A 144,179-nucleotide genomic window follows, 5' to 3' on the forward strand; every position below is an offset into this window, starting at 1 on the left:
GAACTGAAAAAATGCTTAACGTTGTATTTTTAACTGATCTATGGTTTGACATTAATCTTGATCTATCACTAGGCGATAGATTGTACCTGCTCACCAAACTTACATAGTGCAATGACAAGCTTTCAGAGCGCAGAGAGGGAATGAAAGAGGCACCTCCTAAGCACCTGCTTTAACTACCACCTGAAAATGAGTTCATTGCATCCACCAGGGAGCAGGACCCAATCCCAGCTGACACTGGGTTAGAGGCGGGGTTCACCCTGGAAAGGTCAAAATGAGATAAGAAGCATAAAATAGGAAATATAGTTACTGGATCTGACATTTTGAAAAGCCTACTTATCTGCTCAATTTAAAGTTTACCCCTTCTCCAACTCGTGTTGAAGAGGAGTGCTACAGAATGGTGTTTTGTTTCACTTACAATCTTGGGCTGAGTGCAGGAATACACCGGCTTGCAGGGAAAACATTTACAAGAAAACAGCCAAAAGATTCATTTTAGCCATTAAGGAATCAGCACTCATGACTAACAGCCCATCTGACCTGTACTGTTTGTTATTTTAACTGGCGAAAGAGACAGTCAGTGCTGCCTAACAGGGAGAACCCTGCCACTATAATGTTTAATACATTGCTCATGACAAATCTGAAAGTGAAGACAGATTATGGATTTGATAGCTGCTGTCAAAGCACTGTATATTCTGGTATTTTGCCATCTGGGAATTGTTTTCAAAGTCAAACTGACTAGTCTCCAACTCTATTTGCAACCTTGATAAGTCACAAATTGTGATTAATGCTCCTTTTAGTGGTTTGATCTGCAGATTCCTACTTTAATATGGTATTTACTTCTTTGCGGTATCTTTTTTATTATTTATTCACATGGAAATAAGATCAAAATACGTTTTTTTTTTGCTCTACAAGTAATTTATCTTAGCCACAAAGTGTTGTTTTTGCTCACAAAGCCCTCGAAATGTAACATCTCCTGCACAGGGCCAATAAATATTTCAGAGAGGTTGTATTAGTTAAGTGACATGGTCACAATGAGATAAGCTTGCAGTCTGAATTAAAGATGTACTCTGTACAAATGCTGTGGCTGCATTAGATTAGCCACAACCTGTAATCTGTCACTTAGCTGCAGCATGCCTTGCTGTTTGAACTGATGTAAACTGCTGCTGTCTGGGCACAGAGCTGGGGAGTGTAATGGGGATTCATTGATCCACTGGTCTTTAGCTGATTGAGTTAGATAATTAAAAAGCCTCTTGTATCAGTTCCATTAAGGATTGTTTGTGTTGCTTTTGTTCCTGAACAGCAAAACCTAGTGCTCCAGAGAGCTGCTGGAAAACAAACTTGTGTCTTTTTGGTCAGTTCTTTAATGCATTATTTACCCAATGTGATGGTGAGATCTCTGATGATTTTACCAGCTCGATGGAGCACAGACTTATCTGCAGTTCTAGATTACTTGGATATATCTGATCATATCACCATGCGGCATGTGAGGGAATGAAAAAGTGGCTGTGTGAATCAGAATATTAAGCAGCATGTGTGATTTGCTGGGATCACACACATCCCTCTGAACAGGATCTGGAGCGACTGTACTGTCCTGAAGCGTGAAGACCGGGGTCTGCTTTGTACCTCGTACAACAGGCCAACTGTCCTCTGCTGTCACTGGAAGCCACGCCAGGCTTCCTCAGCAAAGGCTATGATGTCTGCGGCAATGCTGAAAATAGCCATGCTGAGCTCATTAGCAGATTAGGTGTTGCAATGAATCTGTGTGGTTAGCGCTCCACAGCCTGATATTGTTCCTCCAGGATGGCAATTACGGCTGATTGACGTGTTGGCACATGGGGATGGAGGGGTGGAGCCCACAGCTCGTGCCTCTGGAGGGGCTCCACATGAAGGGCAAAATAAGCTTCTCCACACAACGTACAGAATCTAAACAACACGGTCCACGTTGCTGGCATCAAGTGAGAGATCTGTAGTTGTGATGTAAGTCATAGTTTATCAACAGAAGTCGAACTGACAGACTGATCATGCTGTAGACGCTGCCTAAATTACATACAGCCTACACCATAGATTGGTTGTTGACTTGGGGACCTAACGTCAAATTTAGATTCCGTGGCTCAAGGTCTTTTGCAAGCTGAGTCCGTATTTTACCTCTGAAAGTGTTGCACGCTGTGTCGGCCATGTTTAAACACAGACTCGGAAACTTTTGTCGGCCTAATAAAGATTTGGTAACAGGTTTAATTTGCTGCAGTTTTCCCATTTGTTAAAGGCTCTCCATAGAGTTGTTTGAGCACTTGTGAGTGTGTGTGTGTTTGTCTTTGTGTGTGTGTATACTGTGACATACTGTGACATACTTACCCTAGACATAATACCAGCTGTTACTGTTCAGGATGAGTTGGATCATGTGTTGCTGGTTGCATGCTAAACTCAAAACCTGAAATAAGACGTTTTAAGACATTTCCTCCGGAGAGTTCTCAGTCATGTTCACAACAACACAGAAATCTCAGGAGTGTTCAGGCGAGGGGGTGTTGCAGCAGGCAGACGTAGGACGTAGTGTCAAATTCGGCTGTGGAAATCACATGTTTTTGTTGACAGCACATCGACACCGCCATCGGCCCTTATCACTAAAAGCTCTCTTGACATCTTTGTCAGTGTCTTCTATCCGTGCGGCCCCGCTATCTCATCCTGAGATATATGTATTCTTATTGGGGGTTTTATTTGTTTTTGCTTTTCCGTCTCTTTCTTTCCTCCGCAAAACGTTATCATCACACCCACTTCCTCGTGGTCAAGCCTGCAGAGGATCTCCTGCTGTGTTCTTACATTCTCCAGAGCTTTTACTAGCATGGCGGCTGGCTCGAGAAATTCTTGAGAAAATCCGGAGGCTCTCATTTGGACATTTGTGTTCTTACATGCAGACCTTCCGGAAAATGTCAGGAGACTATCCGGAGTTCAGTGCATGTCTGAAAGAAGCTATAGACTTGCGACCAGCATAATTTAACAGCTCCTTGGTCAGAACATGAAATTCTCCTTGTCCTTGATGGCCTCTCAGGATTGGAAGGACTCAATGATTTCGTTTGGCATTTTTCAACGAGGGAGAGGACAATAAAACTATCCCCACTGCTCGACTCCATTTTATCTCGTTTGAATTTTTGGAACGAATAGAACATACATCCTCCTTTGTGTGCAAGATTTCTGTGCGTAGCAATTTTTATTGGATGACGGGTTAAGAAGACTCATATGGAAAACATGGACTTGGTGAGCAAGGACCTTGAGACTCTAAAACACACATTCTACATTTTGATACCTACATGGACACAGACACAGCCCAGAAGGATTTACTTGTTGTAATTTCACTTTTGATCAAGGGTGCCCTGTCATCTCTGGGGCTTTGCATAATGGTTACCAATCAAGCAAGTGTGTATTTTTAAAATGAAAGCTGTATGTGATTTTAAATGGCACCCCCACCTCCTCCATTTGAAAGAGAATTGTAGTGACTTGCCAGTGACCGACTGACTGACCCCCTGTCTTTTAAATTATACAGTTTGATCTGTGCTTGTTTGAATTGCAACTTTCAAAGGAAATATTAAACCTAATTTCACAACATCAATAGGACATCAGCAGTTCCGAAGTGGCAAGAGAATATTTGATTCTTTACAGAATGTAACAAACTGCCAGCTGGCACAGACGCCTCTGATCATATGGTTTTCAAATGGACTCCAGCGAATTTTCAGACACGCAGACAGTCATGAACTTTGTAAGATGTGTGTGCATGTTTCAAGATCAGATGTTAGATTTAAGAGTGGGTGGGGTGGGGGGTGACTCTCTATGTAAATAATAGAGTAATGATATTCACTGTGTGGATACTAGACATGGCCAAACCAGGCTTCTACTGAAATCCCTGCAATGCTTGTGGGTTTCCCTGATATTTACCTCAAATGATGTGCTTTGTTTAGTTTATTTTATTTCACACAACATAAATAACAAAAATACATAAATGAAATGGTAAAAAAATGTATAGATATAGATCATATGAAAACCACACACAAATATAAAAAAAGGATTAAATACAATACATACAAATATCTATAATTCAGGTTATATAGTATTAGTATACAAGAGAAAGTGATGGCCACACTCAGGGTGTCAGAAATAAAAGTTGAAAATTTAAAATATCGAAATATCACATACAATATAAATCCAAATGAGAGTGCTTGGGTAAAGCTCCCCTCTGAAAGGTCTTTTATTTTTATTAGAGGGATTTTAATCACCCACCCACAGAAACACTAATCTCTTCTCACCTTGACATTCAACAAATATTTAAACAAAGGACTAAAGGACGGCCTATTTCAGACATGACCTTCACAAATATGAAAGACCTCTACTAGTGCAACAATCCGAGCCCCTCTGGGCTCCATGTGTCCATAAATGTCTGCTTCTTGGTCCAAACAGTTCTTCTGAGTCCAAACACTGGAACAGTAAGAAGCAGCGGCTGAAAGGTCACTTAATGACCCTTGAAAGAATGAAGGAGCGAGCTCGGCTATTACAGGCTGCTATGCTGTTTATGAATACAAGGAATATAAATTTGATGTTGTGAAAATGTAAATCACTGAAAACAAACTGCCCTAAATCGCTTCTCCAAGTCAAAAACACACAACATGGGGTGACACTAACTCCTGCTATTTAAAATGTACAAGCAGTAAAAAAAAAATTGAATGTACACTGTATAAATGTATAAATATATTTGTATTTCTGGATTCGTAAACAACTGTAACATCACCTGTGGGCACCCATATGTGTAACAGATAATAAATGAAGTTATAGTAAAACACAATATTTACAACATAATATGTCTTCATTGGAGAAATTTGCCTTTTTTCCAAATTCTATCATGATTGGGAATGTGTCTTCCAAGTAAAAGCACTTTTGTGACATTTGTTTTGTTGCTGTAGAACTTTCTATTGTGCTGAATTATGGAACTTTTTTTTTTGTGAAAAGTTGTGAACTTGGGTCTGAAGATTGTATTGATTACTGAACAGACCTCTGACATAGGTCACCAAAATACCACCAGTTCAGTAAATCATTCAAACCACACACGTGAAAGGCAATAAAGCAAATTCTGTTTTATTTTATGAAAAACATTGAACATAAAATCTTAAAAAATCTTTTAACTCCATTCTGCATCGTAGCCTGTTTATAAAAAGCCCAAACAATGTCCGGCACACAAACAATAAAAAGTGACAGTATAGTGGAACTGTTTGAGGAGGACTCACTAATGGACAAGGAGTAATTCTGAATTAGCTCTGGAGCATTAACACAGGACAAGAGAACAGAACATTCCAAACAGGCAGGTTTACAACACGCACTGCACGAGTTTAAATGTTTATTTCTAGTAAATGCTAAATATGGGGATTTAAAGAAAGTTGTTTCCTCAGAATAGATCAGCCACTTTTGACTGAGGAAATACAGTCTGCCATACAAAGGGTTTACAACGAACTTGGAAAAGAAATATGTCTAAATACATAAAAGGCAAAAACGTAATAGATGCAATGGATTTGCCAAAAATGTTATCAAGATAAACATTTTGATATCAGCTGATATTGATAATTATCACGATAATCATCACAATATTATTTTTTAAGTTTAAAGACTGATTTTGCTCCTCAGTAAAGTTTGTGGACTCTTCTTTATGAGCAGAGAATGACAAACTGTGGACAAACATTAAAACATGTTACTAATCCGAGATAGAATAAATGATGTGTTATACCTCCTCACTGTGCTTGTACAATGCATAAGCATTAATATAGATATTGGATCTTTGTTATATTGCTATTGATAACCATTGATATTGTTTCACTGCCCAGCCTTAGCTTAACAAATGGAAAAATACTACTTGAAGGATTTGAGAAGAAAAATGTTTCCAGTTACCTAAGAATCTTTGCCAAGACATAGACCAATACCTTGGTCCTATCCATTTTCTGCTTCCTCAGCCACTTAAACAGTTTGATCTCTATAGCATAGGTCAAATGACACAGGCTTTTATGAGTCTCAGTTTACAAAAAAACAAGTGGACCCAATGACTGTCTGGTCAGGTCACTGAGTGGGTTTACAGAGGAGCTTATGTTATTGTACATTATTTTATCTCTTATTGTGAAGAGAGGTGAAATGTGTGTTTATAAAGTTGTTTTGTCCTGGCTCAGATAGAAAGTAGTGTACCACCTCTATAATGATATATAATTTAAAGGGAAAAGGCTATTATTTTATCATTTTTACTGTTATGATCAGAATCCTTTGGACATCAGCACAGCAGTGACAATGGGTCAATCAATACCTGTCATTAGGAAATATAAAATGATCTGAAATAAATTAATTAATCCATCAACTGTGAGGGTTTTCAACTGCAAGACTTTTGATGAAGTGGATCATGTTAAATTATTATTGCAGAATACCAGGGAAAAGTTTTTCATTCATTTTTTTGTACATTTTCATGGAAAAGAAACAAAAACGTCAAAATACCTCAAAAACGTTTTACATTTGGGCGAAGTGGTAAGTTTGGTGTATCAATAAAATGGAATAGCAACAAATCGAAGTGAAAGAAAATACATAACGGGGTGCCTTAGTTCCTTTAAATATTTAATATGTAACAATACAATTGGTTGTTTCATGGACCGCTTCCTGTAATTTCTAGCATCAGCACCATGTGACAAATGTAGTGTGATGTGATTGGCTGAATGTTGGTTGCTTATCTTTGGTAACCCGGATCTTAAATCTGAATTTTTGACTTTCAATTTTGGGATCTGAATTTAGCCTTGAATCGAATTGGAGCATGTTGAATATATATTATTAGAAAAATAAACCTTGGATTTTTTATTCCAAGGTTTATTGGAATTAACATTGAGAATTTGAAATGAAAATGAGTTATTTAAAATTTGAAGGGTAGAATTTAGATGAAAAAAAACAAACATTTCTCGATGCAAAATATTTGAGTGCGGCAGAATTACTTCAGTATTGTTTTTTCCTTCCACGGTTTGTATTAGTCACTCATAATGGATCACGATTATTCAATGCCGTTTGCTGTGTAACGTCAAAAAACGTTAATACTTCATCTCATCCATGACCATTATATACACCTCACGTCAGGCAGATGTTCAACGGCTATTGAACACACAACTCTGATCCCACGTCATCTTACTGGGTCTTTTGTTGTTTTGATTAAGAGACTCCTAGTGACTGAATTTACATGTTGTACATTTAAAGTTTTCCACAAGGTTGTTATGGTTTGTCCTTTGACTCTTTTAAGTATTTAATCTCAGTCCATCCTCTTCTTCTCCTATATTAACATTCCAACCTGTTTGGTCAGTAGTGGATGAAAATGTCCATTATTTCAGATTTTCTCATGGTCATTTTCTTCACAGCCACTTGAAAAATGTATTCTGAGAGATTTAATGCCACATACACCCGTTGCAGAAGAAATGCAGGTAAAGCTAGCTAGCAAAATATCTTAACTTTGAATATAAGTCAAGAACAGCCACTGCAATACATATTCTGTGCTAAACAAAACACATGTATTTACCATGTGTTTTCTTTTGCGTACGAGTACAAAAAGCAGGAGAAACTTATGTAGTGTATCCATTAGATGAGCAGGTTTCATAGGAATTCATTGAATTCAGCATCCAGTGTTTGATCCAGAAGACAGTAGAAAGTTAGTTAAACAGTTAAAGTATTCAGAAGCTTTATATTTCTAGTCCTGGCCAGACATGATTTGAACTGATATCACCAGCAAAAGGTTTGGACTGTGATTAATTGTGTTGTTTCATTTTGTTATGTTTATTTGTATTAGATTTTTTACAAAATCGTTTGTGTCAGATCTTGACAAAAACTTTTTGGTATTTCTTTTCTGTCTGGTCCAAATCAAGCTATCTTTTCTTTCTTTCTTTGAAGTTTCAACAAGTGGGAGTTTAAATTTGAAATTCTACTTGGATTTGGTGTTCAGAGCTGAAATGAATGAATCATTTTAAAGCCAGTCTCTGTTCTGCCATTTGAACATACATATCACAAAGTGGAGAACATCTAATTGTAAATATATAAATCCATGTATATTTGCCATGGTTGGAGAAGGGCTGGGCAATATATGATCTAAAACTAATATTGTTTATTGTTAAATATTATTTCAATCAAATTTTATTTGTATAGCCCATATTCACAAATCACAATTTGTCTCATAGGGCTTTAACAGGGTGTGACATTCTCTGCCCTTAACCCTCAACAAGAGTAAGGAAAAACTACTAAAAACCCTTTTAACAGGGTCAAATTTAAGATATTATTCTATATTTACATAATCAACATTTATGTTCATGAGTGTGGATGGATGAAGAAAACTGGAATGTTATTTTAACAAACAACAGTCCTATCATATTAGTGACATATCTATTATGTTTCTCTGTACATTACAGCCTCTTTGCAAATTAATGATTAAATCTCTATATAATTTACCTTTGTATGATATTAGACAAACTTCTGCCCTTCTGCACTGAATGTACCCTTTAAAACGACCCTCCTCTAACCTCTCATAGCAGGCTATCATAACAGAGCTGCAGATTCAGGCTGACAATGTCACAACACATATCTCTTTAAAAGGGCATTATTTTGACCCCCTGTTGTCAAGCTGTGCTCATTTATCCACAGACGCATTTTTATAAAAAAAAACACATCAATTCTGCTTTTAATACCAAGTTTACACCTTTTTCACCTTAAAACCTATGAAAAAAATATAACAAGGTGAACAGTTACTCATTAGTGAGTGATTGTAGCATGTAGTCAGTGGGAACATTATTTGATTATATTTTTGCTGTTATTTTATGACCTTTTACCTGCATCATCAGGTGATGACAGTGATTTGAAGAGATGACATGTTCCAAATTAACAGCCAGTATCACAACATTGCAAGTAGGCCCACAATGTAAGTGATACAACCCACTGCCCCTTTAGTACAGCTTGTTGTACAACACACAAACTCACAAAGTGAGGACTGGACAAAATGTCCTCACTTTGCCAAAATGTCCTCACTTTGCCAAAATGTCCTCACTTTCCCAAAATGTCCTCACTCTGTAGGTTGTAGACTCAAACTGGTCCTTACAAAGATAGCTGTACAAGAGCGCGCGCACACACACATTCTTGTACTTCTATCTTAGTGAGGACACTCATTGGCATAATGCATTTTCTAGCCCCTTCCCCTAATCTTAACCATCACAATTAAATGTCTAACCCTAACCCTTACCCTAATCTAAACCTATTTCTAACCCTAACCCTAAAACCAAGTCTTAACCCTGAAACAAGCCTTTGAAAAAGTGATGACCGGCCAAAATGTCCTCACTTTCCAAAAATGTCCTCACTCTGTAAGGTCTATGCTCAAAATGGACCTCACAAATATATAAGTACAAGTACACACATACACACACACACACACACACACACACACAGGGCTTTCCACCTGCAAATGGAACAGCCAGCGAAGGGGTCTGAGGGCAGAACACAGACATTAGTTACCAGTCCTTCCATGAATCATACACTTTTTTTGTTGTGGTTTGATGAAGAACTTTCTTATTGGCTTTTTACTTATAATTGCACTTAGTGTAACGAGTGTGGTTGTCATCAACTGGAGTTAACTTTACTTCACCCATGTCCACCACAGCCTCTCCGCTCTGCTCGCTTGTCTGTGTTGTGTGTGTGTGTGTGTGTGTGTGTGTGTGTGTGTGTGTGTGCGTGTGTGTGCGTGTACTGCATCCCTGCCCCAAGCAGAGGACAATATTATTGGCCATATTTCATATTGAACTATGTCCAATAACACTTGTCTAACACAGGGAATTAAAAAAAAAATGTCCGCACAATTGGGTTCGGGCTATCTGCGCAGTTTGCCTTTCACAAATGGACAACGCAGCAGGAGACTCTCGGCTCAGATGCGTTCACAACAGCGTTCAGGTGAGGGGTGGGGCAGCAGGCAGAGGCATGCCATGACATACACATTTTTGCGTCTGTCACGTGTTTGAAACATCTTCAACACCTTGCTCATGGTTAATCCTCCAGAGGATCTCCTGCTGTTTCCTCACATGGGCTCAATCGGACATTATCTAGAGATTTAGGTTTAGGGGTCCTGGGAGGAGAAACTCCTGAGAAAGTATGGAGCCTCTGACTTGTCATATAATACCAGTGTGTGTTAAATGTGTTTTTTTTTTACCCAGATGAACCCTTTATTTTAGTATCTGTATGTATTTTTCTATTATAGATGTTGAAACACTTATTCTTTGTCTTCTTTTTTTACACTTCAAATTTATTTTACAATAACTTACTGAAAACATTAAAAATAGTCACTGCTGCATTTATTCTATTATGGACAATTCAAAAGCTCAATTTTGGTCCATTGATTTGATCCATAGCTACAGATATATAAATATGCATGTGTGTATGTAAATATGAATATGGTTACATGATGCAATAAACAAAGTGTTTATGAGATAAAATGGATATTTTCAATATATTCAACATTGTATTCCATCTGTAATTTCATCAAGCTGTTTTTATTTACTCCTGTAGTTGAATTTGTTGTTTTTCTTCAGCAGAGACACCGTATTTGAGGAGACTATACATGCAAACCTGAATGCAATGAAAACTTGAGGAAATATCTTCAAATTGGAGTAAAATGGAGTTAAAGTGTTACATTATGTGTTGGCTGCATTATGATAAATAGGCTCTTGCTTTGTTATGTTAAAAGCTTGGGCCTGACATGCAGAATAGCCATAATCCTCTCTGTGCTCTTCCACATTTCTTTATTTGACTTTTATTGATGCACATTTCGTACGGCATCTACTCTATAACTACTTAAGTACAAATATGCCTCTGCCTTTATCATTTGATAAATGTTTTTCCTCTGAGTGCACGTCAAGTCCCCTTACAAGAATTCCGTGGCTTTTACCAAAAGCCATCGCACCAGGAAGTAATCTAATAATGAATACAAGAACAGTTTACACACTGCCTGCCTTTGTACCCGTAATATAAACAATGGAACTGCGAGCATCCAGACCTCCTCTAATGGAGTACCAGAGCAAAGACATTCATTTAATCACAAGCTTTTCTTTCAAAGCAAACTGGCCAAGCAGCAGAGGATGAGAGGCTAATGACCCATGAGCAATAAGCAAGTGTTAGATTGAATGTACTCAAGAACCACAACAACAAAAGGGGGAAAAAAGCTTTTACGAAATAGCGTATCAATATTTTAAAGCAAAACCTCTATGGCACCCCCCTCTCTAACTGGATTAGCTGTGTGATGTGTTCTGACAGTATGCTGTTAGTGATACTCCATTTGCTTTGTCTGTCATCTGATTTTCCCTCGGTAATCCACAGAGCACCGTTATATTTCATAATTTGTTTTGCTATCAGGGCTGATTTGTAAATGTGCAAATTCTAATTAGCCACGGCTACTGTTTCTAATTTATTAAATATTAAATGATTCCTGTGGTGGAGTCTTTCTTCACATCCCCCAGATGAAAGTTTGTGGCATGCAAATTCAATTGCCTTTTAGATGTCAGCGGTTTTTTAAATGTCCCATTTTGCGAGTGAAGCCATTTTCCCCTTGTTGTTTGTCTGTCGCTGGTCGTGCTTCACTTGATATTTATTCATCTCCAGTAGTGTTTGGCTTTTCAACAGAACTTACAGGCGCTGGTGCCACTGCTCAGTTTAACTTCATTATTGTAATCTGCTTTGGTCAGTTACAAGAAAGAGGCTTTACATACTCTCTGAAGTAAACTTGTAGGTTAGGGCACAAACGTGTTTGTCCTTTCTCGCATATTGTTTTCAGACCCTTGTTGCTGATTATGATTGATTCTGCAAGTTAGAAGCATTTTCATGAACACATTTAAATTTGTACACACTCTTCAGCAAGTGTATAGTTTATATCTATTTAGTGTCATGTTATCTGTGATGGTTGATGTGGCGCAGAAGAGAATTTGGCATACTTTTTTTACATGGTGCATTCAACTGTCAATAATAAACATGCATACATCAGGAAGAATAAATGTTGTTTTCTAATTTGAATATTTCAGTGTATACATAAAAAAAATGTCCTGTCCATATATATATATATGAGGTTTTATGAGCATTACATTTCAAAGCTTTCCGGTTCCTTACATTAAGGTTATGAAGTGGAAATAAGCAAAAGGAAGAAAACTAAAATGAAGGTCTGGTGGTCCATAACAACTCTTGTAAACGTCCTTCTGTCATAATGTATAAATAAGACCAACTGTTTAGAAGTGAGGTGAATACAACCTATCCCATACAACATTTTTGATGCAGATACTGATATTGACATTTGAACCATCAATTCAAAGATCAAACCAGCGACTCTAGGTTAGCTTTGCCTGGCTGTGATGTCAGTTACATGAAATTTGATTGATCCCATTGCAAACAGATCCTCAAATTTCACTCATCTTGTATCACTCAATGTAGAAAGAAAACTGTTTTTGCTTGAAAACCCTAATAACCTTTGTACAATATATCTTTTTGGGGTTCTGGAGCTTCTTCAGATGCTCTCAGCTTTCTGTAAGTAGGAGTCAGGTTCTTGTTAGTCTACAATCCTGCAATCCTTTTAGATGAAAGTAGTTTTGGTCAAGAGGACTCTGGCTTATTTCACATCCTGCAAACTATGACATGCTTGTGTTTGTATTCACTCCCCTTTCCTCTCCATGACTGTTTCCCCCGCCGTGCTCTCTCAGTTTTATGTGATGTGAAATGTTTTCGAATGCCACTTGTCTTGAACTGTGAGACATTTATTGAACACCCACTTATCCCGAGAGAACTTCACACTAATTAAGTTTTAAGGAACACATCCATCAAACTATTGAGGCAGTTAATTCACTATTGCAGCGTGAATCTGAATTTCTCTAAAGGATGATGCACATGTTCCCCATCAAATGTTTCTGGGTTATTCCCTCAAAAACTGGATTGAAGATTACAAACACAGGAAATCCGGACCTAAAATATATAAACAGTACATTAAAATACTGTTAGGATATATAAAATGAGTAAAAAGAGAAATACAGTGGACTGTCTGCCCATCTTTACATTCAACTAAAATTCGAATTTAGAGAACAACCTCCCCTTGTTCCTCTCCACACAAATAAAAAAACATGACATGGACCTAAAATATACCGACAGTAGCAACCAAGCCAAACCACCACAATTTCTGCCATTCCCAACTACACCTTCCTTTATTTTAGCTCCTCTCTGTCTCCGCTCTGCCTTCCCCTTTGCATAATAAACCTCCACCCAATTTGTCATGAAATCCCTCATTTGCTGGATACTCAGAAAGGCAGATTATGCTTATTTTTCATTTGGACAGTGGGAGATGGAGCCAGGTGTTTGGCAGCAGCAGAGTGTTCAGGTGTAACTGTGCCGGTGACGGAACATGACGAGCAGCCGCAGATGAAGGATGAGGCGTGGAGGATTTTGGGAAGCGGGGCACCCACGACCTGCTCCCTCAAGAATACCCCCGCTGATGGAGAGGAGGTAAAACTTTCTTTTCGAATCACTTCTTGCTGGAATCAGCTCCTATTTCTTAATTAGCCAGTTAAAGCCATATTGGAAATACAGCTGTTAATGTGGGATGGATGATTCTGCTTTGCTCATCAAGATGAACTCCTCTGCCTCTTCAGACAATAATGGTCTGATGTATAACAAGTCCATTAGTTGAATATTGGTATAAAAGCTGTTGGGTTCAGGGTTTCGGGAGCGTCGTGTCTGTTAGGAAGCCGTGATTACAGAGCTTGATTACAAACAGTATGTAATGGACCTTCTCTTTCATGTGATCTACTTTGTATTGTGTGTTGCTACAATCAGGTGACCCAGTTCAGCTGCTGAGAGGACTCCTGGCTCTATAAAGGTGTGTGTGTGAGTGAGTGCTTTACCAGGTTCTCCAAACCTTTTTCTGCCATTAATTCAATATATTGAACATTTACTCTTGAATAATTTTGAGGTATACAATGAAAAATACACATTTTATGAAGAATATTATGTGGAATTTTTACACATGTTATTTTTCAATACAACAACAAAGTAATTATAATTGTATTGTGCAAAACACATCAATCCCATGGGCAGGGAGGATTCATAGTCATATAGATTTAATGAGGAAGAATAGGAAACAGTATTTTATCCCTCTGTTTATATGTGAATCCCTTGTACTGTAAATACTGCACAGGAAAGGTGGACTACCCCAGTTACAACAAAAAGTATTATTATAGCTATTCAAATACATTGAATGAGTATTGCTGACAAATGTCGACCTTAAACATTTTCAAGAATGGTGTTTGATATCATGAAAATCAGAAAGCATCTCAGTGCCGAGGCTGGTTTTGTGAAGATATATCAAGTTTGCAGATTTTTGAGGCATCAGAATTCTGATTTAAGTTTCCATATAGTGTAATATTAAAATATAGCGTACTAGGATTTTTGCCTATATTGGATAGGACAGCTTCAGAGAGAGAGGCCGCTGTACATGGGGCACCAGCACCACGCCAGAGAGCCTTTGGCATTTTTACACTAGCTCCGGATGGTTCCAGTTTCTTTATGCCATTATAACATCATACTAGTAAGGCTAATAATGCCATAACCTCAAGCTAATGAAACAGTTTGCTTTTGGATTTGTTTTGGAATGTGACATTAATTTGTGAGTGGCGTTGACATTTAGTTAAACAGAATGTTATTACTGTAGCAAGCAGAATGCTGCTGCAGTAGTAATCGAATGGTAAATGGTCTGTGTTTATATGGCGCTTTTTCTAGTCTTGATGACCACTCAAAGTGCTTTGCATCTTGCCCAAGGACACTTCGGCATGCAGATGGGGAAAACTGAACCCTCGACCTTCTGGTTTTGAGGATGACCCCTTTACCTCTCAGCTACAGCTATGTAGTAATCATAAATACAAGATATGAGGTTGTGTCCGTGTTGACTGACCTCTGACAAAGGTAACAAAATCTTAAACCTTCTTTCCTGTTTAGGTTTGAATTAAAGATGCTCTTTTTTTAAGTTTGATGCGTCGTTTAATATGTAGAAACTCATCCTGTGTGAGTGCTAGTTATGCCCACTTGTATAAAACTTATTTTATACCTACTTGAACTTTTGCTTCCAAATGTTTTTCACTTTCATCCCACTTAAATATCAAAGCAACATTTTTGGATGCTCAAAAAAATCCTAATCAAATGTTGGTTTCTTGTAATGTACAAATACGTTGTTCCTTTTTAAATGGGAGTCATCTAGGAGCATCTTTATATTTCCTGCCATGTTTGACATCTAAATCCCTGAGTTTGATTTCTCTCGTGCCTGCTAGCTGGCTCATCTTAGCACACAGCCCCATCATGTAGGCCCCCCAAATTGAAATATCCTCTGCTTGAAATATTGACTTTAATATCTCATTTGAAAACTTCATGTAGCATTTTGATGTTAAATCCATACTCAATTTTGCAGGATGTTATAGGAATATGCAGAAAGGGGATAGGAGACATTATTATGTTTTTTCCTGCAGAGAAATTACATTTTATGGTTGTAACACCGACCTCCCCTGTGTTCTTTTCAGTCCACCAGGGAAAAAAGACGGGACCATTAAAGCAAAATGAAAAGAGCTATTGATTGGGCTCTTATGCCTTTTCTATTTGCCTCATTTCCTAAATGCATGATAATAAGGGCTCAGCCAGTGAAACTAACAATACTCCTTAATGAATCAAACTCTAAAGAATTAGCCTAAGTTTGCATAACGATCCACAGATGTTTCCATCAATGGATGACATGCATTTGGTTTATTATTCTGTGGATTCATGTTCCATTTACCAAATACAGGCTCGTCTCCTTTTAGCATTATGATGCAATCAAGACATTATTTGATGATTTCTGTTTTGAGAAGTACGTTGTTTGTTATCAGAGATGTCTGGGGTGACATTTGTAAAAGCTATCATATTAGAATAATGTTAGATTTGATGCATTACAGCTAATAACAGTCAAATAGGGAACAGTAGGTTATAACAAGTCCAGAAAAACATGCTTTTAGCTAATGGAGTTTGGCTTTTAATAGAGTTATGAGCATCATCATCATCACAAAGAGGCTCCCTCTTTCGTGAGGAATGGAAAGAGAAACCATGTTCAAATCTACTTTTTCCCAATTCAGGCGAGTGCCTTACTAAATTCAAAAAATGTAAGTGTTTATCCCAGATGATCAAAAAAGGTAGGTCTCTTGTTCTTTCTTATTTTAGTCATTGCTTGCATGCAACTTCCAAGAACAACACATTTCATAAAGACATAAAGGGACATTTTTTGCTCACAATGGGAGCAGTTTTTTGATGAGTGTGCTCATAATGTTTTGGTTGTATAAGCTAAAAATAATACCAATTTGAGAAGTCACTGCAAAATGTAAAGGGCAGAGTAATTTTAACTTGTTTTATTAATTTGCTGCAACTGGAGAGTATGTTCAGTTCAATTCAATTTTATTTGTAAAATGCCAAATCATAATTTACATTATCTCAAGAAACCCAACAGTTCCCACAATGAGCAGCAATTTGGTGACCGGCCAGAAAAAACTCCCTCAATATCATGGAAGAAACCTCTGGCAGAACCAGAGTACAGGAGATTTCACCATCACCATTCAGACTACCGTTTTTTGGGGGCCAAACCAGCCAGTAACAAATATCTTGAACAAGTCAAAAGTATCTCAGTGTCATTTTCAGTTGACACAGAAGCTGTGATAACAGTTATTAGCAGCTGCAAATAACTAACACAAACTGTTCCTTTCAAACAAACATGGTTTTGTTTGAAATGAATAGTTTGTGTTAATTAGAGTAGTCCGTGGCTCTGTCTTTCATGTGTTAGTCCAGACCCAATTCTTGTTGTTTGCTTTTATGTATTTACCCAGCTGTTTGGAGACAGATCTTCGCACCTTAAATGTTTTAGTATGATGAGCTCGGCCGTGTTTGTCCTACTTTGTGTTGCTGCTGAACTCGTCCTGGCCTAAAACAGAAGCATGTCAAATCACCATAAGTCTCCTTATCAGCGATGATTGCTGATACACGGATGCTAGGTAAATTATTCCCCTCTGGACAAATGATAGATATCATGACCAAGCGGCCTATCTGAACATGAAAGCAGAACAAGGTTAGCTCTCAGCCCTCAGTGCTTTGATCCAAAATACACCAACATTGTTAAGTGAGATGTTAATTGTGGCGTCGTTACTCCCTAGAATTGTATCGTCTAATTTGCTTTAGCTGCTTGGGTTTGCGTTACCTCAGGCTACGTATTTGCATAATGAGCGTGAGCCAAATGCACAGAGGTGAGGCTGAGACGGTGAGGCTTCAAATCAATTTTGAAAATGTATTTTTCAGGCATGCACTCTTTCAATATAAAAACGTCAACATTTTCATGGCTTTTATAACCACATGGAAGATTTAAAATAGTCTGAACATGGAGGTGATACCAGTTTTTATTTGTATTAAATGTGTTAAGTGAATGATCAAATTATATGACTGATCTTTGATCAAATACATTAATGCTGGTTTTAAAATCACATTTATAACCAAATTTATAAATAATCTACATTTATGAGTTGAACATGGCTCATAATGTTTCAAACCATCTTGGACCTTGAAGGGCCAACCTGTTAGTAGGGTCAAACATTTTGGACATCCTTACGTCATGACATTTATATATATATATACATTTGAAAAGGTTAACACTCTCTAATCATAGGTCGACGCCCACCGCAACAAACGTGAGTGGGAATCTGGAAAGCTGTGCTCATTTTCAAATCTATGCTGAAACTAAACCCTTAAACCACCACATTGTCTACCATTTAGAGATGTCCCCCATTCTCCCCTGCCTCTTGATTGTTTCTCACACACACACACACACACACACACACACACACACACACACACACACACACACACAGACGCCAATTAATATGCTGAGACAGGCACCTGTGCCGGCAGTTCGAACGGCTCAGGACCACGGAGCTCCTCAGATCCAGTGTAGCCCCGGCCTTCTCTGCACTGGCCGGCAGCCGCCTGTTTCGGCTGTTTTTACTGTGGTCTTGGCCGTCAGGAAACTCCAGTCTTACATCATATCTGTGGAAAAGTGTGTGTGCTGCTACTGGAGTCGTAGCTCACACAATTTCCAGAAAGAGACACTTTACCAGGCTACTTGAGGCTACACTTTAAATGTCGAGTCAGTGCGTCGCTGTGTCCAAAGACAAGGTTGTGGTTTATAACTATTCATGGCTAACCCTTCATGTTGGACTTCATTTTCTGTCTTTTTTTCATGGCTTCATGGCCTCTCCATCACCAGTGAAAGTGATGCTCCTTTGTGATGCACTGATCTCTGCATGTGGCACTCGTAGCTTATACTGTAAGCTATAGTGACAAATCCATGGCCACCAGTGTCACCCCTGGTGGGACACCCAGGGGGAGGTCATTCAACTCTGAAGGCTTGTGCGCCTGTGGTGAAGCACACGGTCAATTCTAAGTGAAATTTATCACAGTGCTGGTCTATAAACAACAGTAGTAGTTTTTAGAGAACCAGTGCCAGCTGAAAGGTGGCTTATCGAGGGCCTATTACAGTTATTTGCCTGCTACAGCAGCTTCTTAGCAGGACAGTTTACCCTGCTGCTCTCTTTCGCTGTCTCAGCTTAACTCCATCGTCTATCCGGGGACAGTCACCTGCAGAGGGGCAGATGGTCTCATTTCTCCCACTGGGACTCTCCTTACTCATGTGCAGAAGCGTTGCAGCATTTCACTTTGCAGCATTTTCCTAAGAAATAAGCATAATGTCAATAAAGCTTATCATAGAGTAACAGTGAATTACTAATTCTCTGGTATTTTTTACTTAAATCGTGTGTGCGAACACTACACATTTCAAATAGAAATGGACCAAGAGTTGGACCAATTAGTGGGATTGTTGGCCTACTTTATCAAGCCTGTAGAAAGTAGGTTGTTGGTCATGTTAGCTATTGCAGATGTGTTCCATCCATTATACCAACAGCACGAGTTGAGAGGGCGACTCTCACGCCTCCCTCCCCAAATTCATCGTCCCTCTCGGGACTGAACCCACCTTGTGTGTCTTATCCACCTCCTGTTTCCCAGCTACATAATAGCCCTCTGCTGTTATATCATTTTCTTATATCTTCAATGCTATTGCTCATGTTTTCAGTAGCAAATAATTATGAAGTATTTACTATGTGTGTATGTATTAAGTATTATGTTCAGTGTAAAAGATTGACATTGCTGGAAAAACATGAAACATATTCCACTGCAATCTTACAAATATCAGTCACTAAGAGCAGTTTTATCGGCCCTATATAAGATAACGTGGTTTTTGTGATTGTTTATAGTATTACTAAGTGACTGGTCATTATGTCTTTTCTTTGTCTAATTTGTATATACAATGTAGTAAACCTCTGAGGTTTTTGGTTACAAAATTACTTTGGGAAAAATGATCAGTAAAATTCTAATTTAGAGATTGAATAGTTTCCATTACATATCTGGATGCTTCTAGTAAATATAACATTAAAACTCTTCACACACACACACACAAGACTAAATCTAGTTACAGATGGTATGATGAGGTTGTTTTGATATCTTGGAAAAGTTGACTGTGTCGAAGTTTCATGTAAACATTTCATGACTTAATGTCATGAGACAGTACAGGCTGAGTTTCTGCTCAGGCCAGTTCAGACATTCTGTATTTCAAAACCCAATCGTCTGCTTTTTTGTGTATTTTTGGCCTCTCCTCTTCAGTCCCTGTTGTTATTATTATCTGAAAATATGTAGCCATAAAAAAAGGAAAAACTTATTTTCAGTTAATATGCGTTCACACTCTGCTGTGGCCCTTTTCTGCTGGTAATCGTTAATTACTCACTTTTACAAATGCAAGTCTGCATGCTGATGTATGATATTATTTTCCTGCGTACACAGTGGCCGATTTGCATTGCATGTCCTACATCTCAACACCTCATTAATATTGCATGATCTTGTTAGTGTCTGCTACCTCTTCTTTACCCCTCAACACCCTGGCTGCAGGAGCTGGAGGGGACATCTGAAAGCCAACTTGCATCTCCCGCTCTCAGCAGACTCTCAGACGTGGGGTAGGCTCATATCCATCCAGGGATTATCTTCCACTGTCTCCTTTCCCAAAAAAATCATTATATGGAGGTGTCAAAAGAAACGAGATTAGTTCTCTCTTCTTTCCTCTCTGCAGTGGAAAATGCATTAAATGTGTGATTCTCACCCAAACAAGCCAAGGTTACAAATGAGTAGGTTCTTGACTGTAAATGGATGAGGATCAACAAACTATTGACAGGAGCAGGAGCGAGTGCAGGTTTCAAGAAGTATTTGAATAAATGATTATCAGTAGCGTTGAGGGCCCCAAACCCCATCACTTGACCCCGCATTACCCTCATCACTCTAGATACAGGCATTTCTTCAACAAATATTTTCAGCCGCTGTGTATCTGCACTGAGCCGGCGTCCATATGTGGAACTGCTCCCTCATTACAGCGTGCAGTCAGGGCAGCAGCATCTATATGCTGTGGTAATGAAGACCCCACAGAGGCCAGGGGAAAAGGCTGCAATGGGTAGAGAGGAAAAAACAGCTGGAGTGCTCAAGTGCTCAGGAAAAAAGGTCAATACTGGAAGTGGAATAATGAAAAGAAGCAATGGTGGAGTTATTAATTGAAAATACGTCGGCACAACTGCACTACTTCCCCATGCTACAAAGAAATGTATTGAAAGAATTGTATATCGCACGATGCCTGTAAGGTCAATTGTGAATTCTCTGAAGATGTGTGCTTATTGTCTGTAAGGGCGACAAGTAAAGGTAAGAAGGAGGCATTAGGTAATCAATGTACAGCTAATAAGCTACCATAGTTTCTACTAGTCAAAGTGAGAGGAATCTGAAAGCTCTACTTTGAATGAAGGTGCAGACTGACGACACTTGGCAGTGATAGTGTGGTAGCTGTAGATCACTGTGCCTCATATTTGACAAATTCGCTTTTTACATTGTACAACATTGTGCCACTAACAGTCAGGATATATTGACCTCATTTCGTCTCTCTGAGTCAACTGAATCAAATACATTTTTATATTTTTACATTTAAAGAATTGTATGTTCAAAAGTGTATCAATCATATTTGTATTTCTTTGGTGTTATACTTACTAAGATACTAGACATTTAAAGAAGAATGCGTCAGTCGGAAATGTGCATCCTGAGAAACCAGGAAGTTTGATCTAATTCACAAGGGAAACCAAAGCATCTATAATGCTGCAGTTGTGGTTGTGAGAGCACCAAGTGGCTGTATTGTGAGCAACGGGATAAAAGACTTGTGACACATCTCACAGCCATAATTTAGTAAGTGCACATGCAGTGGTTTTGGTGAATATAATTACATGTGATCAATCGAAGAATAAAATCTGGAAAAATAGCAGCACAGTCAAATGTTTTAATATAAATCATTCAACCAAAACTGTTTTTTCAGAGTTGCTCAGAGTTGTTTTGAATCTTAAACCATCAGTAATCTCTTGTCTTCACTGCTTGTGTTCACTACGTGCAGCTCATGACACAAGGGTATTTTCCATCAGCTGTCAAAAGCTAAATATCTGCTTTGAAAGGACTGACTGCAGTGGGCTGCAAAGGTTCAATTGTTGTAGAGCAGTGGATGCCTTCAGCTTCTTTCTTGATTAAATACTACAATGTTAAACATGTGGTTATCTATTATAATGCAATTGTTTAATTGTCTATTTGTATTTAAATGGCAGGCTAAAATTTTACAGTTTAAGAAAAGTTAATGGGAGTATAGTACTGACTTGGTGACTTACTGGAAAGGTACTTTTTCGGAGTACATAACTAAATATCTTTGACAACAATTTAAAATGATATGCTAATTTAAGAGATCTAAAGGCACTGTGACATTTTGTGGCCATTTGTTGGTCATGAGACATCTGTTGTACTTCTGTCTGTCCTGGGAGAGGGACCCTCACTTGTCTCTTTTTGCTTTGTCATTTTTGCTCACACTAGTACCGGGTTAAAGACACAGGCACTCTGTACAAATTGTAAAGCCCAATTAGACAAATTGTGATATGTGAATATGGACTATACAAACATAATTTGATCGACTGATTGACTATTTTTCATTGATGTATCTGGTACATAGTTAGATGAGGTTATCTCAGCATAACGTCAAGGTTTTTCAACCAATGGAAAAAATAGTCGCAAATGGGCACTTCAACAAACACTATGTAAACAAGATTGGTAGAGCGCATACTTCTGCCAAGGCCCAACACTCCTCTTAAATTCACTCAAGCTGCACCAAATCGTTCAGACTCATAGATATCAGGCCTCTAAACATACCTGATTTTCATCAAGATCCATGAATTATTTACTGGGAAAACTGTGAAAATGTAGCAAAACGGCCTATCTGGCAAAGTGAAAGTGAAAAGAATTTCTGGATCCACCCTCTGATCTGGAGACACACCGATGTTCTTCATACCACATCCTTCCAGTCCAGGAGTATTTGCGTAATCTTGCTAACTAACAAACAAACAAACCAACACAACCGGACAGTGGTAAAAACACAACATCCTTGGTGGATGAAATTAAAGAAGCCAGCAGAGACAGTGACAATTGTGTCAGTCTGAAACTTGCAAATCTATTTGCATGGCACTTGGTGATATTCCGTGCCAGGTTTAAAAGAGGCCCATTCTACCGACGTATGACTGAAACCTTAGCAGCGCACACAATTGACTGTTTTTAAAGGTGTGTTTGGATTCAGACAGGGCATCTCTGATGCTTCTGGACAGTGACCGACACAGGCCATCTGCATGCTGAGGTTTCCCTGCAGCAGGAAGAACAAAGGCCTTTTGTTTTATATTGAAGAAGTGTTCATCAGAAAAGATGTTTTCAATGGGTGAGGGTGTGAAATGTGAGACTGCCTCCATTAGCTGCTGGTAACAACAAACGTAGGTGTGTGCAGACATGTTTAAAATAACTCTGATAGTCGAGGTTAGCAATCAGATCTGTCTCAGATAATGTTTTAAAAATGGCTCTGGAAGCACAAAGCTCCTGTTTTAACTGTGAGTGCATGATTTACATGATATAGTAAATCGACTCAAGGACAGCACACTAAACGAGGCGTTACCTTCTCCAACAGTGTGTTTAAATGTGGGGGGAGATTTCTGAGAAGTCTTTGGAGAGTGAATTTTGTTAATTGCCATCATCCATCAAGCATAACGTTCATAAATGGAATAGCCATTGGACATTTAAGATAATGCTGGACCAGTATGATGGATCACGGTGTTGGTGGTCGTGTTCAATCTGGTTAATGTCTGAGATAATAATTGAGCTTTAATCTGCCTTATTTTGTATATTCGAAATTGCCACTTCTCCTTGAGGCAAGTTGTTCTTGTGGTCCTCAACTAATTATTAAAAAAATGTATGGCACACATAATATAACGACTATAATACATTGTCCATACTTAGTTATTTATTGTAACAATTGCACTTTCATATTTTAGAGGGCAGGATTATAAAGGTATATTTACTTTTTAAATTATGCTCTCACAAATCAGGGTTTGGTATTTATCTTATATAAATATAACATATAGAGTATCTGACAATTATTAATAATTGATGGAAACCCATACAAATGCATTATGGATCAATGGATCTGCTGTTAATAGTAAGTAGTAAGTAGAACATCCACTCCACCTAAGGCCTACTTAGGTAATTAAGATTAGCTCCTCACCAGCTACAACATTAATATGCTGCTTAAACAAACCGTACGAGCCAGTATTTGTACTTCATAGTTTAAGAAGAAAGTATTGAAAATGTAGTATTCTTTCTTTTCCAGCTATAGTTGCGAGTTACTTTCCAGAATCAGATAAAAATTTTAGAAGCACAAAAAATACAATGCTAATTGCTGGACAGTAATACCATTAACTATACACATAGTTAGTATTGTAGTATATGTTGTATGCAGTGTTGTTGAAAAAGTGCTTTGTGTAGACATCATGTGTTTAAAAGTAGACAATAGTGTTCTTGGTACTCTCCTGTACTAACAAGATATGAACAACAATGGAGGTGAGAATGATAAAGTGGAGAGGATCAGTACTTGTAAAACATGAACTACTTACTTATGCCTGTGTTGGGCCCTGCTGCCTCCACTCCTCAGTACTTTTGAGTTGTGTGGTAAAAGTCATGTAATTGCCCAAAACTAACAGCTTCTTGGCTTCAAAGACATTCTACAACAACAAGTTCACTAACTGTCTCATTTAATCATCAGAGACATTGTTTGTTTGTGTGTGTGGAGAAAATCATTTTGTTATTTCACAGTCTGGTCTCAACATGGTTGTGACTAGATTATGTCGACATTGTCTGACCAAAAACTAAGGTTAAACAGTGGCCACTCATTATGATGCCATGATGCCAGCTAACTTAATATTATACTTACTAATTTCATCATCCAATGTCAGACTGATAAACTGAAATTGAAGTGTAAATACCTTTCTTTCATTTCAGTTTGTATAAACAGTTAAATTCCCCCAAATGCACCAGAACAGTTCCTGAGTTGACTTTGACTCTGTTTATCATCTGTCTTCAAGGTCAAGAATAAAGTTACCACCACTGAGGGGCCCTTAGGCAAGGCATTTAACCCCCTCCTGCTCTGCCTAATGACCAACATCTCACACTGTAGATGTTTAAAATGTAATTATGGCCTGTTAATCCTGTGTAGTACAATATATTCCATATAAAATTTAGATTTTCCTCCTTTTCTACAGATGGTTGTACATGGCAGCTGGTGTGAAAATGTTGCATAATTGAGGGTTGAATAAAGCTTTTAAAAAATAAATAAAAATAAGGTTTATACAATGTAGACAGGAATTTTGATGTGTTTGTGAAACAAACGTGTGACATGAAGTAAAACAGAGTTTAGTTTTACAATATCAAAGAACTGGATTTGTTGCATCTGCTATTTGTAAATCCAGATATATGAAGTTTTTCTTGTATGGCACATTATTTATTAAACAATTCTGTACCACTCAAAGAATGTGTTAGCTAGTAAATACTCTACTAATGATTAAATCCACTCTGTAACCTTCACTGCAAAACCTTTAAAGGGGACATTGTATGCCCATTTTACCACAAGTTGATATGGTTCCTTGGGGTCTTAATGAAATGTCTGTAACGTACTTTGGTCAAAATACCACAAGGATCATATAAAACAGCACCCTTTTTACCCTGTATAAAACAGCCCTCCACAGAGTGACCTGTTTTGAGTGCCTGTTCCTTTAAATGCTAATGAGCCAGCTCCCCCCATGATTTTAAACGATATAAATTACATATTTTATATGATATAAATGATCAAATATGCATCCCATACTTTGTATTCCCCTTCTGTTGTCCTGGAGTTTTAATTTTCCCAATCACATAATTAAATGTCCCCCTCTGCCCATCCACTACAAGCACACAAGCAGACAGACAGAGAGAGAAAGAGAGGGGTGGGGGGGGGGGGCTATGAAGACCATCATTTACCCCCGAACCCCGACATTCAACGGGTACAACAACAAGCGGAGAAAGCAGAATCGCGGGCTGACCAGCGCGGAGAAATGGGTGGAGCTTCCGCGTCCAGTGTAAACCCGGTGTAACGAGTGTGGGGGGGCAGGGGGGATGAGGTGGGGGGTGGGCCAAGGCCATGTAGGGAGACTTCCAGTGTATTGTGACGACACAATACACAGGAAGCTCATTCCAGTCACTCAAGCATGACGTTTCTGACTTAGAGGAACCATAACAAAACGCGTGAGTGTTTTTTTTTCCAGAGTTTTTGGGTTGGTAGAAATGCCAGATACCCACATTAACCTGTAGAAGCACTAACAAAGTGGAATTTTCATGATATGTCCCCTTTAAAAAAGCATTTTGTTTTATCTGCACGATTACTGTATGTGCTTGTATATTCACGTCATGTTAGTAGTATTCATACAGTGTAATGTTAGAGGTGAATTGATTGAATGAATTGATCATGCTAACATTTCTGGTGTTTAGTAATTTCTCAAAGCATTGTTGGTAGAAGGTTTTGAAATCTGAGGCACGTTGTGTTGTTTTAAATGCATATGGAATGTCATATATACTCATAAGGGCTTGACATAGGGAGGGAGGGGCCACCACAAAAGATTATGCATAGGGCCCTGAAAAAGCTAGGAACGGCCCTGGAGAGGATGCATCAGTGGTGTGTTGTAATGAACTATGGAAAGTGTTGTTTTTTTTATTTGTGCATTTTATCTATTTTAAGATACAAAACCAAAAAAAATCACAAAAATAGTCCATTCATATTTGTTGCATATTGGACAGTGATTTGGCAGTATTTTTGTGGTATTGTTTATTCTGTGATTTGTTACTTATACAAAGGAATAGGATCTGATATTTCTCTCTTTCTACAGTATCTGCATTTAGAATAGTTGGTTAAATGATACTAAGATTTAAAAATGAAACCGGATGACCAGTACTCAGATCATAATGCACATTGTTTATTTGATGCGTCTTTGTCTTTATGTTGATATTTGATTCATATTGTAACACAATCTATCAAAGCTCACAGTGGACTTTCAACTAGTTTCACCTGGACTCTGACTTTCTAATAGATTTTTTTTGCGAGGCTCATGGTACAGTGTAAGTGGTGGGGGCTCACAGGTTACATAATACACACACCACCATCCGGCTCTCAAGTGTCAATGTCAATAAATGACAAGCAGGTGGAGCTGTGAGCAAAGTTAAGCTCAGACAAACTCCATTAGCATTACATTTTATTTATTTCTTTCCAAAGAGACAGACATTTGTTGTTGCTTTCTTCCTGAGCAGGTTCCTCACAGATATGCAGAGCTTATTACTGCGCGGCCTACTTCAACACAGCTAAGTGTGTGTAACATCAAGATCTTGCCTCTGCACTTACTCCATATCTGGCATAACTAGAGGCTAGCAGTCTCATTTTAATTGATGTTACTTCCACATCTCTGCTTCTTCCTGTGTATTCTGACATTACTGCTGGTTGGTGCTGTAAGTGACAATGTGGAGAGGCGCTTCTAATCTGGAGGTGGCAAATAATCAGAATAATTTGGGTGCTCTTTGTGTGTCTCTGTGTGACTGTATATATATATATATATATGTGTGTGTGTGTTTGTGTGGGGTGATGGCCTGTATGTACCACTTGTCATTTTTTCAATTACTCGAGCTGTGGTTAAATGTTCATTTTCAGCAGTCAGCCCGGAGCGAAAACTACTGAGCCCCATTAGGTTTTACCCACAGCCTCACACTCATTAGTTTTCTCCGGTCAGACGAAAGTGAGGGAGAAGCTGGGCCGGCCTCTCTAAAGAGGTCAGGGTGGAGTCTAGTGCTCTGTACAGCTGTAGTAGAGATTGTTGAGGAGTTTGCAGCCAGTGTCTTACAATAGGAAGATCGCTGTGAAGACTTGGGTGACCTTTTAAGACAAATCAGCGCAAAGTCCTAATTGACCTTATCTCTTCCTCCCTTTCTGCCTTTCTCTCACACGTGTAGGGAACCACTGACCTATGAGGGAAGTTGATAAAGTATGATGACGTTTACATCCCGATTCCAGGAAAACTATTAGATATGTACATCCTCCCCACTGCTAATATAGGTACAGGGGCTTTTCTCTCGCTCTTGCATCTAGCGTGATGCTTTCAGAGCAGTACAGGCCTCATTAACCAACGTCCTCTGTCTCCATTGACCTGAGGGATCCTGTCTTGATTTTGTGCCGCTACGGCTCTGCCAGCTAAATGGAGGTTACTGCGAGATGGCATCCATTATTGAGGTATTCAATTCAAATGTCACCGGTTTCCACTTGGCGCTGTTTTCTCTCCCCTAATGTTTGCTCGGGGCATGGGGGAGGGAGGGAGGGGGAGGGACACCAGTTTTTGTGCCTTGTTGTCTCAGCACTGGGGGGGGGGGGGGGGAATTTGTTTTAGCAGACATTAGCGGGGACGGATGCAAGGTGACACCGTTGTAAGTCTCACCACTTCACCTTGCACTCTGACACGTGGACGTTCGCTGGCACTCTCTGCATGGTTAGTATCCTCCCGAGCACAAGCCTCTAAAACAAGGCTGATTGTAACTATTCATCATCCAGACTCCACTTAATTGGACCAAAAGTAGATTGTAGGAGGGGGGGGGGGGGGGGGGGGGGGCACAAGCCTCTCAGGTGGGTGTGGACAGAATACAGTTCAGACAAGAGCTGAAAATACTTGAGGTGCTCACATGGAATAAACCCACTCCCACTCTAAGTGCAGGTTACTTATTTGGCCACTACAGACTGAGCTCTCATTACCCAGTTACCCCCCTGTCACTGTAATTCAGTCCTATCATCCCTCAACCCAGTTGAAATTAACAGGTAATTTGTAAATGTCACTTTAGGTTAGACACCTCATTTTCTTCCTTTTCCAACAATCCAGCTCCCACCAGCTAATTTTTCTTGTCTTTTGAATAAGATTTTCATTCACAAATAGAGTTATGGTCCACTAAATAAATGAGAGTAATTAATGAGTGGCGAAAAAATGTGACTCACCGTAACCTATTAGAGTCAATCAATGACCCAATAACCAGGATTCCTTTAGTTATCACAATGTCGTGTGTCTGCTGAAACTCTTAAGATGTTCATTTGAGAAGTGAAATGATTCGTAATGAGATGGTAAAAGTACCATGTGAGCTGATGAATTTCTTTTCTGCATGCAAACACCCACCCACACAAACACTCTCCCAGATCATTTACGAAGTCAGGCTCACAGACACACAGGTTTCACCTAAAGGGAACAGTATTGTAGATCTCTCCTACATTTACACTCACTCTGTTGTCTCAGACTGTCAAAGGGCAGCACAACACTTTGTAATAGTCAAGGCACGTTTAGCACATTTCATACATACATATAATTCAATATGCTTTACATTATGTAATCAAAACATTCAACAATGAGACACAGCATAAAACATTATAATGCAAATTGATTTGTTCGAAACTGTGTTGAAATAAATTAAAAAGGGGGGAAAAAAATGAAAAAATAATGTGCTTAACTAGTTTTTGCTGGTAGCAATAATTTTGTGTACTCTCTGCTGGTTGCTTGGCAACTGCTCAGAGCAGCAACTAGGTGATAAACATAATGGAGCACTTAGAAGCTAAAGACAGATATTTTGTCTCACGCCGTAGGTGGAGACCAAAGCAGAGCTAAAAGCAGATTTTGTCTGATCACCAGTCAGAAAGGTGGCAAACAAGTTTAACATCATTTACTGGTGTAGTGTGCTTGGCTTGTTTTTGCTCCACCCAAGTCGTCAAAAACAATAGCACTCAGTCAAGGTTGAATACATTTGACCACTAGTTTTATAAACAGCCAGTGTAGTGGTTGTAAAGCTGTAGCTAGCTAACAAGTTCTCTGGAGCTGTATATCAATGCATCTTTTCATCCCAGATAAACTGGCTGCAACAGTTTGATCCTTCCGATCCAACTTATCCAAGGATTCATGGCACTTCGATGACGAACCGTCTTTGCCACCGACGAGACGTCCAGTGCTTGAGTATAACGTTTCAACTCAACCATACAGCTAATGGTACGGATGTAAAAAAACCAAGGGGCATTAAAACTTTCTTGTCGTGTCCAACTTCAGCTTTGTTGCTAGGCAACAGCAATTAGGACAAGACAAGCTTATGATGCCGATCACGGAAACCCTCTATAGACCAGACCGTCTCCTCTCTGTCTATTGGGCTCATGAAGACCGCCTCCTTCTTTGGTTGCTTGGGCCACGTCCTCATAAATAAAACCTTCTGAGGACTTGCAGGTGACACTAGGCTAAATAAATAAACTAGATTTTGCAAAGATTGTAGTTATGTACATTTATACCTTATATAGACTCCTTATTTCAGTCTAATAAGTTATTAGATTATTAAAGAGGATGAGCACATTGAGCATATTTTTAGATGAAATGCATTTTTTCACAGAATCCTCTGCAGAAACATCACTGGATGGTTTCTGGTTTGATTTATGTGTGTGGGATTGTGTTTTTATTGTGTATCCAAGCAGAGATCATAATAGTAAGTCTCTGTTCAAATATGTGGTGGCATTTAGGCCTCATGATATTGACCAAATCAGATGCTACCACCATGGTACTATTAGTGTGACAATGTTTTTAGGACTGCTATTGGTGCTCTCCTGAGATATGAAAGGTTTTGGTAATGATAATGAGCAATGCTGAGATGATGACTGAGAAGGCAGATGGATTCATGTTTCATTTCACTCAGCTAGAGGAGTCTAATAAGGAAAATTGTTCCATTAGCTGCAATGCAGCTGATAGGACCAGAAAAACATTTAGGCATCATCACAAAATTGCCAAAATCCCAGATAATATCAACTCTCATTTGATGATATCGTAAGATATTGATGCATCGTCCAGCTCCAGGTGGCACAAGCGCAACAGTTTTTTTTAGCAATAACTCAAAACAGATAAAGTATCATTGGCTTTCATACATAATGTATTAGTTATCAAGGGAGCAAAATGTTTGAGGGAATTTGCATAAAGAAGCATGCTAACCAAGAATAAATGAGAATTATGTCAGTTTATCTCTCCACGTTTTCAGCTTTTGGACTTCAAATGCATTTCTCATATAGATGTCTCTGAGCTGTTACTTGACCATCACTCAAAATAGCATTCAAGCTAAATCCCAATCAGTCAGTGCACCGGCTAAGTGGAATTCAAGACTGATTTCACCATGTGATACTCATGTGTCTCCAGCCTAAAAGCCTCTGTGTGATTGATAAACACAAGAATTGAGGAGACATTTAGACTGGGAGAAGGCTTCTCTCATTAAAAATATGGTGTTCGTAATGAAGAGGAAATAGAATTAGCACTGAGAAGGATGAAGGGGAGCAAATTGCTGTAAATATTGTAAAGACTGATTGGCAACCTCCTCCTCCAGCCACAGCAGAAAGTCATTATGTGGGTTTTGGATATAGGTTCCCCATGACCGCATATTTATTATCTATCTAAATAGAATCACTTACCTCTGATGCTGCCTCTGATAGCCAGTCACCACAAGTATCAGTTCCCCCGGTGCCTCTGCCGGCAATTTTACATAAGGCCAAATGATTATGCGTGCAACCAGACAGAATTGCATTTTGCTGTTAACTTGATTCTTGTTTTCCTATGAGAAATAAGCGTTTGTGGGGGGATTTTTTTCCGTTTAAGCATGTAAATTCAACTCTGTTTGACATGCTCTGTGGTGGAAAATGAGGTCATTGGTAGAAAGTCACAACACTTTTTAAAAAGAAAATGCCTCCTTGTATTACCATGACTGCGAGGTGGCTATAATCTTCCTCTATGATCCCATATCTTTATTCACTGCACCCAGTATGGTGCACTTCAGCTGTATTTTCATTTCTTCCCGTGCAGCCATCGTTCAGGCATTAAGAGTTATGGCAATAAATATATGTATTACAACTGGGGATGCGGCACAATGCCTATTCATGAAGGCAACATATGCAGTGCTTAAAAGCATGTATGCACATAGGTATTGGCCCATTTGTCAAGCCAGGAGAGCTAATTATCTCATGCCGTGCGATATTGTTTTCAAGCCATGCATTTCATTTTGCAACATTAAAACATACGTGGCGCAGGCAGCAGAAATGGTTTCCATGAGCATGAATGCATTAGAAAATTTTGGGAAGGGATGTTGTATTAGAACTCCACAGGGATATCAGCATGCTGCACCTCTTTTGGTTTGTCATTCATCTTCTTCCGTGAGGGTGGAGAAAAAAACAGTGGGTAGTGACGCCCTCAGCCAACTTGGCAGGTTAATGAAGGTAATTTGATTTCATACATAATGGCTGCCCATGCCACGCAGGGCTTAATTGCACTCTGTGTCTTGGCGTTATTTCGCGGTAGCAGCCGAGGCCATGTATTTCCTGAAGGTTGTGCAGAGGCAAACAAGTTCCTGATTCAAGTGAGATGGAGCCGATAGCTCTGTTTCATCTACTAATAGTTTATCTTATTTCCCAGGCAGCTGTGAGCTCTGCTGTCACAGTGTGGCGGCGGTGGCTCGGTTTTAGTGAATCGAGCGAGTTCATTACCACATTGCAAACAAACACCGTGGTAGACCGTACAGTCCTGGGATGACTCTAAAGGAACATGTGGCTGTTAACACTGTCATATTTGTTAAACCTTAATTTGATATTATCCATGTGGTATCACATTTTGTGTGACTTTGCCGTTTGTGTGTGGAGCGTTCAGTCGTCTCAGCCTGTGCTTCAGAACGTTTTAACTTGATAAAAGTGAATCCAATATGATTTTTAAAATCATATACCTTGACGATTTTTCTTCTGTGTACATCATGTGGCAAGGTTTTTATATTTGGGAGGCGCTGTTCAGAATGTGCCATTGAGAAATGCTGTTAGTACCTGATTGTTTTTGCTTTTCTTTAATTCGTTTACATTCCAAGCTCCTTACTTGCTGTAGTGTTAACTCAACATTGTGTCGACATGGTAACCCAAATTGGTCAATATAAGAATAATTAACAAGATACTATAAAATAAGTCGTCTCTTCAATAAATACACTAAAATATATGATACAACCGTTAAAATGTTAAATAACACTTTAGTACTGAGCTCATTATTATTAAACGTGTATGTAAATCTTTTTTTCACAAATATTTTATTCCAGGACTTATTTACTGGGTAAAGACAACATGCTTGTAAAATTTATATTTTTGGCAACTGGCTATTATAAGGTTTCGTTAAAAAAAAACTATCCCAACAAAACTATACTTTTCACCATAATCAAATGAATACACCATCCTAATATTCATTAGATTTTCTTTCCCCCTCTGCCCTATTATTGGATCCTAATCAGCACCGAGGTTCAAGCTATTTTCCTAAGACCTCTTCATTTGATCATTATCTACAAAGCCGTTGTAGATATTATAGGCCATATTCCTTTACTCTGCTATACAATCTAAATGGATCTTGTTTCAAAGCCTCAAGGACAATCTGTGATGAACTCGGCTAGATTGCACTTTCCTGCCTATCTTTATCTACAGGGACGTCTGTAAACATCATAATGCAAAGATAAAAAATAATGTTGTGTTCCAATAAACACAAGTTACGAATAAAACTGAAGTTGTTCATTGCAAAGAAATTCAAAATATATAAATATATCACGGAGACCTCAAAGATCAGAACTGTTGTCTTAGTGATTACTTTTATATTTGTCATTGGAAGAAGTCCTGTCTCATTCAGTTTTTGCATTGTCACCTCTTCACTGGTTTACATGAGCAGCCTTGTTAGTTTGTTCTTCAAGCATCTCTCCCACTGGTCAAAAACCCACTAACACCCACTCACATCCGACTTCTGTCTGCAGTGGGAATGGATACGATCGGCATTTACTCCGGGGTGAAATGACTCTGCAGCAGACACAGGTTTTAATTGGCTCTGATCGGCAGTGATGGAAACAAGACACCTGGGTGAACACACTAATTTGGTAAGACAGCGAGGTGAGAGAGCTCCTCAGTTTTTGATGCACTCGTGGCGTCGAACATGATGCGCCAGGGATAACAAAACAAAAATGCACACTCCTCGACTGGCAATGGGAAAGAATTGCCTTTTCATTTCAAAAACCTGCGTCTACTTGCTATTTTTTGTGTATAAGATGTATAAGAGAACTCAATTATCTGGTAAGACGTCAAATGTCAGTGGGCCCATAACTACTATTCTAGGTTGTCACTAGTCCATCCATGGCCGACAATAAACAGTGCTATGAAACTGTACAGCCACGGAATGCTACAAAACATTTGAATGATATGGAAAGTTATAGAGCAGAGTCTCTGACATATATTTTAGCCGGTGTTTTGCTTGGAGTTAAAACGAGAATTTGAAGCTGTCGTAATGATAATGGCCGACTGATTAATCAGTCAAGTACTGGACTACTGAGGAACAACATTAGAGCTTCCCCTTGTTTCATTCTAACCATTGTGCATTATAGATACAGCTGCAGACCTCATTGAAGGATACTTCTCACTGATTTATTTGTGGTGACCCACCACAATATCAACTATGAGCGCCACATATTGATTTTTTTCTTTCTTTTACTTTTATCATTTGAAATAAGTAAAATACTTATTTGATTGTAGAAGTGTACAACACATGGATTGGCTGAGCCCCTCCTTGCCCAGCTCTCTCTCCCACATACATCAACAGTCATAGTCGGACTGACTAAAAATAATAAGTATTTGGTTTTTGAAATGACGTAGCCCACGTGTTTGTTAACAGCAGGGAAGTGAGATCGTATCATAAGTGGGCCCAATATGTATTTTTCACAATGGTGCTGTCAGTGTTCAATTGTATGAATATGGACCAACATTTGCTAGAGCTTTTACAGACTGTTGTGAAATAGTTTAAAGAGTCCTCAGAGAGATTTCAAAGTGCTGCTGTTGTTTTGGATTAACACTGAGGCGATGATGTTTGCAGGAGCAGAGCTGCTGCTAAATGAACATTTGTTCAACAAGTAAACAAGAGTTTAGAGCCAAAGCTGCTCATATGTACAAACCCATGTGACCTTCGACCCCCATCAGCCAGGCTCAAAACCACCACGCTGACAGTTTGCACTGGCTCGTCTCATTGTCTGCTTAGTGCATAACATTGTTCAGCGCATGCCAGGCATGGAATAGAAAGCCCCTGGACTCAGAGCTCAGTGGATAAACACAACACTGCTGAAGATGATCATGATATCAAGCTAAAAGCCTGGATCCTCCTCACCTCACTGCCTTCCTTTACTAGTGGCTGAACAACTGGCAATAACAATCCTCCACTTTGTATGTGTGTGTGTGTGTGTGTGTGCCAGGCCCGACATCAAACCTTATTTTCTTTCTCGCACACTTGTTTTATTTGGGTTTTGGCAGGTGTGAATTTATATTAACTATATTTCGACCAAACCTACACAGAGCAAAAATATCCTACTAAACTTACAATTCTACATTTCAGTTCCTCGACATCAAGGCTCTGGCAGTAAAAAAAAGAAGAGTAAATCTTATTTTCAGCTTCTCTACTGCAGGTTGAGGGTCATGGTAGAAGGAACATGTAACAGAGCAGTCAAAAGGATTTTCAGAGAAGACTTTAACACAAAGTATCTCTTTTTAAACCCATAGTAATACATCTTATAGAACACATTTAAGGGTAGGGTTGGTCATTTGTTCATCTTCACATACAGATAACCATCAATAAGTAAAGGAAATAACCCTGTGTCTGTGGCACTCACAGGACAGTAATAAACACAAACCATAATTTCATTTGGATCAAATGAAATGATGTAGCCTGCTCTTGCTAGCTTCTCCAGGATTACCAACCCTGGCTTTAGGTCAATAAAACAAGCAGAAGTACTATGACAACTATGAAGTATGATAACTATGAACCAAATTTACCTTTTCAACATCTGGTGATGTTAAAATGATTAGAGTGGCAAGCAGAAAATAGCAAGTGTTTGATAAATGTGATTAAAAAAAACAACGAAACTTGACAGAGGCTTTGTAATGGGCAGCAGCAGCTTTCACACTGGTATTATCTCCTGTTTTCTGCAGCCAAGTGAAGTTGAAGTGGGAGTGTTGAGTGGGTTGTTGGAATCAACATTCTTCTTTTTAGTTGAATATCAACAACCTGAATGTACACGGCCTGAAAGAAAGGGCTCCACGGTACAATAATAATAATATTAATCACCTTGAACATTTCATTTTCTTTTTTTAATGAAAATAGTTTATGTCCCTTGCAGATTTATTTTCTGGGAATATTTCAGGCACATGTTGGACTCCTGAATCTTGTTTGAAGAGGGAATATTACTATGAAATATGCAACAGAGTGCTTATGCTTATTCTTATCCTATGCATTAGTTTATCAATTGTTTTTTTTTGTATGTGTCTGTATAGTGGGCAATGTTTGTGTTTAGTATTTTCCAATCATTCTTCCTGAATCTGAATTTGAATCCTTTGCTCTCTGACTGGGTAATCACGTCAGACTGACTGTTTTTCAAATATAGAAACGTTCCTTTTATAAGGTCAACATTCATGGTCGTTTGCCTCCATAATCTACCATAAAGCCAAAGTCCACTTCTGAAAATGGCTGATTAAGATTTTGATCAATCTTGTGCTTTCGGTGAGACAGACTTAGGAAATGCCATCAGAAAATTGCATTTCCAAATGACATTAGGCGGCCGGTTGACCATCCAATTCCATGTGTTTTTATTGAGATGTTAAGATCTGATATCATTTGGGTCAGAAAACTGGCTTTTTTTCTCTAAGTGGGGCAATTAAATTTCCTTGATGGTCTCTGAGAGCACTTAGCTTAAGAGAATACACTTCTAAATCAAAAAGCTTTCAATCATCTAAAATCATATTTGGGAGAAATCTGCCCCCGAGTGTAGTGTCAGATGCAATGCTGTTGAGGATGTGACAGACTCGTGCTGAGACAGGCCATGTTGGGAAAGGTTATTGTGCATGTCTCTGTGAGCGGTGCATTGGCTGCGACATGTTGTTTGACGCAGTTACTGTGTGACTTCATATCAACAGTGAGACGGGACGAGAGAGGACTGAGCCAGACTAAGACAGAATGTATCACAGGACACAAATAGGAAGAAAAAAGATTGTGGGATGCTGATTTTATCACATTTTTTGTTTCCCTCACACTGGGATAAAGTTTGACAGTTGATACATTATATTAACAATGAATAAGTGGAAGATTTAAAAAATCATCCAATCAACAAATGAGATTGAATTGGCTCTAAAACATGTTACGGTCACAAGCTCTGCCATGTATGGATAAAGTAGAGGCCATACAGATTTATATTTCTGACAACCATATACAGATTCTTCACTTAACGTTGCAGGATTTGACCAATCACTGTGAACATCCCCACTTTTTGAAAGTGTCGTTTGAATGATTACAATAGAAGAACTAACAGCTAACATAGGAGTTCAAAGTTATGATTTACTGTTTGCCGTTTTGAACTAGTTCCGCCAATTTATTTTGATCTGCTCCAAAATTCAATGGGTCTTTCCTTTGGTCATGACCTCTCTCGCCACAAAATGTCTGTACTTTTTGAGTTATTCTGCTGAGACACAATCGAGCACTGTATTATAGCTAGTGCAAAACATGTATGGTTAATATACTTACTATAAGATCTCACAATAAGCTTTTTTAAACCAATCTAGTTGTGCGCCTAAGGTGACATGGGAAAAGAATAAATAAACAAAAGTTTCTGGTGCTCACCAAAGTTTCTGGTTGTAGTCTGACCAGGAGGAGACCATTTATGTCTGTATCGATATGGGTGACTCTACACTGTGCAACTGTGCAGCTGTGATGCTATTGGATATTTTTGCAGTATGTGTTTTCAGCACTTTGCAGACGGTCCCTTTCCGCTCATCTCGCTGCCTACTGTGCATAAAGACCAATCGTTTTCCTCCTGATCCGATTTCTGCTCGTTTGATGAAAATAGAGCTGTAGCTGGTTGTGTACATTCATCTGATTGGAAGGAGGGTTCGCTTGTGTTTTAAGGACGTTTTGTTTATTTGTTATTCATCCGTAAAGTCTGAATCTGTGAATATCTTTCCAACTTCAGTCGACTTACTCCTGTACTGTCGACTTAGAAACATAGCGAGCTGAAATGCGATGCGCACACAATACTTTCTGGTGCGTACTAGAAACTTAGATTCTAGTTTAGTTTAGTTTATTTTAGTTTTTGTCTTTGCTCTGCTTCAAACCGATTTCCCCCAGTGGGACAATATGACATAGTACGCGCATTCGTTTTCATTTTTAAACAGCATCTTTCCATAAAAACAATATTCAGGGTTTTTTAGCTATGTACTAAATATTATCTGTCTCCATACTAACACACCTGAAACAGTTAATACTAACACTACTGCTAATGATAATGTTAATGATAATTATAATAATACACTTTATTTGTATAGCACATTTGATACAAGATAGATCAAATAAAAACATGTTTATATAAATAAAAATATGTATCATATAAAAGAGCAGATTTTAAGTAACACAAACAATCTGGTGGAACTGTTACTACAGGCAGCAGTTTGGATCAAATGATGTAAACCTATAGGCCACCCACTCAGGCCTGATTCATATTTCTTTGTATCCCAGATATTCAAATCTGAATCTCACATCTGGCTTTTCATGTTTGAATTTAAGGTCATTTACAGACTTTTTTATACTTGACTTTTTAGTTAAACTTACTGAATCTGAGTAATTTGTATCCTGGGAACTGAATCTGTGAACTGCTTTTAAAGTTCAGTATATCTCTATATATAGATATATATTTTGACAAAAATAGTTCAGTGCTATGAATGCAGTGTTATTTGAATTTCAACATTAAGATAAAATTTCAAAATAAGGTTTTCAGGTTCTTACTTTCTATAGTTCTGTCAGTATAAAAAAAATATTATCTTTTTGTGACAACATTATAAATTATATTAAATGAACGTAGGATATAAAAAGCTTTAGTTAGTGAAGGTGAGAAAAGGCAGAGAGGCCATCTGGCAAGTCTGGAATTAATGACTTCATTCCCTAACTACCTGTTCACTGGTTTACCATTCTGCTCTATTTTACGACAGCTAATTAGGCAGGTTTTATAACCAGGTTTACTTAACTCTGTCATGCAAGGATAAATTACCATTTTGCACTTCTCACTTAATCATTCTAATTACCCCAGGCAATCTATCAGGCTGTCTTCAGGGTATGAATAATTGGAAAGATTATTAGATGAGAGTCTACGCTGTATATATCAGGATATGCAGCGTTTATGTCAGAATTTGTTCACGCTAAAGTTTGAGGAGAATCTGATGGGAATTTAGAATATGAATTTTCTACAACATATTAAAATACAATCCTTCATATAGTCGGATGTGTAACCATTTCGCAGTTCTTCGCAGGGATCATCAGCGATAGACAGAAGGCTCGCTGAAATGGAGGTTTACACATTTTAATGCTTGTGTGCATTGGGAATGGGTTTGGGAGGAGCCGGCTCTTTGCTGACTTTGTCCTGACATTCATTCCCACACTATATCAGCAGCGAGAGAGGGATGCACCAGGCGCCCCCTCCACACAGATCAAAGAGGGGTGTGCCATGCTGCTGTGGGCTTACTTGAGAGACTACCGACATGAAAATACCACATCCCAGTCCTCGGTGGGGGGCCGGTCTGTAATTGTGTCTTGTCAGACCTCCAAAGTCCCTCTCACAGCTTCCTACCTGACATTTTCCTCCAATGAATTTATTTTACATTGTTTGGTATTTTGGCAGTGGTGCCACTTGTGACCAGATTCAGCTCTTTTCTCCAGCCGAGTGTACTGCGAGCCGGTGATACGAGTGTGTGGAAATTGCATTGCACTTTTTTTGCGAAAAGAAAATGTTAACCCCATCAGGAAAAGGTCACAACGAGCAACTGATGAACGGCCGGATGCATCAGTGTTGTAGGAGTTTATAATTCATCTGGTTACAGGGAAACATTTAGCGAGAAGAGGACCTGCATGGAATTCTGAGTATGATAGAGAACCGGCATATCGGTGATCCATCTCCAGAATCTAATTTACCATGTGGCCATTTCATGTAATCAACCAAAACAAAGACGAAAAACATCTATGTGGTATTTCACTGTAAAAGTCACTACTGCAGATATTCGCTTCAAATGCATCAAACTGGATAAAATATGACACAAGATTTTGAGCTCTATCCACCACAAAGGAATTTCAAATGGCAAGAAAAAGTATGTGAACACTTGTTTTTTTATGTGTACATTTGTCTTGAAATATTGCCAGATCTTCATCTAAGTTTCAAAAGGAGCAATTACAGTCTATTTTAACCAAGACCACACAAATCACTGTATTGTCATTGTCACTGTATCACTCACTGGAGTGTGGAGGGGCAGCAAGGTGGTGTGGTGGTTTGCATTGTTGCCTTCCGGTGTGGCCGAGGTCTTTCTGTGTGGAGGTCGCATGTTCTTATACGTGGGCTTCCTCCTGCAGTCCAAAGCCATGCAGATCGGGGTTTGGTTAATTGGAGACTCTTGTCTGTTGGTGATGTGAGTGTGAGAGGGAAATGTTGTTTGTCCCTGTATTTTGGTGACCTGTCCAGGGTGTACCCCACTTCTCACAAACATTTTAAGTTTTCTGTTCTCAGGAAGCATTCCTACAAGACTTTCAATATAAATAAGAATTGCTGAAGCTGAAAGAAATAATAAAGTCATTTTATAGAGTTTAGATATCCATCAGTCCACCATCTGAGATGATTTAGTTCTGTGGCCACTACCTCAAAGTGGAAGTTGAGCTAGAGTGATCAGTGAGGTTAAAAGGAAGCTGAGTCACAAAGCTAATGGTTAGAAATATTCACTGCTTAACTTGATTCAATTTAATTTATTATTTCCAGCTGTTTTGTCATAAGTAAGATCTCCTTGTAAACGTTAACTTTATTTTTGTTTCTTTCAGCCAGTCTAAATAGGAGGCCACAACACATGGGGTCATACTTGTGTCCCCCATTCAGTTTAACTTTGCTGGCTCCCTGACCAGCCAAGGAGAGCATGTGCAGGCAGCGAACACTGGGACTGTGTTCATCAGATGAAGCTGAAATTATACTGCGAGAAAATGTGAATAGAGACAGCTCTAAATTGTGGTTAAAACTGTCTCTGCTGCCTGTTGCAGGCTCACATAGTCATTACATCTGCAACAATTTAATATAAAGTCACCCGTCAGCAAACCATTACATCATAATCACTGCAAATTAAAGAAATCCAATAAACAAGACTACCATCCACCCGCTCCTTCTTTGACTTCTACTGGATTTGATGAGCTACATTACAGCACTCCTTCAAAGAGAAGCCCAAAGCAGCTTTTTGTTGTCAATATGTGCTTTTCCTCATAAAGCTTTCATGTTAGTTTTCTGGGTCATTTGGTCTGAGGGTTAGGGAAACTCCCCAACACCACATTCTGTTTTACAAAGGAAAAGGCACGATTTTGGACCAGTATCATTACAAAACTTATTTTTCAAGTACAGTGCACAATACAATGAGTGAAACTGAACTGCAATCTTCTCAGCCCCCCACAGCCATCTGACAGTGGAACAGTGTTTGGCTGTTTCCCAAAGTTTTGTTCAGTCTAACGTGTGGGGGTGTCGCCACTAACCAGCTGACTGAGTTACTGCAGCGAGTCGATCCTTCGCTCCGACTCCCATTCCTCTCTCGTGCTCATTTTCTCTGACTGTTCACATTTTTTCAGACCTAAGTCTTTTCGAGCTCAGCATCTATGACAGCCGTAATTCTGGGCTGTTTGACGGATTTTCTCCCCGTTCAGTTCTGCAGTGAAGATGTCGGGAGACGCTGAGAACTCGTTTCCACTCATCATTAATTTATTTCCTCTGTGGTAGCGGAACATATTAACACCAGCCTTCAGAAACTCAAACACTCTGATGAACTCTGAAAGACTCAACCACAGACCTACTTGAAAACACTTGCCAGCAACATTAAGGATACAGACGGCCCATAATGCAACACTCTGTAAAAGACCAGTCACTTTTGTACTCTCTACATTCAAAAATGATATCTGATGTAATGGATATGTAATTGTCTAATCCTTAAATATGAGATGCCCCCTCTTTTCAAACTAAATATTAAAAAATTAGGGCCAAAATCGTGTCCTCTCTTCTGCTTTTATTGTTCATTTGTTAATGTGCTGCACCAAAGTTGTATTATGGTAGGGGAGAACTTCCTCCTCAAAACTTATTTTTATGATTCATTATTTAATGATATTTAATTTAATTTTAATTAATTCAACCATGTATTTTATTTTATTATCTTCGGAGAATATCTGAATGAGCCGATGTGAGAACACAGCAGGAGATCCTCCGCAGGAGTGGGGGGGTTGATGAAGCTTCTAACATACGATAGACGCAGACCTGGAAAAAACTTAAAGAAAACAAATATCTCTGGATGAAAAACAGGACACATAGACACAGACAAAGAGTTTTTGTTGATAAGGGCCGAGGCAGGCGTTGATGTGCTGTACACTTCAACATGGGATCTCCACAGCTACCTCTACCTCCTGCCTCCTGTCTGCTGCACCACTCCTCACCTGAACACTGCAGAGATTTCTGTGCTGTTTTCAACAAGTCTGAGCGTCTTTCATGTGTGAAGGACAAACTCCGGAGAAAGCCTGTATTCAATTGTGCGGACATTCTCCGGAATTTATGTCTGAAAACAGCTTATGTTCTGTTTTTAAGCTTCTGTTCTGTTGAAAAGTGCTATATGAATGAACGTTTATAATAATATTAATAATAATAATAATTATTATTATAGTAACTCTGGTTTTAAAAATTTGCTGTAGGCCTAAGTAATACGAACCATAAAAATAAAACAGAAATGTATGTCCCTGAGTGTATCAGCTCAATGTCAATGATAAGTTCAGCACACACACACACGTTGTCTCACACCGCTCAGTGCTACACCACTTGCTTACTGTAGTGCTCCTTGAAATCTCCCCCGTGCTAACATGCTGTATGTTGCTGAGAGGACTGAAGATTAGCATATGACATGACAGATTACATTAAATCACGTCTGCGCTGTACTTTATGACATTAGCCTCTTAGCCCAGGCATACAGATGCATGCAAATGCTCCCCCAAACCCTCTTATTTAAATCTGCTGCATGACATGGCACCTTTGATATGATTATTAGTCATCTAAGCGACTTGACTTCACCCTCATCAGATGGGAGATGTCAGCGAAGGTGAGAAATGATGGCCACTATGAACATGAACCTTGACAAGCTGCGGTGGAACCCTGAAAAGCACGCGTCTGAATGGAAATACTATTTGACAAAGGACGTTCACGTGAGGGAGGTTTATCCAGATTTTTTTTTCCTCTTAAAGTATCTGAAACCCAAAAAGTAGCACAGACTTGTGAAATATCAGGAAGGAAGAAAGTTGTTGAGAGGGTTATTGTTCTTTTCATGCTGTCCAACTCATTACCAACAGAAGTCAGTCTGTCTCCGTCATCACTGCTGCCCAGATGGCTCTCCAATCTGCCCCGTGTAAGGAGTGAATCATCATAATCACACATAATCTGCTGTTTAACACATGGCGTTTTGCTTCAATTTAAAAAAAATTATACACTACAGTAATACATAAATCAAGCTCTTCTAAAGTGATCCTAAAGTGACACAGAGATTGTGAGCTATCACGCGGTCAAATAGAATTCGGCGTTCTTCATGTTTAAACCCCAATCCTTCGTCAGTCACATCCATGTTTGCATATTGTGATGCCCAGTCTCCTACTCTTTGGGGAGGTAGGGAGTGGAGATACTTCTCTTCAATTATTCCCAGTGTCATTGGAGAAGCCCCCAACACCACTCGAGTGTCTTGTCTCTGCTCCGTGGTCTTTAATCTTAATTATAAAGCTATCATTACAGCATGAACCCTGGGCTGCCAACAGTGGAGCCCTGGGCTCATCTGCTCTGAATCAATCAAACTAAGTTCTGCACTAGAGGACTTTTTCCTCTTTTTTTTCAGTCGGGTCATTTTGTTTCTGCCTTATCTCATTTTCATAATTATGCTTGTCCCTTCTCTAATGGAGTGAGAATGCTCTACCTCCAGAAACTTTACATGGACCAGTCTGAATATTCAAACTGCGTTGCAACCTTGAACGTCTGACCTCGCTTCAGAACTTTGTGACAGTGACGAATCCAGAAAAAGATCCGAATTTGTTCCCTGCAGTGATTGTTAACGAAGGCTTGTTAATAGAGGAGGATGAGACATGAACAAAATAACTCCTTGGGTTTATTGTTTATGAGAAGGTGTTGGATATGGAGTTATGTGTCTGCGGAACGCCCTCATTCACACTCAAATTGTCAGCCTCTGCTCTAAATCAACGCTGCAAAATTGGATGAGTGAGAGAAAGTTGGCAGTAGTCAATGACAAATTCTCTGAAACGCAGCTGACGTCTTAAAGCTGTGATCAAGTGGAACGATCAAAGACGCTCAGCGCTCCATTGAGAAGTGGCTGCAGTTCGTGTTTGTGGTGGCTGATAGAGGAGGGTTATATAAAGCCAGACTGAAATTTAAATGATTTTCTTCCTAATAACATCTGCCAAGATACCCTGTGTATTTGTTTATGTTGATAATGATCTGGTTGCAGTGATCATAGCTAATATGAGACAACATCCATACCACTCGATTTACAGATCACCTCTGCTATGGACACGCCTTCAGTTTAGAGCCGATTAAAGTTCAGAAAAGCTTGCTTGCCCCGTTTGTTTGAAAACTACAGGGCTGTGTTTTAGTCTGTAGGGGCAGAAACGATGACGTTGATATTCACAACCGCTTGCTGATTGGGTCTTTACAGTCATGATGAAGACGCAAGAAAACAACCAGCATTAGCCTTGGCTACCAGTGTAGAACCCAACATGGATAATCGTTTAAAAGCGTTGCTGACCTTGTTGTATTGGTTACCAGCTTACATGCATAAGAGACAACCTATTTGTTTGCATACTCATTTGTAGCCTATCCCTCTCCGTAACTCACAACTGAATGCTTCCTGGTAACATCGGCTTGCAAATGCCCAGTGCACGTGAGCATGTGGGTCACATGACATGGTGTGTTAGTTTGGACGGGGGATTAAAACTGATGAGAGCCAAAACTTGTGTGGACAGAGATTGTTTTAGTTGTAAAAAGCCATTTTTGATAGTGTGGATTTAGCCTAAAAATACTGCAGAATAAATGGACTGTGGAAGTGGACAAAGTGTCCCAGGGAAATGCCAGCTCTCAAATGTCCCTCAGCCGCTGCCAAGGGAAACGTCCTCCCAAAGGCATAAGGCTCAGTTTCCACAGATGTGTCCAGAAACGCTTTTGTCTTCTTTTGAGAAGTGAAAATGTATATATGCACAATGGCTTCAGTATCATTGGATTTTCTATTTCCTTTTACACTCCATGAGAATGTTTATGATATCTGTGGGGGTCAGAAAAATAAGAAACAGTTTGTCCTGCAGCCTTTGATGTGATACTTTTGCTAATGACTGGATGAAGTCATTAAAAGTGGGGACATAAGTTGTTAGTTTTTGAAAATATAGCATATGCATAATTCTGTATTAGCAGCACCAATCATCTTTAGGATTCTAGTCATAATTCATGAAAGATTCAATATCCAAGTACAGTTTAACAGATAAGTCCGTGAACCTGTGAACTTTGAGTCGACAGTGGAGAAACTCCAATGAAATCCAACACAAAGAAAAGCTGCAAGTCACATCATTCATCATTAAAGACGATGAAACAGATCAAAGAGCCGATGAACAGCTTTTCAACTTTGAAAAGGCGCTGCAGGTATGGTATAGCTTCCCACTGTCCATGCCACGAGTACAAAGGGAGAAGAGCCTGACAAGTGAGCATATGACAGAAGATTATGTCGAGTTCATGGGTCAAATTTCTTTAATGCGCAAAAAAACCTTTGAAATACCTTTTTTATTGCTGTCTGAGAGAAAGCGAATGCCTCATTTTAATGCCATTGAACGGAGGTCCTCATCGGCTTTAAAATATGCAAAGAAGAACATGCTAACATTAACCACTGCCTACATTATTTATCCCATTGAAAAGTGTTTTATCAGCACCCGGCCTGCTTTATTTTAGTTTTAAATATTCAAATTAGGATGAAACTGAAATGTCTACCATGCAAAACAGCTCTTTTACATTTCAAAATTAAGCTCACAATTCTCACATGTTTGGTTAAAGATGGCCTCGTTAATTGCAAATTCTGCAAAGTTGTGCTTTGTAAAGATATTGCTGAGGGCTTAGCTATCCACAATGATCAATATTTTTCCCATGTGGCTCACATTTAATGAAGAGGCGACGAGTGTTCAACTTATACTCACAACGGCTCCTTTGACAAGCTCAGTTTTGACCAAAGACAAGCTTTACATGATGGATGGATGGATGGATGGATGGATGGATGGATGGATGGATGGATGGATGGATAGATCTTCTTGTATAGTGCTTAACTAAAATACTGTATAGTATTGTATGGTCTAACTAATGTTAAATGGCAAAAAAGACTATTTTTAGCACTGTTATTCAAAACAAGGTTGAACTGTGATAAAATGATGTGAATTCCCGGATTACTACGTGATGTAACATGTTCATCACTCTGTTGCATAAATTTAGTTCCACTTTCAGCAACTACTTCAGAATCTTTGTTGGACGTTCAAGTGAACTTTAGTTGTAAGTGTAGTAAAAGCAGTGAATCTTTTGGTGTAAAAAAGAAACATGGCGTTCACAGGGACACCACAAGGTCACAGACTAACAGATTAATCTCTCACAAGTTACTCTGTGTCCATTTATTCGTTATTGCTGGTTGATTCTTCCCCTGATGTGGACGTTAGTTACATGGCAGGTGGTTTTAGAGCGAGAGGGAAAAGCTTTTACTGTGGTTTACATTGGCCATGTATCATTGGCCTTCCTAAAATCCTAAGAGCCGTTCCTTGCTTTTTAGCACCAAGCCCCCCCCCCCCCCCAGCTCTTTATTCCCTAACACCCATCACAAATTTGGTCTGGTATGTGACTGCTAATTTATCCTTTCAATGTATGATATCCTGTCATCTCCTCATTTGTCCCTGAGTGTTTCTAATCTGAGATAATCCCAGTCAAATCCTTTGATTGTGTGTTTGGACCTGATCCATCTCTGAAGAAGCAATTTTAATGGGCTTCATGGCACTTGGTGTAAAGTCATTTATCTAGTGGATTGGATGTGAATGCTTGTTTTAATAAGTGCTCTTCATGAATAGTAGGAGACGTGCCATTTAATTATACAGAGTAGACCTATTCCATCCCCACAACTTCTCCAAGGTTTTTTTTATATTTGGAGCAGAGTGCTTTGATTTAAAAAAAGAGAGTGTGGGACTTTAGCTGTGTGAAGAAAAGCCTGTGAGATGGTGTGGTTTTAAAAGAACTGGGGGAAAAAGCCATGTAAACACTGACATTGAAAGGAACATTAACTAAAATACAGAACTTTTGACACTTTACACATGTTAACATATCACAAACAATCATGTCACAAAAGCAAGGCACTTTTTTAAATACAGGGCAGTTTTATAGGAAGAGCATTACAATTTACAAAGACATGGCATGGCAGGTTTTGGTAAATCAACTAAACAAACCGACTGCTGTTGTTTTGATATGAGAAGCCAGATAGACAGGTGTGCACTTTACTCTGATGATATGATATTTATAGATTTCTTTGAAACCGTGGGTTTGATTTTACCCAGAATTAAAAGCGAGCTTCCCATGTGTCGGTTTTATCAGGTGAACGAGGCGGGGAAAAAAGTACTTTATTCAAAATTTTGTATTTTTCTGAAATGGTATTCAGGGTAATGTATTGTGTCTTCTCATGTACAATTGTATTATTGTGTGTGCCATTTTGCTTATTTCTGTAAAGTTTTGTTGTTAAATAATTTGATTTAATTAAATGCAGCTTATACAATACTTGGTCATTTTTGCCACATCGCCCAGCCCTGGTTTTAAATGTGACCACATAGAGTGATAGGGAGACAAATTTCCACATCGTGGACAACGTGCAGAAAGACGTGTGGGGAAATTCCAAAATCTGTTAGTCATTTCTCAGCATGATGGTTTGTGATGCAACACAGAGTTGTTTTTATGTAAGTATGACACTCCATGTTTATGAACCCTAAACTTTATACATTTTCTCCTCTGTGGTGTGTTACTATTATAACGTTCTCACCCAGAACATCTATATTTAGACAGTTTGACAGAGAAAACATGACGCCCGGAGCCAGCTCTTTTCTTTTCTTCCCTATCATTGGGTTTCCTGCTCTGACATGCCCCAGTGTGCCGCTGTGATTGGCTGCTCACTTTTTGACTTCCTCAAACACAGAGTGATCAGCTGACGAGGAGTGCAGGAGCAGAAAGTATAAAGTTGTGAGTTTCCGTTTTGACACTTTAATTTGTCTCCAAATGTCTGCGTAACCCCGGCAGGAGAAAAAAAAGAGGAATGTGAGCAGGAAGTGGAGGAAACTGCTGGGATCTGGAAGTACTCAGGGTGGGTGGAAGAAGTCGTCTCTGAGCCACAACAAAGAGTGAAAATGAGCAGCGACTACCAACTACTGTCTCCAGCAGGATCCTGCAGGAGTATATCCATTGGTGAGTTTGACGTCCTAAAGTGTCCTTTCCTATCTCATGAGCGACATGCTGTTAGTTCTGCTTTGACAACAGCCTCAGCGGTGGCAATGTTTTCCTCATCTGGACATGCCCACTCTACCTTATCCAGATGTTGCTGCACTGAGGGCCTCTTGTCAACATACTACACTCCCTCCTAGGAATTGTGAGGAATGCTACTGGGGCTAAGACACTTCTACCTCCTAGAGTAGAAAATGAGTGTTGTTTACAAGTCCTATACACAGATTTTCAGCTGTAAACCAGGAGTACAAATTATGTATCGTGGTTAAAATAACATACTTATCGTAAGATTTATTGACCCTCCATAAAGGACCTTCCCGAGTTCTCAAACGGCCAAAGTTTCACAAAACAAGCTGCGAGCGTCACACTGTAGTCAGAAGCAAGTGACGTATACTGAAAGTGAAAGTAAGAGGAAGCTTGTTTTTTAACGTCTGCCTGTTCAAAATAAGCCTTTCAGCAACTGTTAATGCTCAGTTACTTATTCATTCACATTTCGCTTTCATAAACATGATAAATACATAGATAAACAGTAATTGTAGAAAAGTTTGGGCACCTTATAAAATCTGTGCTTGTAAGCCCTTCTATCAACCTCCATTAGCAAGTCATGGGGGTGTAAACAGGAAACAGTCCACAAATAGCCCAAACCTTTCGTACCTTTAATCTAAAATGTCAGACTAAAAACAAAACAACCTCAACAAGACATATGATTTCAGCCTAACATGGTTTATTGACAAGAAAAAATGCATTATCTATTAATTCCAGAAATGATTGTCTATCTGTCTGTCTGATAGTAAAACACATATCTCAAGAACTGTTCATTTTATCAGCTCCAGCATGCTTCCTGTTAAGGGCCCAAGGAAGTGCAGTGTCACATTTGGTGCGATATATTATTCTAACTTTTACCGGGTCTGGCTGAGACTCATCAACTATGTGATGTTGTGATCTACAACCACGATGCATTCAGTGCGTTCACGACAACAGCAACAACACCCTGATTCTCCAGTGAGGGCCTCTGCGTATTGAGTTGAGCTTCACTGAACTCTGAAAAAACAGGTGAACAGCTGCAGGGTTCTGGGGACTGAGTCCTGCAGTCGGCCTTAACTTCCCACGACTCTATTTCTGCAGGTCACTTTTACAGATTCAGAAAGAAAACTGTAACCAGCATCGCCACAGTTCAAGCAGCCACGCAGGTTTAGAACTGAGACTGCATAAATTAGTAGCATGGCACGGGATAATAAAACTACTGACACGTTTCTAGAGATCCAGGCCTTCTCCCAATCACGATAACAATAAAAAGCTGCTGAGCCCCTGCTCCATTAAAGATTTGTCATTTAATAAATTGCTCAGCTTAAATCTCATAATGATATTTACCAACAAGCAATTTGCATAGTAAGCTGTGAGTAAACATGCTCACATTAAACAGCATACATTACATGTGTCTTGCACACAACGTGCGGTACTGCATGCACACCACTGATGATGCATGTTGTTCTCCAGTGGCCGGTGTCACTCACAGCGACGCTGACCACTGATGGTACACATGGAGGTCAGTTGAGTGGTCACAGCGAGCGCTCCTCTTTCCGTGAAGATACGACGTCTGTGAAACCTCTTCCGTGGCTCTGGAGGGAGATTTCCAAGGTGATGGCCTGGTGAGGTCATGATGATGTAACTGTTATATTATATAGTTATATTGGGGTATTTGGGGCTTTACGCATACTTACGACTAAACTCAGATTATCTCATCCTCTGCTGCTTCGATTTGAATCATCATTTTAATTTTTTTTATCGACCTCTCTCGATGTAAGTGCAATACTAAACTGACTTAACTTAGGTGCCCTAACGTTTGGAGAAATACTAGTCATTTCTGTACTATCAATAAGTTATGGGGAAATACACTGTAACAATATAAACATGTCTCTCAAATATCATAGAGGTGGGATTGATAGATTCAACTCTATTATGCAAAAACTGACCGAACCAATTTCCATGAACTTTTGTTGAGGGGTGGGAAATGATCCAAGAAAGAACCCTTTAAATTTTGGTGTGGATGCAGATCAAGGGCGAATGCATGAATATTTGTATCACTTACTATAAATTGCAAGACAGGGGGCATTTTTCAATATTTTTGTTGGTTTCTAAAAGATCTTGAAGAAAATCAGGCATGTGTAGAGGACTGATATTTATGGGTGAGGGAAACTTGGTGCAGATCCAAATAAAATCTGGATCTAGTGAATTTAAACGTGTTTTCATAATGGGACTGTTGGGCCTTAGCGGAGTATGTGCTCACTGAGTGTCAATCTTGATCTCATTTAGTTGTAGTCGCTATAAACCCACATCATGACAGTTTCAAAGTGCATTTTCTTTGTGTCCAGTCACGTGAGGTGAATCCACATGAAGGAATTATTACTCTATTGCTTTTTTCCTTTCATATAATTTAAAAGAAAGGTTGTGCATGAAGAGAAAATAAAAGTCTGACATGTGTTTTGCACCTCAGTACCTGGAACATGTGTCTAGTATTCAGAGCTATCGGTCCTCATCATCTCTGTGATCTCATTTAGTGACTTGGATTGTGTTATGAAGAGAAAAACAAAAGGTGAATTCTCATTGGTCAGCAGAACACTAATCCCTGCTTCCATCTAGAGGTGCTCGAGCCCTGCGCTTGGAAGTCGACTGTGGTGTTAGCTTACCAGTCTCCCAACCCCCATCCAACCCCACCCCCCATTGTAGCCAGATGGCTGTCACGCAGGCGGTTCCTCGCCCAGACCATGCTGATTTCCCATCATTCTTTTGTTAATGAGGTCGTTAGCAATGCAACAGACAATTAAATTATCCCAATCTGGCATTTTCCTCATTGTCTTACTGTATAGTTTACTTGTAGAGTGTCTCAAACCGGTCATGTGCCACTGCTCAGTGTTACCGCTTCTGTTGTGACGATGGCTTCTGTACTTTTCTGTACCATTTTGTCCCTTATTATTCATGTCAGCGTTACACTGTGCAGCAGTGAAAGTGAAAGCCAGTTCCACAAAGTCGAGTATAGCGTAAACAGCTCTTGATGGAGCTGGTGTTAGTATTCTCCTCTGTGATAGCGGGAGATCAGTGTCGTCTCCAACTGACAAACTTTGTTTTAGTACATTATCAGCCTGTATGGAAACAACACAGCCCTGAGCTGTTGCCGCACAGAGGAAGTTTTGTTTGCTGTTAAATCGTGCACAGAGGGGGCGACTTCAGCCCGTTAGTCGAGCGCTCACCTTCATGTGAAACGCCGCCGAACACTGACACCGCTGACAGTTAATTATGGGAGTCACAGATCATGCAGACTTGTCAGCTCGGCTGCGATTGACGTGCCGCATGTTTACATCTCTGTTGTAATGTTGTTCTCTAGTTATTTTCACAGCAGCAGTGCATCCGTTATTTAGTTCCTGAAGTGCCTTGGGGCTTGCCATAATGACCGTAAAAGCAGCACAGATTTGGAGGAATGAAATGTTAAAAATGACTATAATTGGTGAACCTGCCATCACTGTAGCTTTGGAAATATTTTTGGTCAGGCTGTTGAAACACGCCGACAGCCTGTTAACTAGACCGTCATAGTCTATAGGTATGTCTCTACATGGCTTCATTATTTTCCTCCAACTCCTCCACACACACACACACAAAGTAATATTGACAATGAGTGAAAACCAACTAAATCTGATATATTGTTAGACAGGCAGACGAAAAGGAAGCAAACATATACATTTTGACACACACTGGTATTTGGAGAGTGCCTCACAGAGCCATTTCCATGTCTTGGCCAGGTGGTTGGTGTCGGTAACAGTCTGGTAAAGCAAGTGGCAGCCAGATACCACACATATATCTAAGAATGCCTCATGATAACAAACCCACAAACGTGTGTCTTTCTGTCAGTCTGTGTGTGGTCATATGTACGTCATTGCAACAACACTCATATAATCACTTCCTGTTTGGCAATTTGTCTTAACTGTAAGAGCACAACATTTGTTTTGTTTCTGCAATGCTTTATATCGAGCTGAATTAGAGCTTTAATTTCAAAAGCTGTGAACTGGGGTCTGAAGATTGTGTCGGTTGCTTAACAGATCTCTGATATAGCCAATATCCAGTTTATGAGAAAAAATAACACCAGTTAGTTTAATCATTCAAACATATATATATAAACCACACATGTGAACAGCAAAGTCAGTTTCATTAAAAGAAAAACATTATAAAATCATCACGGCAGATAAACCAGGTAGGATGAACACAAAGTTTTCTAATTTAACACTGCACCACAGACTGTTTATAAAAAGTGTTTGAGGAGGACTCAGTAATGACAAGGAATCATTCTGAAGTAGCTCCAGAGCATTAACACAGGACAAGAGAACAGCCCATTCCAAACAGGCAGGTTTAGAACCGACACTGCACAAGTATGTAAAAATACCTGATTTTTAACTTGACTAAAATAAGTAATAAGAAATAAAAGTTAATCTGCTTTCACTAGTCTGCAGCTGGTGTCAGATATTAATGCAAGCAGAGATATATGCCTGGTCAGTAATAAAATCTGCTTACACAGATACTGATGGGTTACATTAAAAACCCACCCTCTGATTAAAAGATTCCTCAACTGAAGATAGATTTTCCACCTGAAGCAATGCGGCTCACAGAAAGCCCCCAAAGAGACAGGCGCTTCTGAGGCAGCACTTTATCCCCCCCTCAGACGAGCCCACACATGACAGCTAGCCCCCACTGATGAATCCCAGTGTTTTATGGCATGAAACCAACAAATCTGGCTCCCAGCTACTGTCCAATATTTAGCGTCAAAGCGCCTCATCACTGACGATGTATTGCTGTTAAATCAGAGATGCTGTTTGCAGCACAATGGAGCATGAAACAATGGATGCGTCTTGTGGCTAACCCCGGCCTTGGGCGAGGACGACATGCCCGGCAGCGAGCACATGATGTATTCCACCGCTCGCGTTTTATGTCCGTTCCTAATTGAACCAGGATGGATCCTTTTACTGCTCGACTAGCTTGAGTTTAAAGCAGCTATTTTCACTTGTGGTGGCAGCAAACAATGTGTTGTCATCAGCAGTTAACAACTCCTGATCCTTATTTTCACCCGATTACCAAACACAGTCTCACATCAGGAGACACGACTTCACACATTTGACGGTTTATTAATGATGAAGAAAAGCTGATGTAGAAAAATCGTGAAATATCCACAACAACAAATTGGTGTAAAAAAGAAAGTACCCTGCCCAGTGCCTTCTGGGATATGCTTTGGCCCCATGCAACCCTGCACAGGATAGGTTGTGATAAGTTCTCCATTTAGGGTTTCCCTTTTTTGGTATTTATGTGACTTTTTCTTTGTTAACTTATAAATACATGTAAATATAATGAATTTGAATCCATGTAAACTTTGAAACTTGTGATAAAAGAGGGAAAAAAACAGGATAGGTCATACATCGTCCATCGTCAACATTCCTGTTTAACTGAAACAAGTTTCATTCTTTTCATCAAAAGTCTTCTAAACCAGAATAACCTCAACACATTCTCTATGAGGATTGATGGTTTGGTGTGTGGCACAGATTCCTTTTTTTAAAAACAAAATGGGTCAAATGGCCTGTATCCGTATTGTAAATGTTTTAGCGTCATTAAACGCATTGTTTTGGTTTTATCGCCCATGACTCCTCTGTTTTCACTGCCCTCCATCAAGCTCTGCTAACCACACTGCACAAAAATGGCAGACAGACAAACTCAGTGACTAGGTGGTGATTATAGACCACAACAGAGTAAAAGGCGAGTGAATATTTTGGACATTTTACCGGGTAGCCAACACAATAACAACTTTAGATGGTGAAAATCTGACAGTGTTGTATTTTCAGTTTATTGAGCTGCACTAAAAGGGTTCCAAAGAAAAATCTACCAATGCACCTTTATAAAAGAGTATTGCTCTCAGCGCCTCAGTGGCTGTGTTGCTATACTGCTAAAAATTCTTATATCACATGCTGTAGCTTGAAGGATTCTTGAATGACACATATGCTGTTTCAGTTTCATTTATGTGGTCGCATGTCTCTTGATCACTGTAAATCATTTGTGTGTGTGTGTGTTGGATATGGAGCTGCCCAATGGAAGTTTGAGTCCAGTCGTGTACGAGTGGGAACACAGTCTTGTACCTTTAAGCTGCTCTAACTCAAAACAAAGCAAAGTCAAAACATGTACAAATGCTGGTTTAAATGACTCAGTCAGATGCTTCCCACTAAAATAGCCACTCACGTATCAGATTATAGGGGTCATAAAGCAGATCGGCCCATCCCTGATTGCTGTATGGATGATACAGGCGGACAGCATTTACTTTATATTATTGTGTCATCTCTGTGAGTCAGATTAGACATATTTTCTATATTGCCTTGAGCTTATCATGAACGAGTCCAATGTAAGCCATCAGGCCTGTCAAATTTAATCTTCAAAAAAACCTTCCTTAATGCACAGAGAATTAAAATAAAAATGAAATGAAAATGTGCAGTTGGTTCTTGGTATCTGGACAGTGAAAGTACAGTCTTGTAATGTTCTCTGACATGTGGACATCCAGTGTCTGTCTATTAGTAGAAAGTAGTTTCTACACAACACAGTATTTTGTTCTATAAAACACTAGACATAGCTCCAGGAGGGTCAAGGTTGGCAATGAAAATATTCCAAATAATGACAGGGAATAATAATAATAACAATGTTAATAATATACTTCTTATAATCATTATTAATAATAACAATAATAATAATCCAATAGAATACTGAATCCTTTTACTCAATGTCTATCTATTTATATCTATATCTATATCTATATTGTCTCACATCTTCATTGTTGTGTTTATTGTCTGTAATGTCAACCTGTTGCAATTACTTTTAAAGCCCAGAAACACTGTGTCACTCTCCCAGTAGAACCTAAACAACCATCAAATGCTCAGGGGAGCTGTGCAGTGTGTTTTGAATGCTGTGATAGGAAGAAAGTTGCAGTGTAACAGGGAGTCTTCCTCTAAAGCAAATACACTGATACAATGACCAGTTAACAATGTCCTCACGAGCAACAAATCAGGAATTTGTCTTTGATGTGATGTGAAATCAGTGCTGAACCATTCACAACCTCTATCTTCTCCTCTTCTGCAGAAACACCAGAGTGCTTTATATGCCGGGATGTTGAACTTCAAGCCAGTGACCCGCTGAGGAACTTCTGCGACTGCAAAAATCTACTTGCCCACCATGCCTGTCTGTCCACATGGATCCAGAAGGTAAGAAAGACTCTCCATGTAGGGAACCTTGATATTTTGAATTTCTCGCTACTTTTATCTCATCAGCCATTTGTCAAAATGTATAGGGGTGTAAACGTCTGTGTTGGATTTCAAACAGTATGGTGAATAAATGTCTTTGTCATGTGATCATTCCTTATTTAGACAAAACACTGCTGTTTGCCTCGAGCTAATGAGCTACCTTTCAAGTAGCAATACCAATTAGTTTTAATGAGGGTTGCTAACAATGATAACACGTCATCGTTATACAGTTGAAGCACGGAGGCTGAAACAGTGAGGAGTGCCTCGTAATGGACTGGCAGGAATCCAGAAAGCCATCATGCACCTGACACCTGTCACCCACTGCAAAATAGCTCATTAACATCTGTAGTGCTCCTCCAACCAGCAGTTGTACAGATGTGGCGGTCACTGCTGCCGTGCTGTTTTTACACCGCAACTCACAAAACAACCCTAATACTGTTCTCTCAGTTCATGAAATGTGCATTTCTGTAAGTGGCGTATGTACATTACTTTCTGTGCACTCATGGTGCTCCGTCGCTATTTGTGCTACTTACTCTTCTACCATTAATTCCCAGCAACTGCTGCAGCTGCCAGAATAGAAAATATGTATAATTACTTCTGTATACCAGAAAAATGACAAGAAAAACAAACAAGCAAAAGCCAAAAGTAAGTGAAGAGATGTGTTGGTGTGGAACTATAAATTAAGGCAAAAGTTAAACCCCAGCTGAAATAGTTTTCTAAAATTTTCCTGGACAGATAATATATTAAAACACTGTTCATGTTTACATCATGTAATCACTGTTCTGCTGAGTATACAATATGCCATATACAAGTTCAATGAACAGTGGATTAAATAACTGTAATTTGAAAATGGTCATCAGAGTGGCGAATTCAGAAATAATTGTCAACTTTACTTATCTTAGATCTACTTATGTTTGTTTTTTTGCCTTGTTTACCTTTACAACTTTACTAGACTGTGATAAACCCTGTTGAGCACAAAACACCAGGTCTACAGCTTTACCAGACACTGTTGCTGTACATTCCCCAGGAGTAGGTGGAAACCAAAGCAAAGCTAAAAGGAAAGTTATTGTATCGCCTTGACTTGTCAGACACATGACTGCAAATTAATGCTTACGTGGCTTCATGCATGAAGCTAGTTGTTCAATCGTTAATTCTAATGTCACAACCCAGCTCAAGTCTGAAAAATCAAATGACAACCAAAGCTAAATGCTGTGGAAGCCATGGGAGAGAGAGGGAGACTGACTGAATGACACCACCTTATATACTGCAGCCAGACAAGAGGCCATCGTCAGACTAAACAGTAAGCCAGTTCAAGGCAAAGGCTGAGAGTTGTATCATATGTTTTGTGGCTGCAGATGAGTTTTTTTCTTGTAAAAGAAAAAACAGACCTTGATGATGTCGTCAGGGTATTCTGGTTTTGGTCCTGGAGACCACAAATCTATTAACTCAAAAGCCTGTGTTTCAAACTGAGGGCATGATTCAAAACATGGGCATGGCAACAGACTGGGAGGACCTAACAAAGAGACAGTCACGTTGCATTATGGTCAACACAGGCTTAGTGGGGAGCTTGAGCCATTCTAGGGACTTAGATGTGCAATATGTTACTTCGGCCACTAGGCGTCTCTTAATCAAAGCTAGAACAGAAGACTTAGTTTGATGACATTGTGATGCAGTGTGGTATCATGGGACTTCACCACCATTGCACATGAAAATCTAAAGTATCCGACGTTACTCAAGTTTAAATCATGTTCAAGGATGAAGTAATGTATTCAAATGTTATTCACATCATGCCAATGAATAATCGTCATCCATTACAAGTGTACAATGCTAGTAGTGGAAGGAAAAAGTGGCTAAGGTGCTAGCAGCGTGTTTTACCATTGTCGTACGTTAATATAGCACAGACGGACACAGCCACACCCAGATAGCATATGGATGTTGAGACATGGGACCAAACATGTCCAGCAGTTGAAACTGCTATTGGGTTTAAAAATGAAAATTCTTTCAATTGAAGATGTTATGATGGATTAATAATAGAATGTAATCAACACAATTATCTCCTTCAATTTAATTTAATAATTATTATATCAAATCTGTGACACTTACTGTTTTCCCACTTCATCTAAAACAGCATGTCCACAGAGAAGGCTTCAATCACTCATGTGCAATAAAATGGATTCAAATATTTTTTAATAATTAACGCTGGTTTCATCAAAAGAAAAACTATCAGAGCAAAGTTGATTTTTAATGACACATACATATTTCATAAGGTTTCAAAGTTGATGTCCCAACATTTTGTCAACGCCGTCATTAGGCAGTCACTCTGAAGGATCCATTTTCACATTGCACATATGCAGAGTGCATCCATGGCAGACAGGGTCAAATATGTTTTATAGTTTGAGAGTATTTTAAATCTTAATGTTAATATTTCCTGTGTCACAACCATGATATGTCAAATCCGTCTTCCAGTTCCTAAGGAAATTGTTTAGAATGTTTAGATCATTTTATTCTCGTGAAGTAGTTTCTGTTATCAACTCTATCCGGGTTTAGTTGAGGGAACATAGGGCTTACACACACATAATGGGGAATATACATAGACACACTCCCGCTATATATAACATAAATAAGGTGAATAATATTGAGAGTGTTCTTTTTGTGTGTTTTTGTCACCACAGTCAGATATGAGTCAACTCCGTCAAGTCTATGTCACATCCGTCACATGAATATTTTGATCATATTTCAGTATGATACTTTTTTGAAGAATACACGCCAATAAAAAAAACACAGATACAAATCTTTATAATATAAAGATATATACACATTGAAAGTCAGCCTTGGTGAAAAATATTTTTATAGGTCGAGCATAATGTGAGTGAAAAGTAATTTGTGTTTTTGGTGTCTGATGGTGTTGACACAAAATAGGTGATGGCAAGAAAATAGCAAATGTGGCCCAAAATGTCCCAAAACAGATGTGGCCTTTTTTTTTATGTCACATGTGGTGATCTAGGCAAGGTGTAATCTGGATGTGAACCTAAAGTGGCCAATGGGGTAAATGGTAAATATGGCTCCAATAGCAAAAAACTAATTTGATCCACCTTTGGTTGACATGCGGTATTGCTATGGCTTACTTTGGCCCAGATCTGGCAAACAGGAGCGGACCACCCAGGTGCCATCCTTCCATGTGGTGTGTGGGCCAGATGTAGAGCCAAATGTGGACCAAAACAATTTTAGTATGTGGGCAGGTAAAGTGGATATGATGCAATTAAAAGGTGACCAAAATGAAAGGTCCCGAATTGGGTTTGAACATTGTTGGAAACATTTTGGATCATGTAAATACACTACAATACAATACATATCATATCTTTAAAGTCAGGATTTTTTCATTATTATCAATCATTATTAAATTGCTATCTTGTGAGTTGTGCTTTATGGAAGTGTTCTACCAAATTGCGTGAGTACCCCATTGACTAAGAGCCAAAGAGCAGATAAACTGAAAATTAATCTTGGACTGGACAATATCTGCACTTTTTTTCAGAATTGTTGCTTTCACATGTTGCTTTCAAATGAGGCACAGGCAGTGCAAGTGTAAATAACCGAGATCTCACTCGGTATCACAATGTACTGCATCTGTGTGTTGCTGTACTGTGCTGTGCACAATATGAGTGGGTTGGTTATTGTCACATGCAATTATAATCAAAGATAATGTGTCTGCTGTTGAAGCATTTGCTGTGGTGACGTCCACTCTGGTGAGCTTTGGGTCTCTTCGGATACTCCACAAGTGGTAGACAACATGCTACAGCAGACCTTTCATCTGCACCACCCAGCTGTCAGAGTGAAGAGCCACTTCCATTAAGTGTGTGTCTCCCCACTATACAATTATATACAGACACACACGCGAGCACACACACACACACCGCGCTCTCTTGCTGTGAGTGTGTGCTGTTGCTACAAGACTACTTTAGTTTTTGTGTGTGAGAAACACAGACAGAGAGAAAGAGAGCAGGGGAGAGAGAGAGAGAGAGAAGAGAGGGAGAGAGAGTGCGACCTTTCAGAGTGCTCAGGGTGGGGAGCCCCTTTCCCTTTTACGGAACAGAAATCAGCAATTGACCTGTCACTTTTGCTCTGATAGCCATCTCTGGAAAGCAGGTCATGCACATATGACTAAAGTGCCTCTTAACCGCATTTTATGAAGCCAGAAAATGTAATCCAATAATGATTTGACTTGCGAGAGAGAGGGAGAGAGGGAGGGAGGGACAGAGAGCCAGCTGGGAGTGATAGCATGCACTGTTACCACTCCTAAAAGCAGCTCCAACAAAAAAAATATGGGCAAATTCCAAGTCTTTATTTAATTTCAGCCACAACAGTACGACACAGATGTTGTCACTAAACAGCGGGCAGACTGAACTCAAACACAGCAAAACAAGCGCTGGTATTCATTTCTGTTGATACATACTTCAGTGTGTTCGCAGCATAGGACTATCTGACTGGTCATCATCTGCGCTGAGGCAAACCATACGCTGTTTTTTGAACCGCCTCATTTGTGTCCCCCGCCCCACACCACCCCTCCTTCCTCATTCAGGTTCCCAAAGACAAATAGCATGGCGCAAAACTAATTAGTAACCAGGAACTAGTTAGGAGATGCCCTTTTGAAAAACATGTCCTGAGGCAAGATTTAAATATAGGGACAGAGTCAGTGACTGAGCGTGCCTAGGAGATCCCGGCCTCCAGGCGCGGCAGCACTATGACCCCTGACCCTCATTATAGGGAGTGCATTCCTAGAGGGGTGAAACCCCTCGCAGCACAGAGTACAAGGGCATGGGAGGACTGTATGGCTCGTACCACACCAGCCCAGCGCAGCCTGGTGTGTCTCACTGCCCAACCCAACAACAGGCTTGAGAAAATACAGAGCAAGGGCGCAGGCTTTCGGAAAATAATGGTATACGTTCAGTTACCCGGCAGATAAATACATTCTTCATTTTTATACATCTGGTTTCACTCTATTGAAGTTAATGGGAATGGTATTCTGCAAGAAAAAATGCTCTAAAAGATTTTGTATTCCTATCCATCTGAAATAGAATATATAGTCGTTAGAGGGGCGAAAAAGAAGTGAGAAGAGGAGCAGTGAGAATGCTAACAACTTGCTGGCTAAACATAGCATTGATTCAGTAGAGAGTGGGGGCACTGACCCAAGTGTGAAGAGATGAAAAACATAATGAGAGGATGAGTTTACTTGCTCACGTGTGTTAGATATGTTTTTTCCTATGTGATAAAGTGTGTGTGTGTGCGTGTGTGTCTGCTGGTGTGTGTGCTTATGTATGGACAAGCATGCCCTTGACTGTGTCCACGCCTGTGTTTCCCTTTAATTACATGCGCACACACACACAAATCCCACACACACACTCTGTCTCTCTCTCATGGGTTGTTGTTGCAAACAGACTTGGTTTACATTCATTAGTTCAACACTCACAGCAATCAGGCCACAGTGCCAGGGGCAATGGTCCTCTATAAAATCACATTGCCTAATAGCAGTGTTCTATAATTATATACCATTAACATCTATCAAAATGTGCTCCTACATGCCTCGCATATTAGCAGTGGATCTGGCACTTAGTGTTCGAACAAATGCAGCTCTTGTTATTAGCATCTTCAGTTCGTTAGCAGCAGCTTGAAGATCATTGCCAGCGTGTTATTTTTGTTTCTCTGTGATGTGAAGTGGAACATTTAGTGTATGCATTAAAATAACGTTTAGCAATGTATGTTTAACTATTAATTACTACACAGTACACTACAATGTGAAATGGCCTTGTGTTTTCTGTTGTGTTGCATTTTCTTAAGTGTCTTTTTTTGGGCTTGTATCTTTGTTGTTGTTGGGTTTTCTGTTTTGTTGTGATCTGTTTTTTTGTTGTTGTTTTTGCTGTTTGGTTATGTTTTCTGAAATCTTGTGCCTTTTTTTTTTTTTTTTACATATTGTTTGTCCAAAGATTAGGGCCATCATGTTTATTCAGGTTTGTAGCACTTTAATTAAATTAGCATTATTATGCACAATGCATCTTTGTGTTAAAAATGAAATGTGTTTTCAAAACACAATTAGTTTATTGATCAAAACACAAACAAACATGTTGTCATTTTGCACTAAGTGCAGCTTTAGATCAGTTTTTTTGATGGTTCACTTTCACTAAATTATTTTAAAATATTGCTTCTTTACAGGGATACGGGAGTGAAGACCGACTGCGATGTATCATCTGCAAAGCCAAGGTATGTGTAATGGTGTGTGTGTGTGTGTGCGTGTGTGAGAGAGAGTGTTGTAAAAAGCGAGTACTGTAAAAAATTGATGATAAATCTGATGATGTCTCATTCTTTTAATCTTCCTGTGTGAAATGTAGGTAGTGAGCATTAAAACAAACACCATTTAAGTCATTAAACAATGGCTGCATCTCACAAATCAGATTTAAACAAAGCAGATCCATAATACTAATGAGCAATCAGGTCTTTGTTTTGCTCTGTGATTTAGCTGATTTACCAGCAGTTGTGTTGCTTATGAGCTGTAAGCTGTCTTTTATTCCTTATTATTGCAGCAGAACACTTGCTGTGGATAAGGAGCGAGAAACATTACAATATTTGGCAAAGGATACAAGCCATGTAATGACAAAATCTGTATTCATTTCATGAGCACAAATTAATCATGCTTTCCTTTGGTACATTCCTAATGCAAATTTTCCATCACACATTTTGTCTTGTATTTGTGGGTGTATTTGTATAAAATGGTGGAGCCGATGTGTCATCACAGATGGGGTTGCATGCTGGATAAGGTGGCCACATTACTAACCATCTCAGATTAGGAAGTGAGCTGTTGATGTGTTGTATGTATTCATGCTTGGACTGCGGGTCAAAGCATCACAAGCTGTCCACCGAGTGTTTTATTCATTGTTGGCTCTACAGCGACGGGTTGTTCTTGTGTATATGTATGGGAGAGATACACTCCGTGGAAGAAAATGTCACAGTAACTTTGACAACAACCTTTCAGGATTTTCAGATATTTTAAACATGAAACTGTGCTCACACACCTAGCGCCTCACACACCGATCAAAGTTCAATGAATCATTTAGTCAGTGGGAAATGTCAGATTGTTTTTATTCATCTAGGAATTTGTGTTTGTCTCCATGAAGGGTCAAAGAACAATTGGTCCTGAGTTATGATATTGTCTTCTTTTACACAAGACAGTGTGTCGCTATTACACACAGCTGGAGTTTGTTTCCAACAGGGAGGTGATGATGATAATGTGCTTATAGTCCAGGTGTTAAAGGTTGCTTTGGTAAATATAAACTATAATGATTCCACAGGTTTTGTGCATAATGGATAAAAACATTTTTGGACACACTCGTAGAAACAACATTTCAGATTAAAGGTTTGGTTGGGTATTTTCTTGTGTCTGACTGGTATTTGGGAGCCAGGGTCGCTAGGAGACTCGCTATGGTGCCGTGAATACAATCACACATCCTATAACAGCTGATACAGATCCACATAGCATAGGTTCATGTATTTGAGGGAGACCCATCGTGCTGTTAACTCTGTATTTCACATGGCAACCTAGCTCCTCTCATTAGCTTTCCAGCCCACTTTCTAACCATACACTGTAGATTACATGAAGGACATAACAGAACCTAAATTGAAGCCAAAATTTCTTGATTGCCCTCTGGTGGCTGGCAGTATAGGTCAAAACACTGCCTCTTCCATGTTAGTGGATGAGACATGGGCCAGACCAAGAAGTCAAAGTACACGTAAAATAATTTTTTGTATTTATCGGCAGGACCTAAATACCATTGCTCCTTACTGCGATCACTATTGCACAGTCTCTGGCTCCAAATGACATTAAAAGTGTAAGATGGTGGCAGCTGTATCCCAAATATTTTGGTTGACTTTTTCTACAATGTGGAGAAAGAGAGCTGCGGCGTCCATCTTTATATACAGTCTATGCTTCCAGCTAGCTTTCATTATTCAGCCTTGCTTGGCTAGTTAGCTTTCTATTGGAACAAGCTCACTAGTTAGCTCAATATCTAACATTACAGTCAATTCAGGTGTGTGTCAGAATCACAGACTGTATATGAGAAATGACGCCAAATATCTGGGATACAAACACTTCCATCTTCGTGCATTTGGAGCCAGAGTCTCCCTAGATGCGATCAGGGTTAGAGCCCTGATATCGAGGTACCGTTGATATTCGTGCTTAATATACTTAGCTCTCAATCAAACTTTCACCCCATTTTTTACCATCAAATAACTATTTAAAACCAAACTTACCTTAATCGCTATCTTTGGGAACATTTTTATTTGATTTGTACTTTGACTTTTTAGTTAGGTCTTTGTCCCATCCACTAACATGGAGGTCGTATAAACGCACCTGAAACCCGTTGCTATTGTTGAAAGTGTCCTGTATTTAATAAGAAAAAATAGAACAATACAAAACTTATTTATCAACAGTAACCATGGTAACAATATTCAGCAGGGGTTATTGCAACCCCTGCTGAGTCATTGGCATTCTTTCAGTGCTATATTCTTCGCACATTATAGACAGGAAGTGTGACTCCAATAAGGGTCCAGATGGTGATGATTAATGACCAGACTGTCAAAACTCCCAGCAACATAATTTCAATAATTTCAGGTTTCAAATCACAACATGAAGAAAGGCAATAAGTTCCTGTTTGTAAACTAGATTAAGGTAATTGCAATTTTGATCCAAGTAGATACTAACTCTGTGGATATACAAATATTTTGTAATAACTTATAGCTTTCTTAATAAAAAAATATTTTAACTTCAGATCCACACTAAAGCCCAAAACATTCTGCACTATCATGCTGAACCAAACTTTACTGATTCTGTGCTGCAGATTGTCTGGACAAAATGGTGTCATGATGTATCAAGAGAGATTGTGGAAACACTACCAGAAGCTGTCGTGCTAACCTGCAGACTGTCCCCTGACCATATTAATGTGAGTCAGTGTTGTTTAAATTGAGGCCATTTTCAGTTTCGCTGCCAGTATTTGGCTGCAGGCAAACACATTTGTTAGGTGTTACAACCAACTCTGCTCCTCTTTTACCTACGAGGGGACATTTCTTACACTTTTGCAGCATCTCCAAGTGACTGTTGCACTTGTCTTCGTCTATTATACCAATGACATCGTCATCAATTATTAATGGCGAGCAGTGGATGTCTGAGAGACATCCCACTGAGAGACCAAACAGCCATGAACAGGGGTTAGTGGCAGGACTGGTGATCGCTGCAAGTGGCAGCTGTGCCATTTACAGAAGGATTGTTGGGAAGCTTCTACTGTATATTGATATGAAGTCTGCTACAGTAAGTTAATGCATCAGTATAATAACATTTTAATGTCTGCAGTGGCACAGTCATTTAATATTTGTCCACAGAGAAATGTATATGTAGATCAGCAATGACTGTAATGATGATAGTGATAATCATTTGGTCTGTAATGCATTACTGCAATCACCCTTGGTTAACATTAAGAGGCTTTCGCCATTAAGACTTTGAGCAAGCAGTGCTCATCATCCAGAGTCTGGTTCAATGTGCCATCCATTTCATTTTCTACCTTCTTTTGTGCTGTTGATGATGTTGATGAGGCTTTTCCCTGCATGCTGTTTTCCCTTTTTGCAACAGGGTCTCAAATGTGGGCCGTTTGTATGAGTTATGCTAATTTGTTGGGGCAACGAATGCATTAATTTCATTAGCACATGGCCTCAAAGCAATAATTACCAGAGTAGGTGTGTCACAAGCAATCATGTTAAAATTTGCCAGTTAATTATTAAGATTTTGTTCTAAGGGGCCTGGATTTGACATGAGTCGCCGAGGGGGGGGAGGGGGGGGGAATAGAGAGAGAGGAGAAAGTTAATGCATTCCAGTGGCCGGGGCTAGGTGCTTGTTGTTGAACTCAGTGGGGGTGGCCGTGGCATTGTGGGCCTACTGGCACGATTTTTGCATGTTGACAGCTCACATTCTGGACTAATTACTGCAAATAGCAAAGGGCTAGCTGGTGCTCGGTCAATCCAGGAGGGTGTAATTATAAAGAAAAGGAGGTCCAGAGCTGCCTAATGGCCTCTGCTCCCTTTGATTGGAGTCCGGTGGAGAAGGGCTTGGTGAGTAGTTGTGAAGGAGGAAGAGATTTACAGCTCCCTTCCTCGGCCCTGATTAGCCCTTGTCCGACACAGAGCTGGGGTCAGGAGGACAGACTATGCGTCTAATGATGCACGCTTAATAAAAAATAGTATAGTGATTCTTAGCAGGAGTGGTTTCTCACCTGATAACTGCAGGAGCCATATTGGTATAATAGAGAACTGCTTTCAAAAAGCTGGGTCGTCTTTAATGCCCTTTCGATTCTGTGCAGTCTCACCTCTAAAATATTGAATTTGAATTTAAGATCACACAAGACTTTATAACATATACAAAATATTTTGCAAATCAGAAATTTTATTTAATTGGTGAGACTACAAGCAATATTAGCACAGTAACACAAGAAACTGACAAGTTCTGTTAAAATCTGTAGTTGAGGCTCACAGTTTTTATCTTGTGATTGTGTTGATTATGAAAGAAATCGTATTGCCAGTTATTTTAATCCATTGCATGGCAAAAAGGGGAACACTTTAATCTTATTTATTCATTGCTTGAAAATTAAAGTGTTTCTGAAAATAAGCCTCAAAATTTCAATATGCTGCAGGCCTGGTTTTAGACCGACTGAAAATGATCATGGAAAATATATTGTATCATATTTGTCTCTTACAATTGAGTCAGTGTAGAATTTTTGTTGTTTATACTTGATGTACAGTAAGTAAAGTGCAACTCAGCTTTACTGTGAGGATGTGGCAAATAATAACAAAAACATAATAATAGAATGCAGAGTGTAGTCTGTTAATAATGTTAAAACTGTTTATGCATTATTTTTCATATATAGTTCACAGCCACAAAACTGATAGTTAACATTTTCCCTCCAATGTTTTATCATTGTCAGTAAATTACACACAGATGTACTGTGCTGTATCTCAACTGTTTCTACTCTATGTTAATGCAACTTAAAATCTCCTGACACAATTTTCAGACCTTCTCCGCCCCCTGTCTCTCAAGTGTCTCCTTAAAGGTGGTAGCATTTACACTCCCATCCCCCTCCCAGAAAAAAAAATGTTAATCATCACTTGATTTTATATGGAAAGCAGATTATCCGTTGATTTTGATGAATACAGCAGCTGCCAGACTCTTCATTTGACTAAAAGCAGGACATTCTGCTGAAGCCTCTCATATGTCACTAAGCCTCTGTCAGGACAGTGCTGTGACAGGAGATGACACATGAAAGGAATTCCTCCTCATGGCTTTCCCAGGACAATGAAACATGGCCTTGAGGTAGTATGTGTGTGTGTGTACTTTTACAGATATCTTTGTAAGGACCATTTTGAGCCTTCAACCGACAGAGTGAGGACATTTGGGGAAAGTGAAGATATTTTTTGGCCGATCCTCACTTTCCGACCCACTTTGAATGGGCTGTTTGAGGCTTAAGACTTGGTTTTAGGGTTCAGGTTAGAATTAGGTCTCGGTTTGGATAAGGGTTAGGGTTAGGCCTTTAGTTTTGATGGTTAAGGTTAGGGTAAGAGGCTTATGCCACAATTTCCTCACTAAGATAGATATGTGTGTTCAGTTCAACAATGGAGACACAACAGCAGAAAATAGTTTTTTCTGCATTTCTCTTTAAAGAATATTTTTGTATACAGTATTTTATAAACTGTATTAAAACTGCAGTCATTGTGAGTCATTTCCCAATTTTTACAAGAAATAAATGTGAAAATTGTGAGATTGCTTTTGTCACCAAGCCTTTGTCTTGGTGTTTCTCATAGTAATGGTTGACTGACATTTAGGAGCCAGGAGACATGTTTTCGTGGTATGTTGTTGACATTGTCATAATCATACTATAAATCTTACGTTTGCTGACACGTGTCCACATACCATTGGTTATCAACTGTTAACAATTCAAGACGTCCCTTTAAAGCATTCAGTTTGTTCCTTTCACAAAACGTAAACTACTTGGCTTAGATCGTTAGCGAGTAAAACTGTACTGGCGTCTAGTTAACCTCTGATAGGTGCCAGAGCTGAGTCACAGAAATGTGCCCTCACGGTTTTACAAATAAAGGGATGGAAGATAAACTCCATGAAAATGAAGGTAAAACCTGTTGTGGACAACCTTGCATACCCTGAAACATTTCAGGAAGTGGAGGCTGATAAAACAAGGCTAACTAGCTTGTACAAGAAAATAGTGAAAGCTTCTTAATATACCTTGCTACAATTAGTACTGCCTCAAAAAGTTGTTACTTCAAAATCTGCTTTCCAGGCGCTGCACTAGTGTATAGACTTATACTATATATAGTTTTAGCCGTCTCTCCTTCATGGGTCCAGTTGATAGCTACTGACCAGTCAATCTGAGTCACAGAAAGAAAAAGTCCTATAATGAATTGCAGTGTCCCTGGTCTGGAGTCTAAGTTGTATCTTCTTTCCCTCATTTCCTGTCATCACTCTACTGTAACTATCTAATAAAGGAATACAATGATCATCCAGCCCCCTAAAAAACAGCAGCAACAGCGAAAACCCCAGCACTGATATACACTATACGTTTTCAAAGCATTTTGAATTTGAATTCAATAGTAATTTTGGTCTAAAATGTCTGTATCGTGCAGACTGAAGAGTCACAAGGTCAGCAGAGTCTAAATTACATCTCGTTTGGTTAGACAAGGTCACAAAACATAGCAGGATCAGTCTGTAGCCATTACTCCCAGTAACAACTTGGGTTCAATTGCAATCCCCCCTTTTGCCTTAGAGTGTCCTCACCTGGTTAGTGGCCCTTCAGAGCAGTTGGGTAACCACTCGCTACTCATTTCCCACAGCAAACTGGGAACTTTCTCCTACTACTCTTATTTAGAGTCTGCATCTGAAATAACTCCATTCAGAGGGCCATTTGGAGGGCTAGACAACCACTATTCCGAATTCCCAAAAGAAAGGATATACCCCTGCCTACATGGCAGCATGCAAACAGATGCGTAGGCCTGAGGTGGGGAAATGGGATTTGGCCGTGGACTGTTGATAATTTCAACCTTTTTATTTAATCTCCATGCTCTTCTTGCCTTATGTGTTCCATCCCCAAGCACAATTCAGTTCTCGTTGGGGGGGGGGGGGGGGGGGGCGGTCCTAAAGCTGATTCAATTAAGCTCTCCTTTAATTAGCTTTCAGGCATCCAAACTGAAAGTGATGGAGAATTAATAGCAGCTTCAGTTGGTCTCCACACTGTTTGCAACCAAGGAAACATCCCCAAAGATGGAGGCAAAGTCTTTATGCCCTATTTTCCATGTATCTGTTTTGCTAGTTTGATAATACAGCTGCGAGGAAATGTGGTCACTCTTGCTGTGTGGTCCCCACCCTTGGTATGCAACTCATCTCTTTGTCAACACCCTGAGATGCTTGGTGCAAACTTTGTACCCACAAAAACACAGCAGAGGCCAAACACAGTGCTGCTGAAGGACAGTATATCTTACTAATTTCCTACTTTTGCGATAAGAAGCCTACAGATTTAAAATGTTTACTGCTCTCCAAAACCATTAAATCCATCAATTAGTGATGAGAGATTAAAACAGTCTGTGCATTCCTGTTACAGTGTGTTCTCTCTCATTTGTTCTGCATCGCAAGCACATGTTGTACAAATCAAACCTAAGCCTTCAAAAGAGCTGTTTTTCTGTCTGACAAGTAGATCTCCGTGGGTATGGCTCACTCTTTGTCCAGCGAGGGAGAAATCATTAGCAGATGGCATTAGTCTTTAGGTAGCTAACAAAAGATGAGCTGTGAAATGGCAGGAAATGATGGCTGCTAAAATTAAGGTTTGAAGTTCACATATCATTAACAGCCATGAAATCAACTTTTCCTCCGACTATACTTTCCCCCCAGAGCCTGCCTTTGTCTTCAAACAGCGCCAAAGCAATCATTACGCTCAGACATAATGCACCATAATGACAGTAATTTCAGTATCAAATTTTCAAATGTTAGGCCTTAATTCATTGTGGTTAAGTAGCTTATTTGTAATTCACATTTTCTACCCTTCTTAGCAGAGTGCTCCAGGAATGAGACGTCTAAAGAAGGATGTGCGAGCACAGCATGCGGGGACATTTGAAAGCCTGTCTTCATTTCACTTGGTCTGTGTAACATTCAGGGTTAATTAGCTGTGAAATATATATCTGTCACTTTTTTGTTTACATCTTTCATAGTGGTATTGAGTTCATTTGCTTTTTCTAATTCTTTTCTTTTACATTTTTCCGCCAAATTCATAATTTGTACATGAGGTTAATACGTGGTAAGACTCAGCTACATTAGTCCTTAAGTAGAGGATGATTTACATCCCATAGTATGAGCATCAGACATTCAGGTTCAGCTTCTCTCATTTTGGCCATTTGGATATGCACACAGAATTGTTCCATTACATTTCCTACTGTTATGTTTTGTAATTTGGGGCAGACACAGTGAGGGATAAGGTGTTCATTTTGGGGGAATCGATTCATGCTGTGTGAGAACCTGACTACTGCAGACCAAAATTTCAGAATTCATCCGATCGCCAAGCGGTCGGGAGCATCTGATCGCTCCCCGCACCCCCCTGAGCACTGCATGACAAATTACGCACAACTAAGCTGAAAATCAGTCTGACTCTAAAATGAGTCATGTGACTCAGAAATCGCATTAAAATCGGACTCAAATCACAAAGTGTGTGCGTTGCTTTAACAGTGATCTTTTGGCTTAATAAACTGCTTGTAACACCTTGTTATAACTACCTCAGGTTGGTCTGAAGCCTATATGATGTCAGACATAACAGAATTAAACAGTTGTCATTGCAACTAAAGCAATTTAAAATAATGTAAGAAAAATAACAGAAACTGGAGTGAATGGCCGACCGTCATGCTGCTCCCGACCACCAACCTCTCACATGTACAGCTGTTCATTAATCAACATTTCCCTCAGAGCAGACCATGCTGGTGAGGATCAGTATTTTCATGATAAGGGCCTCCACAGCCATTATGCACAGAATCTTTTGGTTCCAAACTGAGCGGTAAATTTTGAGAGAATCTGACACCCCTGCCCGAGGGTTACAGCAGAATGCTAACGAGGCCACCGCGACATTTCCATCACCATACAGTCAGTCGCACCATACATCAGCTCGGCGCTGAGCATCTCCCAGCGACGCATGAAGTCACTGACAATTTCAGACATAACACTTTATTCGTATCCCTCCCATCTCTGCCGTGTAATGAATGAGGCCATTTAAACAGGATTTACGATATCCTTAAAACTTGATTGCTTAGAATTTGAGAATTATTCATAAGACTAAAGCATCATTTGTCATATAGTGAATGCTGTTTTGGTGGGAACAAATGGTTTTGTTGTAGTTTTTCAAATGAACTCCTTTTCATCCACTCTTTAAATGTGCCATTTGTATGCATATATGTCCATGCAAAGGCTGTAATTAAAGGGAATGAGGCTCGGGTGACAACTCACAATCAAGTTTTCTTCATAATGCATTGTGCCACTACCGAGCTCAAGTACCAGCTCTGGATGCAAATGATGGAGAACACATACACGCATTGTGTTGCACCGCAACTTTTTCCTGAAACAAAGAGTACACTGTTCTGACTTGACTGTCGCTCTGAGGTGCTAGATTTTACTTAGCGTTAAACCGTTGACCTCTGTTTTTTTTTTCTTTCGATTGAACAATACACTTAGGAAATTATATTATCTCCCCTTGAGTTACGTTTCCTTACTTCCAGCATGAGAGAGAAAGAGGCATCCTCGCCTTGTTACAAAGATTATTGTGCTCACTTCCTGAGGCAGTGTGACCATGCTTTGTGTGCGATGCCCAGATCATCTCTCAATTACACAAGGATCCTGAGGCAGAGGGTGGGGACCCAAGTGAAGGACCAGTTATGTCCACACAAATGCGGTGTACACACACACGCACACACACACGCACACACACACACACACACACACACATGGTGCTATAGCTCGGAGGCATGGCTTACCACAGCCACAGCCAAGAATGAGGCCTCTCAGGATAGATTTACACACAAATAAAACCAGTCTTATCTTGGCCCACATGTGAACGAGAACTGATTACACGGTCTACATTTCAATGCTCAGATTAAATGGAGTCAATTTCCTATGGCCTATTTAAACCAATTTCAACCTGAAAACACAATGAAACCAAATCGGATGTCGCTGCACTGAGACCTCAACTAAGTTCAACTCTCCACTGAGAAACTATTTACAAACTGTTCTGCATCATTTGTTAATGTTTCAACATTTGCATTATAGGTGATATTATCCTCGTCAAACCAAGAGCCAAAATGAAATTAGTTTGAGGACTTTTTACTTTCTAAAATAATGACTGCACTGGAAATGCATTTAGGTGAGATCCATTTCTGTCCTTACACTAATTAACTTTATTTCAGACACTGCATAATATTTTGCCACTTTTCCTCCATCATAATTATCACTTAATTATTCGGCACACACATGCACGTCAAGTATTAACAGGTTGCAAGTATTTACATTTAAATGTATGCATTTAACTGCCAGATTATTTGGGAGAGATTTAAGGTGTGAGAAGTAGTCACGACAACAGTGAACTGAGTAATTCGTATTACTACGTTTGCTAATACAAGCTAGCATCTATATATAAATATGCTTGATATGACTGTTCCCTAAAAGTGAAGCCAACATGTCTCGATCAGCCCCTGGTGGCTGGCTGCAGTAAAGGTAATACATCCCACCTCTTCCATGTAAGTGGATTGGACATAGACCAAACTAAAAAGTCAAAATACACGTCAAATATATTTTTCTCAAAGATGGCTTTTCGCATTTTAGGTTGTTCTTATCACACTGTTGTATTTTCAAGGGTTCATTTTCCTGGTAATTTTGTTTTTCTATTAGTTAATTGATGCTATAAAAACGGGGTGAAACGTTGTGATTGACAGCTGATGCTGACTCATGATTGGTTGTGTGCGTGTATCGGCAGGATCTTGATACTGTGGTTCTATCACCGTTCACTACTTCGCTGAATCTGGCACCAAATTTAGTCTTTGGCGCAAGATGGCAGTGTGTATATCTAGATATTTTGGATTCATAGAAGTGGGGACACGTCGTCCGTCTTTATATACAGACTATGGTCACAGAGACCAAATAAGGTTGTGGCAACCTAACCCAGTGTTGTAAATGAACTGTATTCATATAGCGTTTTTTATAATCTTATCCCATTTACCCATCCATTCACACATTCACACAGCACTACAGCGCTTTTTTCACTTCACACCACTCATACAACCATGAGACGCAATTTGGGGTTTAGTGGCTTGCCCAAGGATACGTTGTAATGTGGACTGGAGGAACTGGGGATAGAACCAGCGACCATCCAGTTAGTGGACGATCGTCTGTACATCCTGGACCACAGCCGCCCACAGTTGTAGGAGAATGATTCGTCTTATTCCCCTTAAGAAAGTTAAAATGTCTGAGATAGTTTAACAACTGTCAGGTTTCTAGAAAGATCATGTTGAATGTTAGAGCATTAACATAACTCGCATTAACATGACAGGAGGATGTGGTCGAGGCTTGTGACTGGATGAAGTCTGGGTATTGTAGTTTTTGTAAAGTACAACTGTGAACTTAAAGCTCGTACTGACATGACAAATTAGATTGACTCATTAAAACATCACAGGTATTTATTGCACAGCCGTAGTGGGACATGTTAAAATACCACTAGCATAAGATTGCCACTTCAAATAAGCCGTGGTCATGTTTGTTTGGAAGAGTTCAATTTGTTTTGCTCTTCTAAGGCAAACGTCGTTGTTTCTCTGCTGAACACAACTCACCCACTTCACCAGGGTCAGTCTGATTGTTAGAATATTAATGAAACAACCTTCACAGATGGAGAGTGTTGCATTGCTTCTTCGGCTGTCAAACTACAAATGAGGGAATATCTGTCTTTTCTCTGTGCTTGGATTTAATCAACAACCGTCAAAATCTGATCGACTTTGAGCTTCAAACGAGGAGGTGATTCTGAGGACTGAACAAAGAAGGAGCAAACTGCAAATAATTCAATAATTGGGTTTACTGTAAATCCCTTACTTTTCGTATTTTTTAGTTTTGAATTGATCCCATTACAAACTATTTTATGTTTAAAATCAAACCCTACCTTGTGCATTTAATTCACTGGATAGTTAAAAAGCTATTCTAAAAGAAAAACTCTTTCTTATCTATTAAGTCTTTCTAAACTGTGTGTGTGTGTGTGTGTGTGTGTGTGTGTGTGTGTGTGTGTGTGTGTGTAGGGGACGCATTGCTGCTCGCACATGCGTGGGTGTGTTTTTAAAATCCCACACAGCCATATTGCGATGCCTCAGCAAAGCCCTTGATTAGTTGTGGTTTTATGTTTGGATGGTCCATTTAATTAGGTTATGTACGAGATAAAGGCCGGCTAAAAGTAATCACAAGGATTATTTACTCTTGTTAATTGAGGTTCCATCTTAACTCCACAACTAAAGGTTAATGTTCTCTTGGTATATTATTTACTGTCCTCACTCCAGAGGCTTGCCCACACCACACACACACACACACACACACACACACACACACACACACACACACACAATGGACGAAGGAAAGTAGACTCCACAGGTACAGAAGGAGATAGGAAGTGATTTTGTAGCAGGATATTGACAGTTGGTGATCTTCAGATATTCATTTCAACCTTCATTTCAATAATCTTACTTACTGGCTCAGGTGCGGTGCTCAAGTTTCCAGGAGCTTTAGGTGGGTATAGCCCGTCGTCACTCCTGATCTCTCCTTTAACCAACCACGGATAATTCTCCATGCACATGTAAATGTTAGAGCGAGCTTTAAAGTGAACGGAAAGATAGATTTGAAGTGACATTGTGTGATTAATTCCGCCGCTCTCCAAATGACCCTTAGTTCTGTCTTCATAGGAAAGCTGTTTTAATAGTCTTTCAATAGTGATTAAAATTACAAAAATATGAACCTGTAGGTTAATAAAAATGGTAATTTAACTAGTATCTGATTTAATTGACTCTGAAGAAGTACTTAAACGTGTTTGCACTCTGGAAAATCTACATGGCTCAGCGGCAAAGAAATTGGAATATCCAGCTGTCAAGATAATAAATTTGACTATTTCATCACTATAATCTTCATACAATCTCCTTTTGTGCTTTTCTCAGCTGCTCACTGCTAATGTAATAAATCACCTCCATATCTGGAATTGTTTCATGTGTCTTAAAGTAATTGTAATAAACTCAACGGAACTCAGAGTGTGTTGATCCACCGGGGTTCCACGGGGGTTCTTAACCTTTGTAGTTTTAAGATTTGGAAAGTTCAACTCAACCTTCCACCTACATCAAACTTCTGCCATGTTTCCATAAGAATATGGCAGTTAGTCTGTCAGTGCGTGGTGGGGAGCAACATACGGTGAAATAAATTGTTTACAGTCTGACTTGAGGGTTCATTTTAATGCCGCCTGTTTAGCATCCACAGGCAAACAATCAATAAATGGTTTATAAGGACTATAAAGTTAGAGCAAGTTTAAATCAACGCGATCGTCATTAGGCTGTGTGTTCCTGTCCAAATGAAGTGCCTTTGTTGTTGTATTTGTTTACATCTCATGTGTGTAAAATTTGATAAGAGCTATAATTTTCAGTTTAATATCTTTATATAGTCTTTTGTTTATCTTTCTTCGAGTTAAATATAGTTTATTATAAAATATATATTAATTTGTATACAGCAGATATAAAATAAGTTTGTTTTAATGTTAAATATTTAAAATTCAATGGCGTCTTTGTTAAACTTTCTAAAACTCCTCCTTGTGATTGCTCAGAAACGTTTAGTGGAATCATGACATTCATTGTTAAAAGGTCACAGATGAACCTATAATCAATTTCTCTTTTATTTTCAATTCTTATTTATATGATGCCAAAAATGTGCTCCCAGGGCTATCATTTTTCTGAGGCTGTTTGTTAAACCGCAGCGTAAAGAGGATTTATCTTCTTGACCCATGACACAAAGACAATGAGCAGCAGAATAGTGGTGTCCTACTGGGAGGACAGTGGGCAGACACACCCAGCCGTCCTCGGGCCTCCTTCTAAAGACAGGGTCATGTTACAGGTGGAGACCCATTACTCTGTATCAACTCTCACTGCCTTTCTAAAACGCCAGTGCATGTGTGTCAGTTGCAGAGATTACTGTATGTCAGTGTTATATCTCTGGCTTGTTTTGACCATCCTGCTCCTCAGGTTTCCGACAGTGCACGACACCATATATCTGCAATGGCAGTGGCATGTAGCTTGTCCCCCCCCCCCCTCTAAATACCAACACAGTATCAGCCTTTGCGTGGAGACTTTAGTAATAAAATGGTGTTGCAGAACTCTTCACTTTTTAGGAGCCATTTGCCCCAGGGCAAGGGCTAATGGTTTACTCACTCCCCGACAGGCCCTCGGGCTCCAGGTAGTCTCACATTGTCAAGCTGCTCTCATTAACTCCCATAACTCCTGGAGAGATAAGCGTCAGACAGTCACATACTGGAGGCTTTACAAGTGGGAGTGCAATACACTGACAAACACGTTTACAGGCTAAAATACACTCTCAAATGTCTGCCATCATATGAATAACTATATATACTGTGTGTGTGTGTGTGTGTGTGTGTGTGTGTATTAGATCAGAGAAAACCTTTCACAGATACATTTCTATTCAAACAGCCATTTTGAGGTTGATATTTGATCTGTATATTATACACTTATTGAGCATGATTTACTTTTGCACATGCTTTAGATCTGTGTTTTATATTAGTAGTGAGAGAACACTTTGAAAAAGAATTAAGCTTTTTATAAATATATAATTGATTTACTATAATAAATGTCTTGTGTATGTATACATGCTTGTATGACACAATATTTTATTTATTGACCATATGTTTTATGTGAAAAATATTCAAATTAACTCGTAACTAGAGAGTAGGATGAATCTTGTGCAGTAATTACTGCAACATTTCACTCTGAATTGTTGAGGCGTTGAATCATAAAGTAGCATAAAATGGAAACATTTAAGCAATGTTTAAAAATCGACTTAAGTACTGTACAGGAAACACACCTAGTTGCACTCTACTGCTTCACATTAGCTCTGTTTACATTAGAATACTGTGCAAACAGTCAGTGACTTATTACATGTCTGCCAATAAAGTATAAATAGTTGTAATCAATACCTGTATATGAAAGATATTGAAGAGCACCTGACATGATTATATGGTGAGAGAAGTAAGAGCCTTACTTAAAAGATTCAATGTATTATTGCCACAGACATAGAGACCTTTTTTGTTTCAGTGAAAGACATCAGTTAGCGTCAGTGTGAGTTCTGAATATGTCTGACCTGAAAATGTCCTGCGTTCTCTCACACTCACCTGTTCCACCCTTTCTCCTTTAATCCTGGTCAAATATGACAATCTCTCTCTTTGACAGTGTTTGAGTTGCTGGATCATCACTCAAAGAAATATGCAGCCAAGCCCATAGGACTGAAGAGTGAATTATAGACTGCTAAACCAACATTTGTTCATAAGACATAGTCTCACATAGAGACTTTGTTAATCTTCTCATCTATTTATAAACCTTACTCACATTAAAATTTTATGTTCTGATCTGTAGAACCGGCGAGAGTAGACATCGCTGCTCAAATTGTGTCACAGATAAAGACGACAAAAAATGGTTTTGTTGAGACAGTCAGTGTTGAGTGAACTGTACAGTCAGTTATAAGATTGTAATGTTGTAGCCTTTTATTGGTTTGAACTCGGGATGCTGAGGTTGTGTCCACAGTGTTTCTATTTGTAAAATAGCTGATTTCACAACATGCAGGGAATTTACATTCTTCAAGTTTGCACATGTTTGGTATCAGCTGGTATTTAGAGTCAATGATTACAAAATAATAATACAAGGCCTTTGACATTTCCCCTCGCATATTTGGCAACGTGGAGAAGGTTTTGAGACAGAATTTAAGGTTCCATTTTATTATATGTTGAGGATGGTATAGGGGTGTGTTAAGGGGTCATGACCTCAGTATTTCTAAGTCTGGTTGTAAAAGCTGTAATCGGCAACACGTTTGTTTGTTAGTTTTATTCATTTTTCTTTTCAAAACGGTAGTTGTTTTGAAGAATTAAGGACTTTTTTTTTTTTTACAGTTTAATTAAAGAAATTGTATAGTTCCACAGGAAACATCATTAACATATTACCAGGCTCAGGCTTTCTTACTGATGTCTGATACTCCTCATTGAAAGGAGGTTATGCCTCCATCCAGATAATGTGAATGTTATAAGGTCTGGTAACCTCTTCTGTCCTATTTTGAGGTTGAATTTCCTTCTGTCAATACATTGTAGCTGTTTTTATGCTATTTGCATTATTTTGGTTTATAATATTCTACTGAAAAGTGCTAAAACTGTGAATAATAATAATTTTTAAACTGTCAAGCAAAAGGGGTTAAATGTATTAATTTGCCTGCATTCAAATTTCTAAATCATGAGGGCTGATAATAGATCAATGTTAGCAACTGCAGCATTTACATTATTCTTTACTTGTATCTGTACTTCAAATTCTTAATCCTTTTTTGGAAGAAGCCTGAGGTGTTAAGCAGAGGGTCCGAAACTCCCTGACACCTCCATTCACACACTGATCAGACAGCATCATTTGCAGTCAAATAATTACATTCACTTTACAATAAAGGGAAGTTGTAAAAATAATTTTTTATTGATGCCTTAAAATGTAATTCCCAGTTTTGAATCATGAACTCTGACATTTTTTCAAGATAATAGCAAAGACTAAATTAGTGCTCTTGCAAGATCCATTAAAAACTCTCAGATCCAGGATGTGAATCCAATCATTATTTTTAAATTGTCAGTGTTGACTCGGAAAAGATAGAAAATAATATTTCTGTAATAATGCAGCTGCTTAAATGAAGACCTCCAATTTCTCCAGCAGGCTCTACACAGATGTGTCGCCGCCGCCTTCCTGTCAACTAGTCTGCAGGATTTTTTTTCTGGAAATAACACTGTGTAAAAACAGCATTTGAAAAAAAGTTCAATTCTGCAGCCATGCAACACATTTTTCTCTTCTTCCCTTTTGCACTGTACTTGCGCTTGTTGAGGTTGAAAAGATTAGGGGAAAATAGTGCATCATAAACTGGCTGCAGGCCTCGGGGCAACAGTGTCTGCTCTAAAGCTGGATAATCTCGTATCAGTGTGGCATGTTCATTTAGCTTAAAAGATAGGACCGTTTTAGAAGCACCTCCTTAGGTTATTATGAAGCTTTTCATTCTCAAGATGATAAACTCATTCTGGCACCTGTGTAATTTACTAATGACATATGATTTTAGCCTGTACTGACTGTGAGCCGGTGAGGAATTACAGTGCACTGCAGAGCCTCTGCAGATATGCCAGCCGCTGACACCGAGGCAGAACCTGCTCGGGTTGTGTTGTAACTTCTTTAATTAGGTGTGTTTACTCCGTTTTTTTTATTTGCAGAGATCATGGAAGAGCCTAGGGAAAGGTAGATTTAATTAAGGGACACTGATGAAAGCACACAGCTCTCACAATCTCCAAAGTGTTTCCTCTGATGTTGCTGCAAAATATCCTGATGACAGGTGGTGCTGGGGAGGAGTTGACACGGCTGCGAAATAGAATGATTTGGATTCATTCTCACCATGTGTAGGTGGGAAGGTGTTACAGGTCTTCTGCTATATATCACAGAACCCCATTTGACTGCTAAATATATTCCCTTTCGAACGCACAAACTGAGAGTCAGGAGAGTCAGATTTTTAGGAGTGGAAACATTAAAAAATGTGATTGCACATAAAGGAATCGTGATGGTCGGTGAGATAGTGGGAATGTACCAGCAGCTTTGCAATTAGCAAGTGCAGCCCTGCCACATTGTCAAATGCCCTCACGCTCTGTCTCTGCGATAATTGTCACAGCCCCTCTCTTTTATTACAATCTGTCATAGAGTCAACCATATTCATTATGAATTCTTATCTGCTTGTGCTTTAACATTTACCAGATGGCACGTCGGTATCAAAAGCTAATAATGATGTAGTAAGGAAATTAAGACTTTATCAAAAGCTACTTAATGCCGGAAAAAAAGGAAAATCAAAATGCTCTGATGCATCAGTTGATCCTTGATGATCCCATCTGTGCACGTGTAAAAGGTAAATCATCCTATCTTATAGTCACAGAATATGCAAATGACTGCGAGAGCAAAGCTGAAATGAGATTAGGTTTAGTTTAACTAATCTCCTTTGGTCAAAATTTAAGTACAACATGAAAGAAATCCCATTTTACACACACAGATTTAATCTGGTTTTCTAGTCTACACAGAATCCACTGGTAGAAAACAAAACTTAATGGGTAGAGTAAAATACAGGGAGCTTTAAACCTATGAGACCACTTAACACCAAACCAATTCCCTTTGCCACAAGCTGCAGGTGCACTTGTCTAATTAATACATGCTCAGAATATCTAACACTCCTCATAATAGAGCAGAAACAAAAGGCTAGATATTATTCAACACATGAAACCATGTGATTTTAAAGGCAGTCACGTGGACCGTTATCGTGGTGGCAGCTGATCCTGATCATGGTGGTGGATCGGGGTGGCAGCTGATCGTGGACTATGATTACAACAAGACTGCTTGATATACAATATGCCTAATCATATTATCATTACTGGCAATAAGTCCTCCATTTCAATTGTCATTGCTGCTCCCTTCATTTCTATCAGACATTTTCTTATGTGTTAATACTTTAAACATTGACACACCGCTCCCATTATGTTAAAAACAGCTTCTTCTAATCAGTGTTGTATACTATTGTAATTGTGTTGATGTGTTCAGCTTCACAACAGCATCTACTGCATCTATGTTGTTTTCCATCTGTTAATATGATTTTTTTCTGGTAGTTTTTCCTTACTCTTGTTGAGGGTCAAGGGCTAAAGGATGTCCCACCTTGTTAAGCCCTATGAGACAAATTGTGATTTGTGAATATGGGCTATACAAATAGAGTTTGATTGATTGATTGATATAGGGTACAAACTGATTTAATTTGATTTTAAATGCAACTAGAATGACACTCAGTGGAGTAAGCCCATCAGGCCCTGAATTCACAAGAACCACATTTTTATTTGGATCTGCACCAAATAAATATCAGCCCCCTAAACATGCCTGATTTATTCATCAAGATCATAAATTAATTATTCCCCGAGAATTCAGTGGAAAATCTCGCAATATTAAAGAGAGTTTAAAAAAAATCCTAAATCTGCCTCCTGATCCAGATCCGCACCAAATTTTTAAATGTTTGTGACATATTCGGAAACTGTGGTGAAAGATCATTTTCACCATCTATTTGGCAAGACCTCAACTCACTCATGTAAGACCCGCCTGACACACGTGGCTCACAGGCAGTGTGGCCACTCTAACCTGAAAACATGGGTGCAGAAATGAAGAGGAAGACGTTTGCGACGCTCGCGTATCGAGTGTGGCCCGGGTGTGAGCAGCTGGAAGGATTTATATTTAATATAAAACATCAGTTAAGGAAGTGTGGAGGATCATCCACAGTTACTAACTAGTTCATGAAAATAGAAGAAAAAAAAAATCTATATTTTCTCTACCTGAGGGTGAGTATGTCATGAATCTGTTCTACTGAAGAAATTTAAGTAAACAGGTAATATGGATCGAGGTTGTCAGCTTGTATCAACAGCAAATTCTATAAGCAGCAAATCAAAATGGGAGCAGATGAGGAAACATTAAGATTATATGTAAATATATGATGAAATAAAATAGGAATAATTTAAAATAATGTCCTCTCTTATACAAGCCTGTTTTGAGGCTGTCATACGAACTGTGATACTATCATTAATCTTATCTAAAATACAAGTAAAGCCTGTTGTTTATATGTCTTTCCTCTTGAAAAGTAGGCCCAGAACACAGGGAGAATTTCAGCCATGCACAATAAATAGCCGAGAAAATGAGGCTCATGGGAACTGGAGCTATGGTCCTAGATTTTCCTCCCTTAGTGGCATCTTGAATAGTTCAGGAGTTATGTGCAAAAGTTGTGGAAGATAATGTCTGGTGACATAGACTTGTCACATTTTTCATCCACTACTATCCAGTCGCATTGCATTCTGATCACACCTCCTCAGGCAGATAACTATTTCCTCAGGATTAATGTCCCAATTTCTGCATCCTCCAACACATCACAGTTAATGACCTTGATTTAAATCACAAGAAGGTATGTAGGAACTCATATTACTTCCAAACAAGAAAATAGATCAGCCTTTAGGTGTTGTTTTTGTCTGGCCCTGTGCTGTGCAACTTTTGCCCTGCAGCTATCTGTGAGATAGGCAATCGCCTCTACTACAGCTTTGATTGATTCAGTGCTGGTTTACCAAGCTGGGACACCTCGCTCATGCATACGCTGTTTGCTATATCCGCTTTTTCTTTTTTTTTTTACTTTCAAAGTCAAATACTTTTTTGCATTTGCTGTTTGATTGCAGACGCTGGAAACAGTTTGACACACTGAAACATCATGCAGGTTATGTGGCTTTACAAAAGTGAGAGGTATGAAAAGCTCAGAGGAGAAATTAGTGCTACTTTAAAGCTTGTCACATGTTTTCAAAATGTCCAATAATTCCCAGCATCCAGGCTAAGCTGATGACAACATCACAACAATGACAAGAGTCAAGGCAGGCTGCTTACAGGCCTATAAATGATTTCAGGCTCAGAGGGGGGTGAATGCTGAAATGTGACATTCACTTTGCATACACACCACCCACTCAAAAAGTACCAACACACACACGCTCTCCCTCTGTCTCTCTCTTCTTCCTCACATCCACAGATTTCCATTGGATGGCTCTCTGAAGTTATTCTAAGTCTAACTGACACCCTGTATTGCTTAAAATAGTATCATTTACACAGCTCTGAACAACTCCATTAGAAACACAAGTTGGGGCAATAACACTGTACTGATTGTTCTTTAATTTGAACTGTATTGCCGTTTACAGCAAGTTAATAGAATAAGTGTTAAACGGAGTCACTGCCTTGAGTTTGAAAAGGCTCTGTTACACATCAGTTACATTTTTTAAATCCCCTAAACATATTTGTTTAAGACGTCAAATGCTTAAACAAAAACCTATAGTACAATTGCAAATGTATTAGCTATTTTCTTCACACGTTTTGTACAGTAAATACTCATGGGCAATGCTACTGAATCAGTTATGGAGGGGGTGCGTTCACATATGAAGTCATTTCTCCTGAGGTGAAGTTGCCAGATATTGTTTTTGTTTTGATTTAGTTTAGGAGGATCACAGTCTCTTATGAATGAGGAGGTTGTTTGTGTGCGTCTATAAGCTGCAGTTGGTTGACAGGTGGGAGACTTCAAGGTTTTATTTGAGCAGTGACAGAGCAGCTTAGTTTTAACTTGTGAGAGCTGCCACTCTTCTATACAGTTAAGCAGATTCACTGGGTTGTTCCGTTTTTTTTGTCCAGCCCTTGACCCCACTATAAGTAAAAGCTGTATCCCAAAAACTGCATCCAAACTGGTGGCAGAGTATGTCATATGTCATCTTTACTGAAATGATGATCCATGTCATTTTTTATATTCACAGTTAAAAGCTCATGTCTGTTTCCAAAAATACATTTTAGGTGCAGCAATAATAGTTGAGCTGTGTTGCCATCCTTGCCCTGCAAGTCAGAGGGCAACAGGTGTAACAAGCAGCTTTATCCAGTGCTCTCCTGCCTGGGAGACTTAACCTCTGTTGGCTGGTTTGAAGTGATTAGAGGTTCCATCTCAACTTCTCAATCATTGTTGACCAACTTGACTGTAGTAGGCTTACAGTTTGTATACAATGTAAATAAAACGTTGCTTGGATTATCTTATATCATCATTTTAAATAAATAAATAACAGCACTACATATGTTTCAAGGACACCTGTATGAATTTTGCTGTGCCATTACTGTACATGCATCTGCCATTTCCATTCAGAAATATCGCCTGAAGTTTCTGTCGATGAATGCAGACGGGCAAATCTCAGACCTCAGGTTTCTGACTGACAGGTTGAGCCTAAATGGGCCTAGAAACCAGCTTGTGTCCAACACATAACTACATGATCACGTGTGTACTTTACACACGCATGCTTGGGAGGTCGGCTTTGTTAAGTTAATACGTCCCCTTAGTGGAAAGTGTCTTGCATTTATCACACTGTCAGCAACATAACACACTTTATTAACGCACACTGATGTCACACTGAGAGTGACATTTCTTTCCGTTCGTCTACAGACGCGTTGTTTATGAACTCGCCATGCTGCTGCTGCAAAACTATACATATGGATCATATAGGTGAAATTAGTTTCCATGGAGTTTTGATGTTGCTCACTTGACGAGTGAAAATAAGAGCATGTGGCTTTAAGTGTAGAGCATGTTGTGTTCTCTGAGGAAGGATAAAACCTTCTGAGTATGTAAGGTTTTAAATGAAATGGTCCAAGCTGCAACAGGTTGGAGTGCCGCATGTGTGACGAGTCAGAACACATGCCTACAAATAGGATGTGGTGTAGAATCACTTCAACCTCCAAGTGTGAGCTTACTGTATCATAATGTTGTCTATAGAATGCCAAGTATTACATCAGATCAGTTGTGGGTCATTCCATTAGACAATCTGTTGTGTGAAATTATTCTTGATAATGGGCATCTTTGTTGTAGTTCATTAGATGCACAGATACATATGTGTTTTGTCTTTTGTTAAGCTCTCATAGCTGTAGACAAACACATCTGGATTTGATCACATAAGGCCTGGGGAGTCTGACTAATCACCAGAGTAACCCAAGTAAACTATTGCAGATGTTAGGTAATTGCAGAGACAGGCCCTCCAAATAACTTCATTTAGATTTGCAGGAGTTGCTCTGCCAGTGCGAGGGGTGGTAGGCGAGTTGATAGGTGGCTGACCTCTCTCATTTCCTTCTGCTCAGTGCGATGTTAGCAACCTCAGGCTGTGAAGGGAAATGCTACTCGTCACATCAATGCATGTTTAAAGTTTTTTGCGTCTATGTTCTAATTTAATTTAACACACTTTAAAACTGGGTCCTGGTTGTTAGGTGAAGAATATGTGCTGACATACATGGGGGTGATTTTGAAAGACCAGCTGGCACAGGCAACAGTAGATATATATATAATTTGAAATGCAAGCTGCAAAGTATCCTCATTAATTGTGTAAAATAGGTTTCTCTCCAAAGAAGTGACAGGAATAGTGTAATGCTGGGCTTCATGGGTAGATGTGCTGGCTAATTGGCTCTTTAAAAGAAGGTTAAGGCATTTTAAAGGCCTCAAATTGGTCTTTTCTCCTTCAGAGCAAGTTTGGAGTGCCAGAAATAATTAGGGCGGTGCTGATTGTTATGGAGTCCATATCACACTAAGGCGAAACAGACAGCAGGGAGGATGCCAAAGGAAGCTTTATGAGTCTCATTTGAGGTAAGCTGAGCTGACGCTCATTATAAACTGTACGTGTTGTTTGAGAGATTGTCAACAATACAGATTACATAACTATCTGGTGTTTTTAAAACAACCATTTGCAGTTTGTATGTCATTATTAGTGGAATTAAATTCCTCTATTGTACACTGTTATTTTATGTGTGATGTCTTAAGCCATAGAGAGACCTGAACACAGACTGAAGAGAAACAATGGCATTGTTTGCTGACATATATAAAACTGCAGGGGGATTTTCCAACAAGCTTACAAACCATTTTAACACTTTATAAAGTTGTGTCTATTAGCACATATTAGCAAATAGTTGCTTTACATCGACAGACACTTTATCGTGTTTGGAGTGAGGTGTCTGGCTACACAACAACTGCAAAGCATTTAAGTTGCTTTCAGACATGCACTGAACTCCGGGTCATCTCCTGAAGTTTTCCGCAGGGGCTTTATGTGACAACGCAAATGTCTGAGTCGGTTGCAGCAGACATTCTCCATATATGTTTCTCCTTGCAAAGATTGTGATGTGAGAACACTGCAGGATATTGTCCAGAGGATTCACGGCGAGCGAGTGGGTGTGTTGATGACGTTTCTAACACCAGAGAGATGCAAAAACGGAAAAAACAAAAACACAAATATCTCAGGATGTAAAAAAGGTGTCATACATGTGAACAACAACAAAGAAGTAAACGCGGAAAGACAACAAGTTTCAAGAGCTTTTAGTGATGCAGGACAACGCCAGTGTCGATGCGCTGTAAACAGAAAAATATGATCATCCTGCCTCCTTGTGCCACCCCTCACCTGAACGCTTCAGAGATTGTCCTGTTGTGAACTTGTCTGACAGAGACTCTTCTGTTGCATTCTTCATATGTAAAAGGCAATGGCCATTTTTCAGAGTTCATGTCTAGAAACAGCTTTAGTCTCAGTTTTCTCCACCAACTCCTGAGAGATGGTTTGTTTTGCTCCCGAGCTAAATGCTCCGTAGCTAGTCACAGCTCTTCTGGCTATCTTTGACTATCATGTTGACAATGTATTTCAATTACAGTTCCATGTTATTACATAAGCTCAATGTTAAGGGTCACATATAATGAAGTGTTTTCTATCATGTTGAGTTAGTTTGAATAAAAGTGGTTTAATTAAATACCAATAAACTCATATAAGTTATACATAAATATATACATTAAACACTACTTATCTAATCAAATCACTCTCATGTTATTTGATTGATTCATAACCAAGATGATAGAAAACATATCAATAAATGTGACCCTTAACATTGAACTCATGTAATGAGTTAATAATAATAATAATATAATAAACTTCATTTGTATAGCACCTTTCATACAAGAAATGTAGCCCTAATGCTTTACATAACAGATTTTAAGAAACAAAAGAACATGTTAAAATGAAATTGAAAAGAAAAGGAAATAAAAATGGTTAATTAATTCAATATAACAAATGCATAAAAATACACCACTTTGGAGCGTAGTTTACAAAAGCTGCATCTCCGATTTTGTCTCGGCTGTTGTTGGGAACTTGCTGCAGATGATGCAGATTACATATAGTTAGGCGAGTCATTGCTAATATAAAATATTGATTTAAACTAACAATATCAAATATGGAGATACAATCGTTGATGTGCACAACAAAACACCCTTATGAAGTTGGTCAGGCAAATGGTTGGGCGCACAGCATTACACATAATTATGCAATAGACTGATAATATAAGTAAATATGCTGTAGATTTGGCAGCTTTAAAGATTGGATTTAATTCAAACTCTAAAATCACCACAAAGACTTAAATGTAAAAGTTAAATTTGGAATTGATTGAGCTAATCTGAATTGATATCTCTGCTTTTGTCTCCACAAAAATCGTCCAAGATTTCCTAAAGATTTTAAACGACATCTGTGGCAATGATGAAGATGAGACATTAATCGTCAAATACCCCTCTGAGCGCTCACCCCTTTCTTGCAGCTGTTCGGGGACTTCCACATTGTGAGGCTCCGTGGCGCTGACATGGAAACATGGCGAGCAGTCGGATGTCCTAGTAGCCTCATTCTCCCTGCTAGCAGAGCATGTCCCAACCGTTGTCAATTTATCAATGTATTGTGCACTAGTGGGCACAGTTTGAGCCACCATTAGGACAGGTGCCTCCATCCATCATGGCCAAGTCACTTACTCCACCTTGTCAGGGGAAACTAAATGGAGCTTTGGAAGAAATGTAAACAACTCTCAGTGGACAATCAGAGGAGCCATCTCAACACTTCAACTGGAGAAGTGAGTACAGAGAGAGTTCAGTCTGCCATTAACATCCAGAGGCCTCCTGTGCTCAAGCTCCTTTTTGCCCACATATGTCCATTAATTCAGTGTTTTGTTAAATCCAGACACTTCTAAATTATGGATTAAGGAGAAGGGGGAAATCAATGGAAAAAAAATTTTATTCTCCAAGATGCTTACAGTGGCATTTATGTTTAATAGCGTGAATTAATAATACAACAATAATAAAATATGGTAGCATGTATTCACTGTACAAGGGACTCTAATTCATGTGTGAGAATTTACTGCGCTGAAGCTTGCTTAGGGGAGTTTCGTCTTGACATTTATATTCTTTTGAGGCGTGCTCTTATACGCCCTAGGCTGAACTTCATTCATTTTCGTTAAACTGCCGTACATTACAGCCAGAGGTGAAGCGGACTGGGTTTTAATTAAAAGACAAAGAGAAATTAGAAGTTGTGGCGGGGGTTGCACAAAGCTGTTAATCAATCCTGAACAATCAGCCTTGGAGACAATGGCAAAGCCACCACTGACAGAATAAAGTGAATAGAGAGAAGATTGACCACTGTCTACTGTCTGAATCAACATTTGCAGCCATGATGAAAACAATAAATCTGCTAAGTCTGCTTTATTTTGTAGGTTACACTGCACCTTCATATCACTCCTGCCCCTCATGTTAAATATTGTCTCATTTAACCCACATTAAGACGAATGAGAAATATGGAAACATGGAAAACACGTCGATTTTTAACAGATTCAAGTCATGAAATGAATGATTAGCTGCTTCAGTTTCACGGTCCTGATATTGTGCATGCTCAATGTAAATGGACAGGGGGCAGATAACAGAACTATTGTTAATGTTAACATGGCAAGTCAGAATTTGTCCTGCAGGTCTGTTGTAAAACAGTAAAAGTGGCTTGTTATGAGGTCAGAGGACAAGCTGAGAAATATATATTTTTTTAAATATATTTTTGAGATCAAATTCCATGAAAAGACAAAAAACAGCTGTGAACTGGTTCGAGAGTAGCCAAAGCCTTGTATCATGTCTTTGTGCTTTTATTCAGTTCCACTCAATTTTATTTATATAGTGTGAGAAACACATCAGTGGACCACACCTCTACATATTAGGTCACATATTTCTCATAGTGAATGGTCCCAGTGGACCCAAGGGCAGTTACTTTTAATTTAAAATTGAAATGACCAATCAAGTATGTGAAATGGGGAAAAAAATTGATGTATTGCTTGAATCTTGTTTCAGTATTTCATTTCAATAAGCGCAATGGGCTATGTTATCTTTTCAGGAGATTTAATTGAAACTTCACTCCCTTTGGGTATTTAGCATTGTTTAAAAAGAAAGTACACTGTTAAAAAAGATAAGAGATTCACTGAAAGAGAGAACCAAATTAAGCAGCTGAAGCTGGGATTCTCTATGTCATCGTTTCCAAGCGTATCTGTTTCTGTCCGTCCAGAAGGAAACACAGCCCCAGAGTTTTCAAACTATAATGGGGCCAGCAAAGTTTCCAACTGGACAACTCCGGAGTATTGTGGACACCAGGGGCATCTGAAGCAGAGCTGATGCAGTTTCTAACAAAAATGTAGTCGTGTGGATGTAGCCTAACAGCCTTTGAATTCATAATCCGTCCGATTTTTGGAAGTGGTAGCATCGTCAACTTTAGACTTTGCTTGTAGTTGCTCTGAATAATCCACCGAACCCACTTGAACAGGAAAAATAGGTTAAAAAGCAGCTCAGCTTAAACATCAATTGGCCCGTTTCTAAACAGAGAACATATCTAAAAGTGTTTACATTAAATGAATGAAGCCACAGATGTTACTACGAGAGGAATTGAGTATAATGAGAAGTACGAGGGAGCAGCAAATTTAACAAACCTCATGAAGAGCACTCCTGTTGATTAGCTCATAAGGTCCCATGAGGTCAGTGAAAGCTGTTGCACACGTCATACATGTTGAATGATCCGAACCCATCAGAACGCAATATGATCCACATTCACCCTGAGCAAAAGACATGGGAGAAAAAATATCACACTCATAATCTAGACATATTTCACCTCATTCTGATATATTGTTATGAACTGAACTTAATTCAGCATCAAAGTAATTATATCTATTATATTCAAACAAAATGTTGTAAACCTTTGGCCATGCTAATCACATCTTCTTTTATTCCGAGTGAAGACTCTTGTCGGCTGTTTCTTTCCTTTCATATTTTATATGCTTATTATCTAATTTTCTTTTGAAGGCCTTGATTATTCCCAGTCTGAAAATGAACAATAATTGCTGCCCTACCGCTTACAAAGTCTGCTGAGGAGAAGAATAAAAGAGTAGTCTTTTCAATGGTCAATCAACAATGAAGTACATTAATGATTATCTTACATTACAGTTTCTTTTGTGCACAAAACATGGTTCTGGGAGAATTAAAATGTCTTTTACCCTTCCAATTATGCATGAGATTTGTATGGTTATGCTGAGACATAATATGAACAACAAGCATAAAATAGAATTCACAAAGAGCAGAGTGCTTTGATCACATACTGTATGCCTTGAGGAGTTTCGCCTGAGAGTCTTTGATGTGAATCAGTGCATGAAAGACAGGTCCAATTGGCCCGGGGTGACCCTCACATTTGCACTCTTTAATCATGTGTTCCATGTCAGGTGTATAAAAAAAAGATCCCTCGTGGTTTATAATTTTTTCCCCATTATTTTATGAGGTACATTTCCTGGCAAAAGTGTGTGAAACAATTTGCTTTTAAATGTAGTTTCAGTTATGGCACAAAGATGCTGCTGCTTGTTGGGAGAGATGCAGTAGAGGACAGAGACAGGATGGGAGGAAAAGCCCTAACAGTTGTTGTGCTAATACCTTCATAAACACTGGGATTGTAGCGCCTAATTACCATCATGGAACTGAAAGGTCAGTCATAGCCTTTTTTAACCCAGCTACCAACATGGCTCTAGGGATATTGATGTCGCTCTGCCCATCCCTCAGTCCAACATTTTCTACAGTGAAATAACTCGACAATGGAGATGGACTGAATGGGCTATATTTGGTTTAGCCATACCTTAGAGGATGAAACAAAAAGGATTATTTTTCCCTGACATTTCAACTAGCGCTACCAGCTGATTTAGATTTCCTTCTATCCAACATTTTATACCTTGATACAGTTCTGTAAATGTGCATGAACCTTTCCCATCAACCACATCTCGATTGTTGAGCTGTTATGAGTAGCAAGTTGCAAGTATTTGCTGGTGCTGAGAGTATTTGGTTGTGTTGTGGCGATTCAGTTGCAATGTGTGGATTTGGTCGTGTTGTTAGAACGCGTGAACCATTTCCCATCAACCGCATCTCAATTTCTGAGCTGTTATGAGCTCAATGCACTGCAGCTTTAGAAAACATGAAAATAAACAAAACACATGCAAATGGAGAAAACATAATTTGTCAAAGTAATTGGTGGTGTTGTGAGTGTTTGGTAAAGTAGCTGTTTGTAAGTGTTTTGAGTATTTGGTAGAGTTGTGACTATTTGGGCATCTATCATTATTTTACAGACAGAATTGGTGAAACAAGACACATTTTAACATTTTACGTATTTTTAGACCATCTCCAAACAACCTTTTTATCGAAAATTTTAGAAAAGATAATTTCTAACCAGCTGGTTTATTTTATAAAAAAGAACTTAATATTTGAGAAATTAAATCCGGATTCCACTCTCTGCATAGCACTAAGACAGGGGTAGTCAAAGTCACTAATGACTTGCTGCTGGCGGCAGACAGGTTTTTACTCAGTTTTAATTCTACTTGACCTAACTCAGCCTTTGACATGGTCGAACATCTATCGTCTAGATCAGCCATCCGAAAAATGTTGTTGGTGTCAGGGATGTGGCGCTGGATTGGTTCATCTCCTATTTGTGAAATAGGTCCTTCTCTGTGATGCTGGGAGATGCTTCCTCATCATGTTCATCTCTCTCTTGTGGGGTCCCCCAGGGGTCTATCTTGGGTCCCCTACTGTTTACTATATAAATGCTACCACTTGGGCAAATCATGCGTAGCTATGTCATTGATTTAGATTGCTATGCAGATGACAGGCATATGACAGGCATATATCCCATTAAAGCCTGGCACCACTGATGTTGCTCGCACTATGTCCTGTCTTGCAGAGATTGCCTTAAAGATTGGCTGTACAAAAAACGTTCTGCAGTTAAACAACGCTAAATCAGAAGTCATTATAATTACCCCCCCTGTACCCCAGTGCTAGTTACATTAAAAGTATTTCCTCTAGTCTTGGTACCTTATTCAATAATCTTTGTAAAGAGGCCAGATATATAGGTGTTATCTTTGACTCAGATTTGAGTTGCCGTCATGTATTGCCCAACCGAGACAGTTGAAAAAGATCCGGTCTTTCCCCTCCCCTGCAGACCTAGAAAAGGTCAACCATGCCTTTATTTCTTCCATTGACTACTGCAATGCACTTTATTCAGGCATCAGTAAAAGAAACATTGAAAGACTGCAATTAATTCAGAATGCTGCTGCCAGGCCTTTAATGTGTACTAAGAGAAACGACCACATCACACCAATCCTCGCCTCTCTCCATTGGCTATCTGTGAGTTATAGGATTGATTTTTAGATGTTACTGCTTGTTTTTAAAGCTTTGAATGGCGAGGCTCCAGCCTACACATGTGATTTGTTAACCCCCCATGAGCCTGAACACTGCCTGAGATTCTCCAACAAGGCCCTACTATCGATTCTAAAATCTTGACTGGTCACTAGAGGTGACCAGGCCTTCGCTGTCCGGGCTCCCTACCTCTGGAACTCCCTGCCTGGAAATCTTAGGCAGGCAAACTTTGGATTTCAGGCCTCATTGGACATGAGATATTATTGTGCATGAGAGAAAATTTTACTTTATAATGAAACAACTGCAGTTGCCTAAGTTAAAATGTAATTTTAATGTAATTGTACTGGTGTTTATTGTACTTGTGTTGAAGCATGGGTAATTGTTAATACAATCCAGCCACAACACCACAGTCAGGCTCAGGTTATCCCCCAGCAAGATGCTTGGGAAACCATGGTTCAACAGTCCCACTATGACTGGCACAATAAAGGCCATGAGAATGTCTCCAGGAACAGGCTCACCAGGGTCTCTTTAGAATGGGGCTCTCTGGGGACATTCTGGTGGCCAATTAACCCTCAGCTTGACCATAACATCTTGAATACACAACACCAGCCATCTCATTCTCACAACTGTGGCCTTTCTTTCTATGGGTCATGGTAATGCTACAATCACAATGTCCAGGGAGTTGGCAAAAACATATAGGCTACATGGACAAGTAGTGCAAGGCTCCTAAAGATTTTTAAATAAACTTTTAAATTACACACTAATAATTGTCTATATTCGTCTCCGAGTCTGACTGAAAGTAAACACAGAATGTAGCCCCTTGAATTTGCTATTGTGGCAAATTGCATAAGAATGTACCTCTGTGACAATGTGCTGGTTAATCAAACAAGCAGCCCCTTGCTACTACTTTATATAAAAGCAAAACTGTCAGCAACTGACAGAGTCATACATACATGTATTTGTGTTTGAAACTGCTTGAATCGCAAAAATAATGGTGTAAACATTTTCTGAATCTCTGTATGTGGGTCAGTTATAATCATCAGACAGGTCACGCCGTTGTGTTCTAGGATGAAAATATTGCCCAAGATCTATGTTTGACATGTGTTTAGAGTTTCAGTTTCTGAATGAGTGACAGACTGATGGTTCTTGGGTCATGTTGTATTCATAATTTTAGCCATAAACAGGTTTTTCATACATTCTAATGTTACAAATACAACATAGCCAAAGTGAGTACGATCTTTACACTGCTCTTAACTTGTACAGCCGGCAACAGTTTGTGCTCAAGTTAATCCCAAGCTGTTGGTTGAGCTTGGACAATGGACACACACAGGTCAAGCCTTTCTTCTGCGGGGCTAATTGCCTTGCTAAGCATAGCACTATTATAAATAGTGAAAATTGTGTAGTGGAAATGTTTTTTCTGCCCTAATGCTGTGCGCACAATCTGATTATATAAAGACACACAAAAAAGATCAATCTCTAAAATGGCTTCTTATTATTGAGTCGACAAGAATCTCTACCAAAAGTGTGAAATATTTAAAACAGTTAGCTACAAACTACCAAAGCGGTTTAACCTCTCGGAGGCAAATGCAACTGGTAATGTTCCTAAACAAGAAATCTGTCTATGTGCAGTTAGCCTTGCTAATCAGACTACCAATTTTTTAGCTACACTTTGTATAACAACAAAAACTTGAACATACGAGCAGCTTCCCTAACATCACAGCAGTACAGCATACCAACCATACCATAATGCTGACTCTCTTAGCTCTTGCTATTTTTGAAAAGATAAGCATTTATGCTTTTAACAGGCTCCCAATCACTTCTTGTGTAACAGAAACACAAGAGATTTAAGTAGCTGTTCATTTTTGTCTTCATCTTATTTGACCTTGTTCTGTAAGTGGCAATTTGTGAGACATACCTTGTTTTTCTTAAGCATTCGTCTGACATATTTTTCTTCACATTACCACGGTAACCTGTGAGGCCCACATTTTTATAGGTGTAGGAGCCATAGAGGAAGAAAATAAATCTCTGAAGTGAAACAGCAACAGAGAAAACACAGAACATGATGTATCATATTTTATTCCCATATCATTAGTACATTTAAGAATATATTTAGTTTTTAAAAAATCAAAATCTAGTGGCTTAATCTTGACGCTGCAAATTGTTATTTCCCAGTATATGTATGGACATTCCTGTGTGATTTAATAGGCTCTTCTTATTTCTATATGGAGATAGAATTTGAAGACAAATCGGATTTAAGGAAACATATTATCTCTTGTCCCTCTCTGAATACAAAGGGCAGACCTTAGTGCTATCACAAAGAAAACAGCTTAGCAGCAGTGCATTTGTTTTCTATTCAGAGAGAAGCACTTTGTCTTTCCAATCGTTACCTGTCCGTGAATCAGTTGCTCCATTAAGGAGAGCCTAAAGAGGGAGGTGCTGTCTAGGGCTAAATTGCAATTAGTCGGGCTGCAAGTGAGGCTGGCACCAGTTAACGTGGGATATTGGAGTGCAAGGGCCCCGTAATCAGGCTTTGGTCATGTAGAACAATGCATAAAATTAAATTGACATTAATGAATACTTGTGTAATGAAAATGGAGGAGTAGAGTTAATTGCATGTTACAGTGAGTGTAATGCCCAGATAACCTTGTGTCTAATGCTATTCTTAGTCTGACTGCCAAGGCTCTCACCGTGGCTCCTCTCGGCAGGAAGTCATTAAAGCTAGGGAGTAGATAATGCCAGTGTGCCGAAACCCAGAGTAGCTACAATCTTGCAAAGACTTTCTTTCACTGGCTTTTTTTCCCCTTAAGTGGGCTATGCTGAAGTCATTTGTACACAGTCTGAATGCAATTAAAGGTCACCAGTGCTATGCATTTATGTCTAGATGGGCCTTTAGAGTTGGGCCTACTCACCCACTGGGGCTGTCAGGCTGGAGAAGAAAGGCAGAAAAACCTTCAGCTGACAGAGGAGTAGGATATTTGCCACAGATAGACCTAAAGTAATTGAGTGACAGCTGCTCAGGCTATTTCATAAATGAACCCATGTGGCGCACACCTTCCATTAAGAAATCATTCCAACAATTAGATGCTTTGTTTAGAATTCTATACATTTCACTGACAAAACCTTAAAACCTTTACCCTACTTATTATAAAAGGTGACGGATGGTGATATAATAAATAGGAAAGTATGGGATAATAACAGTGTATGCTAGACTAAATTATATTTTCTTCAGATGTTTATTTTATGTTGATTCCTAGATAGTTACTATTACATTATACTTCCAAAAACGTTTCATATTAACCAAAGAGGGAAAAATTGTAGTCACTTGCATAAAAAACTTTCAGTCTAAAAGCTAGTGCCGTCGTTCTTTCTGATTGGAAAAATGTTGATGTGATGCCTTGAGTTTATGTATCCTGCACAAACTTCACCATTGTGAAAAAATCACACTACAAGACACTACTTTCATTAGTCAGTGCCCCAGTTTATTTATTCCACTTAAATGCTAAGCAGAACATTCAGTTTGGGTAATTTGACAACAATCATCGCACAATTCGACACATATGGACATTTATAATGAGAAATTAATGATGCATGAATATTTACTTTGGTTTAACAGGAGAAACAACATCAACAGCTTTTAAAACCAAACACAGTTTAGGATTAATAGATAGTAAAATCATTTTAGAACTTGAAGAAGTTGTCTACAAATATAACATTTATATTATACAATACAAATTAAGTAACTATCACCAGGAAATTAGTAGGAAACAAACTAATGGTGTTACCAAAATCATTCTTGCGTCGATTTGGTCACAATAAACTAAAAACTAAAGTCCAGAGTGATGATGGGCAACAGATTTTACAACCTAAAGTTTTTGGAATTTTCTCATGCAAATAAAAAAATCTATATATTTTGCATTCACCTGACAAAAAGGCCAATGAGAAAATAAATAAACATCACAGTATGTGCCCATTAGCAGCAGCTTCCCATAGGGGAAATCTGTGAAAATAATAGCTTTGTATCAATTTACTATTGTCTCAGCTCATTGAGTTCAAATGCATCACTAACATCAAATCATCACAGTAACAATAAATAAAGCTATGGCACCATTATTTCAATAGTTCAGCTGATAATTTCTGGTAATTGCCAATTTGTTTACAGGTCTTTGCTTTAAATAAATAAATATATATATATATATATATATATATATATATATATATATATATATATATATATATCTCAACTTTGTTTGTAGGTAATGGTAGAGGACCTGCATGTTGATTCACCAGTGATATAATGCCGTACAGTATGTGTGTGTTTTAATTTCCATGAACAAGTCTTATCTTGTACAGTTTACAGAGGCCTTGTTTCAATGGTGGGAGGCAGGATGTCACAGTGCAGGAAGTCGGCCTATTCTTCACCATTACCCACTCCATCTTCCCAAAGCAAAGCGTTTTCAGTGACTTAACAAGGTGTTCTCTCGGGGGAGAGTCTTGATCCAAATTTTCTAACATAATGTTACACGATGTTCTTGTTTTACATTGATCACTCTTCTAATGTCAGCCACAAACAAAAAGATGTTTTACCCTTTAAAACATGGATGAACTTCTTGTTTCTTATGAACTGCTAGTACTTGCTTCCTCAAAATGACATAAGTCAGCTATTGCTGTAAGAACTAAATATAAATATCCATCTTACCCAGTTTACCTGAATATCTGACATGTATATTAGGTGAGTATTGGACAAAGATATTCCCTATGTTAGACCTATGGCATTTAACATCAAATAAGGTATGAAAGCTGAATAAGCATATCAGCATGTTTTCTCGCACCTGACATTTACACTGAATACATCATACGAACAACACCGTGTGATCAATGTGTTTACATTGCTAACATCCCACATTTAAGGCAAGACCAGCTATATCCAACTGAACTCGAAAACAGAATATATACGTATGTGTTGTGGCACAGCTACATCTGACACTTCTTAGGTTAGAAATAAAGAAATTGAAAGTCCTGACAATCAGCAGGGAGGCCTCTTCTATTTAGTTACAACTAACGTTTAGTGAGAATTTAGTAGTTAAAGAAGTTTACAGATTATCTGCTTCAATCACCCTGATTGTCACGTAAAGTAATTTTATTGACATGGTTACATTCAAAATGATAAGACTGGACAGGTCATGCAACACAATCACTGCTGCCTAAAATATACATATGAGCATTTCAAATAATAGTTATAATATTGTCTCTTTGTTTCCAATGGACACAACCAGGGTGTTGTGCTGAGACAAGATTTTTAGCTCACTCAGAACAAACAGCCTTTTTGACAAAACGTGTATTGGATCTGAATCGCTGCCTATATACCTCTGAAGTGTGCTAGCTATTTGATGCCAGTTTATGGTAAAATTGTGTGTGATGGGCAAATATGAGCCTGCAGATTTATGAGTCAGGCTCTACCTTTAAATGTCCCACTTGTGTCTCCCACTGGAGTTAACAGGAGGGTAAATCATACTGATTGACAAACCTTTTGTTTCACAGCTGCACGCGAGCATCAAATACATCTTCAAACAGTAACTCAAATATCTATTTAAGGTTGGTATACAACAAACCTGTATTTTAAAGATGTAGATGTATGCACTCTGTCCATACACTACACCGAGGAGACTATTTTGTCTGTTACATCTGTCTGATGTAATATTTCATCCATTTTTGAAGTTGTTGTCAGGCAGCCCCTGTACATCAAAGGGGCCCACTGGAGGTCTTTAGATTGACAGCCTGCTGGTGTCCACGTTGTTTTTAATGGGGTCTTCACAGCAGGTACCGATAGGACCATTTGTGTTGCTCAGCCCTTTCCTCAGACTCCCTGATGCTCACAGGTTTACTTTCCATATCGAAAAAACTAAAACAATACCGGGGTTTTCCTTGGGGGTTGTGTGTTGGTTTGATCAGGACGCTACATGTCAGGTCATGGCCGAGCAGAACATGTAAGATTTTCCTATTCTATCGTCACACTAGCTTTTTTGAAGGCTGCATGTGATTACAAATCCTCGGCAGTAGCTTGATTCAATGACAACATGACAACACTGTTGACTGTTCTAACATTTAGGAGGTTTCATGAGACAGAACAAAAATGCATGTGAGCAGTGTGAAATATTAGAGCTGAGAAAATTAGAGCTCAGCCTTTACCTCTCTGTGTAATATAGCTACAGGCCTCACTCTCAATATGAGCAGCTGCACTTTGATCCAGTCCACTGCATATTTTCTTTTGCCTGAAGCCCATTTCAGAAATGTCTCAACTTATGCTGATCTGGATAAATAGATAAATCCAAACTGATCAGGTGGTTAAATTGTTGATGTCAATTTATAATTTCTATATATCAAGTAAATTAAAAAGTCGAGGATTAAAGTCTTCATACGCCTTCATAAACTTTTCGCCGTGCATTGACACCCAGGGCTATGCTGGCTTACCTGTCTGAAAGGGAGCAATGAATAATTTGATCACATTTTTCATTTCACTCGAGTGCTGAACAAACAGGAATCTGTGATTAACAGTTTTAATTAGGATTCTAACTTGACAAATTCTTATAGCCTCGCAACGTGCCTTAGATGAATAAATCACTGGCCTGGGATCATCAAGCTGCCTCCTAAGTGAATGTGCCTCGAGATTACTTTGTGATTCCACAAAGTGTGAGTCAGCCAAGACTGAGTGTGTTTAACTAATCCTCTTCCCACCACATGTCAGGTGGGGGAAGTTTATGTCCATTCAAGGACCTGACTACCCCGCTCAGGTATGGGACCCCCATGCTTCTCAGCGTTTCTTCTTTGACTCTTGAAAGCTGGATGTCAAAACTGAGTGGACCCAGTGTTAGTTATCCTCACAGCGTGTAACAGATCTGCACACCTGGGTTGTGAGGGCACCCGAAAAATCATGGTGGAGCGTTTGAGGGGAAAATGTTAAAATGTCAAACTAAGGTTCATGTACAGTTGATGCAGCTTGTCACTGGAAATAATGTCCATAATTGATGTGATTGTCAAAGAAAGAGGGATACAAGACTTAATATTTTGTAGAAATTTTTGTTGGTCATTTTTTATTTTGATCAGTTATTTTGATTTGTTGATGGTGTAATGAACTGCGTGCTGAGGTTACAGGACCACGTGTTGCTGTGACCTCGGATTGTTTGTCCTCACACTGCCAAAGCTTCTGATGACTCAGCAGCATGTGTTGATATAAAATAGATGAGAAGAACCATCTACAGTAGTTGGAATCAAAGCTAACACTAGTTGGCTCGGCTCACTAGCTTCCACTATTCAAGTGGAGCATCCACTTTCCAAATGATGAATGAGGTAAGTGGGTCGACAGTAAATAAAAAAACTACAACATCACCATTTTGTTAATCCCACTAAAGTCATCTAAGACAAACATTTGTCATACAAACTAAATACAGAACAATTGTCAAACAACTACATAATCCTAATTCATTTGCACATCCACACTGCAGAAAGATTTGTTTTTTCTTCTTAGGGTTTTTTTTATTTTGTAGACCCGCCTTTAAAGCACTTTGTAAAAACACTATTTTTGAATTTGAACTTTAAATCAATTATTTTCAGAGATTAATATTGAAGTAAATCCATTTCTCCACATATTTTTAAATACTTTCAAAATAGCTCACATTAGTTGATGACATATGATGAGGACGTAACTGTTAAAGTGGCTTTTAGAAAAGAGAAGAGCAGTGGTCCCAAACAGCATCCCTGGGGGACACCTTGACGTACGATCTTTGATTTTTAAATACCTTTTGTGACTGACCAGATAAATAGTGTCTCACTCCGTTTACTACAGATATAATAACAATAAACACGTATTTTAAGTTGTGCCTATAGTCTGTTAAATCAAAAGCAGCATGAAAATAAGATACAAAATACATTGAACTGCACCAACCACTTTATTATGATTCAACTACTGATCCATCATATGCATTATCTGAGGTGAATTTATTTTCTGATAAATAATGTGCAGCTTGGTCAAACCATTCTGAGTAAACATCCAAAGTAGAGGGAGAATTTGCTGACCTCACAATTGCTGGCAACTTAAAATGTGTTTCTCAATTCAGATTAAGATCATTGAAATCCTATGCATAAAAGAATTTGCATGAGAAGCTTCATAAAGCACTTTATTTTGACTTTGTCCTTTAATCACTCTGTATTGTGTTTTTACTCTGCGTCAACTGTAAATTTATAGCTACAAAAAGAGCTAATTTTTTTAATAGGAGTTTGGATAGAGTAATAAATGGAGATATACACCATCCCTCAACCCCTGTGACCCGCCCCAATACCAAATTTAAACATCAGTAATGTGCACTGGTGTCTGAAACTCCATTGTGAAATGTTAAATTTAAATCTTGATGATATGCATCGTAACTATTGTAATCAGACAAGCTTCCAAGCTTCGCCTCCATTATTAATTGTCCAAAGCATAATGATTTATTGTAGTCCTGCAGAATGATTATTAATTTTCTGGTTGATTATACCTGTGGGCGGCAACAACACTGTTCTGCATATAAGCATCTGCTAAATGAAAAAGTATTCTCCACATAAAAAGATGTCCTTGGAGAAACAACAGCTCATTTTTACTTTAATCAAACATATGTAAAAGTGCTGTTGATTAAGGGTAGCGTGGCATGCATTCACAGGGGAAATATGTAATAAACATTATCTGATGACTTTCTTTGTTCAAAACTTTATTCTGCATTGAGCTGACTCCAAGTAGCTCTTGTTCTCCAGAATCATTTGCATGCTGTAACTTGGGACAGCACATAAGCGCTGCACCCCAAACTGCACCTGCACTGCAACAAAAATGTGCAGCCCTTGTATATCACCGATGTGACACTGGTAGTTTACATTCCAAAGGAACAGAAGAGAGCGACAGGAGTGTGTGTACAATACAAGCTGCTCTTAGCCAGGCATGTCTGGGTACGCCTGAGCCGCAAACAGCAGGCCGAGTTCAAACTTCACGTCAAGAATTGCCAGGATCTCAACACTTAGAGGAATGCACAGGTGCAGACACTCTGCAGCAGACAATCCCAGCGAGCACTTGATCAATTTGACACTTAGCAGGGCCGAGGCCAATGGCAAGTTCCTGTGCGATTGTGATTGGGCCTTGTGCAACAAAGGAAAGAAGTCCACTGAGCAGTTTTTCCGTGCCTCCGGTCTTGCAGTATCCTGGCCTTGTAAATCAGTTTCCTCCTGCTCATTTGAGGCATCACAGCTGATGGTTGTGTAATAACACTTTTACTCTGATAGGCTTGGCATGGATATCCAGTGGCATATTAATCCATCCATGTCAAATTAATCAATGCTGGATCACATGCTGCTGCTCTTACCTGCATGCATCCACTTTCACACATCCACCTTGCTAATATCAGCTGACATGTTTTATCAGGCATCACCTTCCTATGGAACAGAGCACATTGCATGTATTTCTATGATTGCAAATGTTCGATTTGCAGTTGCTTCTATTAATATTCTGTTCGAAGCATTTTCACAGTTGGAGACAGACATAATCTCTGAAGAGAATTTCTGAAGAGCTCTATTTGCGGCTTCATTGATCACAAGAGATATCAGTGTCCCTCAAACAGCATTTCCCAGGACTTTCATTAACGGAATTAAATTAAATATCCAATTAAAGTGCTTCACTCATAAAATTAGAGAGGAAAGACATGATGCATTATTTTAATGATACTGATTAGAGATGTTGCTTAACATCACAGGAGTCTAACCCGAAAGTAGATATAGTATATTTATTTGGAATCGTGCACCTGACAGAGCGGCGCTTCGTTCACCCCCCCCCCCTCTCCGGCCAACAAAGAAGGCGAGGCAGATTAATTAACAGACCTTTACAGCCAATGAAGACAGGTGGCAATAATCCTGACAAGAGACAGATATGAAGCCTCCCATACAAAACCAATTTCAACAGCACTCCATTTTTCAAAAGCTCATCAGGGTGAAGAACGACAGAGTTGAACCTGTGTGGCTGCAGAATTTGTTTTCTCTCTGATTGCCTTGTCAGGATATCTTATCCGATGGCAGATGACCAAAACCCCAACCTTCACAGACAAACTCGCCCTCCTTCCCCCTCTCTGACACACAAAATGTTTCACACAATGCGTTCTCTGTCTCTCCCTCTCTCGCACACTTATACACACCCTCTCATACTGTCGCACACTTTCCCACAAGGAGCCACAATTGACAAATCCTCCGGTGCGCCTGTCAGTCTTTTTGTTCTCACTGGGGACATTTACAATAACAGGAACTGACTTACAACTTATAATATTTGAAATAGAGGGAGACAAAAATAACTTTATCATCTTTACCCAGTGGCCTTTTGTGTTATTGGCGGTTGAAATGTCAACTATCACTGGTAGATTTTATCAACCCTAGCCAGCGAGCTAATTAACGTTAGCTCTAAGAGTGGATTGAAAACGTTGTCTCTTGCTGACTCATTTTGAAATAAAAACTCAGAAAAAGATGATTTAATATGCATGTGATGGCAACATACATACATGATCCAACCAGTTAATGATCATGTCGAAGACATGGGAATGATGAAACAGCATTGTTTAATTAATCCAATAAGTAAAATGCATGTGTGTGCATTACGAAGTTGTAACACTGAGCATTGCTGTTCCAAAATCACCTCTTAGCCCAGCATTGTATCTGGGGACTTATGGTTCACTAAAAGTGGATGAGGTGTTTCTGAATTGGGTATTTATTTAACATAATCCATAGATATACAAATGTCAATAGCTAAAGATATGCTAACTTTTGGCCTTCCAATAACACTGCTGGTTCGGTATTATGGTAGTTCAACGCACATGCTAATGTTTGTTGCATACATTTGAACCAATAAGCAGGCTAGCACACATGTTCACAGTTTTTCATTCTAACGCCCGGGCCACACCGGATGCGTGTGCAGTGCATGACTTCTGCGTCGCTGATCTGCTTCATCTACCTCCTGCCTGTTGCTCACACAGGCAGCGTGTCAGAAGCGTGTAATAGAAGTAGCATATGTCCTCAACTAAATACCAGGACTCAGTCTGAAGCCGTGCATCTCTTCAACAATAAAACCTTGTAAAAACGAATGAATGGATTTAGTCAACAAAACACTAGAGTGCGTTTACTTTAAAATGGGTACAGGAAGTGTTTCAAATATATATATATATATATATATATATATATATATGTGTATGACATATTCAATAGATAGACATACATATTGAAACTGTCTTTTTTGCTGTGAACCGTGCAAGACACATGAAGAACATATACGAGACCAGGCTCTGTAGAAAAGCTGCATGTCTCAGGCAAGTCTCACGCATCCAGCGCGGCCCGAAGAAAATCACCAACCTTCCAACCTCTTCTGTTACCTAATTTTCTCTCACTAGAACCCCATGCACATTGTTACAGAAAGGATTCAAGAACTGGTTCCACCTGAGACAGGGTTCCAAATTGTATGAACCATCTATGAGCTTGTCAAAACCTTTTTTACCATGTGCTGGCGTGTTTCTTCTGACTGCTGCACATTACAAAACAACAACACCAAATGTGTCTGCCCTGTTGGAAACTTGCCACAAGGAGTCCTGGCAGAGAGGAAGTAACGGTGCAGAGCGTGGCTTCATTTCATAAAGAAAGAGGATGACAGTGCTACTTACATTGAATGCTTTGAGTTGCGTATTGCAAATTCTTTGTGTGGTGACTTGAGGTTTGTGGTTGCCTAGCTAGCATCTACTTAACTATGGTCATATCTGAGTTAAACTGCAAACTGCATGAATCTCACACCACCACAAGTAAAACCTGTGCAGAACATGGTGTAATGTTGGTAAATTGTAATTTCAAGTCAGGGTGGAAACACACATGCTGAAACATCTTTCTACACAACATGGGCTTCCATTCCGGGAATGCCATGTATTTGACACTACGCGCGAGTGCAACTGCTTCCCAACTGGGCAGTACGTCTGTTACCGGGGGTAAATATAATATTATAGCAACGTTAGAGCCACAGAAGCAGGGTTAGCAGATTATGTTTTTATCTGACAATCTACAAATAGGTGTGGTTAGCAAATGCAGAATTTCACGACCACAGAAAAACAAAGTAAATTTCCTTATTTACACTGCATATTTATTTTGTGTCTAACTGATCAAAATTGATTTACTCGAATCAGATGCACTCCTGACCAAATTGTTTCAATGTAGGGCATTGCTTCTAACTGTTTATCTTGGTTATTGTCTCAGGTATAATGAGGTTATTTATCTGAATAGAAAGGACCCCACTCGGTCTGCAGCGAAACATTCAGCGGCACATTACAGTAATGCTGCTATCCATTTGCAATTAGTACATAATATTGCCCTGAACTTCCATTAATGTGATTGAGCATGTCTGCGTTAGGGACATGCATATGCAACATTCTTTCCCTTCCTTTTCGCCACTCCAGCTAGAGCCTCAGTGGTCGATGATAGGATCCACCCTGACTGTCCAAACACCGCTCCCTCAGGGACGTTAATTTCCAAACAGTCCCAGGCGTGAGACAAAGGAGAGAACGCTCACTGAGCATGAAGAGAAGGGAGTGGAAAGCACACTTCTCAATTAAAAAAAGTCTCACTTTTTTCTGAGGGTGAAAGTATAATGGCAAATTAATTTTCCGGAGATTAATGTACAAAGTAAATATTTTAGTGTGAGTACTTATCTTCTAAAAAGTCAGAGGATGGATACCCACTCACTCCCTTCCCCCTGCCTTGCTCTACCAGTGTGTGTGTGTGTGTGTGTGTGTGTGTGTGTGTGTATGTGTGTGTGTGTGTGTGTGTGTGTGTGTGTTGGAACAGCTTAGATGCATAAGGAGTCTAATGAGAGAAGAGATTCCAAGCTGCCTGATGGGGCTCATCAATCACCTTTCTCCTTTGGAGGTGTGATGCCGGCCGGGGGAAGGGGCCATGGAGGGATGTGTGGGAGGGAAGGCATCAGGCTTTTAATCTCAATAAGTTAATAGACTTTCTGGTCTGGTCTTTCTAAGTAGAACTTCATCACTGTTGTTAGCAAACAAGCAGCATGTACACGGGAGACTGTTGGAGGAGCTCCTTGGCATTTTAGACATTACACAGTTAATTTGTGTTGCACCTGAAATTAGGGGATCCAACTAAAGTTAGTCGATACACCAATAACCAGTTAAAGGTTAAAGTACTGAGACATTTTAGGAAAACAAATCCAGGTCTCTACTGCAGCAGGTATACATGGTACACTTAGTAGAAATATGTGGTTGGTAAATATTTTAGTAGCAGTTCCTGCTGAAATGAGAATAATTCCAAATCTAGTTGAGGCATAGGCCTACAGTAGCCTCATAATCACTAATTCGTAACCACACAGTGACATGATTTACAACAAGATTGTAAGAAAAAGGAAATAAAGTATTTGTAATCATTAGTGCACTGCAGCACAACCAGTGTGTGGGAACCTGGATGATAGTATAGCAGAGTTAAGGCCAATTTTATTTTCATTTTCTTTTTTAGATTTTGGGAAGTTAAACCAAGATATTTAGGTCTGTTCTCTTATAACAGTTAACAGTAAACAGTTTGTTTGATAATAGAAAAGGTAAAGTATCAAACCAAACCACAGTTTGGACATGTTTTCAGTGTTCCCTTCTTCAAATAAGTCAGAGATTAAGTGTATTCTCAATTTCAAGAGTTAAGGTTAGCTAGCTTGTTAGCATAATTTGCGAGCAACGTGTTATTTCAGCTAGCAAAAGTGGTACTCTGGCAAAAATTGAGAGGCCTGTCACTTATGTCTGAAATCAAGGGTCTATTGTTTCTGACATTACACAATTCAAGTGTTATCTGTGACTGCTTTCACTGTATGGCCAACATAAAGTCCTCAAATTCAAAGTTCAACAGGGGTGACTGCGGTGTAACATATCTTTTTTCTTTTTCTTTTTTTTTAAATGAATCTAAAACCTGTTTTTAAATCAGATGGAGTGTTACAGTCATTGAGAAAGCAGGTCAAACATGTCTGACCACCACTTTATGAGGATAACATTGTACTTGTCCCTTCATCCCCTCTGCTGTACTAATGTGGCAGCTCATCTTCATTAATTATCTCCATGCTGGACAATGTATGTGGTAGTTGTGCTTCCAAAGAGAGAGGGTGTAATGTGGAAAATATGCAGAATGTATTTGGGTTGACTGTCCGGCGATTAATAATGATTGTGTTTGGATAAATAGTGCCCTACTTTCAGAATCTGTGAATCTAAATATTCCCAATGGGCTGCCTCCCTCCTGTATTGATTGATTGGTATAGTGTTTAAAGGTCATAGTCATAAAACATCAGGATGTAATTAACACACTGTGATTTTTAACCAATGGTGAATGTATGGCGTGTTGACTTTTTAAGTTATAGCTGGCTTCTCAGTGTGGTGTTTGAATAACCACGTGTTATTTGAATTTAAGATGAGGTTCAGGGCAAATGTAATTTCTGATGAGACAGTGTTCCTCACCAAAAAGGGGCAGGTAAGTCTGCCAGGCCTGTGATACATATCCTCATATAGTGTGTCTTTAATCATGGTTTCCGCGGAATAGACGGACCGTTGTGTCTCCGTTTTTTCCTTTGAGCCATTCGCCTACAAAATACTAAAAACCTGCGTCCATGCAGAGTCACGTGGAGACAAGACAGATGCGACGGTCTCCTTATGGTTACTCCACCGTGCTTCTTCACAGATAATTCATTCAGTTGAGGGAATGCAATAAACATTTTGAGCTGCTTTTAACCTGATTCAAACTGGCTTGACCTTGAAATGACTAAAAGCTGAGATTTCATTGATGGATGTGATGCTAACAGCTTCATTTAGAAATGAGCCTTTTCAGGATTGTCACCAAAATGTGTTCAATGGCTTTCAGTCGCCAAAAAACCACAAGGACTGACCACCGCATTCAGGCCCAGTTTTTAAAGCTTGTGTTATCGTGGTTCCATTCCCTGAATAACAAAAGAAAGCCTTCACTGTGTGTCAACACATTCCCCCTGTTGTTACCTTGGGAGTTGAGTCTATTCATATTTCCTCTAAGATTGAAAACAGGTGTTTTGGTTTGTGCAGACATTTATCTGAATGTCTGAGATTTCTTTGGCAAATATGGATGGAATAAGCTAACAATTCTTCTGTGTGTGTGTGTTAGCCTGTGCACCGACAGAGACATGGAAGAAACTGGTTTGTAATACGCAACCAAATTCAAAAAGAAGATTTATAAATTGAAAATTAGCTTCTAAATTATATACACCAATAATTTAATAATTAATTTGACAGAATTCTAATTTCAGATGTAATCATTTCTGAATTCTTAGTAACCTTGTTAAAATGTATTAAAATATTTTTTTCAATGCAATGACCTGACTGTGATCTGCAGCCATAGCTTATCAGGAGAAATGTTCAAACCAACCAGAGTGTTCATAATGTTAAATAGACAGGATTCTTCAAAGAAAAACAATTAAAAAAAACATTTTGTCCAACATGGCTGCGAATTTCTCCAAACATATTATGTGATCTAAAGACACAAAGAGGTGTTTGGTTTTCATTTGGCTCCACCACTGATCTTCCTCGAGGGGGGAAAACAACCACAAAAGAGCCCGATATGAATTGGAAACCACAACCCAGTAATTTAATCAGAGCAACTAAAATCAAAGGAGGCAAAAGTTCAGGATCCGAATGCAACGAAATGGATCAGTTCCTTAGAACCTCCTGACATAGCTCACTTGTGGAGGAGCAAGCCCCGACAGAAAGGGCTGAGTAATGAAGATGGATGCATTCTGTTATCAGGCAGCCACTTACTGGGGCCTGATGTAACCTTAAACACTGAGGATAGCTCAGTTGCACAAAGAATCTAATTAATGAATAGCAGCCATGAAAGAGGACAAGGCAAGTGTGCATTTGCAGATGAATTCCAGACACTAATCAAACGCTGCCCAAGTGGTTTGGTTTGTCTCCAGAGCATGGTGATATTTGGCGAGGGTTTAAGGCCGTGTTTGCATGCTGGCTTGATGACTGTATGCATGCTTTAGTGTTTTTATGCATGGGCCTGCGTGCATATTGTATGTGTTTTAACTGTGTGTGTGTGTGTGTGTGTGTGTGTGTGTGTTTATATGGGTTTTTCTTCTCCTGTTTAAATGTTAAGTGTTTTTGTACAGCTTTTAAAAAAGCCAAGCCCGAGGTTAACAAAGGACAGAATGTACAGAACAGGTGTGCAGTTGAGTTACTGACTTTGTTCCATTATTATGGGTTTCTTTGCTCACCATTGTACATTCACACCACTATTATTAGGATTTCTGTATCTGTAAAACTTAGCACAGTGTATGTTTACTGTTTTTAAGTGAAGAAACACATTACACATTTAACCAGTTACAAGTACAGTTTGACCACTCTATTGAAATCCACAATTAGGAGGTACAAACCCACTAAAAAGGCAATAGACTCCTCACACATTGCCAGTTGAGGAGTTGCCTTTCTGTTTTTTTCCCACTGGTGAGTCATATACGACATCTGGCCAGTGTTGCATCTTCTATCTATCTTGCATGATATGAAGAAAAATATCGCTGCTGTACATTGTTCCCAAGAGGTAAAAAAAACACAGAAGAACACAAATGTGCATTTATGCGCCAACACCCGAAAGTTCATTGGGCAACATAAAGATGCGGGACAAATGCAGCGTCAGCATTTAAAATTAAAAGAAGGAGAAATTTGGGTCCATTACTTCATTAAAATCATCACACATAATCCATAAACCCATTTCATTCAGTTTCTTCTCGAGAAGTCCAGGAAATGCAGGATCATCTATATCTGGAGCATTTGCTAATATAATACCGTTGACCTGGATCTCACAAAGCATCAACAGGATTCTCCCAGCCTCGTCTGCTCTCAGTTTCACACATTTACATTGTAACTGCTTGTTAATTAGTGCGGCTACCCCTCTGATCTGGCTAGCGCCACAGGATGTCCCCATGTAGCCCACCCAGTCATTGCAAAGCTTCTGTGCTTTGTGAGCCAGTAGGTGGGTCTCCTGGATAAATACTGTAGTTTATTAGTATTTTCAATACTGAAAATTGTACTTTCTTGATTCTTGTTGTTCGCGGTTTGTACCCTCATGGTTGAATGCACTTATTGTAAGTCGCTCTGGATAAAGTGTTAGTGGATTTTTTGACCAGTATAGTTTGTGTAAAATAGAGCAGGTAATCTTATGATCTAATTTACAATTTACGACACACATATAAAAATATGTGTGTCGTAAATTGTAAATTTTTTTAAAGACTGGAATCTGTACACATCAGAGCAAGATCCACTCCACACTCACTTAGAACACGGATCTAAGCACTGTGTGTTGTCAAGTCGTTAGACGTTAATTGGGCCAAATCTTTTCACAGTCGGGGAAGATTTCAACAAGACAACGAGTTGTCATAGCCTGGTTCCACACCTCGAAATCACTGCTCACAACTGCTGTTTGTAAGGCAGCTCAAATAGCTCTGGTGTTGTGCTCATTAACAACTATTTCAGTCAGTTGGAGATACAGTCGACCACTCAGAGATTTGTGGGAGGGAGTAGGAATGGTTATGTCATCTTCCTTCATAGCAAGAGCTCGATCCATAAAAACAACCATCAAAAATGAACTGCAACAAGCCTGGATGAGGTTGCTACAGCTGTTATATTATTTGTTTGTTTGGTTTAAGTTATTATATTAGCATATTCGACTTATAATCAGTATTTTTATAACAATAAAAATCAAATGACAAAATGAAAAACAATGTAAAAGGGGCTGTTTGTTGTGATGAACAGAGAATTATCACCTGGATCTGCAACTCACTCAGCTTCACATCAGGACTGGTGAGTCTCAGCTCATTGTTTACTTACTTTACTTCACTCCACAACCTGCTCAGCACCAAAGAGCAGAGAGTCACACTTCATGACAAGCTGACATATTCAGATATTTTCCTCTGGAAGACCAAAAACTGCTAATGGAAAGTTGACACTTAAATGAACTTTCAGCAGTTTCCCACAAACACCACTCAAAATTAATGACAATGTTGCTCTTTAATAGCTGAATGTGTAATTAGTAAATTATCTAGCTGCAGCTGATTCAGTGTAAACAGAAGTTAATGTCAGCAGGGCTGAAGTGTCACTAGGTGCAGATTGGTTGGGGACAAAAAAATAAACCCTCGCAGCGAGACATCAGATATAATGTCAGACTGACTTAGCCCTGCATGAAAAAAATCATTCATTTAAATGAAGCCCATGCAACAAAACACTGGATGTGCCAAGACTCAAGTCAATTTTTGCTGCAGCATCATCCGTCAAGGTGGCCAGTCAAAAACATGCAAGCACCAATTCTTACAGGCTCACTTTGCAAACTTGACCTGTTTCTTTGTATTTACTCGTGACCGCGGTGATGAAAGATAAAACAACTCAGTTGTGAAATCCGGTGTCAGGGAATTGCAAAACGAGTTGCAGATTTGTACCCTGAACTGAACTTCCTGGATCATAGTTCATTACATCACAGATTAACACGCCCGCAAATACAGCTGCCAGCTAAGCATCTGCAAGCATGTTGTACTTTGGCACTAAAGACGAATGATATCAGGTTCACACGCTCACGACCGTTATAATATAATGATTGCTATTGTTACCATCTTAGTTTACTAAATTAGGTATATAATTATATAATTTCATATTTTTGGTTAGCAGTGTGGCCTCACAGCAACAAGGTCTATGGTTCGAATCCCTGTTTGGGTTTTTCCATGTGGAGTTTGCGTGTTTTTCCTGTGTCTGCCTGGGGTTTTCTTCTGGTAATCCCAAAACACAGATTGGGGTTAGGTTAATTTGAGACTCTAATTTGACCGTAGGTGTGAATGTGAGTGTAAGTGGCTGTTTGTCTCTGTGATGGGCCTGTGCTGACGACCTGTCCAGGCTGTACCCCGTCCGCTTCTCATACAATGTCAGCTGGGATTGGCTCCAGTTTCCCAAAGGATAAGTGGTATAGATATGGATGGGTGGTTGGATGGACTTTCAACTGAACGTGGCATTACCTTTACAAGTATTTGATGAAACTGGAACAGTCCTGATCGACTCAATGACCAACATCACAGCTGCAACTCCCCATTCTGTCCCTGGCTTTAGTTTCTCTGCATCTTAAACCAGAACCACTTTGATATGTCTGAACATTCAGATTGTGTGAACTCATGAGGACTTGTGTTTTTCTCCTCTCATCCAGTACCAGCTCCAGTGGAGTTCTCCATGGCGCTGGGTGAGCTCCCAGTGGCAGACGTGGCTCGTGCTGATCACAGCGTTGGTTTTGCTGGGTCTGGTGCCGTATGTCGTTTACTGCATGATGACCCTCTTCACCAGCCCTCCACCTCCCAGCACCTTTAAAGTGGCAGCGGCCTCTTTTGGTCTGCTGACGGAGATCCTGCTCATCAAGTGAGTATTGGAAATTCGACTCCGTACTTATTAGCCTTTGTGTACTTCAAGCAGTTGAAGTACCCTTGGTCTGATCTTTGTATAACTTGGCGAGCGCAATCAGAATGCTGATGATTATGATTAATAAGATGATGATGGTCTTTCCACTCTGGTTGTATTCTGGTCTTAGATGTGTTTTCATTTTCCAAAAGCAAACAATATTCTCAAGAAATATTTCATTTTTATGTGAGCTTCAAAACAAGGAGCGGTGAGCAACCGTGTCACCCAAATAATCTGTGAAAACATGTTGTTGTCCGACCCGTAACACCCCCCACCCCTCTTGTTTTCATTTAGTCTTCTTTCCCATTTTGATATTGCTAATTGGAACAATGCCTGCGGTTCTGTAAACCATTAGTAAATGAACAGCCTGTTTTTTATTAACATCTACCTTGTAAATAATACATTAGAATCCTGGCATAAACAATATCTACTCTGTGATTAGAAAGCTACATATGATGATTACTGTAATCAGATTACTGACACAGGTTATGTAATCTATGATTGCCTAAAGCAGAGACTCAATCACGCTGCACATCAGTAAAAAAACACCTGCTGGATTCAGGGCCGGCGCTAGAAAACCCTCTTACTGATACTTTAACTTTAATAACTGCCTCCCCCACCCCGAAAAGATTAAACATGATTTAAAGATAGGCTGCATAGGTGTGTTACATGTATGTAGCTTCCTGACATATTTATTACCCACATAACCAATGCCTATTTATCCCAAACTATTCAGGGCACAATATGAAATTTATTGTGATAATAAGTTAAAACAGAATCACAATGTTGCATGAACATTGGGAAGCCTTCATCAATTATTCAGATGCTTGCAAGTCAACTTATGTTTGCTATCATATTAAGAACTGAAGCTTTGTCCACTGCAACGTTTCAGCTAAAATTCACTTAGTATTAATTTGTCCCCGGCCAGCTCACCAGGTTAGAATTAAATGTAGCAATGTTCTCTTACTTATTAAAAATGTGACATTTCAAGAAAAAGCACCTCATTCAGACTCATTCCGTCAGATTCAACAAACAATGACATACCTTCATCCTTAATTTTTTAGCAGTAACGCTTGTTTTTCTCCTTGATTTTTGTCTTAACTTTTCTCTCAAGAGTCGTTTCTGTAATTTATTTGTATAATCACAGTTGTATATGGAGATTTGTTTTCCTGCTCCAACGAGCAGATTCAACAAGGTGGTGCTGCTACTGAACAACAGAACATATGGGATTTGTCACTTTGATCATATCCAAAGAGAGCAGCCGGCCCTGACCAGTTCTGACCAGTGATTTCTTCTTTTTTTTTTAAGAGAAATAATACTTCTAGTAGTATTTTGGTAACTAAAAGCACATCTGACCTGAATGAACTGAATTCTGGGAATTACAGACAAGCTCCCCTGTTTAGAATATGATGCTAGAAAGTGAGGTAACCCTCCAATCACCCTAAACTCCTTTTTCAGGCCAATAGCAAAATGAAAACTTTGTGTGCTACATCTCTGCTTCCTCCAGTATTTGTCTTAACTAAAACGAGAGGCTGTTTGTAATTAACTCTACAAGTCTCGTAACTTTTTTTCCCCCCATTAACCGCCTTTGCAAGGAATGTGGCTAGTGAACTGGTAATTAATAAATATGGTTGCGCTGGTAATGTGCTTCTGCTTCATTATGTTGTTGAAGCCCTTATCCACGCTAGTAATGAGCTGTAATTTTATGACAGGAAATTGGTTTGTTTACAACAAGTTCAGCAGCCACAGCAGACGAGCTGCGTTCTCGGCACATCTCAGCTGCAGGTATTTGCTCATTGTTTGAGTTGAAAGAGGTTCAGATATGTTGTCATGCTAACAGTCATACTATTAAAATACAAACACTGTTAATGTCTGCGAGTCATTAAAAAGAAGAAGATGAAATGATTATGTTGTTTTGAAACATTAAAGCTTAATAATACCATGCCTTAGATTAAGTACATTATGTCAATTGGAAAACCAACAGTGTACATTGCCGGCTGTAGTGTGGAGGTATCCCACCGCACTAAAGGGGTTTGCTGTCAACTGATGCTTAAATGATTGCTGGTACAGTCGGACGGTTGGTGGGTGCCCTTATTAGGATTGGTGGGCCCCACAGACTCATGCCCCATGGTGCCTGTGCTGCCTGGGACGTGCCAGCCTCCTGCTGCCCCTTGTCAGGGAGCATCCCAGTCACTCTTCAGCCTCAGGGGGGAAGTCCTTGTACGGCACAACCCCCTCGTCTCTCACCCACACACACACACACACACACACACACACACACACACACACACACACACACACACACACACACACACACACACACACACCCTGTGAACCTCTGAAACACGGCTTTCAGACAAAGATAAACAAGTGAGCAGTTGGGAGAGACTGTGTTTTGCACTCGTGGTCATTTACACTGACTCTTGATGAAAAGGTAACATGCTGTCATGACTGTCTAATGGCAGGAGGGTGAAGCGTTTTTGTTACCACCCCAGTGACTGAACCTCTCTGTAACCTGTTGTCAGTTGCTATGGCTACAACGCCTCAAGTTTCAGGGTATGCATATGGAAATTAATTACAGGACATGATCGGTCTAAATGTGATAAAAGATGTTAGTTGTCACTTGATGACATCCCTTGAATCAATATATGAAAATGAAAAAAAAACTGAGGGTGTGGAGTTCGAAAGAAGTGAGTTTACCATATCTCAGTATCCTGCTACTCATCTATACTTTACACTAGCTGCTACTAGACTAACACACCGAATCTCAGACTGAACTAATGGAGGCCAAGGAGGGGTAATGTAGGTTTTTAGGTTTAATCAAGAAAACAAAAAGAATGTGGAAAAAAAACAATGTCCTTAGTTTTGCTGTATTCATTTTGATTTGACCTTTTTTATTATAATTGGTCAAAAAGGGCATTAAAGGAAGGTCATGCTAAAGAGGAGGAGTGCAGTTTAAAGCCTATCAGGCCGTGAGTATTTTAAGTAGTTTTTGTTTTTAACAAACCTCTTGAAAAAAAAAACAAGGAACACTGATTGATACTAACAGGTAGTTTGTGTCGTCACAACCGGATTTCTCTTATTCTTCAGTGTCATAGAGCTACAACGTTGTTAAAAAACTTTTAATCAACCTCAGTGAGACACATCATGTCAGCACTTAATCTTTCTCATTTCCCTCCAAGTCTATGAAACCATTCCTTTCAACATTTGGAACCTTCAAAATAATCTTTTCATCCCTCCTCCTCTTTCTGCAGGTCTGTTACTGGAAAGATTCACAAAGTCACATGACATTTGTCAGGCTCGAACTGCCTTTCCGAAGGCTGCCACACAATATGTGCCCTCTCCTTCCTTTACTGTCATGTCAGGAGTCGCGGAGCTGAGACAGTGCCCTGACCATGCAGCTCTGCACTGTGAATTTTTATATGCCATTGCCTGGAGGTTAGAAACTCTCATTATGCCGTGTTAGATTTATTAAAATAGATTATGGAAATGTTAATTAAGTAATTAATTACATTATTTAAGCAGCATTGACAGATAAGGGAGTGTGTGCGTGTATGTGTGTGTGTGCGGGGAGGGGGGTGTCAAGCTCCCTGGGTGGTTTAAAAGGATGTGATTGGTGACAAGGGACACTGTGGAGATGGCGTCTAACCGCTAGCGCTGACATGATACAAAGTGGCCTACACTGCTCTCTCACCTCACGCTACTGTCTGCTGCAGTTTGCAGAGCTGCCTCAGGACGAGGCGCTCAGCTGCCTTTTGCAGATATAAGTCTGCACAAGCGTACAAATGTGCTTTTTCTGAAGTTACAGCTGCACATAAGTCGAGAGAATTTGGGAGCGAGAGCACAGAATACACATTTACCACTTTACATTTTCCTTTGTGTGATCATTTGAGCAAAGCATTAGCTGTGACATCTGAGCAAAGGCCTCAAACAATATTTCCAAGCTGCTCCAAGTGAAAACACAGCAGCACAATTGTAAGATGAATTACCCACGAGTTGATACTATGGACTCTCTTATCTGTTGACACTTTAGTTAGCACAAAGCACAAGAAATGTGTTTTCCAATTCTCTCAGAATTGAGCTTTTCTTTGTCCCATCAAACCTATAATAAGGGAGGGAAATTTGCTCTGATCACACTTGATAAGAACAAATGATAGATGTTGTAAACAAGCAGAATGGTTCAATTCTGATCTGAGGTATTGATTTGCCTCAGTAGACAATTATTTCGTGGACTGAGGTTATGCATCCAGTCAATCTGCTGCAAAAAGGGCTTTTGTGTTTGGTGTCCAGTGTATCGCTTCGTGGCAAACAGCTCCTGAACATGTTAAACCATTGAAATACTGTTACTGAATATTCCTGATGGAAAAATACACGTTGAAATAATGAGGTTCTCCATTTCTCTGGTCATCCCTCACATTGCCAGGCAGAACTGAAACGTGTCGGTCTTAATGTTAGGTGGCTACTGTTTGAAAAGAAAAATTACAGTCCACCACATTAAGTTCTGTTGGTGTGACCCAACATGAAGAATCTATGACAAAATATGTCAATATATGTAATTTCTGTATAATAAGCAGAAACTGAACACTGGACTAATATTCACCAAGTAGCCAGAAACTTGACTCCAAATGATGCTGATGCTAGTCCAGCTATACATCAAATGTCTGTAGAGCCCAAGGAGAGCCTCTAATATATGTTCTGCATGTTTTGTCCTTCCAACACCATTGCCATTCATCACATTTAGAATAATATAAAACAGAAAAAAGCATTGAAGCTTCACATTATAGCACATTTCTGCTTGCTGTTTTGGTTTTATGCCTTCACTCCCATTGTTCTCACAAACATTGTTTCAGCTGTTTACATAAAAAAAGCTCTGATATCAATTCACCATGTTATATACTGTATAGTGGAGCAGCTGCAACAGAGTCAGGTATTTCTTCCAGGGTTGGTGGAGACCAAAGCAGAGTTAATATGAGTGAATATTGAACTGGTCATAAACTCGACTGGCTAACTTCTTCGCTATATCAGCTAATTGGTAATAACATGTCATTGATGTGTTTGGTCGTTGTTCTGTTGTCTATCTTAAAAAAATCTGTTACATATTGAATAGTTTTGAAAATGTTTGCCTGCAGCACGGAATTGTACCATTTGGCTTTACTTTCCAATATTTGTCCAAAACCATGATCTTTACCATAATGTGAATATTATCTATAAAGGCCTCAATATACTGTAATAAAAAACATAATAAGAGACAGTAGACATGCTTGCATGGATATTGGAAAGAAAGGCCTCAGTTCCTCACTTGGACAAGAGGAGGTGGTCAGTGGAATGTATTCATGCAGCCACTTTGTTTCTTCTAAAATGTATCTGGTGAAGCACATTAGTATAGTATGTACATGTTATTGGTTGGAGACAGTCTTGACTTTGATATATTGTTTTATTCCATTGCTGCAGGTTGTCTTTCATTTATATTTGAAGTGTTTAAACATCAACATCAGACATCAAATGTTGTTCTGAACAAAGCAGTTACATATATATATTTTTTTCTTTTTATATTATATTTTACTCTTGGCCAACATGGCCCCTTCCTAAATATATGGAGGGACTCGACCTGTATGGTCACATCCAGTCAGGAGGCTAAGCAGCGCTCAGAGGTTCCCACATACACTAAAGCCTTGGTTAATGGGAGAAGAGGGATTTAATAATGAGATTAGGATTATGTTATTATACCAACACAGTTATTTGAGATGAAGTGTGAATGTACCTAATTGGACTTGCATGACAGAAATATGTGGGATGACTCCACAAGTCTGTTCTCTCCTGATGTTTGTACCTTGGTTGTGTTTTCTCAGGTGTCTGTGGAGCTACCTCAGCAGTCGTTACCGGCAGGCTGAGCAGAGCTCCTTCACAGTCCGGGCCAGGGGCTCTGAGGAAGACAGAGCGAGCCTGAGCCGTCGGGATCAGTCCGAGGCCACTTCAGCAGCGGCAGGTCACGCTTCATCAGCGGCCGCACCCAGTCAAGTGGACGCGAGGAAAGTGGATGTGTTGGAGAGTGGCTGTCTCAGCCTTTTCTAAACCACTAACAGGAGTTTACAGAGTATAGGACCAAAGTAAATCCTTAGGGTATAAGCTGTGTCTAAGGAAACACATCAGTTTATTAGTGTTATTACTGAGATTTTACACCTATTGTAAAGTCTCAAATGTTCTTGTTTTTCTCAATGTCAAAACTTTGCACTTTATTCAGTGAGCCTATTCTCATATATTGCAAATTGAAGATAGGAAAGAAAATGCACGAGTGCATGAGTGTGTTCAGGCTCAGAGAGGGAAAAAAAAGGCTGAAATCTCTCTTTCCTTAATGATGCCCACACAGAGACAATGGGGCGCCGCTCTGATTAGTGTCACCTGTCCTTGTGCATCTCATCAGCTCCATTATGGCTCCATCTCCCATGCTTCTACTGCTAATTGAATAGCCTGTAAAGTGGTGACAAGGACGGGGGCGAGAGCAACGTCTGTCCCAGCGCTGTTGCAGAAATGAGAGTAAAGCTTCCCAGTGCGACAAGAGCTACTAAAACATAAACCATTATCATACAGATGGAGAAAGTGCCAACAAGTAGCCCTCATGTTATATTACCATCACTTCATCAACGCAGTGTTTTCATATGGAACAGCTTTCAGTTTGCATCTACTGTTTTGTGGGAGACGCAGTGCTGCACTTTTTTGCGCTATATCAGACAAGACGTTCATATTGGACGTAGCAGCAAGACGCTCAACAATCTTTTCATGTTATACTACAGGTGTTGGTAACAATTAAATTACAGGAAACTGGAATGTTTGGTTAAAGCCTCTGTATTTGTTCTCATTTAAACAAATCCATGTGAAAACCAAAATCAAATGTTTCATTATCTATTGACCCAAATTTCCACTGTTACATTTTCCCAGAACTGCTGAGCACTACATTTTTAGTAAAGGTACATCCTTTTTTTCCAGGGGACTATTTTCTGCTGCGGATTAATACTCATTTGGTGCACTAGCAAGTGTTTATATGCAGCACCATATGACACAGGTGATTAGACCACATTAATATCTTTACCACTTTCTGTGTTTGCTGTAGTAAAGCTCCATATGTGTATTGGCAACCATGGCCAACAAACTGAATTCTAATTGATCGTATGAATCAAACTTTAACGAGGCACTCAAGAAGAAGATAAACTGAGTCCTGTTCCTAAAACGTTGCATCCTACATTACCCATAATGCAAGCAATAGTTTCTTTTTATTGGCCCTTCATGCTCAGTAAGTGGTTGTTTGTGCTGCAAGCTATTTGTTTTAAATCTGGAATCGACATGTAGACATCTCCTTCAGAGCCACATTATACAAAGACTACTGTAAATAACTGTGTAACTCTGTAAATGCATTTCAATAGTAAACGTTTCTGTATATTATATATGTTTAATAATCAAATGCTGTGATGTTATAAACCATCAATAACTTTGTTGTACAAAAAGTTGGGAAACAAATAAAAAGTGGGGCAGGCCTCGATGTGATGTTTACACTGAATGATTTTCAGGTCTCTTTGTATTTAGTGAAAATAAAATATTTCTGCAAAGTTCTACAAAGAAAACCCTGCAAAAAAGAGCGGTCTTTTATTTTGATTGGATAAACAGAAGCATCTGTGATGCAGGGCTGTAGTGTGGGTGCCTCTCCTGCCAGGCTGCAGCCCCACTCATATCTGCATGTGCCTGAAGCTCAGCTAATGTTAAAAGGTCCTCCTCACTCTGCTCTGCTCCTCTAGCATTGTGACCTGCAGGCTTATCCTGCCCAGTCCCTCTCTGTTCACCTCTCGGTCACAGCCAAGTGACTCTCCGTCAGGCACCACCTCAGCTTAGAGACTTTCTATGGTCAGAACAGAAGACGCACAGCAGTATCTCACTGCTGTATCTGGTAAATGCCACAATAACAGGCCTGCGCGGGCTTCCCAGTGTCCCTATGCCTGCATGGTTCCGGGGCTTAATGTGTGCGCGTGAGGGGCCAGATGGACACTTTCATGAGTGTATGAGTGTGGATTATTCCGCCGACAACATCTGGGGCTCCACATGGTACAGCAGACTGCAGTAAGACAGGCAGGTGGGCACGTAGAGAGTGTGCCCCTCCAGTGGGTTCTCTTACATCTATACCCACCGACAGGGCATCGTTGCAAATGGCAAACCGAAAGGTTACAGGACCATCCTGCAGGACAAATGCTCCTCTGGATCCTCGGACTCCATGTCCTTCTTCCTGTGCCAGCAGCAGCCTACTGTTTCTTGCTCTACAGCTCGAAAATATAGTCTTCATTATGTTATGTTTATTTAGAAACAATTTGGGGGCGCGGCGTCTTGCTCAAGGACACTTCGTCATGTGGACAAGAGGAGCCAAGGATTGGGCAACCACTTCTGTGATTAATAGCCCACCTACTCTACCATCTGAGCTACAGCTGCCTATGATATGAGCATGGCACTGCCATATTATCACATTATGTTCTGATTCACAGTCGTCAGTGTTCATCACTGGGTCAAACATGTGCATCACATGACAATGTTGCTGTAAAACTGCATTTTACTTGTGCAGTAGCAATTAGTCAATTTGTTGATTAATTAAGGGCAACAACATTGAAATAACAAGAACAAGATAAAAAATATTCAATTAGAAGCAAAGGATATTATTTAAAGTATCAGAAGTAACATTATAGGCTACTCATAATTCAGACCTGTTACTATTGTACTACTGTATATTGTTATTATATTAATGAATTATTATAACAGACATTTTAATGTGAAAGGGTTCCAGTCGTAGTAATGTTTTCTCATCCTTTCTTCTGAACTAAACTAAAGCTGGATCCAGATCCCAACAGTATTTAAGTTTTAATATTACAAGAAAACCTTTTAAACTGTTATGACAATTTGCTAAATAATATATTTGTCTTGGTAAATTCCAACATTATATTCATAATATTGAGACTTTCTTCTCAATTCTGACTCTAGACTTTGTTCCTGTAAGATTATGACATTATTGTAATATTGCGATATTTTTCTCCATGTGACCCTAATACTTCGTTGTAGCAAATAAACATAGTAGAGCAGAATATTAAAGCAGAGGTATAAAGTTGGGCAGATTAAATCCAGATCAAATTAAGTGTTATGTGGTTGGCCAGAGAGAGTGGAGGGTCAGGGGAGGTTGGTCCATTGAAGCGTCAGTACACTACACTACGACACCTCTGGAGCAGACGCCATTGTAACGGGCATTTTAACACTGGTACAGTATGTGTTATGGTTACAAATGTACCTACAAATTGCTAATTTAATTTTGTGTGAATAGTGTCAACTTTTATTCACAAACTGCACTGGGCATGCTCCAAAAACTCAACCCAAACTTATCAATGCTCCACACTCGTATTCGATTGAACTCCAGCCAGGGCCTTTGTGAAATCAGAGCTCATTAGACGAGTCCACCTCATAATGAGTGGCCAGATCCACCAGGAGAGATAAAGCTCCCGCTCAGCGCTGACTGAGACCCAGTCAAACACACCCGCAGCGCCTCACACCACATGTGAACGAGCTATTTGCTTTGAAGCACCAACACACAGATTTGAATCAGCGAGTCAGAGTGCCAAATGTCCTAGGTTGTGAGTGACAGGCGATCTGCTTTAGAGTTGGCTACCTGTTGAGGAGGATTAAACAAAATACAGATGGTATTTACATATTAAACAAACAAAGGCACTCTCTGTTCTGATGGACACAAAAGTGCTTTCATCAAGTGGAGATGGTTCAAAGCAGAAAGCCACAGATTCACTGTGGATTAACTATAACACATCAAATCTTTACCTTTTCACAAAACATCAAAGTTCTGATCAAGACTCTTCATTCCTCCGCATGTGTTCGTCATGATTCCCTCGCCGCTGATGTATAAGTCATACATGACTGTGTTTCTGGCCTGCGATAGAATCACATATGACCCTGAGATCACCTCTGAAGGACGAAGGCTGCTGAGTGTCCGGCCGTGTAGTCGGGGCCGTCAACACGACACGAGCGCGGCGCGCGGACTGATCCACCGCGGGTCGAGTCGAATAAATTAAGTGAATCACCAGCTGCCTCGTGCAAGCTCGCGGGATGCAGGGTGGCATGAGCACGCCATTACAACAATGATAAGGATATCTGCCTGGCCTTGTGTTAAAGGAATTACACATAGCATCCAGAGCCTTTAAGAGAGTCTGACAGTTTTGCGCACACTGGCAAGTTAGTATGACATGAAAATGTGTGTGGCTGCAGAACGGCTCGGCTGCTGCCCGGCCTGAGTCGGGGGCACTGCTCGGTTGGCTTGATGAGGAGTAAAAAAAAGAAAAAAAAGAGATGTGCTATTGTGATGCAAATGGACACAGCGTTGTGCTTAAACAATGCATTAATGTGTCTCTCTTGAGGAGATAACATCACAAGATGCACAACAACACAAAATGATGTCCTCTGAGGTTATTTAAAGCGATATGACATCACATCCTGACATTGCAAGAAGTCCTTACTGCCTGTCCAACTGCTTTTGTCTGCGGCTTTGATAAAAGCAGATGAAGGATAGAAGGCTGCGTCTGAACCCCAGCCACCATACGCTGGAAGCCCATTTACATAATTGTATGTATATCGTATTCTGCTCTGTTCTAATGTTTGGATGTAAACTGAATTGAAGACTTTATACGCAAACACGGGACAAAGTGTTGTAGCTTAAACACAGGACACGTGGCAAGGTGTCTGATAACTTTGTCTTCCACCTGTAATCTGATGCTGCGCAGAGAGGAGGGATCGGCCTCACTTCCCCGGGGTGATTTATGATTGAGGACATGCTAATAAAAATATCAAAACTATCTGAGCTCTGGTGGGGGAGATACCGGTCCACTACGTACATCATGCTTGACAGGCCTGTGCAGGAAATCGCCTGCTCGGTGATATTATGCTCGTATGGGTGCCCGTTGCCCTGCTCTTGAACACAATATGCAGCTGTTGTTTGTTTTTTCTGGGAGGGTCAGTGGGGGTAGCACTGCTCACACAAGGTGACATTTACGTGAGCATGTGCTCCTCCTCGCCTGACAGGTGAAGCAGCTTGAAATCATCGTCCAAAAGAGTCGGATTCAGACAACTGTCCTGGAAGGGCAATTTGTTCCACCACCCATTTTAGTTACATGAATGGGTTTTCATGTAACCAAAAAGGAGTGCACAAATCACCATAAACAACAACAATCAACAATTTTAAGCATGTAGTAGCCTGATAGCAGAAGAAATAAAGGACTTAGAGGAATTAGAATGAAGGAATTAGAGTAACGATTGTTTTATGAGCTGGCACATAGTAGTGTGAGGGCGCGACAAATAATTCCCTCAAGAGTAAATGTAAGTGAGTAAATTCTTTTGCTTTCTGGACCACCCGATTCTTCCAGAGGGGGGCATGGTCCATTCTGCTGCACTCCAATAATCTTTTTCCTTCCCAGACGAGTCATAGTACCAAAATGAAAATGTTAAAAGACTGTTAAAAGTGACATGAAATGTTAAAAAAAATGTTTTAAAAGGAGTTTAGCTTCAAGTAAATGCAACTGTATTATTTCGTTTCAATGTAATCAGTCTTTGCATCAAATTTAAGTTGTGAGTCAAACACTGGTCACAGGCACTTACTGTACATGTCTCTACAATTTGCACCTCTTTGCCGTGTATGATGCTGCTTGTCAGGAAGAGCTTTTCCTGCTTTAAAATCCGGTGCCAAAACTTCTGTGAGTTCAATTTGATTTGGAGCTGCACGGGTCACCTGCCCTGTAGGACAGTGACTCTGTGCTATCATATTACAGCCAGTGGCACAGGACACAGGCACAAGCTGCCCATACTGAATAAACACTAAAGGATTCATATCCAAACTCAGAAGAGAAACACATTCCAAATAGTTCATTAAAAGCCTCCAATGACTGCATGAAATGATAAAGTGCTGTGTTAACTTCTCACACAGATCCCACACACTCTCATACACTCTCATACACGCACACTCTCTCACCTTTGATGGATTTATATGGAGTATGGGGCGTGGACGCAGAGTAATTTAGTATGTGTTAAAAGCCGCTGCAGGGATGTAGCCTGTAATACTCACTCAATTCCACTTCCAATATCACTGTTTGTGAAATCTCAATGATTTTCTGTCTCGGTGTCTTGCCCGAGCACAAAATCATCCACAAAGTACACTGTCACAGACGAAAATGTTGTGAAACGTGAAATCCAGTGCAAACATCAGCCCCAGCAGAGCCAGCGATGTTGTCAAAATGTTACACTGATGCAGTTTTAGGCCTCGATAAGTGAATCAAACACATTGCTGTAATAATTAGCTTGTTCTGAAGTGCTTGTAAAACAGCAGATTGTACAGTTCAGTGACCTCATCGTGCAGTTTCTCTATATATGGTAGGAAAGCATGGACGTGTTTTTCTTCGTTGTCCTGCGCAAACAACCCCGGTGCTTGGGAACAGCCATTCATAACTCTTATCTGTGCCATGTTGTGTTAAGTGTTTCCTTGTAATCATAATTTTGTCCCCCTTATGGGCAATCAGCAAGTCAAGACTGTCAGATGTCAGAAGTGCATTTGCCAAACAGGAAAGCAGCTGTAGACATTTGCCACAAAGGCCATGTTTAATTAAGCGAGAAGCAAGATTTAGTGAGGGGAGGCGCTCTGCTGGAGCAACTTAACAGCCTCCGAGTGTCAGATCGACCCCTCTTAACATTACATGTGTTTGTGTGCCGCAAAAAGTTCTGTTTCTTCTTGTAAAAGACTTTTCAAATTGCCTGTGTAAATTAAAGTCAACAGGGAGAAACTTCAAGCTTCATCCTGTTCTTTTACTTTGGTCTCACTGTTGGCTTTGGATCAATACGATCGGTTATATCTGCTGACATCAGCAAAGCGAAGTCTGATTGAAAAGCTGAGGTTGTAAACAAGCCACATCAGGTTAGTCATCTTTTCACCATGAGGTTTAAGTAATATACAGTATGAAGATGGAAGACATGTCTCCACTTCCTCCCACTGTCCAGAAATGAGGCCAAAATACCCAGGATATGAACGCCACCATGTTGCACCAGTGACGACTTTTGGAGCCAGATTCGGCAGAATAGTGATGTGAGAATGGCGCTCGGTGGCAACGTGCCAATTGCGAGTCAGAAATAGCTGTCGATCATGATGTTTCACCCCATTTTTAGAGTATTAAATAGCTAATTAAATCCAAGCTGACTGGGATAATTTACTAAAACATTACATCTAACTAATAGATCGAAACCATCTTTGAGAAAAAATCATTTGACTTTTTAGTTTGGTCTATGTCCCATCCACTAACATGGAGGAGGTAGGGTTTATGACCTATACTGCAGCCAACCACCAGGGGGTGATCAAGACACATCAGCTTCACTTCTGTAGCTGTCGTGTCGTTTGTCTTTCTACAGTCTATGGTTTAAACAAAGGCAAACATACGTTCAAATTCCTTCAAACACAACGCACATATCTTGATAGTAATACTGTATCATTTTCTTAGATGATGCCTTCGCTGTCTCACCAAGGAGCATTGCTTTGTTCTTGTGTCGAACTCTACACTGGTCTGTTTGACCCCCGACCAACCAACTTCCTAGATAGCTAGAGTATAAAAACATACATGCTGCATCATCGCGACACACACTCGCTGTAAAAAGACATTGCATACAGCTTTTCCTGCTTTTGCGTTCCTTTATATCACTGCCTGGTGGTTTACAGCGTCCGTCCACTGCATTGGTGGGTAAATAAGTACGCACACATTAGTCCTTGTGGAAAGTGCACTCACACACACACACATCGGAGATTGCTTCCGGGTCACATCCAAGACAATGCCTCGAGCGGAAGAGACGAGACAAACGCTAACTCTGGATTTGTTGTCATGGTAACAGTAGTACACGCAGTTGTGTTTAATTTTATCCACGATTTTATCATCTGTGGGGTCGAATCCAAAATGGCTCCTGACATTATTCTCTAAAGCACAATTTGCTAGTTTTTCCCTAATTGCGTGAACAGCAGCAGCATAGTTTGCTGAAAGTGAAAAAAAAACATTATTTGCAAGTATCTCAGCGAGTGATTTGATGTTATTGTTTTTTTATCCATGAATATGATGAAGGAAATATATTTACAAAAAAATAGGATATGGAATAAATTCTAATTATGCTGGAATCATCCAACCAGCTGCAAATTGGTTGAATAGACTTTCTCCACAACATTAAGCAGCTGATAAACAACTAACATGAGTGCATCTTTTAAATAATATCAACACCCCTGTAAAATGCCTCACCTTCAGCTGCCACAAAACCCCCACTTCCCTGTATTTCTCTTTTTTATTTCAGACACAGTTGTGGTGTGGACTCGCTGTCTGCTAACGGTGCAGGAAAACATTCCTTCAAGACAAATTTCACCAAACATGAGCTGCTGCACCCTGACACTGGCAAAGTTACACTTGTGTAAATGTCAAGAGAGATGTGTCCTCCTTTTGTTTGCTGCAGACTTTGCCAGCAGCTCATTTCCTCCAGGAGCGCATTAACAAAGCAGTTAATTCTATCATTAATTAAAAGGAATCACAATTCAGTGAACACTTCAAATTAATCTATTGAGATTTGCTCTCACACACTGCTCACATTCTATTTTCTTTGTCTCATCAAAGAAATTGCGGCTCGAGAGGCATGTTTTTTTTTCTGTGTCATTTACGTCAGTCTGGTCCTGTGTAGCTCCGTCAGCAAAGCATGTCCCCAACACTGCAAGGTTTAATAGTTTGATTCCAAAGGGATTCATCCATGCAATAAATGAATACACTCATAGTGATAGCAGGGAGCTAACACAGGAGGGGTTTGGCTGAAAAAAAACATCTTAAAGAAATATGATGTGAATATCGTAGATCTAGATTGTTTAGATATGCAATATGCCCACCCACATATACTACTATAAGCAATACTTCTATTATTACACATGTTACTGCTGCTCCCTTCATCTCTGTCGGACGTTTTCATGTGTATAAAAACATTGATACACCTCTAACTCCATTTATGTTAGACACTGTTTTTGCTCATGAATGTTTTAAATATGTGCTCGGTTAGATCGAAATTTTTGTTTCCCTTTTAAAAGTTGTTTTTTTGGTAGTCTCTCCTCTCACTCTCGTCAAGGGTTAAGGGCAGATGATGTCGCACCTTGTTAATCCCTATGAGGCAAATTGTAATTTGTAAATATGGGCTGTACAAATAACATTTTAATTGGAATATTCACAAACTGATTTTAATCACAATTAATTAAGTGTGATTGCTGTTATTGTACCCCCTTTGTTAATATATTACCCAGGGTGGCCTCTGGAGTTGTGAGTTCATGTGAAAATGATGTAAAAGGAAACATTTTTATAATGAATCCAACATTTTGTCGAAAATATTGAAGATAATAGCGCCGCAACAAAACCAAAATGCTGGCCACACGGAGCTGTTTATCTCCTCAGTCACTGGAGTCGGGTTATAAATACTTTGTGCTTGGCATCGCCACAGTATGGAGCTACTTGGAGGGTGATGAGGTGCTAATTAGCAACTGTTAGCAGAAGTAAAAAACTACATCCACGGCACATCTTGCCGTTGCCACTGAACGTTCCGCCGATGATCCTTTCTCCACCACTCGCAGACACCGAGACTTGAGAGATGTCCCTTATTAACACTGTGTACAAGAAACAGGCTTTTTTTCCCTTCCTCCCAGGCAAGCCGGGTCTGACAAATTAAGGCTGTGGAGTCATTAGATTAAGATAAGAACTTATCTTTTACTCTGAGACAGACTTTTATCTATTGTATTTTCCTTCTCTCCCATCTCTCTCGTTCCCCCCCTCTTCTACCGCCCATTCACTGTGAGATTGTTAAAGTAATTGGGATGTTATGTGACCAGAAAGGCCAGATAAGTTTTTAACCCTGTCATGGATTAACCTTTCATGACTGAGGTAGGTCACAGGAGGTGCAGTTGGAGACATGTTAAGACTCATTTAAGGGAATCTTGATGCGTTATTGCTCATAGACGGCTTGTTTTTTCGGCAGGTACATGTGCCAGGAGGTCTGGATATGACTCCTGTACGCTGTCAGGGGTTATTAAAGCATAAAGTGTATTTTCGGGGTCGCTGAACATGTCTGGTGCGGTGTCTCCATCTCCGAGTACATCATTTGGAGACGTTCAGCCAGGTTCCGTCACGTGGTTCTTTGAAAGCTATTTTAAATGACCTTTTAAAGTTAATCACAGTCACGCTCTGTTGAACTAGTTTAAAGAGAATCTGCATCGGGAAAGGAGAAAATAGTAGAATCTCTCTGATAATTGAATCTGCAGCAGGATAATTAGGGAAGTAGGCCTTTGAACATCAAATAAACAATCACCATCAGATGCTTCATTTTTGTCTAAGAGCTGTGTATGTATTTGACCCAATCTGACGCTTCTTTACTTTTCTTGCGTTATTAATATCTGACGGAGGAATCACAGCCCGGAGCAGCGTGATTAGAGCTCTGAGATCTATTATTCTTCAAAGCAGAACATATGAAAACCACCTGAAATGAATGAGTCGGACCCCTATGGCAGCAGCCGGTGCATTTCTATGATCCCGGTGTGTTTAGAATCCTTTGTTTTAAAGGTCACTGCACCATCTCGTTGATATCTAGACATTTCTTTGTAGCGCTAATTGTGTCTACATACTTGACCACTTTGTCAGACAACTCCGCACTAGAGCCGAGAATTCAGAGGAGTATATATGCTGCTTGTTTACTGCGATCAAGATAACAAGGACAAGTCTGTGAAATAACGAAGGCCGTGGCTGATGCAGAAAACACTGTATTTTCCATTTTAATGGTGTTTAAGCGTGGAAGCTGGAGGAGAGATAGCTTGAAAAATGTAACTAAAGGATCGGATTCAGTGGGATCCAAATGGCAAGGGTAGCTGTTGGGCATGATGACGTGCCTTTGATGTGAGCTATAACTAGCTTTAAGCTCGGCTCGGGTGCATCATGGCTGCATCCTGACTGATGTGAGTATTCCATTTAGATGAGGGGCCCTTTGTCGTGTGAGCCAACTGTACCTTTAATTTCAAATTCTCTAATGTCTCAGATGGGGTGACATTAAAGGCCTAGGTCATTAGTGTATTGTAATGTTTGCCCACAACCGCGTGAGCTGGACTGTCATCCCTTAGAATTTTGTCACATTCATCAATGCTGTGCATAACGGGATGAGAAAGTATTTACATATTGGATCAAAATTGCCAGAGGAGAGCATTAATTATTGAAAAACTGACAGAATCAAAAGAGCAGCTTTTTCCTCTTCATAGTTTGTTGTCTGCACAGACTGAAAGCCACTCTGTGCCCAGTAAACACAATTATCCCAATTTTAAAGGCATCGCAGGCTCTTCTTTTTGTTGAGAGAACATGCTCGACACAAAGGCCACAGCTTCTTCTGTCACCATAGTCAAATGAAGGTTTGCCCTTCATGCTGCACTTCTCCAATAGGCTGTAACAAGCATCTGAGAGGGGGCCGTGGTGCAGCTTCTGGAGAGCCACCTACTGTACAGCCCGCATCCTTGTTTGTGTGTCAGGCTGCTGATGTGCTTAGTGGCTCCTGAATAATAGAGAGTGCATCATATTGATCACTGTCATTAAGCGTGAGACTTGTCCTGACTTACTTATTGAAAATAAAACACTGTGCTAACAAGGAAGTGCATGGACACAACCGTGCACATTGTTGTGCACATTCCTTCCAGGCCAGTGTTGGTTCTTGGCTGTTGTAGGCCTGCACATTAGTATGATTTAAGATATATGAATTTATGGAGGCCTTGAAATACATTTTTCTGCTGTCTGATAACAGACCTATGATAGATTATGTTTCTTATATTTAAATGATGACTGTTTTTATAAAGCTGAAACAGCTATATTCAAATTTTACTGCAGTAGATGAAGAACACTATGTATTATTATACCTGACTTACAGTCGTGGATCTGCCTACTAGAACTTTTAGTTTTAGCCGTAATTATTTTTATTTTAATGCATTTTCCCTTTGGGGATCATTAAAATTTCATCTTGATTTTATCTTTGTAATCCTAATCTTAAAATCAGTTTTTGCACAGAATATGTTGTAACCTGCTTTTCCACTGTTGCAGTTATCTGTGTCTATTTCATACTTGATGAGTGAGTCTCTAAAAATATTTTTGAAGGTGTCTCACATACCAGACATCTGTTTAAACAGAGCCATAATGGTGGATAATAGAGTTTGTTTTACAACACTGCCCCAGAATATACAGTAAATTATATGCATAGGCGATGGCGACAGTAAGGACTTGAAAATGCAGACGGATACATTTTACTGCATTTTCCCCCCGTCCACAGTGTCATCCCTTTAAGCTGCCAAGAGAGAGTAGGGGGGTGAATTCATGAGGGTCTTCTGTAATAGGCTGGCATACGCACAGGCACAGCCTGTGGAACCTTACAGGCTGCTGAAGCTGGTCTTGGCATTGCTTTTGGCAGCTATGTGGTTATGTGCTCTTTCGCACTGCACATTCTTTCTGGGAAAAAAAAAAGTTTTAACTAGCTGGTCCTACCACTCCTTTATAAATGAGGCAGCCCTTGGCATAAATAGATCTACATGTTCATTTGGTGTATTAAGAGAGACACACAGTTAAAGAGTGTTCATTACAATTGTAAATTTCTGCCCTCGGGCCCTTAGCCGAGCGCTAGATTACATGAGGTCTATGCTCACGGACAGCGCCTGGCATCTGATTGAGGGTCCAGTGCAGCTAATTAATTTCATTAGAAAGTGAAGTCATCTTCTAGCAGGAATTAATATTTGGAGCGTCATGTTGCTAATTTATTTCCAGATTTAATTAGCTCAGAGAAGAAATGTTGCTTGGGCAAGAGGACTTTTTAATTATCAGCTTGGATAAATTTGAAAATGTTGATGCCTAAGGGTTGAGTTAATTAAAACCTGCATTATTTTAACTTTAATTAGCTCCCATCTTTGTTTTTCTTCACCATATGGCCATGTCCTGTAGTCAAATTTAGTTAATTAAGCTAATTAAGCTAATCATTTTAATTACTCAAGACAATGTGATTGGATAGAGGATGACTACAAGTTTATAGCCAAGTACTTGTTTTTCATTAAGTTGAAGGGACAGAGTTATTTCTGATTGCAGTTGGCAAGCATAGCAGAGTAGTTTGAGAATGTGACAGCCTCTGAGATATTAAGGCTGAAGTCTAATTGCATTCCTTCGTAAAAATTTGAAAAAAAAATCTTGTCACCAGCACGACTCTTTAAGAGGAGAAATGGTTTACTACAACATCTTTAAGCTTTCTGCTCGTATGCTGATGTCGGCCCCTTGTACTCCATCAGATTAAATAATGTCTACACTTATACTCACATTTAAGAGGCCCGGCGTCAGAACAGATGCTCAGTTCACTGGCAGCAGCACGTGGGAGACACAATAGCAGATATCATGATCTGCAGATAAAGTCATTACTGGTCCTGATAGTGTGTGAAACATGTGAAGCCCCCGTATCCAGCGTGTTTCTTTTGACCTCATGTAGGCTATGAGATTGAATTGTAATTGGGAAACATAGCCGAGTGTGTGTTTGCTGGTCGCGTAGGCTGCTGCCCTTCCCCTCTATGACCCTGGAGTGAGGGGTGGCCAGGCTGTGGGTCTCTGCGAGCTGCTAGCAGCTGTGCATCAGTCTGGACACAAGCTGGGCCCATCCAGAAGATAGGCCTAGCTGACAGATGCAGAGGCTAAACCCAATAATGAAATAGTACGGGGAGACATCATGTCCGTGGTTTCCATCATTGTTAAAAGATTTTGGTAGCGAGTACCCCCACTTAGGTAATTTGTTTCCATGTATAATCCTATTGCTCACTATTAAATTAAACCAACTGGTCATTTCAGTTTGGAGCCTATAAATAAACTGGTTGCTATGTGCACGGGCAGCATGTGGAAGTCTCATCTGATTAGAGGGGAAGCACTTAATAATTTGAACTGAAAAAGGTGACCTTCAGTGTCAGGTGACCTCAGTGGTCTGCCACACATATGGCCCGGCAATAATACTAATGTCTGCTCCTAATGTATTTTTACAATCCCGGTCCAGGACCACTCTCCACAAATTGTTTTGGACAAATGTTGATGTGTTGTGAGAAGGCAGAGTGTACTACACTGGAACTGTTTACATGGTCAAAAGCAGTAATATCCTGGTCAAGAGAGATGATACAGCCTTCTCTGCTTTCATCAGCACGAGGCTGGTTAGTTGTGTGTGTGTGTGTTTTGTGTGTGTGTGTTCAGGTTTGGGTCAGCTCTGGAGGGGAGGGGCCCTCCAGCCAGCTCATAGCTGCATTGTAACTTAGAGTGCAATATGAGAACAGAATTAGTCACCGTGTCTCCAAAAGGCATTCGCCCACTTCAGTAATGACTCTGTCACCACCTGTGTACTGTAAATGGTCCAGTCTCTCACTGCAGCCACAGAGATCCTCGCCTCACCTCTGGACCTCTGCTGCCACACAATCAGTCAAATACTCAATCAGTCATGTATCATTTAAAGGGTTGGTCTGAAATATGTTTTTTTCTTAACTGTTCAAATCATCTTTACGTCCATCATTAAATAAAGTTGTCTGGAAAAAGAAAAAACGATGTGCCCTCGCAGGACTGTAACAAAAAAAACGACCAATTATTTCATTCAAATTAAATTATTCACTGGTGCACCTTTCTGTCACTAACCGACCTGCCAGCCTTTGAGCACCCTGCCCCTGATCTCACTGCGCATGACCGGACTCTCCAGCCGAAGCAGATAGTCAGGAGTTAGCAAGCGAAACGTGGAAACATCATCTTCTAACAGTTGTAAGACAGTGCACGTCCATGCGTTCCGGTTGCGTAGCTTTGACAAGACTTTTTGACTTTTTCAAAGTGTAGCCTGCTCTTGCTAGCTTTTCCAGGATTACCAACCCTAGCTTTAAGGAACCTTGAATAGGAAGCTGACAAACCTAATAATTCCCAACAAACACCAAAACACTACTGACATGAGATGAGTATACATGTCACTGAGGGCTCTGCTTTAGCGAAGAAGCTCTCTAAAGATGTAAACCTCGTGGTGTGGTGTGTCCAAATCCACCTTTATAGACAGAGAAAAGGTTAATGTACTAGATGTATGGCTGACAAGGATTCTACTTGATCTCTTAGTTAATCATGGGTGGGATTTGGCTGTGATATGCAATCAATCAGTCAATCAGATTGCTGGTCGTGTGCTTGTACCTTGGCAGATGAGTGTAATGTGTAGACACATATTAGTAGTAAGATACTGCACCACTGACATCATACCAGGTTATGTTCATCAAGAGTGAAATCACTTCCCGCTGCCTAATGATAAATGCACCAATAATGCACCCGACCCACAACTCATTTCAAGACCAAGACATCCATGGGTGCTCAGATTTGCACAAGTGTAATTGTTATTTAAACCTCATGGACGCTTATGGAGAATAAGGCCCTTGAGTGCCCCAATGTTTACTCTCATACTAACTCTCAAGTGGATACTCTCAAGTAGATAAAGAAGAAAAAGCTGCTAAGTCATTAGGAAGGTTAAATGTTTGCATGCATGTTTGCCTCGTTACCATTTCTGGCCACTGCTATGAAGTTTACATGGTAACTTTGCCTCTTTTTGTGATTTCAGTTTTTTAGAATATTTCTCCCTTGCACTTTCACTGTAAAGAACACCTTTGATATTATGTAAAATGCACTTATCGTGATAAAAATTGGCAAATGACTATCGTCTGTTGCCTTAGCCACTGTTGAAGTAATAGGACTTTTAGTAAAAAGTAATGTGTATGTTTTATTTTTTTAATATAAGATGACATAAACATTTTACACTGACAATTCTGACACCCAAATTAAATAGTGGAATAGTGCAGAAGTAGAACAAAGGGAGAGACAAGTAAGTAACTGCGTACAATGCAGTTGATAAAAGCTACCCCCAGAATTTGCTCTTTTAAAGACCCAATTAACATAAGATATGTAAGAGATAATTTTAAAGATCGGTTAAATCAATCATTTTCAGTTTTCCTTTGATTTCACTGTACAAAAATAAAATAAGACCTACCACTTAAAAAAAGAGTTAATTTCAGTATAATATCCTCATTCTGACCCAATCAAAAACCCAACTTGCAGTTTGGCCCAGGTTTGACCCAGTGTTCGACATAAGCCCTTCCTCTGACCAGGGAGAGCTCAGTGCGAAGCAGCTTAATAGATTTAGATGAAAGGAGGTATAGTCGTAGAAGCCTCAACCAGAGAGTGAGGAGAGCATCTGCTCAAAGGCCACCTCCCCACGCCCGGATCACCATCTCCAGAAGAACTCAGGCATGGAGCCTCCATCTCCACAGCTCCACACTAATTCCAGTGCCCCCGCCACACGCAGGCTAATTAAGGCCATGCATTTATTTATGACTGAGCTCATTAAACAGGGAAAAAGATGGTCGCCGCTCTGAAAACACATTAGTCCCCGAGGAAACTGCCTGTGAAGTCGCTTTCCTCAGGCTGTTTCAGGTCGCAGATTCTGAATCTTTGTGACATATGAAGAAACGGCGAGCTGCTGTGCCTAAACATTTTTAAAACAAAATAAAACATCAGTTTTGAGGCGATGAGGTGATGGTAGAGGACACTCTTTAGGGAAGCTATTTGACCTGGTCCCATAATTACATACTTTAGAATATTGACCATGGGATCAAAAGATATTCCACTTTCAGGTTCAGAGCTTTGCATTTTTATTTTTGGATATGTATGAAAACTTTACATTCATATGTGCGACATTTGATATAATGTGACAACTGCAGCAAAAATAGCAGTGATGAATCGACATAAGTCAGATGATCGCACCCTTAAAAAACACCACATTCCCCTCTTTTTACATCACTGTGGTATTTAAGTTAATTCAGGACTGTGGCAGGGTAGAGCTATGAAATCAAATAGAGGATAGTCCTCAGGTATATTTTCTCTCCCAGGAGTGCTTGTCTTTCTCACTGTCTTTGTGTGTGTGTGTGTGTGTGTGTGTGTGTGTGTGTGTGTGTGTGTGTGCGTGTGTGTGTGTGTGTGTAAAGGGCAAAGACAGAGAGATCTAATCCTACTCCCTTCCTTGTAATTGCAAAGATAATGCCAAATCATACAGTCTTCTGCTGAGACAACTGGCAGCTTGATTTAGTGCTCTTTAATGGCTCCAGTTTTGCACCGTTGAGCTCCTCGTCTGGACTGGAAACAGAATACCATCGCCTTATATTTATTATCAACAAAAAGTTGACGAGTCACCAAAAAACACCATGAATCCGACCCAGTTGCTGTTTGGTGATTGCACAGTATAAAACTGACTTTCCAGAATTCATGAAATATTCCACTGACTAGAAAATGTCACTGACTGAGGGTGAACTGAGTCAGGGTTGGATGGGCCACAAGTTTGAGAATATAAAATATCTCAGTGTGAGGAGTTACCGGACCTCTGTAGCCTCCTCTGCCTGAAACTAGCAGTTTGAGGCTACATTAGCTGCTACTAGTATAACACACAGTTTTATTTTAAGTTGAGATATCTATAAGAAGATTATTTGTGGTTTTAAGAAACAAAACCAATCTCGATGTAGTTGTACATCTCCTCTTTGTGTCGTCTCTGAGCCGCTCTTCTGATTGGGCGACACACAGCCAGGCCAATCATTATGTAGCTTAGTAAAACCAATTGGTATTTGCTAATTGTTCCTGGTCTTTGTCTCTTCTCTCCCCCCTTTTCCACCCACATCTCCTCTCTTCTCCATTTTGCTCCAAAACAGGGTGGACAGGGGGACTGGGTGGGGGGTGCTGGGGCATGTCTCTGGGAGGTGACTGTATAGTAATGACATCATGAAATCATAAGTCTTGACGGCTTGTTGCTCAAAGTTTTCTGCTTTTCTCCATAGATTGAGCTCTGATACTTTCATAGAATTTATACAGAATCTTCACCTGCTTTATAATAAACAGAAACGTGGATATCTCACAACTAATAATGGGGGAAATTATGTGCCTTGTAATGCATAATCTAATAAACAATACACAATGAATACATTCTAACATTCAGTAATAAATAGTTTTTGTATTTATAGGCACTATTTGTTAAGACTGGACTCTTGGGATACTCATTACGATGCGCTTGCACTGATGCAGCCACAGAAGGGCTGAAATCAATCCACAGGATACCCAGTCGGCGCTTCATTTTGGATGTCTAATAAACAACAGCATTTGGTGACCTTTTGGTGTTCTTATGGGGGATTTAACCTCCTGCTCAGAGCTGCACCATGCTGGTGGCTCCAGCAGACAGGAGCATGATGTGCACTGGAACTCAGATGGGGACTCTTTCTGCGGGCATTGCAGGACGCCTGCACAGGAACGATGATATCACACGTTGAGGTCCTCTGATTCAACGGCCAGTGCGAGACCCCGAGCCTACCAGTGTTTTCCTTTGATCATCTAAAGTCACAGACGGTGTGTAGGAGTTGTGTGTGTATGTGTGTGTGTGTGTGTGTGTGTGTGTGTGTGTGTGTGTGTGTGTGTGTGTGTGTGTGAGAGAGAGAGAGAGAGTCGTGGTGGGTGGGGTGTAGGGGCGAACTCTCCACTCTCTGTAGGACTCTGTGTAAGATGCTTTCAACAGCAGGCAAACTGGTTCTGCACTTATTGTGAGAGGAAGCTCTGAGTGTTTAGAGTACTCAGCCCACTTAATGCATTATTATTGTTACTACATTCTTGAGGAGAATGGGGGAAAATGGACCAAGGAATGCTTTTCAAGAGTCAAACCAGTAAAAGGAGAGGAGGTGTGTGTGAGTGTGTGCGTGTGTGTGTGCGTGTGTGTGTGTGTGCATGTGTGTGTGTGTATGCGGGTAAACATAACATTAATGTTGACTATCTCATTCCTTTTGTATTTATGCTCATTTTTTTCATTAACATCACATAAAAGCCGCCTGAGCCCAGATGGCATGTTTTTAATATTCTCTAGCCGAACAAACATTTACGTCCATGGCTCCCATTCATTTTGTGTGTTTTATTTTTAATCTGTGAAAAAGTTGACGACATTACTTGTTTATCAATGTTCTAATCTTCTAAAAGTTCTTCCTGATGTCATTGACAGGGAAGTTCAGTTTTTAAAAAAAATGACAAATGATATTTTCGTTATGTTAGAGAAAGTCTGTGATAATTTTTCACATGTGAAAAGATGAATCTATTCATTCATTTGTTGTATTTTTTATCAAGAAACACTGCTGCATGTAAACAATTTCCACTCGTAGTAAGTGTGTTTTTAAGAAGATAAGAGTCCTGGGGGCAGGAGTTTCTCTTGCTGCATTACGAGTACATTTCCACTGCAAAGGACATCTAAGCGTAAAGTGAGCCGTTTTTTGTCGGGAGGTAAGAAGCCTTTTAACAGTCAAAAGCAAAGCCTCAACAGGGCTTCTTGCACCAGAGTTCACAGCATACATAATGGACAGGATAGAGTTACCTGCTACTTTAGGCCAAACACTGCCAATAATTGCCTTACCAATATTTGCATGTCCCTCTCTGTGTTATCGAGCCCCCTGCTAAGTAACTGAGCACCCAACTCAAGCCCTATTTTAAGTTGTTTGCTGATTCCACAGCAAACTAAAACAAGACAATTCTGAACCACAATTCATGCCATTCATTTGTTTACTTTTTTCCAGGGGCTTTAGGGGCTTTTCAGGGTTCATTGACAGCTGGGATCCTGGACGACTGAAGACACATCCATGCAGTAGATGCTTGGTCTAGACCTGACAGATGTTAACTGTTCCAGCAATAAGATTAAAATACATTCATAGGTGCTGATTTGCAGAGTATCCCTCCTGACTCCAGTCCATAGTAAATACCTTTGAATCATTATATTTTGACCTGTAATAGGTTTGAATTCCAAAAAAGAAGAAAACAGTTCAGTCTTAGATGAATACTTTGCCCAGGTTTTGGCAAAATCTGATCACAACTGGTCTGCTTTCTCTGATACACTGTCGAAAATAGAGGTTAATACTAGAAAGGTTTTATGAAATATTCTAGGAAAGATGAGCTGATATGAAATGAACAATCTTGTAAAGTTGCGGTCATATTTTGCAGTACTAGCTAACTGCTATGTTAGCTTTGTGCTAAGTTTGTCACTGTGGCTAAAGCATAGGGCTAAAGTTAACTAGAGCTCAAAGCGGCGACCATGTGAAATGAGTGCCAGCTACTCTCATCAAAAGATTGGCACCGCTCTCGTTGGTTAAATAAAAGGCGAAACAGAGAGTAGCTTGTTTGCTTAGCTAACTTAGCATAAGCATGTTATGATTTTGGCCCTTCAAATTTAACTGAACTAAATACCTTTTAGTTTAGTTCATTCATCTTTTGCAATGGATTTTCTTGTGTGAATTACGTTGTAACCTTGTTTACATAAGTGCTATACAAATAAAGTTATTATTATTATAAAGACTATGAACAGCTTATAAACTGTGTCCTAATTTGGGGGCCACATCCTTCTTCGGCTGCATTCGTAGAATGATTGCGTCACGGCGGCGTGACTAGTCTGACCAAATTCGAATGCTCCGACAAATGTTTCCCTCCAGCCCGAGCAACAAATGGGTGGATCCTTCCCCTCCCAAAATATCCCATGATTCATTGCGCTTCAGTGACAAACTGTTTTTCAAAGAGATAATGGTGGTAAAAAGCAATGTGAAAAGGTCGCTTCAGTCAGTTTAAATGTAAGTAATCAACCGAACAGCTAATGGTGCATGTTAAAAAAAACGTGTTTTCAACATTTTTAATCAACTGAAGAACAATTTCATCTCGATCACCCCCTGCTGGATGGCTACAGTATTAGTTATAAACCCTAAAAAACATTTTTACCACCCACAAACTCAGGTGTGCGCCTCAAACCAAGTTTTGGTATTTCAAGGCTGTGGTTGTCGTTCCTCTGGACCTGAGCGTGGTATGGTACGGCTACTGTTAGCTGCGTAGTTGCTTCAGCTAACAGATAGCTATTGTGTCTCAAAGTGCCCAACATCACTGAATCGAATGTATTCATTAAATCATGATTATGTTTGTTATGAGGACAGTGCCACCTGTGGTGCCAAGCTGCTGTTCCACCGAGGGATTTCAAGTGAAAGGAACTTGTGGTAGAAGATACTACAGGCTACAAAGTGAGAGATTCATATTCAGTAGAGGCTTTTGGTTCAGTACATGAATGTGGAAGCAGACATCTGTTGCAAAATTAAAGAAAGGAGTTGTAGACAAAAACAACCTCTTCCCGGCCTGAAAGCCTTTATGTTGTCCATAAATAAATCTGTGAAATGTGGTGAAGTTATTATCATAAAGCATCTGGAAGGTGTTATGCATATTATTTCCGAAACAGTGAACAAAAAGAGAGTGAACACTGGTTTGGCAGAAACTGTCATTTCAATAAAATAAAATTCATGACGACCACAACATCTACTCTGCCATAAAAACCTCCCAATCACACGGAGGTAAATGATAATGAAAAGCGTGCGGCAGAATGAAGACATAAAATAATTACAAATAAATACAAGGTGACTAATCATAAGTAATCTAGTTGTGGTGCATCAGGAGACTCCCCGGCGTGAGCAGGAAGGAGCTGGAGTTGAAGCAACATGATTTCCCTCAGGCAGACATGCCATTTAAGTGTGCTCCATTGTTGTGGGTGAGATCCATTAGCTCTCACTCTTGTTTGCCACATCAAAACAAATACTCACATATGGATTTTATACAAAATGGGTGGTTTATAAAAATATTTCCAGCAAATCTTTAAGTGAACAATTTGGATCTGTGCGCACACACGTGTACAGCTTATGTATATTAACGTGTGTGCGTGGATATGTGTGTTTGTGTGAGTAAACAGCTTAATGGAAGCAAGCGGATTTCATAATGGAAAAGGCTGATGTCAGCGTAGCACGAAACTGTGTTGTTCTGATGTGGATTAAATGGAGGTCACTTAAAAAAATCAAGCACAAAATCAACTTAAAGGATAATTCATTTTTAAATATCTGATACTCGGCAGCTTCTCTGGCCTGAGAGTCAATTAATAAGCAGGTGACAGTGGAATGCATGTTCTGGTTCTCTGGTTATCACCTCAGAAACATCAGCCACGGATGACAAATCATCCTAAAAGTCCTTAAATCGAATGCAACAGTTAAGCTGAATGGGGATGATGGTTTTGAAGCATTTTGCAGTCATCTGAGTATTAATGCTGACTGCATTTGATGACGTTTCAATAGCTATTCCCCCCAAATTCCAGTTTTAAGTCGTTTCGTTGAGCCTCCAGCCAAAGCTCCACTTGAATGTCACATGAAAGAGTAGAATTATCCCTTGAGATTGTTTTTATTTTTTTATTTTTATAAATCTGGCCGTATTGTTTTTATGCATTTGCAATGAGATTCAGCTCCTGGAGTGAGGTTGTAAAGTTCAGCACTAATGTTTCTCAGTGACATGTAGGGGGGTCCGGGGATGGATTTCAAAGAAAACAATATATTTGTATTGATTTAGTTTGTTAAAAATGCATTTATCCTCCAAACATTTCCTCTTTAATTTAATACAATTTTAAATGATTTGTTTTCCTTATGTTTGGTGCCACTGTTTTCCAAGCTGATGAGTCTGGTTTCGTGTTGTTTACTACTCCTCATCTGCATCAACTGTATGTAAGGCCAGAAATCTGCCTGTTGTATCTGGGTGTTTAACTGCATCTATTTTTAGCCATCATACAAATCAGCATCAGACCTTTTCCAACCATCTAAAAACACTACTAGAGTAAGAGGACCCTTGTCTTAACATGATCTTGAAATGTTTATCATATCTGGAGCAGGTTAGACTTGTTTAAGTCAGACTCAGGTCTGTTCAACAAAGTGCCTCAGCCACTACAACTACGTACAATACTCAGCCTCCAGACTTCTTACCAAATTATGATCATATTACACTCCACTCTGAAGTAAATAGTCATGTATATTTTAAAAACTGCTACAGGTCTAGAAATCCCATTTACTGAGCTGAGAACCGATTCGATTTCTCTCACTTTGTCCATTCGAAGCTTCCTGAAAACTTAGTCAGGTCAACACAAAGCATGTAGAAACTATATTTAGTCTGTTTACTTCCACCTGCCCGTCGACAAGAGCCACTGTCTAGATGTGACCACCTTCAAAACCTACCTATTTACTAATAAGAACTTTTGTATCATCTTTGGTTTCACTGTTCATCTCATTTGAATGTTTTCACGAGTTGAATTTCCTGTGTATGAAACATACAATATATATAAATACACTCAGAACCCTAGTTTGAACATTTAGGAATCTAAATGTGGAGGGCCTTGCTTTGGGAGATGGCCTCAGAGACTGACATGCAAAACAGACACGTTTCTCTGCAGATATGCAGCATTTTTTAAGCATTCAAATTCCGATTTAAAAGAGGTCTGTTTACTTTTTTGGCCTCTTTCCTCTTTCCTCTTTCGTCTGAGCTGATCTTTGCATGAAAGTCTTATCCCGTACAGCACCATTGTTTCAGCGACAGCAGCGGCTCATGAGGGGCCCCCCGACTCGGCAGATAAGCGCATCAGCCATTACCGGGTCCCTCCTTCAAACCTATTAGGTCTTGCAAGGACTTCAAACACCAATTTGTTCTGCAAATAGCCCATTCAATTTGTGGCTGCCAAAGAGAGACACCTCTCTCCCTCTCAGCAGTAATTGAATCTTCAAAGGGACATTTTCCTATATTTCTGTCAGGTATTAGAGTGATAAATAGAAAACGGTCATTTGAACAGAAAGAGAGGATACATGTTTATCCATTTTCAGTTAGACGCTCATCATGCGCCTCGATGATTGCGAGGGTGGAAATTGAATGGCGGCGCTGCAGGATCCTCAATAGAGGATTTTCAGTGGTGAGGCAAGTCACGCACTGATGAGGCCTTTCCTCATGAAAGATAAATTCTTGGGCACTTGGCTAATGGGATCTTGTAGTAATTATGTAATTCAGACATAAAGACGCCGCGGAAATGGTTCACTGGTAAAAACAAGGGACTCGACAACATTGTGACACTCATTTTCAATAGAGATGCAGTGTATGAAGTCTAATTCTCATCTCATATTAGCCAAATTTTAGCAAACAGCAACCTCGAGCACTGGTTCTGAAGCTTTACAATGAATTTACAGAGGCTTTTAAATCTTACATATTTTTATTAATTAAATACACCATACTGGAGCAAATGTCTCGGAAAATATCACAAATAAATTTCTCTTTCATTCAGCATTTATATGTTGGTGATGATCTCTACATTACTGACTATGAGCAAATTTCTTCAGTTTGCCACAGGTTCAGGTTTGAAGGGGAGGGGGGAACTGGAACCAAGTGTGCAGAGTTTGAATGTACTGTAGCCACGCCTGGACAACGACATTTACATGCATACTGTACATACATGGTAGTTATACAAATACACCTAGAGTGTTCATGATTTGTTTTCCACAAAAAGCCACAGATTTTTTTTTAAACCCCATCTTTTCTATACATATACCACCAAAGAAAACAAAAAAACATTCCCCTTTGACAACACTTAAAATATATAAAGTGAAAACACCATGTTGTTGGGAAATGAAGATAGAAAAGGAAGAGAGGAAAAATGAAAAGGTCCCGGTTTTCCCCACAATGTCTACAAATATGCAGAGTTGAAAAGCCTGCATCTCTTTAACCTCATTAGTCTTTTTTCTCCTTCCCTCACTTCAGTCACAACATCCTCCTGTGTGTTATTTAATTTTCTCTTCCCGAAGAGTCCCCTTGGAGTCTGATTCGTCTCCGGTCTTTTTTATTCCAAGGTCATGAAGTCCTCAGCATCCTGATTCAGGTGCGGTTAAGTGCAAGTATCCACCCATATTTGGGGAAAAGCCAAGTTTGAAGGCTGAGCGTTGGGGTGTGGGGTTGCAGAAATAAAAGTCAGGTTACTTGTAAGATGGGTAGAGGATTCCTTTTAGGGCAAAGGGCCTGGGAGCACAGCTAAAAGGCTGGGGTGTTGCTGATCCACGCTGTCTTGGGTGACAATGAGTAAGGGCTAAAATGAAGGCACACATCCTGCTTCCTGCACAGCTCCCGCTTAACACACCTGAATAGTGAGAGATAAAAAAATAAAACAATTAAAATTTCTGGGCTGTCATTAAGGGCGTCAGTTCACAAAATGCCATCAATGTTTCACTGTGATAAATCAACTTTCCACCAGCTTCACGGTTTAATTTATTGATCAGCCAGGCTTCGAAAAACCATCTGGTGTCCTATTTACTCTGCCTTAACTTAAAAGTGCATTCATGAAGCGACTCTCTATAATTAGAATCGCGCTCTAACATAACTGCAGGAGGTGATCCTGCGAAACAGAAAAATTCAGGGGAGTAAAGACAATTATCTGTCTGGGCTCCACCAGCATCCAACTTTTTCATCTTTCTTGTTTTTTGCTTTTTTTCCCTTCATGATTTTAAGGGCCGATTTACTTTTCCCTTCATCCCTCAAATCACTAGGAGGGCTTCAGTCTATTAGTAATTGCAAGCTCCTACTTGGGGGCTAATTAAAGTGACTGACGCTGGGAGGGTCTCACTCCCCTGGGTCAAAGCAGCTCTGTATGAGAGAGGTAATTTGTCTGTTCTGAACAAAGAGATTAGGAAGAAGCTGGGAAGAAAGCTTAATAAATGAGCATCAAATACCCTATGCCATGAACGCAGACAACACCAATTATGTCACAGCAAAACTGCACATAATCAAAACAATGGTCACTAGATAACCCCGTGTTTCTGTGACTGCTTCATTTTCTCCTCTGCTAAACCAGCCTCCACACTCACTTTATACATGAGGTACTGTATATTGATTTTGGGAGCCGCTATCCTACTGTAAGTCTGTGTTGTTTCAGGCCGTCCAACTTCTGCTCTTGCGCGAGACTGTTTGTGCGACGAAGTGCGTCAGCAGCGGGGTAATTCTCGTTATTTCACTCACAGAGATAACAAAAGCATCCTGAGACTGTTCCCACTGAGCGATGTGTCTCTGTTTATTTAATAATTCTCTCTCTGCTATAATTAAAGCACCAGGGCCAATATTCAGATTGCATTTTAGCATCAATAATTCAGCAGTTTTCACTACAATTGATGTTAGCGCATAAATAAACAATGAGGCCTCATATTTACTATGCCAGCCATGCTACAAGAGACATTGGGTTGGGGGGGTGGGAGTAAGGACTTAAACAGACATTTAAAATTAAGCTAGATAATGCAACAGCTTTCAATTTGAATGTGAGTAGCTCTAAGAGCTCTAAGAGCTGATTTGTAAAAGTGACAAGCCCTTAAAAGGCCCGTGACATGGAGGAAGGGAGGGTGGGGTGCAGGGGGGTGGGGGCTTAATGGAG

The 144,179-nt window shown here is 39.6% G+C and overlaps 2 protein-coding genes and 1 long non-coding RNA gene across 4 annotated transcripts in view; 1 reads left to right on the forward strand and 2 right to left on the reverse strand.

Moving 5' to 3' along the window:
* Positions 1–48,033: 48,033 nt before the first annotated feature.
* Positions 48,034–118,621, forward strand: LOC117760389. Of its 2 annotated transcripts, none has more exons than XM_034583371.1 (5): positions 48,034–48,294; positions 55,486–55,607; positions 61,851–61,898; positions 111,457–111,662; positions 117,551–118,621. In XM_034583371.1, exons 1-5 carry the CDS (start codon positions 48,237–48,239, stop codon positions 117,771–117,773), a joined length of 657 nt encoding a protein of 218 aa, XP_034439262.1. In that variant the 5' UTR covers positions 48,034–48,236; the 3' UTR covers positions 117,774–118,621. The 2 variants fall into 2 exon arrangements, with proteins under 2 accessions (XP_034439262.1, XP_034439263.1); XM_034583372.1 differs by lacking the exon at positions 117,551–118,621 and adding an exon at positions 115,067–117,542.
* LOC117760390 lies at positions 93,165–118,829 on the reverse strand. Its single transcript, XR_004613669.1, has 4 exons — positions 118,628–118,829; positions 101,572–101,577; positions 98,182–98,196; positions 93,165–93,176 (listed from the first exon to the last, which is right to left on the reverse strand). It is a non-coding gene; the product is annotated as an uncharacterized LOC117760390 (long non-coding RNA).
* A 23,132-nt stretch (positions 118,830–141,961) lies between these two features.
* lmo4b (LIM domain only 4b) overlaps positions 141,962–144,179 on the reverse strand; it is an 11,259-nt gene continuing 9,041 nt past the window's right edge. Inside the window, exon 5 of the mRNA XM_034583402.1 lies at positions 141,962–142,898. Within this exon, the coding sequence (XP_034439293.1) occupies positions 142,890–142,898 (9 nt within the window). The 3' untranslated portion in view covers positions 141,962–142,889. The remainder of the gene's footprint in view (positions 142,899–144,179) is intronic.

The sequence above is a fragment of the Hippoglossus hippoglossus genome, chromosome 4 (genome assembly GCF_009819705.1).
Source record: "Hippoglossus hippoglossus isolate fHipHip1 chromosome 4, fHipHip1.pri, whole genome shotgun sequence".
NCBI classification, from domain to species: domain Eukaryota; kingdom Metazoa; phylum Chordata; class Actinopteri; order Pleuronectiformes; family Pleuronectidae; genus Hippoglossus; species Hippoglossus hippoglossus.

What these genes read in the sequence shown, in the direction of transcription:
- LOC117760389 (XM_034583371.1), top strand. Translation starts at nt 48,237, where the DNA reads ATGAGCAGCGACTACCAACTACTGTCTCCAGCAGGATCCTGCAGGAGT. An exon ending in TGTCCACATGGATCCAGAAG is followed by an intron (nt 55,608 to 61,850) that starts GTAAGAAAGACT and finishes GCTTCTTTACAG; the next exon opens with GGATACGGGAGTGAAGACCG. An exon ending in ACGGAGATCCTGCTCATCAA is followed by an intron (nt 111,663 to 117,550) that starts GTGAGTATTGGA and finishes GTGTTTTCTCAG; the next exon opens with GTGTCTGTGGAGCTACCTCA.